The sequence below is a fragment of the Notamacropus eugenii genome, chromosome 2 (genome assembly GCF_028372415.1).
Source record: "Notamacropus eugenii isolate mMacEug1 chromosome 2, mMacEug1.pri_v2, whole genome shotgun sequence".
In the NCBI taxonomy this organism is placed as follows: Eukaryota; Metazoa; Chordata; class Mammalia; order Diprotodontia; family Macropodidae; genus Notamacropus; species Notamacropus eugenii.
Genome location: NC_092873.1, coordinates 115,068,149 through 115,212,327, shown reverse-complemented (window position 1 = coordinate 115,212,327; position 144,179 = coordinate 115,068,149). Strand labels below are relative to the sequence as shown.

Here is a 144,179-nt window from a genome sequence, read left to right as displayed (position 1 = left end):
TTGCTATGATAAACATCTCATTTCTCTAATATATAGGTAATTGAATCAAATTTATGAAAAAATAAGAACCACTCCTCAAGTGATAAATGCTCAAATGATATAAACAGGCATTTTTAGAAGAAGAAATCAAAGTTATATGTAGTTGTATGAAAAAATGCTCTAAGTTACTGTTGATTAGAGAAATCAAATTAAAGCATCTCTGAGGTGTCTCCTCACACTTATTAGAAATAATAAATACTGGAGAGAATGTGGAAACATTAGGACGATAATGTATTGTTGGTAGTTGTGCACTGGTCCAATCTCTAACTTTAACTACATAAATACAAAATTTTGCATAAGTTTTGGTTCAGCAACTCTATTGCTAGGTCTATACCACAAAGATCAAATAAAAAGGAAAAGGACTGATATGTAAAAAAAAATTTATAATAGCTTTTTTTTTGGTGGCAAAGAATTGGAAATTGAGGGGATGTTCATCAATGAGGGAATAGCTGAACAAGCCATAATATATGAATGTAATGGATTACTATTGTGTTATAAGAAACAATGGAGGAGGAGTTCAGAAAAAATATAGCTAGACCTATATTAAACTGATGAGAAGTGAAGTGAGCAGAACTGAAAGATCATTGTACAGAGTAACAATAATATTGTAATTATGATGAACTGTGAAATATTTAGCTACTCTGATCAACACAATGATACAATATAATTCTGCAATGAATTCTGAGGGAAAATTGAACTAGAACTTTCTCACTTTTTTTTCCTTTTTTGTGATATATCTAATATGGAAATATGTTTTGAAAGATTTCACATGTATAATTGACATCATTCTCTTCTCAGTGGTTGAAGTAGGAGTAGGCGAAAAGGAGGAATTTGAAATACAAAATTTGAAAAAGAAAACAATGTTAAAGTAAATAAATAGTACATTTTAGAAAAATAAAAAAATCCTTACTCTACCTCACTGTTTCTCACTTCTGTTTTATTGCCACATGCAACAGGCCGCATGGCTATATGTTTCTTTGGTATTCACTATTTTGATTACTGATTATTTACATTTTAGCAATTTTTTACTAGGTAATGATAAGAAAATTCTAATGTTATTCTCAGTTTATATTTTTGTTGTAAAAAGCATGATAAATGGAAAGAAATTTGTACATAACCAATTATACCAACCTCAGCTATCTGAGAGACTACCCTCCTAGATCTTCAGTAAAGGATTTCATGGCCATTCTACATCTTATGAATCTAACTTGTACTCTGTAGTTTCAAGCTTTTGTGGATTTGTAGAGAGAGGAAGCCAGGTAGAATCAGATCTTTTGCCATAGACTAAACTTTTACTGTTACTGTTGTTCAGTAATTCAGTCATGTCTGACTCTTTGTGATACTATGGACCATCCATCACAAGTCAGGCATGTCTATCCTTATTATCTCGATAAGTCTGTCCAAGTTCATGTTTTTTTGTTTCCATGGCACTATTTTTCCATCACATCCTCTGAAATCCTCTTTTCCTTTTGCCTTCAATCTTTCTCAACATCAGGGTCTTTTTACATTAGTCTTGTATTTTCATAATGTGGTCAAAGTATTTAAAGACAGCTTAGCAAGATTCAGAGAGCCTTATCACAAATCAGTCACAAGAAGGTAATTTTCATTCACAGAAACTCATTCTTTATATGTAATAAAGTATGGAAGGGTTATGATCTATGTTAATAACAATATCACCCATATCAATGTAATCATGAAGTTTTTTGTAATAATAAAGCATGTGTGAGAATAGGACAGAAAATTATATTACAATGAAAAGAGTATAGAATTTGAAGCCTGAAGATCTAGTTCAAATCCCAATGTTTCTAGGTACTTAGCATAAATGTGTGCAAGTCATATAAACTCTTCAGACTTGAACTTCTTTATTTTTATAATCAGGGATTTTGGTCAGAGACATCTGAGGTCTCTTCTGTATCTAAATATGTGATCTTTTTATCCCAAGACCTAGGGAAAAATGCTATTTCTTCTATGACGTTAGACAGAGCACTTAAACCTATCTAGATCTCTTTTTCCTTATCTGTAAAAAGAGGGGATTGGACTTGACCTCAAACTGAGGTCTAAATTATTAGATCTTTCAGGTTTAAATATATGATTTTCTCCTGTGAATCTGTTGGGAGATCTGTGTAATAGATACATTATCTATCTGTAAAAGCTTCACGGTTGGAATAAACTTTAATTGTCTTTAACACAAAGCATAAAAACCAACTGTCAGTTTAGAATGAAGCCTGGTGGCCTGGTGCTGTACTGGTCTTTAGAGTAGGTGTTTCAGGGTTGCTAATGTTCTTTTATTTACACTTCCTGCTACTACCTACAATTTCAGCTGTCCATGCCATTTTGCCATCTGCTCCATTCCCCCTTGGTAACAGCTGCTGTTCCTGCTTTGGCACCATCTGCAGGGCTCTCTTGATGGTCCCTCTTTGCAAGCCATCTGCACAACTCCTTGTCACTGCTAAAATAACAACACATTTCCACCCTCTCCTATTAAATGGAGGAATCCTTTAAGTCTTTCTTGTTTTAGGTTTAGGGAAATCCTTTGTGGCAACATCTATAGAATGGGTTTAAAAAGTCTCTCTTTTCCATCTGCCTACTTAAAATAGCTATTGTCACTTTGGGGAGATATTTATCAGTATTTTATGACTCCAAAAAACCATCCTTCTTTATCACACTAGTGCTCAGGAGAAGAAAGTGAAGTTGGTGACTTTGAACAGCCCTCCCTCACTGAAATCAAAGTGAATTGCAAGTCATGTCATCATCATGATGTCATGGTCCTCTTTGAGAATGAAGGACAAACACAACCTGTGAGTGCTTCACAAATTCATTCCACATAACAACAAATTAAAATTAATATAAGACTTTAAGCTTTTCAGAGCACTATATATATATATATATATATATATATATCGTATCATTTCCCATGAAGAAGTTGCTATTGTTATTCCCACATTTACAAAGGAAGAAATGAGGCTATGATAGGTGAAATGACTTGCCCAGTCATAGATTCAAATCTAGCTCTTCTTGATGCCAAATACAACATGCTATCCATTATGCCACCATTTCCAGAAAGGAGATTGAGGTAAAGGTGTCAAGTTACTTGCTCAGGGTCACACAATTAATAAGAACTAACTCAAGAAGAACTTGAATTCACATCTTTCTGACTCAACATACAGTTTCTCCAAGTAGACTCTTAATAGCTAACGATATTTTTTATTTGAACACTTTCACAGAAACCTCAAAACATATCATGTTAACAATAAAATTTATTCTGAGACCCACAATTTGGAATTTGTGGTAATTGGAAAGTTGTAATTTGTCTGTAGAGAAAGAATTTATTACAAAATTGAAAACATGAGATATGAAGGAAGAGAAACGTATGTGACCTATTTAAGAGAATAAACCATTTTAAAGACTTTGGAAGAGGATCAGAGCATTGCTAGATGTAGGCATAGGATGAGCTTTACCTATCATGGACTACAATTTCTTCATTTTACAGATAAGGAAAGAGAGGATCTTAGAGGCTGAATGACTTGCCCATTGTTTTTGCACCCAAGTGGCTGATACTAATTATAAGTTATTTCTATGTTAGTTAGTTTGGTTATAAGTAAATTATATAACTTAGTTATTGTAATAATAAGTTAGTTATACATAGTAAGTAGAGTCATAAAAAGGGAAATACAACAGGATCGTTATTCTAGGATATAACTTTCAGAGAGCCTTTGTCAGCACTTGCAGTCCTTCAGGAGAATCAGCCTCCAGTTAGCAAGAATAGTTCATTAAAAAAAAAAAATAGTGCAGAGGAGTACGTTTCTCCTCTGCTGTCTCTGCACAACTTCAGTCATACTCCTCTCTATTTTCCCATGGCATAGTTTTTGGTCTTTCCCAATATGAAATAATTCTAGTTGCAGCTCTGAGAGTTCGTAATTTATCACGGAAATTCTCCTGATGTGAAAGAAATGTTCCTAAACATTTGTCTTTGAAACTCTTGTATTGTGATTTTATTTGTGCTGTATTATTTTTTTTTTTTTTTGCAAATCACATATTTCAGGGCACTAGATTACTTGCGACTTAGAGAATTCTACAATGCAAACACTGAACTTTTTTAATGCAAACTTACAAAAATTGATATGTGAGCTGATTTTGGCAACACTCTGGTAATTGTCCTCTTCACGTCCCCTGAAAATGTGCAAAATCAGTGAAGTACATCTTTGGCACCTGCCCACCTCTCTTTCTGGGCCTTTTGCCCATCAGTCCTCTGAATGTGTTTTAGCCCTCTTTAGTCATCTAGAGCCTTCCTTCTGCTGTCTCACTTAAAGATATTCATTGAGAAGCATCATCTGGGACATACCTCTTCATAAGTATCACAGTTAAAAGCCTTTCTTCCCCTCTTCTGTCTCTCTTTTCAATAAAATCTTCTAACTAGTCTCAGTTTAAACAGAAATTAGAAGTCCAAATATCTAATACATGATCCATAGGAAGTTAATATAAAAGAATACTAGGTAGCTGTACGTTTAATTATTTTAACACAAAATACTCTCATAATTTAGAATATGGTTGGGAGTATTTTTTATCTTACTATTTGTTTTAATTAACAAATTTTCTTCATGAGGTATGTATAAATTTAGAGTCTTATTAAATTATCATTCATTCTGCTTTAAAAATTATTCATAAAAAATGTTTCTTTGTTAAGAAACCTTCATTAGGTGAACAGTGAAAGATTTCTTATTGCAATGATCCCTGTTTTAAAAGAAAAAATAATTGTTGTCACAAGCATATAATAAAGATGACTTGCTCCAGAGAAGGACAAATAACTAGGTTAACTGAACTAATTAAATTACATTAAAATCATATTATAAATATTTAATTCCAGTTGTAAAAAATCACTATTTCTTCAGATCATGTGCTAAGCAAAAAATGAAAATTTTAAAAGGCTCTTTTTAAATGAGTTGCCCCACTAGTTTTCCAATCAAAGCATAAAGATGGTGCTGAAAAAAATCAAAAACTTCTAGATGCTTTTTTCTGATATCCACTAATTTGATTAGTTAAATTTCTCTTCTTGGGCTATTCTGAAATTGTCTGGGACTAACTCTCATTATAAGATTTACTGGAAATGCTATGGCAATCCTTGTTATCATTTGCAAAATGAAAAAAAATTAAAAAGTTAAATTTCATTGGTAATGATTGTGGGGACGAGTTGCATTAACCTAAATTGTTGGATTATATTTTTGGTAGAAGGGCCATTATGAATTCAATAAATGATTTAAAATTTTTATGAATCATAGATTTAAACCTAGGAGGTACCTTAATCATCTAGTTCATGCACCTATTTATTTTAAAAATGAATAAACTAATTCCATGCAATGTTAAGTAATTCCCTAATGTAACAGTTAATTAGTAGAAAATTCAGGATCTGAACCTATAGACTATTTGTCTCCAAATACAGGATCATTTCAGCATTTCAATCATTCTCTATGACTCTGTTTTAAATATGTCTTCTTCTAATTATAGAGTCATAAATTTCCTGGCATCTCATAAAGGTACATTGCTTGGAAAAAGTTTGGTCCTACTGAGAAGTGGTGTTTGTACAGTAATACTATATTTACCTAGCACTCAGACTTTCTGCAACCAAATTATCCAAATCTCAAATTACTGAAATTTCTATTATCTCCAAGAAGCTGTGAAGAAAGGTACTGTTGCGGAGTGAATAGATAATTGTCCTCTCATTCACTAATACCTGAATTCAAGTGTCATATTTGGAACATACTGACTCTATTACACTGGGAAAGCAACTTAAGCTCTCAGTGCCCTATGCAACTGTAAGACTAAATTCATACAATTATATGTTTGTGCTGTGAGGGACACAAAAAAAGTAGATCTTTTGAGTAGGTCTTTTTGAGGCTGATGACCTTACACAGCCCTTTCTCACTAAAATCAAAGTCAACCACAAGTCATGTCATCATCTTGATGTCATAGTCCTTTTCAAGAACGAAGGACAAAAGCAACCTATGAGTGAGTAGCAGTTCATCTCCTCTTCCTTTTCCTCTCCTCCCCTCCCCTCATCCTCCTCTTACCTCCTCTCATCTTTCTCTCCCCCCCTTCTCTCCTCTCCTCTCCTCTCCTCTCCTTTCCTCTCCTCTCCTCTATTCTCCTCTCCTCCTGTCCTCCTCTTCTCCTGTCCTCCTCCCTTCGGGTGCTCTACCCAGGGCAAGGTACACTCCCATAACCAAAAGCTGCCTTTTTCCTTTGGGTTTACTGGCTAGATTTCTTACTCGAAGATCAAGCCTTAAATCCAGTTCACTTTGCAGCTCATAGACTGGACAACAGGTCCCCACCTGCCTAGCACAAAGTGAGTGTACATACTAAGTAGTAACTGTTTTTCTTTTACCAGAACCCTGAGGATCTTCCCTTCCCAGTTTGATTTTTTTTTTTTATTAAAGGGGCCATACCATGAGTAACTACTTAAAGAAGCCTATTCACTGAATGGGTGCATCTCCCTCAAAGTGAGAATGTGATAAGACCTTAGCCTAAAAGGGCCAGGGTCTCACATTGCATCCTGGGCCATCTCCAGTCATCCTGATGAATATCAGACCACTGGACTCAGATGGCTCTGGAGAAGAAAGTGAGGTTGGTGATCTTGCACAGCCCTTCCTCACTCAAAGTCAACTGCAAGTAATATCATCATCTTGATGTCATGGTCCTGTTTGAAAATGAAGGACAAACACAACAACAATGACAATCATAGAGTGGAAGATTCTTTGGATGTCATTTATTTCAACCCATTACTTAATAGAAGAGGAAATTGATAGGTATAGAGAAGCTAAATAACCAGATTCACAGTTAGTGAATGTTTGAGGTGATACTGACTTTGATCCCAGGCTTTTCTGATTCCAAGTTCTGCAGTGCAAGTGCTGTTATGAATTGGGAGGGGCATTTAATCACTGGAAACTCATTATTCCAGTGAAATGTTTGGTAAAAAATAAACAAATAAAAACCATAAGCCGTGAATGTGGGCTTATCATTGATAACTAAAATATTTTGATTATTTGATTGTCAGAGACCACTGTACTAGCAGATACCCAAAGGGATTCCCTTTTTGGGTGCTTATCTCCAGTTAATGAAGAAGTGAGAATGATGAATTCTGAGAAAAATATATGGCTCCCCAGAAGTAATTCAAAATATTTGTGGACTTGGTAAGCTGTTTAATATTTCTGGGTTTCTTCATATGTAAAAACAGGAGATTATCACTAATAGCCTTTTTAGTTCCAAGTACTCTGATTTTATGAGAAAGGCACTATGTGCTAGGTCCCTGGACCTAACTGTGTGATGATATGCTGCTTTATCAAATAGCACTCATACTGGGCTGTAATTTGTTTACGTTTGGAAAATATAATTATTTTTCATACATTGATCTGTTCTAATTCCAATAATTCTAAGTCATAGTTGTATTTTGCTTTAAGGCTTAAAAATTTTCTCACAATAATCTTTTGAGATAGGTAGTGTGAGTATTATCATCCTTTCTTTAAGAGAAAAATGAAGCTCAGAGACTACATTGTAATAGAGTAAGCAAATATGAAAACTGGGACATGATCCCAAGTTTTCAGAATCTAAGTTCTATACTCTTTTCACTGTGCCAGATATGTCTTTATAATCATATAGACAAAAGAATTACATACATACACAAACACATCATAGGAATATACACACATATGGCTTTCTCACAACATACTCAAAAACCAGAAAACAAGTAAAAATGTTTTCCAAAGAACGAAAATAAAGGTCATTGAAATCATGTGACAAAATTCATGCACTTAATAATTGGATAGTCTCTCAACACTAATTTAAAACCTGTTTACTTTTATTTTACACACACAATTTTAATAAACATGACAATCTGAATTATTTTCAACACAAAATATTATACAAAATAAATTAGAAAGCAGAAATAGATAATGAGGGGAAAAATTACACCTGATAGGAAGAAAGAAAATAATAAAAAATAGATATAAAAGCACAAAAGAAAAATTGGACAAGAAAACCCACCATCTGTTGCTTACAAGAAACATCTTTTTAAAAAATATATACGCAGAATAAAACTATGAGTGGAAAATAATTTATTTTGCATTAGGTGATCTGAAAAAAGCTGAAGTTACAATTATACTATGAAGAAAGCAATTTCTTTTTTAAAAATTAAAAAATAAAAAGATAAACAACGAAAGTATGTTATGTAGAAAAAAATATACAACAAATCAGTATCAATGTATAATTCAGATGCCTTAGCATCTAAATTTATGAATAAATTATAAACTGAATTAAAAGAACAGAGAGCAATGAAATAATAGAAGGTGACTTCAATGTCTTTTCAGATTTGAACCAATCAAACAGAAAAATAAAAGGAATATAGAGAATTGAGAAAACTTGCAGAAACACTTGAGATAAATATTTTCAGCACTTTAAAAATGGAATTACTAAAATATACATATTTCCCAAAAACTATGTGGAACTTTTAGAAAAACTGACCATGTGTCAGTGCACAGAGATATTGCAAATACATGTTAAGAAAGGAAGAAAAGGAAAAGAAAAAGAAGAGTACACAAAGCAACTGCTGTAGTGATCAGGTCTGTGAGCAAAACTAACAAAGACCCAAATAATTCACATTGAAACTTTAATAATAATACAAATACAATACAATAATACAAATAATTAAAATAATAATTATATGAAAAAACCAGATAATAGTGAAATAACATGTTAGAATTTTGGAAATACAGCTAAATCATTTCTAATTTAATTTAGTTATTTTCAGTTTTCAATATTCACTTCCACAAGATTTTAAATTCCAAATTTTTCCTCATCTCTCCCCCAGCACAGTATGTACCCCAACTCCCCTTTTCCCCAATCTGCCTTCCCTTCTATCACCTTCCCTTTCTCTCATCCCTCTCCCCACCATTTGCCTGTAGGGCAAGATAGATTTCTATACCCTGTTGCCTATACAACTTGTTTCTCAGTTGCATGCAGAAACAATTTTTAACATTCAGTTTTAAAGCTTTGATTTCCACACTCTCTCTGTTCCTCCCTCTCCACTCACCTTCATTGAGAAATCAAGCAATTTGATATAATTCATACATGTATAGCCATGCAAGATACTTCAATAACAGTCATGTTGTAAAAGATTAACCACATTTCACTCTATCCTATCCTGTCCCCCATTTATTCCATTCTGTTTCTTAACTTCTTCCCCACCTCATTGTCCCTTCTCCCAATCTTCCATCCTTTCAGTTATCTTCCCTCTCCTATCCCTTCCCCCTGTCTTCCTGCACGGTAAAACAGATTTCCATACTCAATTGAATGTGTGTCATTCACTCCTTAAGGCAAATTCAAATCCCTCTCACCTCCCACCTCTTCCTCTCCATTGTAAAATCTCTTTCTTGCCTCTTTTATGTGAGAAGATTTAATATATTCTAACCTCTCCCTTTCTCTTTCTCCTCAGTACATTCTTCTCAACACTTAATTTTATTTATTAGGTAACCTCCCTTCATATTCAGCACACCCAGTTCACTCTCTCTCTCTCTCTCTCTCTCTCTCTCTCTCTCTCTCTCGCTCTTTCTGTGTGTGTGTGTGTGTGTGTATACACACACACACGCATGCACACACATACATATACATATCTATGCATATATATACACACATGTATATATACAAACTCACTCACATATATATATATACATATATATACCTAAACACATATACACATATACGCATATACATACACATATACATATATATGTGTATATGTGTATATATGTATGTATATGCATCTCTCTATCTGCACACATATATATTGTGCAAGTGTATATATATATATATATATATATATATATATATATATCAATGTGTATGTATATAAACATATATATGTATATATACGCATAGATATATAGATATTGAGAGAGAGAGATAGAAATTCCCTCTAACTATCCTAATACTGAGAAAGGTCTCATGAGTTATAAATATCACCTGTCCATGTAGGAATGTAAAAAGTTCAACTTAAATTAGTTCCTTATGATTTGTCTTTTTTGTTTATCTTTTCATGTTTCTCTTGATTCTTGTATATGAAAGATAAATTTTCTACTCAACTTTAGTCATTTCAACAAGAAAGCTTGGAAGTCCTCTATTTTACTGAAATTCCATTTTCCCCCAAAATATTATACTCAGGTTTATTGGGTAGGTGATTCTTGGCTTTAATCCTAGTTCCTTTGACCTATGAAATATTGTGTTCCAAACCCTTCGATCCCTTAGTGTAGAAGCTTCTAAATCCTGTGTGATTCTGATTGTGTTTTCCACAATACTTGAATTGTTTCTTTCTGGCTGCTTGTAATATTTTCTCCTTCACCTGTGAGCTCTGGAATTTGGCTACAATATTCCTATGAGTTTTCTTTTTGGAATCTTTTTCAGGAGGTGATCAGCACATTCTTTCCATTTCTGTTTTAACCTGTGGCTCTAGACTATCAGGGCAGTTTTCTTTGATAATTTCTTGAAAGATGACTCAAAGCCTCTTTTTTATCATGGTTTTCAGGTAGATCAATAATTTTTAAATTATCTCTCCTGTTTTCCAAGTCAGTTGTTTTTTCAATGAGATATTTTCCATTGTCTTCTATTGTTTTCATTATTTTGGCTTTGTTTTATTATTTATTGATTTCTCACAGATTCATTAGTTTCCATATGCTCGATTCTAATTTTCAAGGAATTATTTCTTCAGTGAGCTTTTGGGCCTCTTTTTCCATTTGGCTAATTCTGCTTTTTAAAGCATTCTTCTCTCACTGGCTTTTTGGACCTCATTTATCATTTCAGTTTATTTTTAAAGGCATTATTTTCTTCAGCATTTGGGGGAGGGTTCCTTTAGTAAACTGTTGACTCATTTTTCATAACTTTTTTGCATCACTCTCATTTCTCTTCTTAATTTTTCCTTTCCTTCTCTTATTTGACTTTCAAAATCTTTTTTGAGCTCTTCCATTGCCTGAGACCATTTCATATTTTTCTTGGAGGCTTTGGATGTGGGAGCCTTGACCTTGCTGTCTTCCTCTGGTTGTATGCTTTGATATTCCTCCTTGTAAGAAAATATCTTTTCACCAAGAAAGCAACCTTCTATAGTCTTATTTTCCCTCTTTTTGGTCATTTCCCCAACCAATTGCTTGACTTTTGAACTCTTTGCTTACTGGATGGTGTACTGCCCCAAGTTTCAGGGGTTTTGTGCAGCTGTTTTCAGACATGCCTCTGGGGACCTGTAAATTCTCAGTTTCTCCAAAATGGTATTGATGGGGTGCTTGGGTGCATTGCTTGGGTCCTAATTCTAAAACCACATTTCTCTTTAAAAATCACATTTCTCAATAGCCTCAAAACACTATCCCAGGCAGTTTCTTCCCAGCCCAAGGACACAGCCTGCCCTAGCAACAATCTTTATCTCCCTTCCTATTATAATAGTCAGTTGCACCTCTATAACTCATTAGTTTGAACCAGCTGTGTGCTGGCTGTGTATTGGGTCATAACGACATTTACTACTTACTGACCCATCCTATGTATCCTAGACTTAGACATACATATACTCCCTTACATAGATGGGCATGTGTTTGTCCTTCCTTGACAAAGAAAACCATACCATCAGAGAAATGATGGCATGACTTGTACTTGACTTTGTTCTGAGTGAGGGAAGGCTGTGCAGGTCACCAGCCTCACTTCTCTTCCAGAGACATCTGAATCCAGTGACTAGATATTCTTCGGGATGATTGGAGATCACCCAGGATGAGGCAATTGCGGTTAAGTGACTTGCTCAAGGTCACACAGCCTGTGAGTGTCAAGTGTCTGAGATGAGATATGAACTCAGGTCCTCCTGACTCCTGCACTGATGTTCTATCCATTGCACTACCTAGCTGCCCACAACTCCCTTACATTTATCTTGTCTAACAAGACATTGACGAAAGCAACCTGGTATTTCTGAGCCTGCCATGACCACTGGTTGACTTAGTGACGTTTCAGACCTAAAATCACACCTCCAGGTAGCCCCCCTTAGGCTATTTCCCCATGAACTTTGAGTAAAATACCTGAGCAGTATATACCAAAAATGCATATTCCTTTAAGAACTGACCACTCCTTAATCCCACTCCAAAACATCTAATTAGCATATTTGGCACAAGTGATACTATAGACCCCTTTAAGGTTTCAGGTTCCCTAAGAACTCTTGCCCACTGAAAAGCATAATAAATCTTTACCTTGATTTCAACAGTGCTTGAGTTCGTGAATTCTTCTCCAGACAACCTGTTCCTAGTCTTTGTGGGGGTCTCACACTCCCTTTCAGCCCTCATTGGTATGATCAAAGGAGATGTGTTTTCTCTCTCCCAGTCTGCACTCTTATCTGTTAGCAATCACAAGCACTCTTTTCTGTCCTGGGACTATGAATGGGATTCTGTCTCCACAGCCTCCATCAGCTCTGTCACACCAGTGGTCCTTCTTGCCGCAGAACCTCCACCCAAGCCTGTGACCCAGACTGGCCACTGAATTCCCCCACTGTCTGTAGGCCAAGAGCTCCAGAAGAAGCTTGGGGAAGTAGTTGAGGATTTTACTCAGCAGGAGGTCATGGATAGTTTGGATCCATTCACCCAGGGGATGGGAGGGTCGTTGGTGTCTTGGATGGTGAGAATTAGAGAAAAAGATAAATTTCCTTGAGAGAGAGAGAAGAATAAATAGCTCTTGGATTCAAAGTCAGAATAGATTAACAAGGAAAGAATTGTTTACAGTTCTATTGAGAGCAGAGGTAGATTTTGGAAGAACAGATGACATTCCAACTAATAAACTATATACAATGTATGAAGGAAAGAGGTTTGATTTTAGATTGAGCAAGGAGGTAGGAACTTCCCCTGGAGATCATTCTGAAATGCTATGTCCAGGTTCATCACACCTGCAGGGAGAATGGGGAGTTGACCGGGCCCCAGCTCAATTTAAAGAGGGTGTGCTTCTTGCCAGAATGGTGAACCCTGGACAGCAAATTGGAAAACAGTAAATGATAATGATGAGGCTATGATAATGGGTTCATGGACTCCAGAAGCATGACTTCTGGTTATTGTCTTCTTGTTTCTTTTTGGCTTTTTGTCTGTTTACCTTGTCCCTCAGATTTGTTTTCTGCAGGTTTAGTACCCTCCTCCTACAGATGCCTGATTGCCTAAGTCAGATGTCATGCCCTGTCTGATGTGCTGTATTACCCCTGGACCTGATATCGACCAACTCCAGATGCTAGCCGAGGAGCTGACCCCTCAAATGGGACCTCATTGGGGCAGGGACACTTTGCATTCAATCTCAGCAGGACGTAGTCATGGAAGAAGAGACATTCACCCCTTACTCCAAGATTTTGGGCCTCATTTGTTGAAGGGGTGAGTGATGGGGTGTTTGTCATTTGTTTAATAGAGTTGGTTTGTGGGAAGCCTGGCAGGGGTAAAACTTGGGGTTGGTGTTGTTCTCTGCATTGTTATTCTGTATGGATTTTTGTTTCTTTGAAGGATTAAGGTCTGAATAAATGTTTTGGTTCTGTCTTGCATGTGGAGAATCTGTGGTATTTAGCAATTCAGAATTGTACAGCAAGATTGATGGCCACCATAGATGCTGTGAATATTGCATTGGTGCTACAACAAGAAAGTAATATCACAATAAAATACATGAACCCAATGATATAGGATCCAGTTTCTTACAGGAAAAGTTGAATGGGTTACAGGAAGAAATAGGCAGTAAAACTTTTCTAATGAGAGGCCTCAAACTTTCCATCTCAGAACTAGACAAATCTAACCACCCCAAAAAGTTAAGAAGTTTGAAAAAGTGAGATATGATGGACCCCTCAAGAAAATTAAATGGGATTACAATAGAGTATTCCTTTTTTTCTTAGTGACACATGGCACTTATTCAGAAACTGAACATTTAGACTTAAAAACTTTACAACCAAATGCAAAAAAGCGAAAATACTAAATGCATCCTTTTCAAATTATACTGCAGTAAAAATTAAATTCTGTAAAATTTCATTGAAATATCTTTAAATTACTTGCAAGCTAAATAATACTATCCTAAAGAATGAGGGGGTCAAAGAAGAAATCATAGAAACAACAAAGAATTTCATTAAAGAGAATAATAACAATGAAGCAGCATACCGAAATTTATGGGATTCAGATTAGGAGAAAGTTGGCAACTTGGGACCCTAATGCACTTTTAGTGGAGTTATGAACCTATCTAACTATTCTGGAGCACAATTAGGAATTATGCTCAAAAGGCTCTAAAAATGTCTGTACCTTTTGACCCAGCAGTATCACTACTATGTCGGTATCCCAAAGAAATATAAAAGGAATTATGTGTACAAAAAAATTGATAACAGTTCTTTTGTGGCAAAGAATTGGAAACTGAAGAGGTGCCCATCAATTGGAGAATGACTGAAAAACCTGTGGTATATGATTGTGAGAACATATTATTGTGCTATAAGAAATCATGAGGAGGCTTCTTTCAGGAAAAAAAAACAACATGGGAAGTCTTATTTGAACTCAAGCAAAGTGAAGTGAGCAGATTCAGGAGATCATACTACTAAAACCAATTATTTTGTGGTAACTGCATAACATGATGCTCACAACACAATGATCTACGAAAATTCCAAAAGGCTTATGAAGAAAAATGCTACCCACCTCCAGAAATAGAACTGATGTAGTTTGAAGACTGAAGGATCTTTTTAATAACTTTCTTTCTTTCTTTCTTCCTTCCTTTCTTTCTTTCTTTCTTTCTTTCTTTCTTTCTTTCTTTCTTTCTTTCTTTCTTTCTTTCTTTCTTTCTTTCTTGCTTGCTTTTCTCCTCCTTCTCCATCTCCCTCTTCTTCTACTCCTCCTTCTCCTTCTGTTTCTCCTCCTCCTTCTTCTTCTCCTTCTTCTTGTTTCATCTATGTTTTCTTTTGTAACATGGCTAGTATACAAATATGTTTTGCATCATTGCCTATGTGTAATCTATACCAAATTTCTTGGTATCTGGGAAGGAGAAGGGAGTGTGGGAGAAAAAGTATTTGTAACAAAAAAAATTAAATGAAAGTTAAAAGTTTTTCCTATAATTGAAATATATAAAATATATTTTATGAATGAAGGCAGGAAACCATGGACAACCAATTAATATAAATGTTTATCACAGATTCCTCAAAAACTGACAACATCTGAGTACTTAAACCAAAAGTTACAGGTAGAAAAGACAAAAAAGTGTAGTCACTCAATGTACCACTTCAGAAATAGGAAAATCTTGCAAAATTTAAAAAAGAAAGATGTTATGAATCTGAATAGAGTATAAGAAAAATGACAACAACTCAATGGAAATAGAAAAGAACATACATACTACTCAGCAAAAAGTGACATTTTTAAAAACATAAGGTATGTATTAGGATGTAACAACTAAATAAACACAGAAAAAATTAATGGAATTTTTTCATAACCAAAATACAACAGAATATATATTTAACTGTAGAAATAAGACTATAGAAAATAAGGTAAAACTTAATTGAAGAATAAGTAGTTTAAATTGAAAAAGTCAAAGAAAAATCATAAAAAGTGATAAATTTATTGGAAAATAAGACAATATACAAAAAAATTCTAGAATGAGTCAAATCTCTCCTTAGATGAAAATTTCTTTTTTCTAAACCCTTACATCAGTAAATGAAGGGGAAAAATGATGAACTCAACATACATCTTCTTCAAAATCTAGAAAACAAAAAAAGAAATCCTTATCTAATAAATAAATAAGAGTTTAAATAATAGAAGAGAATGACAAAATTGAAATAAAAACATGCAATTTTAATATATAAAATTTATTCAGAATCTATTCAGAAAATCTATTCAGAAAGAAATAGCAAAAGCTAGTTACCAGGAACAAAATTTTTAAATAATTCATGAAAAGAAGGAAGCAAAAAGGAAATTATAAGAAACTACTTTAATTTACTATATGCCAATAAAATCAGGAATTTAAATTAAATTGATAAATATTAAGAAAAAATATGTAGATAAGAGGCAAAGGAGTTCAAATTGCTCATTCTCAGTAAAAGAAGCAGAAATGAACTTCAAAGAAGAAAAGGAAATGGAAACAGAATAAATGGAATCACATCGGAGTCTTATTAAACACTAAATAAATGGTCAATTTCAATATTATATAAAACCATTTATAAAACCAGAAGATTCATAAATCCTGTCAAATTCATTCTATGGCATATAGTCTTGATACCTAAATTACATAGAATTTAAACAAAAAAGGAGCAGCTGGGTGGCATGTTAAATATATTCCCATCCCTGGAGTCAGAAGGACCTGAGTTCAAATATGACCTCAGATACTTACTAACAGTGTGACCCTAGCCATGTCACTTAGCTCTAATTGCCTCCAAAAAAAAAGAAAAAGAAATTTAAATATAAAAAACTATAGATGAATATCCCCAAGGAATATCAGTAATAAAAAATTAGTAAAACTATTAGCAAAGTGTTTATATCAACATATATCAAAAGATTATATGTAAGAGGGATCAGAGACAAGATGGCAGAGTAGAAAGACTCACCTACTCTAGCTCTTCCTCCATAGCCCATAAAACATCTATAAAAAAAATGATCCTAAACAATTTCTAGGGCAACAAAAGCCACAAAATGAGAGTGAAAGAGATTTCCAGCCCAAGACAACCTGGAAGACAGACAGAATTCACATCAGGCTTGGAGAGGAGTGCAGCCCTCAGAACAAAACCCAGCCTTTGCTGCATGCTGTGAGCAGGCCTCTAGGATGGAATCTCTGACAGCACCTGTGGTTCCCAGATTACTCAACCCACAAATGCCAAAGACAGCTTCAAAGGTCAGTGAGAAAGTGTTTTCACTTGGGGGAAAAGGAAACATAGTCTGGCCCCAGCAGCCCCAGAGCAGCAGCCATAGCTGCTGTACAGCATCCATTTTTAGAGCCCTCCACCTAAAACCCCTGGGGGAATCAAGTCACACATCTGAATCTCAGCCCTAAGTGATGTCCTTGAGGTGAGGAGGAACACACTAGAATGGTGGAACTGGAAGCGATTATAGAGGGAGAACCCACCTTGCAGATTCTGGGTAGTAAAACTCTATCACACTGATCTCAGAGCAGAGTGCAGCCCAGCCTTGGCCACCTGGAGCAAACAGGCCTCAAGGGTGGAATCCCCTGCAGCAACAGCAGCTACAGTTCCCAAACTGCTCAACCCACAAATGCCAAAGACAGCTTCAAAGATCCTGGGTAGAGAAGCTTGTGATATCTCCCAGACCAAAGTGCAGTCCAGGAGAGAAGCAAACTCTGCTCCCTTGATTGTACCACTTTGGAGGAACTGAGAACTTACATATCTCCAGAATATACCCTTGTCTTAGAAAAGGACTCAAAAGTCAAATAACTGATTGGGAAAATGTCCAAGACTACTTTCTTGGCAAATAGGTATTTTCTTCCATCCTTTTGGATGAGGAAGAACATTATTTACCATCAGAGGAAGAACTAAAAGTCAAGACTTCTACATTCAAAACCTCTAATACAAATAAGCAATGGTCTCAGGCCACATAAGACCTCAAAAAGGATTTTGAAAATCAAGTAAGAGAGGTGGAGGAAAATTGGGAAGAGAAATAAGAGCAATGCAAGTAAATCATGATAAGCAAGTCAACAGCTTGCTAAAAGAGACTCAAAAAATGCTGAAGAAAATAAGACCTTTAAAAGTAGGCTAACTCCATTGGCAAAAGAGGTCCAAAAAGCTAATGAGGAGAAGAGTGCTTTAAAAAGCAGAATTAGCCAAATGGAAAAGGAAGTTCAAAAGCTCACTGGAGAAAAATGCTTTTTAAAAATTAGAATAGAGAAGATGGAAGGTAATGACTTTATGAGAAACCAAGAAATTACCAAACAGAATCAAAAGAATGAAAAAAAATAGCAGACAATGTAAAATATCTCATTGGAAAAACAACTGACCTGGAAAATAGATCCAGGAGAGACAATTTAAATGTGACTACCGGAAAGCCATTATCAAAAAAAAAAAAAAAAAAAAAAAGCCTAAACATTGTCTTTCATGAAATTATTGAGGAAAACTGCCCTGCTATTCTAGAATCAGAGGGCAAAATAAATATTTAAAGAATCCACCAATCACCTCCTGAAAGAGATCCAAAAAGAGAAACTCCTAGGAATATTGTAGCCAAATTCCAGAGTTTCCAAGTCAAGGAGAAAATATTACAAGCAGCTAGAAAGAAACAATTCATATATTGTGGAAATACAATCAGGCTAACACAAGATCTAGCAGCTTCTACGTTAAGAGACTGAAGGATTTAGAATATCATATTCCAGAAGTCAAATAAACTAGGATTAAAACCAAGAGCACCTACCCAGCAAAACTGAGTATGACACTTGAGGGGAAAAAAATGGTCATTCAATTAAATAAAGGACTTTCAAGCATTCTTGATGAAAAGAGTATAGATGAAGAGAAAATTTGACTTTCAAACACAAGAATCAAGAGAAGCATGAAAAGCAAACAGCAAAGAGAAATCATAAAGGACTTACTAAATTTGAACTGTTTACATGGAAATATAATATTTGTAATTCTTGAAACTTTTCTCAGCATTTGGGTAGTTGATGGAATTATACACATAGACACACACACATACAGACAGAGAGCACAGGGTGGGTTGAATAGGAAGAGATGGTATCTAAAAAATAAAATTAAGGGGTGAGAGAGGAAAATACTGAGAGGGGAAAGGGAGAAATGGAATGGGACAAATTATCTCATAAAAAAAGACAAGAAAAATGGAGGGAAAAGGGGGGAGGTAAGAGAAAAAGTGAAGCTTACACTAATCACATTTGGCTTAAGGAGGGAATAATACACACACTCAATTTGATGAAAATCTATATTACACTACAAGAAAGTAAGGAAGAATGGGAAAAGTGGGGTGGGGGATGATATAAGGGAGGGAAAATGAGAGGAGGGAGTAACTAGAAGCAAACACTTTTGGGAAGGGACAAAATCAAAAGAGAGAATAGAATAAATTGGAGGCAAGGTAGGGTGGAGGGAAATATAGTTGTCTTTCATAACATGACTATTATGGAAGTCTGTTGCAAAACTACACATGTATGACCTATATTGAATTACTTGCCTTCTCAGTGGGGATGGGTCGGGAAGGAGGAGGGAGAGAAGTTGGAACTCAAAGTTTTAGGAACAAATGTCGAGAATTGTTTTTGCATGCAACTGGGAAATAAGAAATACAGGTAATGGGGTATAGAAATCTATCTTGCCCCACAAGAAAAGAGAGAAGACGGGGATAAAAGAAGGGAGAGATGTGATAGAAGAAAAGGCAGATTGGGGTAAGGGGTAATCAGAATGCACAGCGTTTTAAGATGGTGGAAGAGGAGTGATGGGGCAAAAATTTGGAATTCAAAATTTTGTGGAAATGAATGTTGAAAACTAAAAATAAATAAATAAACATTAAAGAAGATCATACAAAATAACAAGATTGGATTTAAACCTGCAACTCTCATTTGGTTATTATTAGGGATGTTATTTTAAAAAATATGGGTCTTGTTAGTAAGAACAAAAATTATAGGTGTTCCAAATAATAGTTAAAAAATTCCTCTGGGAAAATCAATCCCCATTTCAGCAAAAAAAATTAAAATGCTTAGAAATGCATGAATATTTCCATAATACTATGAACAAAATCTATCAAAAACAAAACTAAAAAGTCAGTTATCATATTTAATGGGAATAAAAGAGGAAATTTTTCATGAGATCAGGGGTAAAACAAACATGTTCACTATCACTGCTACTATTATATATTCTGTTATAAATTCATGGTATAGCAATAATCCCTAAAAACAATTGAAATAAGAATGAGGAAAATGAAGAAATAAAATTATCACCTTATGGAGATAATATGATGATTTGTTCAGAGAACCCTAGATTAGCTAATCATATAAAAGTTGAAAAATTTAGTACTTTGGAAAAGTGTCAGTAAATACAGAAAATCTAAATAAATATCAATAATTTTATATATTATTCCCTAACTCTTTTAGCCCCCTGCTAAAATTAGCAAGAAAATATGTGGTACCTAAAAACTCTTTAAGTCCTACTCCCATTATTACCAAAACTTAGACTAGTTGCATATCTTCCTTAGGGTTAAAGAGTAGCCCTGAGAGATAATGGTTATTCTCTAATGCCATTGGCTCAAGGCTCCCACCTTGGTGCATTTCTCTTCTCCCCTCAGATTTCCAGCTAAACTTTTGTACTACGTTAGTACATAAATATTTCTAAAAATAATAAGAAACGTTAAGATTGACACACTAACTTGTCTCTCAACTAGAAATCTGAGGGGAGAGGGAAAGTGCACTAGACTTGAGACAATGATATGTGTTAGAGAGATAAATCAGTAGAACAAGTTACACAACATATGGAAGTAAATGAATATAGTGTCCTAACACAGTTTGTTTGATAAACCTAAAGCCAAAACTTCCAGAGGTAGGATTTACTTTAGTATACCTGATAATTAATAGAAAATTGTATGAAATGAAGTCTGTTTAGTCCAAATTCTCACATCAGAAACACAGATAAATTTTAAATGGACATAGATATAAAAGGTAATGTCAAAAAGAAAGTAGTGGGGCATAAAATATGTTACCTTTTGGATTTGTGAATAATGAGAGAGCTTATGAACAAACATAAGGTAGAGAGGATCACAGAAAATAAAATGTCCTGAGTGTAGACCATTAGATTTGGAAATTAAGATACCAATACTAATTTCAGAGAGAACAGTTTTAGATGAGTGATGAGGTCTAAAGGCAGACTACAGATGGTTTAGAAAAGAGTGAGATGAGAGGAAATGGAGACAATGAAAGTAGACAGCTTTTCAAAGAGTTTGGCTGCACACAGAGGATAAATATAGGATGATAGCCAGAGGGGATGGTAGAATCTTGTTAATTTTTTTTGGATGGGGATGCTTGGGTATGCTTGAAGGAAATATGGAAGGAGATAAAGAAGACAATCAAGATTTGAGAGATAGGGGCAGTGATAGTGAAGACAGTTTCTTGAACAAGACAGGAAAGGATGACATTAAAAATGATGTGATCTGAAAAATTTGAATTGCTCCCTTTTGATCAAAGACTGAGGGAAAGAAATATATTGTGAGGCATGAAGTCAAAGGGTTTTGAGATGAGGAAAATGTAGAAAAGGAGGCTCAAGATAAATAACCAGTTTTCTTAGTAATGTATAAAGTTAATAACTCATCTGAGAGGGTCAGGAGAAAGGTGATATAGAAATCTGGAGTACAGCAGAAAATTTTAAAATAATCATTTTTTGCTGCAGAGTATCAAGAATCAAATAGAAGTAAAAATATTGTATGCTTCATGAAGGTTTAATTACTTTATATTAAAATATAGCATGTACATTTATATTATTACAATGAATGAATAAAAGACTAGGTATTAAAATTTACCACTTTTAATTTCTAATATAGTAAATATTATTAGATGTAACCTACATAAAAAGAGCTCTTTGGAGGTGTTCAATAATTTTTGAGTGCAAAGTGATCTTTACTTTGAACTTAAAAAGATTGAGAATAATTCCTACAATGGTGCTTCCTGTTCAGGGATTGATTCAACAAGATGGTCTGATATTCTTTCAAATTTTGAGATTCAATAAAATTGAAAAGTCATGTTTGGAATTGAATTCCTCTGCCTCCAATTCCAATGAAATTCAATATACTCTATTGAGCATTTATTATTTAATTTTAACTGGATAAAGTAACTATGCTATGGGTATAAAGATAGAATGCATAACAGTGCCTACATTCAAACAGCCTACTGCTGCAAGGAATTTTATAACAAAGGAGGCAAAGCCTGAACTATGTGATTTATTTATTGACAAGGATATGATTGCAGAACTAATCAGGTCCAGGACCCTTAGCAGACCCAAAGACCATGAAGAGAGATTTATAAGGATTTGTATTTTTATATTTACTATTTTCAGATTTAGGAAATTTCTTGAGTTTTAGGACTCTGATTGGTTCCATCTACCTATATTCTACAAAAACAATTAGTGGGGGGGGGGGGGGGGGTGAAACCAAGATGGCAGAGTAAAAGCAGGTAGTTCTCCCTCATAAACCCTTGAAAATACCTGTAAAAATGACTCTAAACCAATTCTAGAACTGTGGAACCCACAAAATGGTGGATTGAAACAAATCTCCAGCCCATGAGAGCCTGGAAGGTGGACAGGAAGCATCTCTCACCCTATCCTGAGAATGGAGCAAAACACAGTCCCAGGTGGGCCCTGCCAGCACAAAGAGGATCAGAGCAGACCCCAAGAAACTGAATCATTGCCAGCTCTGGCAGTGTCCAGATGTCTCAACTCACAAATATCAAAGAGGACATAGAAGTTCAATGGAAAAACTTATGATATTCTTTCATTGACACTACCCCGAACATTAAGATGCACTACATTTACTGTAGTTGAGACAACTGTATTTGTCATTAATATCATTAGATTAAGAAATAGATACCTCAATTCAATCTCTAATTTGGGAGAGTAATTAAATTACATGTTTGATCATACTGTCCCCAGAAGTTTCTGTTCACAGGGTAGGGTGATATTATATAGAATGAATTAATGGTTTATTAACATTATCTTACCATCCATCTTACAGTGTTGAGGATTGGTATCTGGGCTTAATAAATGATAAATATTATTCTGACAAAGAAATAAGCAAGAGAAAGATTTTATTTAATCATAATAAGAAGTTCTAGAAAGGAGTATTAAGACAATTGAACAAGGAATGCATGTATTTGATGAAATAGTAGTTAATAACACTACCTGTTAACAGATGTTTCAAAAATGATTGTCACTGTGTCAGCTTCATAGGTCAGAGTGGAAGGTAGCAAATAAAATGTATGATCCAACTTCTAAATCTGTATAGAAAGGAGTTCTCAAAAGAAAGAATTTGCAAAAAACTTAATCTAACAACTTGTTTGGTATGGATTTCAAAAATGCTGTATCATTTCTGGATTTTCTTGGCTAGTTGGAGCCATCACAGTATTTTATTGGTAACTTTAGCTTAGAAGAAATTTCTTTAAAAGGTTAAGAATATGGGATAGAGTCAAGATGGCAGAGTAAAAGCAGGGACTTTCTAGAGCTCTCCACCCAAATCCATCCAAATACCTTTAAAAAATTAATCTAAACAAATTTTGAAGCTGCAGAAACCACAGAATGATGGAGTGAAAAAAATTTCCAACCCAGCACATCCTGGAAGGATGTTGATGGGAAGCATCCATCCTGTCAGGCTGGGATCAGAGTGCTGTCTGGTATGGGCTGCACCAGCACAGATGGGACATGAGCATGCCTTGGGGGGACTGAATCTCTTGTACCTGTGGTGGTTTTCAGACTTCATGACTTCAAAATGCAGACAAATTGAAAGGTCAGTGGAAAAAACCTATTAGACATGTGTGAGATAGGAGAGTGGTGAAACCCTAATTCCAGGGTGGTGGAGGTGGCTGAAGAGTCTACAGAAGTGACAGTAGCAACAGAGGCAGTGGCAGCAGCTGTTTCTGGAGTTCTAGACCCACAGATTGTGAGGGGATCAAACAGCTGACAGTACACCCTCACACCCACTGGAAGCAGAGAACTATCTTGACAAAGAGCTCAAAAGTCAAGTAATTACCTGAGAAAATTAACAAAAACAGGAAAAAAATCAGGCTATAGAATCTTACTTTGTTAACAATGAAGATCAAAACATACAACCAGAAGGAGACAACAAAGTCAAAACTCCTACATCCAAATCCAAGAAAAATATGAATTAGTCTGTGGCCATGGAAGAGTTCAAAAAGGATTTTGAAAATCAAGCAAGAGAAGTAGAGGAAAAATTGAAAAGAGAAATGAGAGTGATGCAATAAAATCATGACAAACAAGTCAACAGCTTGCTAAAGGGGACCCAAAAAATGCTGGAAAAAAAAAAAAAAACACCTTATGAAATAGACTAATCCAAATGGCAAAAAAGATCGAAAAGGTCAATGAGTAGAAGAATGCCCTAAAAAGCATAATTGGTCAAATGAAAAAGGAGGTCTAAAATCTCACTGAAGAAAATAATTTCTTGAAAATTAGAATGGAGCAGATGGAAGCTAAAGAGTTTATGAAAAATCAAGACATTTTAAAAACAAAGCCAAAAGAATGAAAAAAAAGAAGACAGTTTGAAATATCTCATTGGAAAAACAACTGACCTGGAAAATATATTTAGGAGAGACAATTGAAAAATTACTAGACTACTAGAAATCCATGATCAAAAAAAGAGCCTAGACATCATCTTTCAAGAAATTACCACGGAAAACTGTCCTGATATTCTAGAATCAGAGGGTAAAAGAGATGTTGAAAGAATCCACTGATTGTCTCCTTAAAGAGATCCCAAAAGGAAAATTTCTAGGACTGTCATAGCCAAATTTCTGAGCTCCCAAGCCAAGGAGAAAATATTGCAAGCATTCAAAAAGGTAAAATTCAAGTATTTAGAAACAATCAGGATAACACAAGATGTATCAGTTTCTACATTAACGGATTGAAGGACTTGGAATATAATATTCCAGAGGTCAGAGGAGGTAGGATTAAAACCAAGAATCACTTACCCATCAAAATTGAGTATAGTCCTTCAGGGGAAAAATGGAATTTCAATAAAATAGAGGACTTCCAAGCATTCTTGTTGAAAACATCAGAGCTAAACAGAAAATTTGACTTTCAGATACAAGAATCAAGAGAATCATGAAAAGAATCATAAACAGGAAAGAGGAATCATAAGGACTTATTAAACTTGAACTGCTTACATTCCTACATGGAAAGATGATATCTGTAAATCATGAGACCTTGCTTAGTATTAGGCTGGTCAGGGGAAATATAGACAGATGGATAGATAGATAGATAGATAGATAGATAGATAGATAGATAGATAGATAGATAGATAGATAGATAGATAGATATAGATAGATAGATAGATAGATAGATAGATAGATAGATAGATAGATATAGATAGATAGATAGATAGATAGATAGATAGATAGATAGATAGATAGATAGATAGACAGATAGACAGATAGATAGAAGACATAGGGTGATTTGAATATGAAGAGATGATGTCTAAAAAAATAAGGTTAAGAAGAGATACAGAATTATATTGAAAGGAGAAAGGGAGAGATAGAAAGGGGTAAATTATCTCACATAAAAGAGGCAAGTGTAAAGTTTCACAATGGAGGGGAAGAGGGGGAAGGTGAGAGGGAATGAGTGAACTTTACTCTCATCAGATTTGGTTTAAGGATGGAATAACATCCACACTCAATTGGATATCGTACCCTACAGGACAGGAAGGGGGAAGGTGATAAAGGCAGGGAGGAAGGGAGGACGATAGAAGGGTCAGAAGCAAACACTTTTGAAAAGGGACAGGGTGAAAATTGAAAGTAGAATAAGTGGTATGTGGGATAGGATCAAGGGAGATGTAGTTCATCTTTAACAACATGACTATTGTGGAATTGCTTTGCTTAACTACATATGTGTAAGCAAATTGGATTGCTTGCCTTCTCAGTGAAGGTGGGTGGGGAGGGAGAAAGGAAGAGAATTTGGAACCCAAAATTTTAAAAACAAACATTAAAATTTTTATATGTAAATGGGAAATAGGAAAGATATGCAATGGAGTATGGAAAGCTATCTTGCCCTACAAGAAAGTAAGGGGGAAGTGGATGGGGGGAGATAAAAGGGTGAGCAGATTTGGGGAAGGGTAAGCAGAATGCATGGGGCAGGAGAGGGGAGAGACGGGGAGAAAATTTAGAACTAAAAATCCTGTGAACATGAATGAACACTAAAAAATTAATTAATTAAAAAATAATTAGTGGCACACTAATGAAAGACTTCCCCCAAATTACATAACTTACAGGAAAACAACTCAGAAAAATGAGATAACACCAGTAGTAGCACGAAATATCAGTACTGATACAAAAGGAAGTCAATTTGGTTCTTTCAAATCCCCCCTTGATCCATGGGAGGTTTAATCTCCTAAAAATCATTACATTTTAATTCTAAAAGATTTTTAACATGATTATCATCAGTCAAGTGTACTAATATGAATCTATCTAGGACTAGTCTGGGATAGACTTTCACAGAGCTACTAATGCAAAGTCTAAAAAGAATTATAAAGTTTAGGGGAATAATGACTCATTTACTAGGGTTGTTACCAGGCCAATTCCATGTAGCCAAGTGAAGTAAAAAGAATTCCATCTGTTGGATCTTCTGAAGCCTTGTCTTGATTTCTCCTGAGAGTTTAATGTAGGAACAAGAAGACTGGTTCATCACAACACAGCCCCCTCTTTGTGAAGATGCAAAAAAGGTCTAAGATCATTAACACCATTTGTGCTAAAGAATATACTTTATTTTGGAGGGAGGAGATAGACTTACTTGTGATTTGGGCAAGTTTCTTATTCTCAGAGGAGAGGTTACTAGCTGCCTATTCCAATGCAGAGGTGCCAATATATGGAATTAGGGATGAGAGGAATTTCATCTCCTTTCCATGTTTTTTTTACAAGGTTTGGTATTGTAGCCATCTCCCATGAATTTTTTTTCATTTTTTGATATTTAAGCCATCATGCTCCCAGGTTTCTGGTAGATTTTTTTCCACCACTAATCCTGTGGTGTGATTAGAGACTGATAATGGTAACACCAAATATGTGATTTTTCATGTCCTAAAACAAGTAGGGGGAAGTGGGGAGTAAGCCTTATTATTACAGACAAAGAAGTATCCCAGAATCACTAGTTCTCAATGGTTTCAGATTAAATATATGAAATTTAGTAAATAGTTTAAGTGAATATGACTACTCCATTGAGGTCTTAGAAGGGTAATATCTGACACCTTAATTGCCTTCACCAAAGGTGACAAGTGTGAAACCATTGATGGTCAGATTGCTTAGAAAAGTATAGTTTGGAATGGTCTTATGATCAGTGGTGGAACTGTATACCAGTGCAGTGACACAAAGAAAAGAATATCCTTCAGTAATGTTAGGGAACTAGATAATATTTATCACATCACCCAAGGCCAAAGTAGCATTGGTCCTTTCTTGCAATGAACTCATATAAGGCATGTAGATGACATGGTCACAGTCCCAGGGCAAGCATTCCCAGAAGGAGCACTAGCACAACAGAGTTTATGGATACATGGGATCTGGGACCTTGGGTTCCAGGGAAGAAAGGATTGTTTGTGGTCGCTGAAAGCTGGAGCAAAGACCAGGATACTAGTAAACACAGGTCTTAGATTATAACACCTTAGAATAACTGAAAATGTACAGACCTCCAGAACTATGTCTGAAAATAGCGATTCATAAAAACCGAAGTTTGGGACAGTGCCTTCTCCACCTCAGGAACAAAGCATAACTTTAACATAAACTTAAAAGTCAAGAAATAAGCTGGTAGAAAGAACCAAACAACAAAAAGATCTTGACTGTAGAAAATTGCTATGGTGACAGGGAAGATCAAAAGACAAACTCAGTGGAAAACAACAAATTCAAAACTACTACATCTAAAACCTTAAAGAAAAATGTGAATTGGTCTCAGACCCAAAAAGAACTGAAGGAAAAGCTTTAAAGGCATTTTATAAATCAAATAAGAAAGGTAAGTGAAAAAGTGGGAAAAGAAATGAGAATAATGCAAAAAAATGATGTAAGAAGAGTCAATAGATTTGTAAAGGAAGCATAAAAATTACTGAAGATAATAACATCTTAAAAAATAGGAAAGGTATTCTGGGAGTTAAGATGGCAGAGTAAGCATTAAGTCATTCTCACTCTCCCTTAAAGACCTCAAAAACCCCTAAAAATACTGCCCCAGGAAAAATCCTGCAATGGTGGAGCCAACTGAAAGAGGTGTAGCAATTTCATAGGGGGATTAATAGGAAAGTTCCCCGTTGCTGCACTGTAGAGAACCAATATAGAATGAGATAAATAAAATATAATGGTAAAAAAGACTAATAAAAAAAGTTAAGAATGATTTATAGACTCAGTTTCCAAAGTAAGAAATTGTGCAAGGCTTTGCGTAGAATTGTCTAAGTTCTTTATTATCTAGCATTTAGACCTTTATGTTGCCTTGAAGAATGTTAGCTGGAATTTTATATTCAACATTCCATTTTTCAGGTCCTGATTTGTTTCTCTTTCCTTCAGCTCTCATAGGTTTAATGAACATTTTGCTTTCAAATTAATATGTCACAGGATCTTTCTCACCAGACATTGTCAGGTGTCAGTTTTTGTTGTTTTCACTTCCTCGAAAGTTCTCTCATCTATCTCTTTCTCTGTACTCACACATTCACCATACTAGTTCCAGCACTCATCCTCTCTTCCCTAGATTATTATAGTAATTTCTAAATAATTTACAATCCTCAAGTTTCTCCCAGCTCCATACAGAGTCCAAAGTGATTTTCCTAATGTGTAGGTTTACTCATGTCATTCCCGTATCTAATAAGTTCTAAATATTATCACCTCTATAATCTCCCATGGCATTTGAAGCCCCATACAAACTAGTATAAACCTAACTCTGTAGCCTTATTACACATTATTCCTCTTCATATACTCTGGTATTATTCTTATTTTTCCTCACTAATGCCATGCCTCTCCTTTTTAAGTCCCTTTGTACTTGCTGTTCCCCATATTTGCAATTCATTTTTGCCTCTGTGAACCCCTAGTTTCCACCAAGACTCACCTCAAGAGCCACTTTCTACATGATGCTTATTCTTAAGCCCCAACTGCCAGTGTGTCCCTCTCCCCGAAATTCGTATTTACTTTATACTTTGTTGTCTGTATTTAGCATACATATGATGTCTCTCTCAATAGACTGCTACTTCATTGACAGCAGGGATAATGACGCTTCTATCTTTGTATTTCTGGTATGTAATGCAGTACCTGAGGCATCATACACATCTCATAAATGATTGTAGATAAAGTCTACAAGCATAGTTCAGGCTCTTCTGCCTCTTTGCTTTTGTACATGTTATAATTTGGAGTGGAGTCCATCCTGCACCAAAACCCCATATATATCCAGATCTTTGGACCTCCTTAAAAAAAAAATATTGTCTTCCAGGACACAGCTCAAATGTCAAATCATCTACAAAGCCATCAAGAGTCATCCTAATTCACATATTTGATTCAATAAACATTCCATAGATTTTTTTTTTTCTTAATCAACTGCTTTTTGTATTATGGTCATTCGTGATCTTATCTTAACTCTGCCATCTTATAAGCTTCTGGAAGCTAGGAACAAATGCTTAATTTGTGTTAATGTTCTTCTCTCCATGTTTTAAGAGTTTAATAAACATTTTGGGAATTTTTTTAATTTCTTTCTCATAAGTAGGGAAAAGGAGAAATTGATATTAATAGTCAGAGTAAAGGGTTTTGCAGCTACTCTTCCTCAATCCAGATATGGGCAAGTGATGAGATTCATAATCTTAACCATGCAAGCACCTTCACAAATACTGGTTTTAGTTGCAAAGAGTGAAAAAACTAAAAATGCCATTTGAGTATGTACAGTAATTGTACTGAAAATAATGGTTTCACACCATTTTTAAGGTCATATTGTTAATTACAGGTATAATGTGATGACTGGGAGTATGATAGGGAAATTTGGCCAGAGCAGAGAGGTGGGGTTCCTTGGAAGACACTCATCTAGAAGAAGTAGATTCCAGTATTGACTCTGCCACCAAAAAGCAATTTAATCTCTCTGGACTTCAATAAAATGAAAGACCACAAAGCATAATGGTACTAGGAGAAACATGCTTTATTTGGAGTCAAATGAACAAGTTTCAAACATAGACACTGCCACTAACTAGTTACAGGAATTTAGACAAAGCATTTTCCTTCATTCACCCTTAGTTACCTCATCTCTTCAATTAGGAAAAAGACTACTCTATAAAATGATGGGGGACAGATTTTGGCATAGATGAAGACACCTTCAGTTTATTAAAATGGCATCATCTACATTTAAGATGCTAGGGAGCTACTTCCCAAACCTCCATTACAATCAGATGACCTCAAATGTCCTTTCTATCTCTACGTCTATGAACAACATTATGATCTTTGCAGAGCTCTCAATTTCTGGGCTGTCTTCAAAGAATCCTAGAGAGTAAATGTTGCCCACTTGGCAGTCATTAATGCTGTTTATATGCAAATCAGTTCTTTTTTTACTTCCAGACAGCTTCCAAGAACTTGTAAAACTGTCTTTGAAACTGGATAGCAATTTTAAGTGAAAGCGTCACTGTATAAATATGGACAGCATTGTGTTGGGGAGAGCAATGCCAGGAAATGACATGAACCAACAGATAAAATCCAAGTAATCAAGTTTCCATAAACACTTGACTTGGGTTGAATCAACAGTCTTTGGTTGCAGACAACAGTGTTGCAGGCAATAAATCACACATCGTAAGTTTCCAGTAGACAAACCATATTGGTTTGGCTCAGTAAAGACTTGCTTTTTTAGCTCTTAAAAAGTGGGAACAAATTGCAGAGCAATCCTGTTATTTTTACTTGAAAGATCATGTGAATTGTCTTATTGCTTAATGCCAAATGCTTTACAGATGAGATCTGGCATGCTTCCTGTTTTCAATACTCCCTTAAAACTCCTTTTTCCCCCTGGCTATCAGCTGAACAAGTCATGACCTAAGCTTTTTGGAAGGCATTATTGAGTGCAAATTATGAATTTCTTTTGGGGATGGGGCCATAGAATAAGTCCTTTGACTAGGATAAATAGATTAGTGGATCATGCACTGCATTCAAAGTCATGAATCACAATTATGCTATTAGTTGCAATAATAAACATTTATTAAGCACCTACTACATGCCATTCATGAGCACATTGAGGATACATAGGAAGGCAAAAGATATTCTTGCTCTCAAGGAGCTCATTATCCAACAGGGGAGACAACATGTAAATAGCTATGAGCAAACAAGCTATACACAAGATAAATGAGAAATAATCAACATAGGTATGGCACTGTAATTAAAGGGGCAGCAGGAAAGATTTCCTGTAGAAACTAGAATTTTAGCTGGAACATGAAGGAAGTCAGGAGACAGAGATGAGAAGGGAGAACTTTTAGACAACAGCATTTGGGGGATCTCAGATGTCCTATATATGAAATGGGTTTTATCTAAGACAGTCCCTTTCTCTTCTCTCTTTTACTCTATCCCTCTATCTCTGCTGTTTCTGTCTCTGTTTCTCTGTCTCTTTTTGTCTTTATTTTTCTTTATCTCCTTTCTCTTTTTCTTTTGATTTCATTAGTGTAGGAAATTTTGAATGAGAAAACCCCCACTTCTTCTACTAATATAGACTGATATTTGCTCTGACACGTGAAGTCTTAGCTGCCTAGAATCCTGAAAATTTGGGATTTACCCAGTAGGTGAGTTCCAACCTTCTTGACTGCCAGGCCAGATCTCTAACATCATGAAGACTCTAAAATTATTCAATTTCTTCCCCCTCTGATATTTGATATTGTGTCAACAATCTGGTTGGCTCCACTAGAATAGTATTTATTTATTATTGGACATTAATTATGGAACATCTTGGGCAGAGTTTGTAAATATTGTCATTAGGGATCCTGAGACTTATACTTCTTCATTCTTTTTTTCTCTTCCAATAAGTCCTCTCTAAATATACTAGTCTACTCAAGAAAGAACTAAAAATCCTTTTAACGAAGAACATTTTATTAATTTATTTTAAACTTAGATACACAGTAAGAAAAAAGATGCATTATAAAGTAAAATATTAAAACTTAAATACAAATAAGAAAAGGAAACAAAAAGCATTGTCATGTGCACAGCAGACTGTAATAGAGGATTAAAAATGTACAGCAATAAATTTCCATTTCAAGAAAACCTATACAATAAATACTACATGTTGTGTTCAGAGCTTTTCTTTTCCTCCTTGTAAGTTTTCTTTTGTTCTCTGCTGGGCACTTTTTACTTTGTTCATTTTTCCCCTCTTCTTCCTTCCCATCCCCAAGAAAGCTACAATTAAACATAAATACACATACACTCACACACATATACATATGTACTTGAATATCTATAATATTATTCATATATAGACATATACATTCATATGCATTTATGTAAGACCACACTTATATTTGTCTTCTGTTTCTCATAGAGTGGACAACATTTTTCTTGATAAGGTCAAGTCTTTCCATATATTTCTAAGTTCACCAACTCATCATTTCTTACACCACAGCAATATTCCAACCTTATACTGTAATTTTAAATAGTTATTTATATAATTATTTTAAATAGTCTAAAACAATATTGATTAATATGGCTTACCTATAGCATAGTGTCCCTGTTTTTTTCTCTTCTGATGAAATCTACTTTAGCTTTAACTTTGTCTGAGATCAAGATTACTACTCCCACCTTTTTCCTAAGAAATTCTACTCCTGACCTTTATTTTATTTGTGTGCATCTATTTCCTATCCCTCCTGAGTCATCTACTTTATTTCTACCCACTACTTTGCCCTCCTATTATTTAACCTACACCTCCTAAAAAGATCCCCCTTTTTCCTCTCTTTCCACCCTTTCCCCTTACCCTCTTGTTTCTATCTGAATTTTGAAGACTTTTATAGCCTTCCAAACATGTTATTCCTTCATCCCATTTTCATTGATCTAGATACCCTTCTATACTCCCCTAATCCTATTCCCTCACCCTCTTAATTCGTTATAAATTTAGAAGACTTTTACTCCCTTCTTAATGTATATATTGTTCTCTCTTTATCCTGGATCTGATGTGAGTAGGGTTCCCTCTAAAAATTCCTTCCTTATTTTCTCCCCCATCCCTATCCCCTTAGCTTTTTATTTCTTTCTGAATTTAGACGACTTTTTAATCCTTATGTATGTATGTATGTGTACAGTTCCTTCTTTAACCCATTTCCTATGAGAATAGGGTTCTAGAATCACCAGTCCTCCTTCCGCATCTAATTCCTTTGTGTCAGTTCTTCCTCTAGTCCCTCATTTGTATAAGATATTTGCTCTTTTACCTTTCCATAAATGTTTTATTTATTTAGAATGACATCATACTCCAGTCGACCCAAACTTCTAATTATTGATTACAATCTTATACATATGTTTTATAAAAAGTACGCAGTCTGCCCTTATTGAGTCCCTTGTAAATAGTCTTTGATATATACCTTATTTTTCTCTTGGATCTTGTATACCAAATTTCCTATTAAGTTCAGGTTGTTTGTTTGTGGGTTTTTTGCGACAAAATCTTGAAAGTTCTGCATTCGTTGAATATCTTTTTTTTCCATTCAGTATTATGTTTAATTTAGCTGGATACAATATTTTCAGTTGCAATCCCAGTTCTTTTTTTCTTTGATATATAATGTTTCAAGATGTGTGATCCTTTAGTATTACTGCTGCTAGGTTTGGGTGATTCTAACTGTGGTTCCGTCATTTTTTAATTTGTTTTCTTGTTGCTTATAAAATTTGTTCCTGGAGCTATGGGTTTTGCAATTTAACCATGATATTCCTGTAGGCTTTTGTCATAGAATCTCTCTCAGGTGGTGATTGGTGAATGTTTTCTATTTCGGTTTTCCCCTATTATTCTAATGCTTCTGGGCAGTTCTCTTGTATTATGGTATGAAGACTCTTTTTTTTATCATAGCTTTCAGGTAGTCTAATTATTCTTATGCTTTGTTTTCTTGATCTGTTCTCCATGTCAGTTGTTTTTCTTGAGATATTTCAAATTTTCTTCTATTTTTCATTCTTTATATTTTGCTTTAATATTTCTTGGTCTCTTATAATTTTACTGGCTAGGTGGAGTCAAGATGGAAGAGTAAAGGCATGGACTTGTCTCCCCCAAACCCCTCCAAATACCTTCAGATAATGACTCTAAAAAATTCTGGAGTGACAGAAACCACAAAAAGCCAGAGTGGAACAACTTCCCAGCCCAAGCCAACTTAGAATATTGGCAGGAAGGGTCTGTTTCATCATGGTGAGAGAGGAGCACAGTCAAATTAAATGCCAGCAGAGTATGGGTTCCCACAAACCAGGAGCAGGTCTTGGGGCTACTGAATCAATGACAGCAGTGGTGATTTTTAGGTCTCTCAGTCCAGAGACACCAAAGACAACCTAGAAGGTCAGTAGAAAAAATCTGTCACACCTGGGTGAGAGTGGGGCACAGTGCAGCACAGGTTATACCAGCAAGCTCTGGTCTCAGTAAACCAGGAGCAGGCCTTGGGAGCCACTCAGTCAGCAATGATAGTGGCTGCTTCTGGAACTCTCAGTCCACAGATGGTAAGGGGATTAAATAACTGGTCATAAAGAGAGTACAATGATTTCTTTGTTAGCACTGAGGTAAGACTCTGTTGCTTTACTCATATTCAGATCTGGGTTGCCATCCTGGGTGGCAGTCCCAAGATGAGCACTAGCTCATCAGAGTTTAAGGCCGTAGTGGAACAAAGACCCTCCTCACAATCCCAGGGCAGAAAAGAGAACTGGTGGGTACTCAAATACCCAAGCACAGGCCAGGAGAGAAGTAAACACCTCTCCTTAGATCGTACCACTTTGGAAGAACTGAAAATTTACAGGCCCCTACAAGTGTCTCTGAAAAGAGCTGAACAAAAACCCTAAATCTTGAGAAAGAGCCTTGTGGGGACAGGACACCAGCACCTGCTCTGCTTGCCCTTGGAGGCAAGAATAACATAAGACATAGCATCTTCAATATTAAAGCATCAGAGTACTTGGAATATGATATTCTAGAGGACAAAAAATCTAGGATTACAATGTAGGGCAGAAAATGAACATTCAATGAATTAGAAGACTTTCAGGCATTTTTTATGAAAAGACCAGAACTGAATAGAAAATTAGACTTTTAAATACAAGATGCGAGAGAAGCATAAAAAGGTAAATAGGAAAGGGAAATCACAAGGGACTTAACACGGTTAAACTGTTTATTCCTACATGGGAAAATGTTACTTGTAACTCATAAAACTTTCTCTTTATTAGGGAATATAGGAGTATGTATAGACAGAGGACACAGGTGTGAGTTGCATAAGAAGTGATGATATACCTAAAAAAATAAAATTAAGTGGAAAGAAAAGAATATACTGTTAGAAAGGGAAAGGGAGAAGTAGAATTGAGTAAATTATCTCACATAGAAGAAGGCAAGAAACAGCTTTTGTAGTGGAGGCAATGAGGGAAAAGGTGAGGGGAAGGGAGTAAATCTTACTCTCGTCACAATTGGCTCAAAAAAGGAATAACATGCACACTCAATTAGATATAGAAATCTATCTTTTTCTACAAAAAACTGAAAAGGGAATGGGATAAGAGAAAGGGAGGGTGATAGAAGAAAGGGCAGATTGGGGGAGAAGGAAGTCAGAAGCAACACTTTTGAGGAGGCAGAGGGTGAAAGGAGAGAGAGAATAGAATTAAAGGGGGGAATAGGAAGTAGGAAAATAGAGTTACCAATAGTAACTGTGAAAAAAAATATTGAAGCAAGTTTCTCTGATAAAGGGGTCATTTCTCTAACATATAAATGAGTGATTTTTTTTTTAAAAGAGCCATTCCCCAATTGATAAATGATCAAAAAATATGAACAGTTTTCAGGTGAAGTAAAAAAAGCTATCAATAGCCATGTGAAAAAATATTCTAACTTACTAATGATTGGAGGAATGAAAATTAAAATAATTTTGAGGTACTACCTTATACCTATTACATTGCCTAATAGGAGGGAAAGGAAAATGACAAATGTTAAAGGGGACGTGGGAAAATGAGATATTAATTTAGTGTTGGTGGAGTTGTGAACTCATTCAATCACTCTGTAGAGCAATTATAAACTATGCCCAAAGGGCTATACAACCATGCATATATACCCTTTGACCTAGCAATACCACTACTAGATCTATATCCCAAAAGAGATTTTTTTTAAAGAACAAGGACCTAGACACAGAAAAAATACTTATAGCAATTGGAAATTGGGGGCATGTCCATCAATTGGAGAATGACTGAACAAAGTGTGGCATGTGATTATGATGAAATACTCTTGTTCTATATAACAAATGATGAGCAGAATGCTCTCAGAAAACAGGTAAGGACAAGATAGTGAAGTGAAAATAGAAGCTTGCTCGAGCTCTCCCCAAAACCCCTCAAATGACCTGTAAAAAATGACTCTAAATAAATTCTAGAGCTGCAGAACCCACAAAATGACAGAGTGAAACAAACTTCCAGGTCAAGACAACCTGGAAGGCTGACAGGAAAAGTCTGTTGTATGGGGCTGGGAGCAGAGCACAATCCAGCATCAGTCATGATTGTACAGATGGGTTGGAGCAGGTCTCAAGGGAGTGAATCACTGGCAGCTATGGCAGCTTCCAGACTTTTCAAGCTATAAATGCCACAGACAGTTTTGAAGGTCAGTGGGAAGGTTCTGTCTGTCCTGGAGTATAAAAGACGACAATCTAGCCCCAGTCTGGTTAGGTCCTGGTCCCAGTCCCAGGGCAGTGTAATAGTAATTTAAAAGGAAAAAATTTTCTCATTCATTAATAGGCCAATATTATCTGCTTAAGTCACCTGGAAGCCTAAGTCAGATGTAGTGGGAGAGCTTGATGAATAGGCAGTACAGGAAGGTTGGAGCAGAACTGGGAAGAAGTGAGTGAGCAGAGTCAGTTCAAAGGAGAGAGGATGCAGGCAGACAGATGAGGCAAGATTCAGGCTCATGAGTGTTTGCTTGTGAGAAGGCCCTGACAGAGGGTGAGGGGAAGGCTTGGGAATGGCTTTGTTCCCTGCAGTGATCATATTTATTAACTTCTTGGTCACCATGAGGAATTTTGCTTTCTGGTTCTGGTATTTGTCTTCCTAGTGGCTAAATAAAAGTTTTTCTTCTGCCTTCTTTTTGGAGAGTCTGTTATACTTTACTATTGAGAACTATGCTGGCATATTCATAGTCACCATCAGTGCTGTAAATATTGCCTTGGTGATACAGCAGGCTGCTTCCAGAACTCTCAGATCACAGACAAGAAGGTAGGGGTAGATAGAGTGGCTGATCAGAGGGGGATTTAAGGAATCTCTTTGTTGGAACTGAGATAAGATTCTCTTGCTTTGTCCTGCCTGGATCTGTAGTATAGTTTTGGGGGGCAGTACTGGGCCAAGGAGCAGCACTTGCATGGTGGACTTTGTGGCAACAATGGAGAGGAAATCTTCCTTACAGTTCCAAAGCAGAAGAGTGTTTGTGGTCACTCAAACTACAGCACAGATCAGAAGAGGAGTAAACAATTCATTTTTAATCATACAACTTTGGAAGAACTAAATATTTATAAGTCCCTAGAATTATCTTTTAAGATAATTGCATAAAACCTCTGAAGTCTGGGACAGTTCATTTTCCACAAGGGAAGCATAATACTTCCTTAACAAAGAGCTGAAAAGTCAAGCAATTGGGTGGGAAAATGAGCAAACAGAGGGAAAAATGCCAGACTATAAAATCTTACTTTGGTGACAAGAAAGATCAAAACATACAACCAGAAGAAGACAACAAAATCAAAGCTCCTATATACAAAGTTTACAAGAAAAAATATGAAATGGTCTCAGGACACAGAAGAGCTCAAAAAGTATTTTGAAAATCAAGTAAGTGAGGTAGAGGAAAAATTGAGTAGAGAAATGAGAGTGATGCAAGGAAATCATGGAAAGCAAGTCAATAGCTTGCTAAACGAAACCCCCAAAGGCTAAAGAAAATACCTTAAAAAAAGACTAACCCAAATGCAAAAGAGATCCAAACCAAATAGCAAAAGAGGTTCAAAAAGTCAATAAGAAGAATGCTAGAAAAAGCAGAATTGGTCATATAGAAAAGGAGGTCTAAATGCTCACTGAAGTAAATAATTCCTTAAGAATTAGAAGAGAGCAAATGGAAGCTAACAACTCTGTGAGAAATCAAGAAGCTATGAAACAGAATCCAAAGAATAAAAAACAGAATACAACGGGAAAAAATCTCATTGGAAAAACAACTGATCTGAAAAATGGATCCAGAACAGAGAATTTAAAACTTATTGCACTATGGGAAAGCCATGATCAAGAAAAAACAGTCTAGACAACGTCCTTCAAGAAATCATCAAGGACAACTGCCCTGATATTCTAGAATCACATGGTAAAATAGATATTGAAAGAATCCAATGATCACCTCCTGAAAGAGATCCCAAAAGGAAAATGCCTAGGAATATTGTAGTCAAATTACAGAGCTCCCAGGCCAAGGAGAAAATATTGCAAGCAGCCAGAAATAAACAATGTGAGTTGCTGAAACACAATCAGGATAAGACAAGAACTAGCAGCTTCTACATTAAGGGACTGCAGGGTTTGGGGTATGATATTCCAGAGGACAAAGGAGATAGGATTAAAATCAAGAATCACTTACCTAGAAAAACTGAGTGAAATCAATCCTTCAAGGGAAAAAATAGATATTCAATGAAATAATGAACCTTAAAGCATTCTGGATGAAAAGAAAAGAGCTAAACAGAAAATCAGACTTTCAGGGGCAGAGCCAAAATGGAGGATTGAGAGCAACTACTCACATAAGCTCTCTGACAAATTCCTTCAGATACCTCTAAAAAGAGAATCTGAACAGATTTTGGAGTGGCAGAATCCAATAGGAGACAGACTGTGGCAGATTTACAGCCCAGGACAGACTGGAAGCTCAGTGGGAAGGATCTGTTGCAAGAAGCTGGAGGAGTACACAGGGCACAGCTCACAGAGTGTACCAGCACCATTCCTGCCATGGAAGGTCCAAGCAGGAAGTCCCAGGAAGCCTGAGGCAGCAGCCCACTGTGGAATCTTGGACATATCAGCCCAGGACAGGAGTCCAGTGGAACTGAGTGAATGAGAGTGAAGAAGCTCCAAGTATCTGTAGAAGCTGTTCCTGAGACTATCAACCCACAGATTAAATGTTTATAAGTCACCTACTTGAACTTCTGGGAGTGAAGATGGCAGAGTGATTGGTAAATGCTCTTCTCCTGCAATTGTTGACCTTGAAAGATTCGTAAAATATTTCCCTAGAAAAAATCCTGGAACAGTGGGATCAGCCAAAGGGGTAAGTAGTCTCTTTGCATGTGAGGCTAGGAAAATCGCTTAAAAGGGATTGCTGTGGCACCTCCAGTGCAGGACTAGAGCTCTCCCAGACAGCCCCACCTCCACAAACAAGGAGGAGATCCTGAGCCCCAGGAAGGTGAAGCCTACAACCACCAACACCAAGATCCCAGTCTTGCCTCAGCACCACAGGGGAATCAGGAAGACACTAACTCATGTGGGACTACCAACTTCTGAGCTTACCTATGTTCTAGATCAGCAGAGGAGACCTGTTGTAGCCAGACCACTCCTCCCCCACACTTAATGCAGTTAGCTCTAGGGAAAGTCTGGAGAAACCCAGAAAGACTTCACCTGGTTTCTGCTTTCTCACACCAGCCAGCTCAGCACCAGGTAAGCTGCAGCATTTCTAGCTGAAAGAACAGGAGGTGATAACTCACAAAGCCTCAAATTCAAGGCACAAGAATTGTGGGACAGGGTCCCTTATGCCCCAGAAGCAGAGAACTTCCTTAAAAGTCAGGAAAATGGTGGTCATCATGAGTAAGAAGCAAAGCAGAAAAGAATATTTCTATGGGGACAAGGACCAAATCAAGAATACCGAAGAGGTCAGTTTTGAGATGGTACTCCCATCGGAAACTTCAGAAGGGAATATGAACTGGTTGCAAGCTCAAAGAGCATTCTTGCAAGAGCTGAAGAAGGACTTTAAAAGAGAAATTACAGAAACAGAAGAAAAACTGGCCAATGATTTTAAAAATATGAAGAAATAAATCACAGAAGAATTTAAAAGAGAAGTTGGACAAATGGAAAAGGAAGCACAAAAACCTAACTGGGAAAGTTGGACAAATGGAAAAGGAAGTATAAAAACAAACTGGAGAAAATAACTCCTTAAAAGTAACAATTAGACATATGGAAAAGGAGATGGAAAAGTTAACTGAAGAAAACAATTTGATAAAAATTTGAATTGGACAAATAGAAGCTAATGACTCTATGAGACATCAAGAATAAGTCAAACAGAATCTAAAGAATGAAAAGATAGAAGAAAATGTAAAATAGATTCAGAAGAAAAAAATCTAAGGATTATTGGTCTACCAGAAAGTCATGATGAAAGAAAGAGCCTGGACAATATCTTTCAAGAAATCACCAATGAAAACTGCCCAGAGGTCCTAGAGCCAGGGTGCAAAAGAGTCATTGAAAGAATCCATGATTCACCTACTGAAAGGGTTCACAAAATAAAAACCCCAAGGAATATCATTGCCAAATTTCAGAACTATTAAGTGAAGGAGAATATACTGCAGGCAGCCAAAAAGAAACCATTCAAATATCACGAAGCTACAGTCAAAATCACACAGCATCTTGCAGTTTCTACATTAAAAAATCAAAGGAATCAGAATATGATATTCAGAAAGGCAAAGGAGTTGGGACTATACAAAGATCAATTACCCAGAAAAGCTGAGCATAATATTTCAGGCAAGGATACGGGCATTCAATGAAATAAGGGATTTCCAGATCTTCCTGATGAAAAAGTCAGAGCTCAATAGAAAATTCAATCTTCAGGCACAAGTCTCAAGAGAGGCATAAAAAGGTAAACAGGGGGAAAAACCTTGTTATTCTATATGGGCAAACTGTTTACCTCCCTATAAGGAAAGAATACACTTGTTAATCTTGAGAATTGTATATTTATCGTGATACGTAAAAGGGATATACATAGATAGAGGGAGTGGGTATAAAGTAAATGATGTGATGATAAAAATGTGATATAAGTATGGAAAGGGATTGTAACAGGAGATGTGAAAAGGAGGAAGCTCAAAATGGTAAATTAAATCACAGGAAGAGGCACAAAAATATATTACAGTAGAGGGAAAGAAGGGAGGGAGATGAGCATTGTTTGATATTTACTCTTATCTGATTTGGTTCAAGGAGGGAACAACAAATTCAGTTAAGCATAGAGATCTAACTAGCTCTATAGGCAGTAGGAGGGGCAAGTGGAAAGAAAATGGAAGGGAGGACAAAAGGGATGGAAGAAGTATTAAGCATAAAGTGGAGTAAAACAGAGGGGAGCTGAAAGAAGAAAGAGAAGACTAAGGGAAGCAGTGGTCAAAAAGTAAAACTTTATCGTGGAGTGGAAGGGAGACAGAAGAACTAAAAGCACAAACTGGGGAAAAGAGGTTGGAGGGGAAGACACAGATACTAATCATAACTGTGAACATGAATGGGATGAACTCTCTCATAAAAGAGGGACAGATAACAGAATGGATTAAAAACCATAATCCAACAATAAGTTACTTACAAGAAGCACATTTGAAACAGGGGGATGCACATAGGGTAAAGGTAAAAGTTTGAAGCAGAATATATTGTGCTTCATCTGATGTAAAAAAGTAGGGAAAAAAATAAAAAAAAAAGTAGGGGTACCAACCCTAATCTCAGACAAAGCAAAAGTAGAAATAGATCTACTCAAAAGAGATAAGGAAGGAAACTATATCCTGCTAAAAGGCACCATAGACAACAAAGCATTATCATTACTAAACATATATGCTCCAAGTGGTATAGCATCCAAATTCTTAGAGGACAAGTTAAGGGAGTTGCAGGAAAAAATAGATAGCAAAACTATACTAGTGGGGGACCTCAACTTCCCCCTCTCTGAATTTCATAAATCTCACCTCAAAATAAGCAAGAAAAAAGTAGAAGAGGTGAATAAAACTCTGGATAAGGTAAATACAATAGATCTCAAGAGAAAATTAAATGGGAGTAGAAAGGAATACACCATTTCCTCAGTGGTACAAGGGACATATACAAAAACTGATCATGAACTAGGGCATAAAAACCTCACAATCTAGTGCAGAAAGGTAGAGATAGTAAATGCATCCACCTCAGATCAAAACACAATAAAAATATGTAATAAAAGACCATGGAAAGACAGATAAAAATAAATTGGAATCTAAATAATGTAATCCTAAAGAATGAGTGGGTTAAACAACAAATCAAAGAAACAATCAACAAGTTCATTAAAGAGAATGACAATAATGAGATAACCTACCAAACCTTGTGGGATGCTGCAAAAGCAGTTCTTAGGGGAAGTTTCATATCTTTGAATGCCTACATGGATACAATAGAGAGAAAGGAGATCAATGAATTGGGAATGCAGCTGAAAAATCTAGAAAAAGAACAAATTGAAAAGCCCCAAGAAAATATCAAATTAGAAATACTGAAAACCAAAGAAGAGAATAATAAAACTGAAATTAATAAAACTATTGAACTAATAAATAAAACTAAGAGTTGGTTTTATGAAAAAACTAAAAAAATTCATAAACTTTTGGTCAATTTGATTTAAAAAAAAGATAGTAGAAAACCAAATTACCAATATCAAAAATGAAAAGGGTGAACTAATCTCCAATGAGGAGTAAATTAAAAGAATAATTAGAAATTACTTTATCCTACTGTATGCCCATAAATTTGACAATCTAAATGACATTGATTATTTAAAATATATATACATATATATATATATATATATATATATATATATAAATTGCCCAGATTAACAGAAGAGGAAGTTGAATACTTAAATAACCCCATCTCAGAAAAAGAAATCGAACAAGCCAACAATGAACTCTCTAGGAAAAAACCTCCAGGGCCAGATGGATTTACAAGTGAATTCTACCAAACATTTAAAGAACAGTTAATTTCAATACCATATAGACTATTTGGGAAAAATGGGGAAGAAGGAGTCCTACTAAATTCTTTTTATGGTATAAATATGGTTCTGATACCTAAATCAAGAAGAGCCAAAACAGAGATAGAAAATTATGGACCAATTTCTCTAATAAATATAGATGCAAAAATTTTAAATAAGATACTAGCAAAAAGAATATAGCAACTTATCATAAGAATAATACATTACAATTAGGTAGTATTTATACCAGGAATTCAGGGCAGGTTCAATATTAGGAATACTCTTAGCTTTATTGATCATATCAACAACAAAACTGACAGAAACCACATGATTTTCTCAATAGATGCAGAAAAAGCTTTTGACAAAATATAACACCCATTCCTATTGAAAACACTGGAGAGCACAGCAATAAATGGAGCTTTTCATAAAATAATAAGCAGTATCTACTTAAAACCTTCAGTAAGCATTATATACTATGGGGATAAGCTGGATGCATTTCCAATAAGATGAGAGGTGAAATAAGGATGTCCATTATCACCACTATTATTCAATATGGTACTAGAAATGTTAGCTGTAGCAATGAGAAGAAAAAGAAATTGAAGCAATTAGAATAGGCAAAGAAGAAACTAAGTTATCACTCTTTGCAGATAATATGATGATATACTTACAGAAATGCTAGGGAAGGTGGCCTAGCCCTACCAGATCTCAAATTGTTGTATAAAGCAGCAATCATCAAAATCATTTGGTACTGGCTAAGATACAGAGGGGTAGACCAGTGGAATAGGTTAGGTACTCAAGACTCAGTAGTCAATGAATATAGCACTCTAGTGTTTGATAAACCCAAGGACCCCAGCTTCTGGGATAAGAACTCACTTTTTGACAAAAATTGCTAGGGAAACTGGATAACAACGTGGCAGAAACTAAGTATAGACCAATGCTTGACACCATACACAAGAATAAAGTCCAAATAGGTACATGACTTAGGCATAAATATTGATTCTATAAACAAATTAGAGGAGCAAGAAATAGCATATTTGTGAGATTTACGGAGAATGAAGACATAAAATGGATAATATTGATTAAATTAAATGGTAAAGTTTTTGCACAAACAAAGCCAATGCAAACAAGATTAGGAGAGAAGTAGAAAACTGGGAAAGAATTTTTGCAACTAGTGTCTGTGAAAAAGGCCTTATTTCTATAATATATAGAGAACTCAGTCAAATGTACAAGAATACAAGTAATTCCCCAGTTGATAAATGGTCAAAAGATATGAACAGGCAGTTTTCAGAGTAAGAAATTAAAGCTATCTATAGTCATATGAAAATATGTTCTAAATCACTACTGATTAGAGAGATGCAAATCAAAACAACTCTGAGGTACCACATCACACCTATCAGATTGGTTAACATGACAAAAGAGGAAGATGATAAGAGGAAAATGGAAAGCAATTTGGACCTATGCCCCAAGGGCTACAGAAATGTGCAATCCCTTTGAGCCAGCTATATGGCTTCTGGGACTGTATCCCCTAGAAATCATAAAAATGGGAAAGGGTTCCACATGTACAAAAGTATTTATAGCAGCTCTCTTTATGGTGGCCAAAAACTAGAAATCAGGGAAATGCCCATAAATTGAGGAATGGCTGAATTAATTGTGGTATATGAATGTAATGAAATACTATTGTGCTATAAGAAATGATGGACAGAAAGACTTCACAGAAGCCTTTAAAGACCTATATGAACTGATACTGAGTGAAAGGATCAGAAGCAGGAGAACTTTGTACAGAGCAACAACCACAATGTGCGAGGAACTTTTCTGGTAGACTTCATTGCAGTACAAGGACATAAAAAATTCCCAATGGATTCATGAGCAAAATGCCTTCCACATCCAGAGAAAGAACTGTGGAATTGGATCACAGGATGAAGCAGACCATTTTCTTTTGTATTATGATTTGTTTTGTTTTATGATTTCTCCCATTCATTTTAATTATTCTATGTAACATGATGAAGGTGAAAATATGTTTAATAGGAATGTATGTGTAGAACCTATGTAAAATTGTGTTCTGTCTCAAGGAGGGAGTGAGGAAGGAGGGATGGAGGAAAATGGGGGAGAGAAGGGAAAAAATCTGAGATATATATGGAAGTGATTGTGGAACACTGAAAACAAATAAAATGATTTAATGAAAAAAAAGAAAATCTGACTTTCAAATATAGGATTCAAGAAAAGCATGACAAAGTAAACAAAGTTAAATATGTAGGGTTGATATCTACAAAATAAAAGTAATGGGTGAGAGAGGAATGTAGTGGGAGAAGAAGAAAGGAAGAGGAAGAATGGATCAAATTATCTCACATAAAAGAGGCAAGAAAAAGCTTTTACAATGGTGGGGAATAAGGGGGAGGTGAGAGGGAATGAATGAATCTTACTTCCATGAGATTTGACAGGAGGGAATAACATACACAGTCAATTGGGTATGGAAATATCTCTCACCTTGCAGAAAAGTAGGGAGGACATGGATAAGAGAGGTGGGGATGATAGAAAAGAGGGCAAATGGAGGGGAGGGGAATCAGAAGCAAATGCTTTTAAGGTGTCTTTCACACCATGACTATTATGTAAGTGTTTTTTATGACTATACATGTGTAACTTACAGCAAATTGCTTGCCTTCTCAATGAGAATGGGTAGGGAAGGAGGAAGGGAGACAATGTAGAACTCACAGTTTTAAAAACGAATGTGAAAAATTGTTTTTACATGCAACTAGGAAATAAGACATAGAGGCAATGGTGTATGGAAATCTATCTTGCCCTACAGGAAAATACAAGGGAAGGAGATAAGTGGGCATTGATAGAGGGAATGGCAGATTGGGGGAAGGGATAATCAGAATGCATGCCATCTTGGGGTGAGGGGAGGGGAGAGATAGGGAGAAAATTTATAATTCATAATTTTGTGGAAGTGAAAGTTGATTTAAAAAAAAAACCTGTAAGGACTTACATTAGAGGGTGCAAAGTGAAATGTACGGTGTACAAAATAAACAACAATGTTTTGTGACAATCATCTATGAATGATTTAGCTATTTTTAGCAATACAATGATATAATACAACTCTGGAGGAGTTATGATGAAAAATGCTATGAGAGAAAGAACTGATGGTGTCTGAATACAGACTGACAAACATTTTTTAATTTCTTTATTTTTCTTGAGGTGTGTTATTTTTAGGGGTATCTACGTTTTCTTTCACAACATGACTATTATGGTAAAGTTTTCATGACTACAAATATATAAACTGAGGGGAAAAATAACTTCACTGGCTTCCCCCTGACCAATGCTAATTTTCAAGGATTCTTTTTCTTCCCTTTGATAATGGATCTCCTTTTCCAGTTGGCTGACTTTGTTTTCATAATATAGTTTTTTCTTGAATTGTTCTCATTAAAAATTTTTTCCCTCAATCTCTCTTATTCGATTTTTATAGTCTTTTTTAAGTTCTTCTGTGAAATCTTTTGGGGGCAGGTGAACATTTTACATTATTCTTTGGGTTAGGAAAGGGGTTTTTTACTTCAGTATCCTCCTCTGAAGATGAACCCTGCTGTCCACTGTTCCCATAGTAACTTTCTACAATTGGGTTCTTTCTCCTTTGCCTGCTAATTTTTTTTTTTTTTTATTTGTAGCAGCTTACTATTGCAATTACTTCTAGTCCTAGGGAATGGAGGATGGTGCCTCTTGCCTCAGGTCCTTCTTCAGTTCTCTCCCCAAGAAATCTGCCCTCCTGTAAGTGCCCACAGGAACTGCTTCTGCATTCACTGGTCAAGTACTGTTTTTTTTTTTTCACTCAGTTTCATGTTTTGACATCACAGCTCGGTCTAACTTCCCTTATCAGCAGAGGTTCCCTCAGTCTTTCCCCACTCAGACCCCCAGCTCTCCACACTGTCTGGAAGGTGAAAATTCCTGTATCTGGGACTAAGACTACTTCCCAGTACAACTAGATCCAGAACTCATTGCTTGCTGTTTCAGTGGAACTAACACAGGTGCTTACATTTCATAGGAACCAATACTTGGGTCCTGGGATTTTTCTTGGGATCTTTTCTGGTTGTCCTAAGAGGACCACTGTTCTGCCCCTCTTGTTCATTTTTTTCACCACTCTATGCTTGTCCGGAGGTGCTATTTTGTCTTGTTTATTGGGAAAATTTGGAGAGCTTGCTAATTACTGACCTACTTTGCCATTTTCCCAGAATCCTCTCCCAAAATCAGAAAACTTTCTTCTCTTTCATATCAGTATTTTTTTTTGTAACTTAGGGCAAAAGAATGAATCTCTCAGATTGCAAATTTAGGCACCAGTGATCTAGTTGAAAGTAGCTAGATAGTGCAGTGGATAAAACACACCAGGTTGAAGTCAGGAAGATGAGTTAAATCTATGCTCAAATTTTTACTAACTGTGTAAGTAACCCTGGGCAAGTCACTTAACCCTATTTGTCTCATTTTTTGCATCTGTAAAATGCTGTGAGGAAGGAAATGGTAAACCACTCCAGTATCTTTGCAGAGTAAACCTCAAAAGAGTTCATGAAGAGTCAGACACAACTAAAATGACTGAACAACAACAACAAAAAAAAACCAACCTCTAGAGGAAATGTCTAATAAGAACAAAGTCTTCACATACACCAAAATATTTTGATAATACTTTTTTGGTAACACCAAGATATTGAAAACAAAATAGATATCTATTAATTAGGAAATGGATAAACTACAGTATATAAATGCAATGGAATATTATTGTTCAAATAAACAATATGATGAAAAAGAAGTATGTGATGATTCACATCATGTGATATAGACTAAAGTAAGCAGAACCAAGAAAACAAGATAAAATTGATTACACTAATGTAAATGAAAAGAATAATTATAAATAAATCAAAATAAATGTTGTAAAATTCCAAAAAAAAAAAGCATAACCCCAAAGAAGAGTTATAAAAAGGTATTCCCCACCCTACTCTTAGTCCATAGGTATGGTAAATGGCATGTGTGTTCAGACTTTGGGAATATATTGATACTTTTTCTCTTCTTCATTTTCTTTTTCTTCATGTGTTGTATTGTCATATTGGATGACATATCTCTGGTGTTGGGAAAGGGAAAGTAATGGGAAAAAATCCGGTGATCATAAAAAAGATTCCAATAAAATGCATTAAAAAACAAAACAAATAAACCAAATTAACATTAGAGATGAATGCTGGCAGTCTCATTTTATATGCTTTTGAGGAACTCCTAGGTTATTTTCTTTTAAAAAATTAATGAGCCAAGGAATGTTTAATACTGTTGTTCACATTTATAGTGGATCTTCATCTAAATTGCTCAGAAATCTGTAGAAAACACTGATCGTATTCACAGGAAATGGTTCTTTTTGGTGGCCCATTTTTATCTTTCAAATCAAATAAAGCACAATATTCTGAAATAAGAATTCTAACAAAGGCACTTACATAAGTTTAAGAAATGTCCTCTGGTCTATTTTCCCTGATGCAGTTGCAAGAGTTCAGTTTACTATCTTGGTTCAATGGCTAGAAGGCTTTGTTCACCATGATCCTTCCTGGCTGGACCCCCTCCCTAGTTCCTGCAGGCTTCTCCCTATCTCACTGTGTCAATATGGGAAGAAAAATCCTTTGGATGTCCCTACCGCTGCCCAGTCTGGTGATCTTCCTCAATCTTCACTGGAATGGTTGTACTACAGAGATTGGCTAGACATTTTTATTTTACTCTGTCATCTTTACTGGCCTTTTTCTCAAAAGGTCGTAATGTGAATGCATCTTTCAGTCTTGGGATCAAGAAATTCAAATTTAGAGTTAGAGAAAAGATCAATTTAGACTTTTCTAAAAAGAACAACGAATAAAGTATTAGGAAGATTTCTTTTAAAAATTGTGAATTTTTTTCCTGCTTGCAATATGTGACTTCCAGAAAACTAATGATCGCAGAAAATATTTCAATTTCCCAAGTATATGGTGATATTCCAAATATCTCACATTCCACATTACCTAATCTTTGCTGTTTCTATTGTTGACACCATTAAGTAGATCTTTACTGAGTTTAAATAACACCTGGCATAATTGTAAAATGACAACTCCAGAAATGTGATCTGTTCCTTTGTAGAGACATGTCATTGAGGATCTCTTTAAAGGCATTAAGTACACAGGATCTCTTTAATAGCATTAAACCTACAACTGACATATACTGAGGTAAGGGGATTGCATACTTTTTTAAAAATTATTTTTAGAGCCATCTCATATTGGCACATATAAGTAGCTCTATGTATCATATCATCCAGCTGCAAGTCATCATCACAAAATCAAAAATGAGGAAGTGGACATAAGACAATGGTGCAAAACCAGACTCAGTATTTGAAAGAAGCAAGGATCGTATCTGTATACACACACATATATATACACATACACATATATACAACACATACATACATACATGCAGTTCATGCCCAAAGATTGGAGATTACATCAATCATTTTGGAAAAGCAGAATAGGAACCCCTAGCTTTCTTTATTGCTTTATTCCTGCTCTTAATCTTCTAATTTGTTTCTTGACTTAGATCTGGCATCTTTATCTACTTATCCTTGTTAGTTTCTGGCAATGCTACTACTCATGAGTAAAACAATAGGATTTTACATAAATGAGATAATAATGAAGGATTATTTGAAGTGGGGAAATAATTATATTATTTCTTCCCCAAAAAATAATAATAAAAATATCCACAGAATGCATAATTCACTTCCCCTTAATGATTTTTGGAAACCTGATATTATACTGAAATTATTTCTAACAGGTTATTTTAGTTTGGCTTTCCCATCTGAAAGAACCAATGATAATAACTGAACAAAAACTAGGCAGCAAAATTTGAATTAAATTGCACAAGAAAAAATAATAATATTTCCATCGGTTTTAAATTGCATGGTTTTTAAAAGCTATAATATTGATGTATATAATATTTATGTGTATGTGTATATGCATGCATATATGTATTTTGAACTGCCCTTAAAAAAAGCAAATTTTCTTCCTGTGAGAGTTAATATAAGTACTGGAAACAAATAAAATTCCTTAGAAACTTACTGTGGCAAATACAGTTAGTTGGATAATCAAGTTAGCTAGTGACTTTCCTGTGATTATAAAATAATAGGATAGATGTCTTCCATGCCTCATACACTAACTCTGAAGGAAATTCCAAAAGAAGATATCCAGAAATATTTTATAAGATGGGAGATGAGAAGTAGGGAGGGAAATGTGCTTGCAGTATTTTCTAATACTTTATATTTTGGGATAGATACTCTTATTTTATTCAATTTAACCCAAAAGGTGTCCACTACATACAAGTTACTGCTCTATATCCTGTGAATACAAAGTCAAAAATGAAGCATTTTGTTCACATAATGAGTTTACATTACAATAAGGCAAATAATATACATACTGAAAGACAGATATAGAAACTTACAAAATTAGCAAGTATAAGGAACAGTGAGGAAAGGCTGTGCAAGAATTGGAACTTAACCTTAGGTGTTGGGAACTTAACATTGAAGAAAGTTAGAGGTTTCAACAACTGTAAGCGTGGGCATGTGGGAGGTGGGGTCAGGCAGAAGATGCATGGCCATGTATTTGTAACAGCACATAAGTCAGTTTTGTTGAAACATAGAATGTGTGAGTAAAAAAGTTGTGTGTGTATGTGTGTGTGTGTGTGTGTGTGTGTGTGTGTGTGGTGTTTGTCTGTGTATCTTTCTTCTAGACATCCTCCAAATCTATACGGTAGTAAGAGATTGGTTTCTAAGAGACTCTCTTTTCTACCCGTCATTGTTCAAATTTATAAAGCAACCATAACCCTAACTTCAGCCCAATTTCATAGTTCATTTACTTTGCATGTCACTAGTTCTTAGTAATTTGGAAGAGCCCTCTGTGCAAAGAGGCTACTGAAAATAATGTATAGTATTTCTTTAATTACTCATATCTTTTGACCACTTCCCTAGCTCTTATTACTTGTATATACATACATATATATGTGTATGTGTATGTATATATATATATATATACACGTATACACAAATTCCTTATATATTATTTAAGACAGACCTTTCATATAAAAATCATCTCTTTAAAAATTAACTTTTTAGATTTTATGCAAAATGTTTAAACTTTATATAATTAAATAATTGCATAATAACAAAATAAAATAACATAAATCTATATTTAATATATAACATATAAATATATAATAATATATTAATTATAATTAATATAATAATACAATTAATACATTATATAATAACATATTATGTAAATACAAATACATAAATAAATAATTATATAATTGTTGATTTTGTGTTTATGAGATATTCTATATTATTTCTAATGCAAATCTTTTCCCTGCCATGGTGTCAAAATATTAAAGCTTGCTATTTGACACTAATGTTAATGTTTTCATATTTATATAATTTATATATTTCATGTTATTATTGTATAAGTTATAACATGCAGAATTAAAGCACTTTCTGTCAGACTACTTTCCAATCTTCCACAAAGAACTTACTAAATATGAAATCACTTAACTATTAACTTCTGTTCTGAGGTTAATTCAACACTAGATTATTGCATATATTTATTTTTTAATTATGAATTTGCTTATGTGTTCTATATTTCCTACGTATTTCTTTAGATTTAAATACTATTGGAAGATAGCACTGTGTCAAGTTCACATTCTTGCTTTAGCCTTGATATTATTGGGAAAGTTTCCAGTGACCTTCCACTGCAAATTTGCAGCCATTTTAAGTCATCACAACAAAGGACAAATAGTAACAACAAAACTGCAAATAATATTACTTTTAATTTAGGATTAACATTCTTATATTGATGAAAGTTGTGTTTATTCCTACATTTTGTAATGTTTTATGTAACTACTATATTTAGTGACAGACTATTATTTATTGACATAATGATCTAATTGTATTTTTATTGGTATAATTTATATCATATACTTTTCTTAATGATGAATTACCATAGAATGCCTGGCATATCCAAATATATAAAATATATTAATATTGTTTCTTTACTAATATATATTTATATTTTGGAACTAAAATTGTAGTAAGTCTTCATTTACTTTCTGATTAGTTTTTCAGGTCAGTTATTTTTTCAATGAAACAGCTCCCATTTTCTTCTACTTTTCCACTGTTTTGATTTTGTTTTATTGTTTCTTAATGTTTCATAAAGTCATTAGAATCCAATTGCCCAATTCTAATTTTTAAGGAATGATTTTCTTCAGTGAGTTTTTGTGCCTCTTTTTCCATTTGTCCAATTCTACTTTTTTAATGAGTTCTTTTTTTAAGTGAATTTTGTTCCTTTTTCCCATTTGTTTTAAGCTGTCACTTTCTTCAATATTTTTGTGCCTCTTTTAACCAAGCTGCTAATTCTGTTTTCATTATTCTTGTGCATTACTCCAATTTCTTTCCCCAAATTTTCATCTACCACTCTTTTTTCTTCAACGCTTTCAGGAATTTTTGCTGTTCTTGGGTCCAATTAGCATTTTCCTCTGCGGTTTTGCTTGTAACTGTTTTCACATTGTTGCTTTATTCTAAGGTGATGTCTTGGTCTTCCCTGCCACCACAGCAACTTTTTTATACTCAAGGTTTTTCTTTGTGTATGTGTATTGTTGTTTTTGTGTGTACATTCTCCCAGCCTGTTGTTTCATATTAAAGCTTTATACTAAAGCTATGCTCTGCTATACTGTTCAGGTTGGCAGCTGTTGTATCAAACTTCAGGCTTTTTTATACAGTTATTTTCAGAGCTAACTCTGGAAGACTGCTCATTTTGCTTCCAAATGGTATTATCCTGGGAGAGGTGCTATAACTGTTTATCTTTTCTACGTTTTTTTATTTTTATTTTTATTTTTATTTTTTGCCCAGGAAGTAGCCATGCTCTTCTGAAGCTACAAGTACCAGCACTTTACTTATCACTGAAACTGTGACCAGGGTTCCTGCCCCTTGTGACAGATTACAAACTCTCTCCTCTACCCTGTGATCCAGAACTAAATATAGACAATATAATTGCCAATCAGTGCCAGCTGCACCTAACATTGGCAAGGCATCCCTTGTAATCCCTTTCTGACCAGGTGTCCAAACCCACTACTGTCTAAAGGCTCAGAGCTCCCAAAGTTCCTGCTGCTGTTCTGGCTGCCTCCAAGGTCCACTGCTGGTGCTCCTTCCATGCTCTAAGCTTGAATTCAACACTCCTGTGTTGAATAACCTCTCCTGAAGACATAACCTAATTTGTTTTAGGCTGGATAATTATCTTCCTTTAACCTTCTGTTGGCTGTTCTCCAAAATTTGATTCAAAGCACTATTTTAAAGTTGTTTGGAGAGGAATGTTGCCAGGGTGCAGCTGGATCCTAGTCTGTACTCTCTCATCTTTGCTCCAAGTCAGTGCTCATTTAAAAATATACATATATATATATATATATATATATATATATATATATATATATATATATATATATATATATATATATATATATATATATATATATATATATATATATATATATATATATATATGTAATAGAAGGGGGATGAGGTATAAGTTGCCTGGAAATGTATGTGGTAAGGTTAGATTATGAATGGCTTCGAAATTCAAATTGGGGAGTTTATATTTGATCCTGAAGATCATAGGTAGCCATTAGAGTTTATTAAGTAATTGGGGTGGGGTGACATGGTGGGACCTGTGCTTTTGAAATATCACTTTAGAAGCTGAGTAGAGGGGAATCAATTGTTACACGATTCGGTCAGCGATACAAACAAAAGTCCAAAATAAAGTGGCTATATTGATGACAGTAGGTGAATGAATATATTAAACATCTCTTTTTCCCCTGAAAAGATATCACACAGACTGAACAACTCTTAGGTAAGAATTAAAAGGAGAGAAAGGGAAACAGAAGTGAGAAGATACATTTTGGCTATTCCGCAATTCTGCGTACGATCTATCTTGTGGTCGACTGTAATCAGTGTACCTTCCTCCACAATAATTTAATAAGCAATGAAGAAAAAATAAACTTCTCTATTGCTATTGATAGCCATTCTTCTTGTCACTCAGACCTGCCAAATTGATACTGTTCTCAACTCCTCACTTTCAATCACCCCACAATACACCGCCAAACCTTGTTTCAACTTTTGCATCTCTAATCCATCTTTCCTTCTGTCTGCTTACACAGTGACCATGCTAGTTCAGACCTTCCTGGTCTCTCATTTGCACTATGGAGATAGAATCAAAAGCATACAAATAATTCATTCGTGAAGTAACTGAGACTCAGACTCTCCTAAAGATTTGAAGTCAGGGTCTTAAACTCCAGATCAAGGGCAGTTTCTACTGTACTATGTTGCCTCTTGTTTATCATGATTCCCTTATAATAGGGCTTCACAGGAAGTAGACAGACCAGTTTTCCATGTTACATTCAACTTCAGTTAACTGAATATCTCTAAGCAAGATGGTGGAACATGTTAATGAACAGTACTACTTGGTGCCATCCCTTGTCATAATTAATTCTTGAAATTCTTTACATACAATTTTTAGAAAGAAAAAAAGTTACTGTGTGTGACTGACTCACCTTTTAAATAAATAGGCAATAAAGTTCATATTGACTAATGCACAGAGTCCATACATACACACACATTCTTCCCCCACTCTAGATAATAATGTATCTTTTCTTCATTTGATTCTTGCAATGGTGTTTCAGAATGATATATCAATTAATTCATGAATTTCCAATGTGTGAGAATTCTTTCCATTGTTACAGGAAATAACTGGTCTACAATTCATTGCCTTAGTACATTAGGTGGGTGGGCCTTGTCCATCTTCTCACTGCTAGTAAGAGACAGGAGTGCTCCATATCTACGCAAATATGTATGTATACAATTAAAATCCAACCTTCCAAAATAAGCCTTCCCCAACTCCTCTTAATTCCAGTGTCCTCCCTCTGTTATTGCCCCTGCCCCCATTTATCCTAAATACAGCTTGCATCCTCCCCCATTGGAGTGTAAGTTACTTGAGGGCAGAGATGGTTTTTGCCTCTTCTTGTATCCCTAGTGCTTGGCACATAAGAGGTGCTTAGTAAGTATCTGTTGTTTTATTGCTTCTGACTTTGAAGCGAGAAAGAGTCAAAATAAAAGCATGTTTCCTAATGCATATATATACATGTATAGATATGTAATTACATACTTATGTACATATATATACCTATATTTATATTTTATCATACATCTATATCTTTGCCTACAGCTATATTTCTACTTCATCTGCATCTGCATTTATATCTGTATCCACATCTTCTTCTACAACTTCATCTTCACCTGCATTTATGCCTGCATCTACATTGACATCTATGTCTATACTTACATCTATATCTACACATATGATTGCATTTGTATGCACATATCCATATGTATCTACAGTTACCTCAACATCTGCCTCCACATCTACTCCTATACCTCTGCCTACAGCTACATCTATGACTGTATTTATCTGTATCTAGTTTATATAGCACCATGATAAGCCTGACAGACACACCTAGGTTTGGAATCAGGAAAATCTAGGTCTCCAGTTCCACATCTGATGCACACTGTGAGAATCTGGGAAAGCCTTTCATTCATTCAGTTTGTATTGGGCAGCTCTCAGACTATACTTTTCAGGGAAGGTGCTGATCTGTATTGGTATAGAGAATTCCTCACAGGAAGCTACCTCCAGCAATGAAACCACAGGTCTACCCCATCCCCCATTCTCTATGCACAATATAAAAATACATATGTGTATGGACATATATTAATATATAATACATATAAATAATGTGCCATTTTATATGTGTACCTACACACATATTATGCACAAATACACACACACATATATATAAATGTAGCAATACAATAGATGCATAAAATTCTCTTCTGTGGTTCCACAGTTATCTCCATACTATGAATTTAATTCAAAATTTCTTCCATTGTATATTTTATTTTGGTCACTAGATGGCATCCTGAGACAGTAAAACATTGCATAATAGTTTATAAACTATTAATTAAGATTGTGTGTTGTGAAATATACAGAGTAAAGACCGGATAATTTCAGCAAATAATTACAGATGCAAGCGTCATTTTACTTATTGAGACACAAATTATCAGGGGTTCCTTTTTTGAGACTGATTATTGAATGATTTTATGATATAAGGTATGTTTAATGATAAAAGCTTAAAATCATAATATGCTAGAGATGCATAGATATAACATGACTTAACCTCCTACCACTCCTTCTGCCCCAGTTTTTATTTGTTTTTGCTGTCAAGAATACTGCCCATAGAGTAACTAAGTGACCTACCCACATTCACAAAGCATATGATAGAACCTGAAGTTAAAACCCAGAATTCTGGCTCCCTCTCCCTTCAAAGAAGTCATCCCTAAAAGCTATGGCAAAGTAAAATTTTAATTTGTAGCAGAAGTAGTGAAGGGAACCCTTGAACTACTGTGTTGGAGCAAACTTATGGCAATGAGAGACTTCTTCTACTCTGGTGGACAGAATTTTACCCCTTCAAGTCCTTATTAGCACAAGTTGTTATTGACTTTGGCTGTTTTTTAAATGAATTATGATATATGAAACAAATCATCAAGTGCTACATAAATACTATTATCATCATCACTATCACCATCATCATCATCATCATTTAGGAGTGCTTCATTGAGTAAAAAAAAAGTAAATATATTTTTGTCTGGGCCAATGCATCTTTATATCAATGCAAATCATCTGTATCAATGGACCTTACTCTTTTAGAGTCTCCAATTTGGGGCAGGTTATGTTTTTTTCCATCACATCAAGATTCACATCTCATAGCTTTTGAATACCACAATTGGTTATGGGAATCAGCTTTTGAAGTATCATTTCATCACCCAACTTTAAGATCCAAGCTACCAAGTCTTAAGCAGATTTTACTGGTTGAGATGAAAAAGAAGGCTTGATTAATTTGTGGCTAGACTTTCAAACTTATCCTTCATTCTATGGAAAATGGGGACATTTACACAACTTTGAAGACAGGTTGAAAGATACAATCCCTTACCCAGAAGAATATCAGATTTAATAGTTGTCCCACCCTAGAAATTATCTGTTAAGCCCCCAACACTCTCAGCAACCAAATATTGCAAATCAGCCTACTTCCCTGTTCTTCTTATATTTCAGTATTCCCCTAAGTCTTATGCCTCTTTTCTGTTATAAAAATAAGCTCTGTAATTCATTCCTTTGTCATTAATTACTGAGTGATTAATTGATACGACTTAATGGTAACCTTTTGATCATTACTATTAAATCATTATTTACTCAGAAGCTTTGTACCTCAGAATTCTTTCCTATTTTAGATAATTTGAACAGTTGACACCCAGATGGGACCTGAGAGATTGACTCCAGGCTTCCCTTAGTGACCCTCTTTGAGGAATTTCCCTGAGAGCTCTCACACTAAGGGACTTCCTTGAGAAGGACAGCCTTGGAGGCCTGTACTCTCCTCTGGACTGAATCATCCCTTCTGAGCTAAGGTAAGAGCCTATTTTGAGGAGGAAGCTACCAAAATTTTTTATTACTCTTCAGGGATTGTTATTCTTTCAAGTTTAAAGTAAGTCTTCACTTTGGAGAAGAAAAGGCTTTTTACGAGAGGAAGCTTCATTCACACAATGGGGAAGAAAGAGCTTTATTGAGAAAGTTTTTTGTTTTTAAATTAGAGAAAGTTTCCCCCCCATACTAGTGGGGAAGAAAAAGGATTTTAGAAAAAAAATTTTTCTTCTCCACTAGTGGGGAAAAGGCATTTAAAGAAAAAGATTTTAAAAATGGAATCTCTAAAATCTTTCTGTAATTTACTTAAGAATCTTTTTAAAAAGCTGAATATGAACCAACTAAAAATAATGGAACTTTGTGAAAAACTGGTTTTAGTTATTGCTGCAAGTAATTTAAAAATTATTGGGTTAAATATTTTGTTTGAAGCTATGTTGTTATTGTATGTCAGAAAATTCTATCAGTATTTGTATGTACGAAGGGATAATAACAGCACCTACCTCCCAGGGTTGTTGAAGGAATTAAATGTTCCTAAAATGCATAGCATAATAAGCAATGTTTAAATGTTGATTATTGTTTGGGAGTTGAGATTAAATAACATATCAAAGATAATAATAACATGAATTATTTTCTAAGAAGAATAAGTTCAGATTTTATCTAAATGAATAGATATCCGTTAAGCTTCTAATTTTCTTGTATTGTGGAATTTGGAAGGGTATGACACATGATAGAAATGGAAATTCTTTTCAAATAGAAAAATATACTTTTAAAAACATACTGTTATGTGAAATTTTTCTAAATTATCACAAAATATTATTAGAGAAGCCATGTCCCTATTGCATTATTAAAATGAATGTGATAAGTTTTTAAAAAAAGTTTAATAATTATGCGCCTTTTGCCTTAAATTGTTATGATTTAATAAGAGGTTTGAAGACACCCTAATCTTCAACCAGAGTCGTGCTCTAAATTTGTGACTGTGTTTAAGCAAAGTTACTTTGAAATGGACTAACTTGATGGCATTTGAATAAAGTAAGTTTGTTATTTTATGAATTGGACTGCTGAAAGGTAGCAAAATTGTTAAAAAAGAAAACAAACCTCATAACTATTCACTGTGTTATATTTTCCTCTAAACTAGTCTCCTAAAGGGAAAGATTTGGGTCTTACCATTCATAACTACCATATAATGTAAGCTAGTAAGTCATTCGAGTAATAACTGAACTATAACACAAAACATTCTAAAGTACTACAGAAAGAAGGCCTCTAAAATTCTTTAAAGCAATCTTTAAAAACTAAAAAATAAAATCTGGCAGGTGGTAAACATATGCACACATGTTTGTCTGCATATAGATATGTAGGTATATACATATGTGTGTGTGTAAAACTATTATCACTAGATGTATGAACTATTATTACCTCTTTAATTGACTGTTATTACTCCTTTTCGAGGTTTTAAATGTCACTGGAAGAAATTTTTTTAAAAATGCCAAAGGAGATAACATATATGACTTTCCCTGTAACATAATTTTAAAATATATCTTACAGAGTTATTGTCATGTGACAAGTAAGGAGTTCTCTTGCATTTTGAATGTTTTTAAGAAGCTGTTAAGGCAGGTTACTTCCCCTCTTGATATGACTTGATGACAAATGTTATAGAATGTGAAATATTTAATGAGATGTATTGTGTTTTAAATTAAGAAAATAATAATAATGTTAAATGACTTACCGTTGGGAGAAAGGCACAGCAAAATTTTCCTAAGAGAACTTTGTGAGGTTCCTTTAGACTTCCTACTTGACCTGTTAAAACATAAGACCTTAACCAGTGTTGCTGACAGTGCTCTGAAACTCTGAAGTGCAGCGGTTTATTTGTGTGTTTCTTTTATTTTAGACTCAAATGTCAGAACACAGAAGTGCAGTAGTTTAAAGAATTAGGATGTCTTCCAGCCAAAATAGGAAATTTATGAGTAAAACCTTTAAATAATAAGTGAATTAGAAATCCTGAAAAAATCAAAAGAGTGATTTTAAAAATTGAAAGTAAGAAAATCATTGAACTAACAAATAGAATTAGGAGTTAGTTTTATGAAAAAAACCAGATAAATCACTGGTTAAATTGATTTTTTAAAAAGGAAAGAAAAAACAAATTATTTGTAAAAAAAAAAAAACAAATTAAAAGGGTGATGCTACTGCCAATGATGATGAAATTAAAACCATTATTAAGAGCTATTTTTCCTACATACCAAGAAATCTTAACACTCTAAATAAAATGGAGGAATATAAAAATATAAGATGCTCAGATTGACAGAGCAGATTGAACACTTACATAACAAGCCACCAATGATCTCCCTAAGAAAAAATCACTAAGGACCTGATGAATTCACAACTGAATTCTGCCAAACATTTAAATAATAATTGATTTCAATACTATATAAACTGTTTATAAAAATAGGCAAAGAAGGAGTCTTACCAAATTCCGTATATGTATATGCATATATATATATATGGATGGATGGATGGATGGATGGATGGATAGTGCTGTTACTTAAACCAGGAAGAGAAAAAAAAGAAAGGGAAAAAAATCTATAAACCAATCTCCTTAATAAATATTGAGACAAAAAATTTTAAATACAATATGACTTAAGAGATCACCCTAATATATCATAAAGATCATGCACTAAGACCAGTTAGAATTTATGTCAGGAATACAGGGCTGATTCAATATTAGGAAAACTATCAGCATAATATACCCTATCAATAACAGAAGCCAAAAGAATCATATCATTATCTCAAAAGATGCAGAAAAAACTTTTGACAGAATACAACACTCATTTGCAATTTAAAAAAAAAAACAGCACTAGAAAGCATAGGAATAAATGGTTCATTCATTAAAATGATTAATATTATCCATCTAAAGCCATGAGGAAGTATCATCTGCAATGGGGATAAGCCAGAATCTTTCCCAACAAGAACAGAGGTGAATCAAGGATGACCATTATCACCACTTTCAATATTGCACTAGAAATGTTAAGTATAGTAATAAAAGAAGAAAAATAAATTGAATGAATTAGAATAGGCCAGGAAACAAAACTATCATTTTTGCAGATGATATGATGGTGTGTCATTTGGATTAGAAAGTCCTAGAGAATCAACTAAGAACTAGCTGAAACAATGAACAACTTTTGCAAAGTTTCAGGAAATAAAATAAACCCACATGAATCATCTGAACTCTTACATAGTACCAAAAATATGCAACAGAAAAAAATGTGTCAAAGTAATTGTGTACATGAAAGAAGAAAGATACAAGCAAATCTCAGTTTCATAGATAACATGTTTTAAGTCAATGGTTTTTAATATGACAGCTGCACACTAAAAATACATATTTTGACAACGATTTCAATTGGTTTTTCCTTTATGGTCTTTTTTAAATTTCATACATTTAAAACATTCTGAAACTAGGTTAATTGGCTTTACCAGAATGTCAAAGGGGTCCATGATATATACTGAAAGCATAAAAAAGGTTAAAATGAAAGCAGTGTAAAGTAAAATCTGCTTCTGAAATGCCTGACATCTCTGTGACTAGAAGTCCTGACACCAAATTGCTGGTGTTGGTGAAAAAATGCAAAGCCAAGATGTGGTCATTTAAGTCAAAAGTCTGATGAACATGATTTTGTCAAAGTGGAAGACTTGCCCCTTAAACTGATCATTTATTCTGAGACAAACTTAAGGCAGAAAATGGCAGCAGAGGAACAGAGTAACCATTTATCTGAGGAAATATTAACCATGACTCATACTGAAGAACTGTCTTGGGACCCTGAGACCCTGAAAGAACCTGAGACTGTTGCAGTTTGAAATGTAAGAATTTTGAACTGCTTGCTTTCCTTTGTACCTCCACCAACGTATATCTTCCTGGGTCACGAAATAAATTTGTTTCCATCTGTGTTTTTAAAAAAAATGGGGGGAGGGAGCCACGATAGTGGAGCAAAAGTAGGGGCTTGCTAGAGCTCTTCCCCCAAACCAAGCCATATACCTGTAAAAATGACTCTAAACAAATTCTGGAGTTCTGGAACCCAAAGACAGAGTGAAGCAAATTTCCAGCCCTTGACAATTTAGAAGGTCAATAGGAAGCATCTATCATGCTGCTCTGGGATCAGAGCACATTCCAGCTTGGACTGAGAAGGCACAGATGGGACCTGAGGGGGACTGATGGGGAGGTGGGGACTGAAGCACTGGCACCTGTGGTAATTTCCAGACTTCACAACCCCAAAACACAGGGAGCAAATTGGAAAGTCAGTGGAAAAAACCTGTGGGACTCGTGTGAGACAATAGAGTGGTTCTGCCCCAGGCCCAGGGCAGTAGAGGGAGTGGAAGATCCTGAGGCAGCTTCAGCAGCAGGAGGGACAATGGGAGCTGCTGTTTCTGGAGCTCTAGGACCACAGATTGTGGGAGGATCAAGCAGCTGACAGCACACCCTCTCCACCATTGGAAGCAGAGAATGACCATGACAAAGAGCTCAAAAGTAAAATAATTGGCTAGGGAAATAAGTGAAAACAGAGAAAAGAATCAGACTATAGAATCTTACTTTGGTAAAAAGAAAGACTAAAATACACAAACAGAAGAAGACAACAAGGTCAAAGTTCTTACATCAAAAGCCTCCAAGAAAAATGTGAACTGGTCTCAGGCCATGGAAGAGCTCAAAAAGGATTTTGAAAAATCAAATAAGATAAATAGAGGAAAAATTGAGCAAAGAAATGAGAGTGATACAAGAAAATCATGAAAAATGTGTCAACTGCTTGTTAAAGGGGACCCAGAAATGCTGAAGAAAATAACACCTTAAAAAATAGACTAACCCAAATGACAAAAGAGATCCAAAAAGCCAATGAGAAGAAGAATGCCTTAAAAGGCAGAATTGACCAGATGGAAAAGGAGGTTCAGAAGCTCACTGGAGAAATAATTCCTTGAAGATTAAAATGGACCAGATGGAAATTAATGAATTTATGAAAAATCAGGAAATTATAAGACAAAACCAAAGGAACAAAAATAAAATCAGAATACTTTTCAGCCTTTTCTTTCTGCATGTATGCCAGTATTTCTCACAGAACTTGATGTGTAGTAATCACTTAATAAAATTATGTTAATCAACTAATTAATTCACTCATTCATGGTAGCTAGATAGCATAAACAAAGAGAAATGCTAAGATCCATAACATATAAGTTTGAATCCTACTATAAGAACAAGGTGTGTAACTCTAGGCAAGATAGTGCCCTAGTTCAATATCATGCCCAGGTGCACCTTTTAAAATATAAAATTTCAGACTCTAGAAACAGTTAAAAATTTTATGATCTTGCTTTGTTATTCATGAGTTTTATCTACCTATCTTTTTCAGATTTCATTTATTCCTATTGTTCCCATTAAAAGTTTGTAGAGGTCACTTGAAAAACATAAACTTAGTTTATAGCTAGAGAACATCTTAGTCCCATTTTTAAGCTGACCAGACCTGACCTGTAAGCAGAAAATCTTGGATGCCAAAATCATACAAAATAGTCCCTTCCTCTATGGTTAAGAATTGGGGAGGTGACTTTAATTAATCCTCTGGAGAAGGAAAGATATTTTTAATAACCTGAGGCCTCTATCCTTTGGTTAGACTTTGATTCTGTTCTATACCTCTTAATGAACTATGTGCTCAAAAGATTGAAAATAATTTGAAAACTGATTGAGCTCCTGCTGTGAGATCTCCTAAAAAGTCTTTAACACCTGTCCTCCCTGAAAAGGAAATGAAAATTTGAATGTCTTCTTGGAAAGGTTGTTGTAAGATGGGAAAAAATGAAACAATGACCTTGGATGCCATGGATTTGGAATGAGGGGACTAAGGATAAAATTCTGACTCTGCTTCCCTATGTTCTGTATTTTACCTCTAACCTCTATCCTTCTAGCTCTAAGTCCTATGACTCAGTGAAAAGAAACTCATTTATTTTTCAGATATGGCCCCCAAAAATGTCTTCTTCTGTTTGGTTGCTACAACTTTCTGGACTGTTTCAATTATAAAGGTAGGAGCTTTGTATTATCTGATTTGTTTTCATGTTGCACAAAGTAGGCTGACAATTATGACAAATTCACATTCAACCAAAACAAGATAACCAAAGAAGACAACTGGATCATCAATTCTCCTGTGCCTAGAGCTCTAGGTATAAGTAACATGGAGGAGGAACATATTTCTTCTTCAGGGTGATCCTTGACTCACTATTGCAGTGCCTCCCTTCTGCATGGGTCCTTTCCATACCTGACCATTTCTGCCAACTCCACAGCTCTCTGAGACTCAATTTCCTCCAAGATCTCTATGCAGTGGGATCTTTCTGTGAGACCTCCTACCTCTCTAAAAGCATAATGGAGGTCAAGAGCATTGCCTGCTCTTTTGCAACTTTGGAGAATGAATACCCTCTTACCAATCTGAGCCTCTGAGCAATAAAGCTTCTCCTATGTCAGAATTCTTAAAGTTTTCATTCATCTATCTACAAAGGATCTCATCCCACAACTTTTGTTGAATTCCTAAATAACTATCACTGATCCATTGCACTCAAGAGGATACACATTTAAATCTTCTCTAGATATTTAGTATCACAGAAGACCTTCTAATTCACTAGAAGAAATCTTTTAAAATGTAAAAAATAAGAAAAAGAACTCTAGTAAAAGTCACTTTTATGCTTAGCTATGAAATATAATTTATATATGTACATATGTGCTATATTTGTTACAGCATATGTGTGTGTGAGTTACTATCTATGAGTATTCATAATGTTATAGACTTACTTCTGAAAGAGCAGAGACTGAGACTTTAAAGGTCATCTAGTCCCATCTCTCATCACTTCGTAGATGAAGAAACTGAGGCAACAGGAGATACAATAAATGTCTCAGGGTCACATACCTAGTGTGTGGGTCTGTACTGGAACTGTGGTCTTCTGACTAAGAGTTCAAGGCTTTTTACATTACATCATGAATTCATGGTATCTACTAACAGGCAGAACATAAGATGAGATTGAGGTAAAGTTATAGACTCATAGATTTTAGATTGAGAATTGGAACAGACATTAAAAGTCATGTACTCTAATTGTCTCTTTACAACAATTAAAGAATTGAGCCCAAGAAAGCTTAAGTGACTCATCTAGAGTCATATGTTTAGTTATCTGAGGTAGGATTTGAAATTAGGTCTCCCTGATTCCACATCCAACAAACTATCCACTATACCATACTACCAGTCTGTGTCATTACTTTGATCTTTTTCTTTTCATCTGCACTTCTTATCAATCATCTGCTCCACACAATGAATTCTGAGACCATATATATGTGGTACACAACAATAGCTATACAAACCTATCAATGTCCTCTGTGGTTCTTCATTCATTTCAGTCATATCCAATTCTTTGTGAACCCATTTGTTTTTTGTTTGTTTGGCAAAGATATTGGGGATGAGTAAAATAAGGCAAACGGTTAAGTGACTTGCCTAGGATCATCCAGCTAGTAAGTGCCTGAGGCCAGATTTGAATTCAGGTCTTCCTGACTCTAGGTCCAGGGTTCTGTCCACTCTACCACCTAGCTGTCCCTATGTCCCTAGTATTCAGCAAATATATCATTGTGTTTTTTAATTGCTCTTCTAACTCAAAAGTTTTAGGAATCAGTGGAGAGCAAAAGATTTACATAGGTGTTATGGCTTAGCATAGTATGGAGAGAAAGTATTGTCTTTGAAGTTAGAAGACTTGAATTCAAATCTCCACTCTAACCTTCACAGCTGTGGTGATCTTGGACAATTCTCTTAACTTCTTTAATTCTAAATCTCATTTTTTAAGAAAAGAAGGTTGGACTAGATAGTGTCTGAGATCCTTTGTACTTTTAGATTCATGATCCTTATGAAAAATAAGATTTTCACAGAAAATGAGCTGATTTCGTACCAATAAGTTTGTTTTATTATTTCTCTTCTTACATGTTTGAATGCTAACTTGATTCATGCATTTTTGCTTATTTAAATTTTCTTGAAACAAAATATAGGAAAGCTAGAACATGAATTTGGAGTCAAATGACTTGGATTTAAATCTAAGGTCGGTCACACTTTACATGTGTGATCTAAGGCAAGACACAGCTCCTCTCTAGTGTTCAGTTTCATTGTTGTGTAATGAGTAGCAGGAGGTAGGTTAGACTAAATGACCTTTAAAGTACTTTCCTTGTCGAAATCCATGATTCTATAAATCTCTGACAGAGATGAATATCGACTTTCTATAACTGCTTTGCTGTCCTATTCATACTGTATAGTTTGTTGCCTGCCTCTTATCCACCATGATATATACTTGTGACATATATATGCGTATATACATATCAATATCATAATCAGGTCAGTCTGATTAGGTCACTTTTCTGCTCAATAATTGATCAACCATCAATGAACACATGTATAGATATGTGTATCTATATATATGTAGGTATATAGTTAGACACACATGCATATATGTGTACACAAACAGGGAGAGAGAGAAAGAGAGAAATAAGGCATTTTATAATACTGTATCTCTTGGAAGAACATTTCCTTTTAAATATGAACACTTAAACAGCTTCTTAAAAAAATTTTAAAGATATTATCACATTTTAACATAACAATAAAAAAAACCCCTAAATCTGAAATGCCTTTCTTGGAACAGGGTGAACCAATGAGGGTTCCATATGAAACAGTTTCTACTAAAGCTGCAAATGTACAGGAAGAAATTGTTGGCAAACACAATACCCTCAGGAGGGGAGTAATTCCCAAAGCCAGAAACATGCTGAAAATGGTAAGATATGAAATGTTAATTGAGTGATGTGTAACCTTTCTCCATCAATAGGTATCTGCTTACTAAGGTTCCTAGCCCCAGGCACGTAGGACTTATACTGACCATGTGACCATCCAGTAACAAAAGGCATGTATCTTTCAAAGTTCTTAAATAAAAGTGGCAAGACATATCCTACCCCACCTGTTGATGTTTAAATAATATTCCAAAGAAAAAAAAGAAGAAAACTCTTTGGGAGGAGTCATGAGTCAATTAACCACAGATTCTTCTCTTTCAGAAACAGGAATTAGGATGCATTGGGCATAGGAATTGCCTTGAAATTCTGGCTAATTACACTAAGAAAGAAAAACAGAATTGAGGAAGATATAGGATCTTCCTTCCCTTCATAATAAAGGGGAAAATTGGATGAGGGAAGCCATGTGGTAAATCTTTCATCTAAAACCCACATCCCCAGAGATGTTCAGAACTTTGTTTCAATAAAAGCAATACAAAACTAAATCCATTTAATAGGAATTAATTGAACAATTACTAAGTATTCTCTCAGCCATGTGTGGGGCTGTCACAGATAGACAACTTGTCAACATAAGTATTTTTCTCCCTAAAGCAGTTTGATTATGTTACTTCTTTACTCAATAATTGATAAATCAGTATATCATTATTAATAAATGTTTTCTGTTCAGTCAATGTGTTACATGCTAAAAATTCAAAGACAATTTAAAATAACTTTTTATCTTCAGGAAGCTTCTACTGATAAAAACACCAGTTATGAAGCAAATAAAATGCAAAATACATTTGAAAAATTTAATACAATTAAATATAATCAAGGAGAGGGGCAGTTTGGTGGTGCAGTGGATACAACAGTGACCCTGAATTCAGAAGGACCTGAGTTCAAATCTGATCTCACATATTTACTAGCTGTGTGACCTTGGGTAAGTCACTTAACTCCAAATCTTTCCTGCAAAGAAAGGAGGAACCTCTATCTGCTAGAGAAACTGGAAATATTTCATGCTTAAGATAATACTTGAGCTCAAGTTTAAAGGATGCTTACTATTATGTTTAGGATACAAATAAATCTATTCTTGTCATTTAAAGCTCCTTATAACCTGTCTTTAGTGTATCTGCCCATGCTTACTATACATTTTTGTTGTTATTATATATCACTCTTCATAAGCATTTATTAACTGTTTACTATGGCAAATTTCTCCACTGATTTCTCAGGACAGAAAGAAAGACCAAAATCTGTACTCTGCTCTCCAGGGACTCACATTCTAATGAGAAGGATGGCATGTGAACAACAAAGCACATAGAATGGAATGTAAGAGGGAAGTCATTTTCAGGGTGTTGAGGATAAGAGGCAAACCTGCAAAAGATGGCATTTGAATTGAGTCTTAAAGGAATTAAAGCAGCAAGAAAAGTTGAAGGTTGGGGGGGGGGGCGGAAATTCCAGTAAGGAAGTACAGCCAGGGCAAAAGGCAGAGTCAGGTGATGAGACATCTCATGCAAGAAATAACAAGATCAAAATTGATGAATCATAAGGTCCATGGAGAGAATCAGAGCTTAAGAAGATTCTAAAAGTGGGAAAATGTTGCTTGTGAATGATGTTTTCTGCCAAGGAGATTCTACATTTAATCTTGGAGGTAATCAGGAGGCACTGGAGTTGATTGAGGTGGTAAGGGTGGGGTAAAGGGGAAGGGAGGATGACACAGACTTTCAAATTAAGAAAACCATGCTCACAGCTGAGTGAATAATAGATCAAAATGAGAAGATAAAAGAGAACAACCAGAAACATATTGCAATAATACAAGCATGAGATGATATGAAATTGCACCATGTTTTGGCTGATTGGGTGGAAAGGAGAAACATGAGAGAAAATGTGATAGCAAAAATGATAAGATTTGGCAACAGACTGTTTTTCAAAGGATGAGTGAAAGAGAATCATTGAAGATGACATTGAGTTGAAAATTAAGGTGACTGAGATTATGGTCACATCAAAAACTTTAGACAAATTTGGAAGAGGGGAGGTTTGGTGGGAAAATAATGACTTTCATTTTGGACATGATGAGTTGTATCTATGGGGCATCCAAACGAATATGTATAGAAGCAGTTGGTGATGCAAACTAGAAGTTAGGGCTATACATAATGATGTGAGGATCATTTGCATGGACACAATAATTGAATTCATAGGAGCTAATGAAATCACCAAAAGACATAGTCCAAAGAAAGAAAAGAAGAATGAGGAAAGAACACTGAGCGAAAAACAGAGTGAGTTGATCTTATTTAGATGAAAATTTGGGAAAAAAAAAAACTAAGAAAAAGAGATCAAATAGAAGAGGAAAACAAATAGAAGTGTCATGAAAACCTAGAGGATAGAGCATTTAGGAGGGGAAGGTAATAGATGGAATCAAAAATTGCAAAAGGATCAGAAGAGAAAAAGCCATTAGAGTGGTCAATTACATCACAGATAACTTTGGAGATAGAAGTTTCAGTTGATAGATGAAGGTAAAAGTAAGATTTAACGTTTTAATCACATAAGAGGAAAGGAATTGGAGGCAATGAGTGTAGGTAGCTTTCTAAAGGAGTTTAGTTGAGAAGAGGAAATATATAGGAAACAGCCAGCAGAGATGGCTAAAATAAGGATTTGTTATAAAGATAGGAGAAACAGGTATGGTTGTAGACAACAGGGAAGAAGGTGAAAGGTAGAGGATGAAAATTAGACAGGGAAGATAATAGGGGAAGTGATACGATGGAGGAGATGATGGAATGGGATTAAGGGTGTTTGTAACAGAAGGATTTGCCTTGTCAAAACGTCATCTGAGACAACCTTAACCAAGCAGACAGTGGAAGGAAATCTTTGAGTTACAGGTGAAGAGGAGAGCAAAAAAAGTATTTAGTAAATGGCTTCATTTAAAAAAAAAATGAAGTATGAGGTGAGGTCCTCAGCTGTGTGGGGGTTGAGATTGGGAGGAGAGTTGCTGTGGAAAGCCTGGAGAGAGATGAAGAATTTTGGAAAATGACTATGGTGAGTGAGCAAGAGATCTGATTTGGGGGACGTAAAAGGATTGCTTTGCTTCAGTGAGTGTCCAGTAGACTCAAACTTGCCTTCTTGTTGTATGTCACACATGTCTATTCATCTCAACTTCTACACTTTTATATTCACTACCCCTCACTTCTGAAATGCACTTTCTCATCACTTCTGTCTCTTAAAGTGATTACTTTAAAATTCTGCTTAAACACCCTCATATATGGAAAATCGTTTCTAATCACCTCATGTACTAATTCTCTCTCCCCCAAAATAGGCCACATATATGTGTGTATTTGCCATGTACTTAGGTATATGTGCTTATTCTCCATGTCCTTATAATTGTACATGTGTCTCCTGCCCAACACCCAATAGCATTCCATTTTTAAATGGTTTCCTTGGCAATTAGTAGTTTCTTGCAAATATTAGGTGACTAATAAGTGTTTGTTAATTGAGTTTAATAAAATATAAAAATCCATGCCCTATTCTTAGTTAGTTAGTATCTTTCAGAAAAGATAAGACAAACAGTATGTGAAATAATCAGTCCAAATTATTTTCCCTTTGGTATCCCTTGTCCTCAATGGATAACAGAGGAAAACATAACCCATGTTCCTAAAGTTTTCAGTTTCTTGCGTAAGTCTTCAGTCATTAGCCATATATTTTAGGTTATTTCCAGTATGATGCTTTTGTCCTCGTTGTTGAAATTAATCACCAAAGTGCGGTATCTGTCATGGGTTTAGATGGCTTTTTGTTTCATTGTTATTGTTTGGATATAGCCTGGAAATCAAAAGATTTCTCAATTTTTTATTAATTATACATGTTTTTATATATGCCTTTGTATCACAGGTCAAGGAACCATTAACTCCAGCTATTTTTCACTTCTTCGACACTCTGACCTGATAGTCTCTGTGCCTCCCTTCACTGTTTACAGTGAAAATTATGTGTATGTGTCTATATGTGTATACATACTTACTTGTTCAGTCGTTCAGTCATGTCTGACTCTTGAAGACCCCATGGACCAGTGACCACGGACTTTTCTTGGCAAGGACGTTGGAGTGGTTTGCCATTTATTTCTCTAGTGAAAGATTAAGGCAAATAGAGGTTGAGTGACTTTCCAAAGATCACACAGATAGTGTGTCCAAAATCACATTCGAACTCAGGTTTTCCTGACTCCAGGCCTCAAACTCTATCCACTGAGCCACCTAACTGCCTCCTGACATACATAATTCACATACACAAATTCATTTGTATATATATCATAAATATAGTATACGCATAGTTGTCCAGAAATTTCACAGAAGAATCAGAGCATGAGATAAGCCTGAAAGAAGACTAAACATTTGAATAAGTAGAGACAAGTAGAATAGGATGTTTCACATTAGAAGATAGCAAAAATAAAGTTGTATGTAGAAGAGAGAGGGGAAAATAACTGGTCTAGAATACTTGGTTCATATTGAAGAACAAAGCTACAAAATTAGGATGTCTAGATTATAAAGACCCTTGAATGCCAAGATGAGAAAACTGGACTTGATCCCATGGAAAATAGGAAGTTCTTGAACATGAAAGTAACATGAGGAAAAAAACAATTTAGGAAGATTAGCATAGTGATCATATTCAGAATAGATCATCACCAAAAGACTCCAGATTGAGAGCTGGTTTGGGTCTAAGATATGTTCTAGGAAAGATTGAGGATTTTCTGAATTTACTACAATTACAAAATTGTTTTACAAATGATACAAATAGGCACATGGTGCATGAAGTAAGATAGTGTGAATTGCTTTATACAAATTTTGGAGTTGGAAGGAGAATTATGGATGCTTTATTTGAATTCTTTCATTTCGTGGGTGAGGATACTGAAGTCAGGGATACTGAAAAAATGACCATAGGTCATGTGGCTCATCAGTATCTGTACAGCAGCAAGAACTAAGGACTTTTTGCTCTTGGCCCATTGAAGTTAGGACAATATAAAAATAATAAATTAGTAATAATTACTCTCATACATTGAGTTGCTTCTCCAATAGTGGAGACATATTTCATTTTAAGTATGTATTCCCTAGAACTGCATTTATTTTAAAGTTTCAAATGTTTGGGGATATAATTTTAGTCCATATGAAATTGCATAGCTCATATAGGAATGGATTCTTTCATTTTTTTTTCTACTCGTGTCCTAAGCAGTTGTGATACCTGGATCATATTGTGCTGGACTAACCAGTTTAAAAAACCAAAACAGGATAATGAAACAGCATTAAATATAAAATCAGATGGGTGTTTTCAAGTAATTCATCAAACTTACCACTAGATGGGAGTATATGCCCATAATTTTAGTTTAAGGATGTCTACGTTTCTTGCTCTAAAATAAATTTTGATAGGTCTTTCAGTCACCTGGCAAAGGGAATCCCCAAATGTCTTTTGGGAATATGTTGCAATGATATTACATTGTTTTAGCAAGATGTAAATTATGTGGATCTCTTCTGGAGGTTCTGTGAGAGAGCTTAGACAAGAATCACACAGGATAAGTAGGCGTGGATGGATTGCAACCTACATTGCTGGAGGGAATCCTTGCATCATTGAAATTAGAGACATTAACTTATCAAATTATGAAGCTTAATCCTTGAGAATCATTAGAATTACAAAGATTTCATCTGGAAGGTATATAGATTACTAACTTGATAGAAAGATAAACACAGACACATTTTCAATGAATAGAAAATTGGCTTTGGAGTCAAGAAAATGATGATTTGAATCCTGCCTCTGAGATAAGACTGTACAAGTTACTAAGCCTCTCAGTGTCTGAGGCAGCTCCTTTACAGTATAAATTGAAGAATAGCTACCATTTTGCATTGGCAGAGCGAGTTTTCTCATCCAGAAGTCCATACCTCAGTGAAATAACAGGTCCAGTAAAAAAACAAAACAGATTTACAGAAATGACAGTGCTAGTTAGTAAGAGAGCCAAAATTTAAACCCATGTTTATAGTCATAAGATATCATATTTAGATCTATAAGGCACCTTTGTAATGCTTCTCCAAGTTCTTTTATAGATTCCCCCCACAGAAGAGAGCTTCATCTAAGTCTTTTTGTATGTCATATTTTCCTTCTGTCTCAGCATATGACCAGATCACCTCTTTTTTCTAATCATACATTTAGATAGGACTTTAGTGTCTGGTACCTTATCCTGCCAGGTGATCCACAGAATCTTCTTAAGACGGTTCAAATGGAAGCGATTCAGTTTCCTGGAATGGTGCTGGTAGACTCTCCATGTTTCACAGGTATACAACAACGAGGTCAGCACAACAGCTCTGTAGACCATCAGTTTGGTAGTCAATCTAATACCTCTTCTCTCCCAAACTTTTCTGCGGAGCCTCCCAAACACTGAGCTAGCTCTGGCAATGAATGCATCAACCTCATTGTCACTGTGTACATCCCTGGAAAGTACACTACCAAGATAAGTGAACTTATCTACAGCATTCAAACTTCTTGCTCAAGCTGAACTGCCAAGCATTCAAATTATGCTTCAGAGAGTGAAACTCTGATGGGCTGGCCACTTTGTTTGAATGCAAAATATGCATTTGCCAAAAAGACTATTTTATAGAGAACTCACATGGGACAGGTGATCACATGGTGATCAGAAGAAGTGATACAAGGACACTCTCAAGAACTTTGGATTTGACTGTGCAACATGAGAGACACTGGCACAGGATGGCTCAGCATGGCATGCCTACATCAGAAAGGTGGTTGTACTCTACGAGCAAAGCAGAATTGAGACAGCACAAAGTAAACATACGATGCACAAATTTGGAGTATCCACCTCAAAAATTCATACAGATGATCTGTGCCCAACCTGTGGTAGAACATTCTGAGCTCATATTGGTTTGATCATCCACAGTCGGACACACTGAAAATTCACTTTATCATGGTGATGTCATTTTGGTCCTCTTTGGAAATGAAGAATAACAACCAACCACCATTTTGATATCATTAGCTACCTCTTGCACTTAGTGTATCACTGATGAGATCTTATATTTTACCATGTGTCTTCTTATTTGATCTAAATTTACCTGCAACTTTGATTACATAGAGATGATGGAAATGTAAGAATGCAAACATATAGCATTACATGGAGAAAATCTGTGTTTAAAAATAAGATGAGTTTTTGCATGGGAGAGCAGCTCGGGCACATTAATGTTATTGCTCAATTCCCCCAAATGTTGCTCCAGGTATCGCCTTGGAAAAATTTAACATCAACCATTTTTTTTTTAGCTATTCTAAAACTATGAGTATATTTCATGGCTTAGAATTAATGAATATGCCAAGTTGAATTTAATTATCAAGAAAACGTTATAAGCTAGTTACAACATTATGTAACAGATTCTTATTCTTTGACTTTAGGGATGGAATGAAAATGCTGCACAAAATGCCAGAAATTGGTCAGAAGAGTGTAAGAGGGAACATAGTCCTCAATTCAAGAGGACACTTACAGGTAGGTATATTGTTCAAGCTTTCCTGAAGGGATTCACAGTGACACCAAGGTCTAGCAGTTCAGTAGAACTTTTCATTCTACATATGCAATTAGACCCTAAGCATATTCTTCAGAGTTATTTCATTTTTTTCTTACCTGTAAATAAATATTACTTACATGAAATATTACATATGCAATTGACAGTCTTAGAATATTCTATGTTAATGTTGGCTGAGCAAGTTGAAATGGATCTATTTTATAAAAGGATTATGCCCCAAGAGGATTTTGGCAGATGCCACCTTTTATAAATACACAAATTATCCTCCTGGCACTTACATGTCAGCAAAAGATAATTACTGTTCTTCTATGACTACAGAGAAATTGAGTTGGCAAGTTATGCCTGTCATTCTTTGGCTTTTTCCAGAAAGCCATCCAGTAGAAATATACCAATGAGCACATGCTCACTCTCTGCAACCAAAACCATCTTTCATCTTTCTCTCTTAAAGTAAATGAAATTCAATACATATTTACTAAATCTCTCCTATGTATCAGACATACTCTACTAGATATCAGATATGCAGTTGGGCACTATGACTATAATTGGCAAAACTTAAGAAGTTTCTTCTTTCAAAGAACTCACAAATAAAACTAAGTAGGATGATTTCTGCTTAAGTAGAAAGTAACATAAAAGTATATTGCCTCTTCACTAGAGTTGATAAGAACAACAGTAGAGGAATTATAATAAAGTCATCATCATGATCATCATAATGGTAAACACAATTGAAAAATATTTTTTAAAAAAGATTGTTATACAAATTCAGTTGATATCTGTTTCCAAGGAATGTGATGGTTGAGTTCACTCATGTAACATGGAATGTTCTAATACAGTAATGACATTTTTCATTAAGACCATACTGAAGTGAAAAGACTTAAGTTCAACTCAAGATAAGATACACAGGCACTCAGAGGCTAGATAGATAGACATAGAGAACAGATAGAGACAGAGACATGGTCTCACCAAGTCCCAGGTCTAGCAATTCAGAAGGAACAATGGCAGTACTAAGGGAAGCGGACCCAACTTGGAGTTGACAGAACCTGAGTTTGAATCTACCCTTTGTCACATATCACCTAAGTGACTTCAGGCAAACCACTTCATTTGTTCAGTCTTTGATTTCATCATCTATAAAAATGAATGGATTGACCTAGGTGATATCTAAAATCCTTTCCAGATTTATATTTTAGAGGCTATGATTGGACCCCTTAGTAGTCTCTAACATTTTTTTTTGCTATGGAGTTCTATGTTCTCTAATTCCAATTTCTTAATATCTAATGTTATAGAATATGATTTATTATAAAATATAATTTATATATAAATCATGAACATACTTATATAAATTACTTATATTTTACACAGCATATGTTATATATTTTAAGTGATAATATATAATCTATAATGCTATATTTCCTATTGTATATTTATGTTTCTAGATTCCACACACATGTATGTATATGTATATATGTATGTGTGTGTATACACACACACAATTTTTTTTGCATGGTGAATTAGGTCCTCTGGGCTATCAACTATAAACTGGAGTATTGTGTGGTCAGTCTGTAGGAGCACATGGAAATTAGCCAATAAAAGCAGAGAACCAATAATCAGTTATGGGACTGATTTCGTCATATCACATGTCACTTTTTCAATAATATCAGAAAGAAAAAAATTATGGTAGATTCGCTTCAAATTCAACCGCAGAAGGATTTATTGAGGACCTAATAAAGGCAAGTCATGGATTTAGACAAAATTAAATAACAGACTTGCTCCCAAATAGCTTACATTCTATTTCCAACTATATAATGTATGACCCTGAGATTTCTATGCTTCTAGAAAGTTTATGTGGAGAAAATCTGTTGTTTGCCTCTCATCCCCTGTCATGGTCAGATGTAATCCAGATGTGGTATGATGAGTCAGAAAACTTCACATATGGATCTGGACCAACACAACCAGAATCAGTTGTTGGTCACTATACTCAGGTAAGATGTGCATTGATATTTCATACAGATTAGCAATGCATCCTTACTACTATTAAGATAAGAGTGAATAAAGGAATGTTAGGTGCCATAGTAGACAGAGTACCCAGCCTAGAGTCAGGAAGACTCCTCTTCCCAAGTTAAAATCTAACCTCAGACACTTACTAGATATATATGACCCTGGTCAAGTCATTTAACTTTGTTTGCTTCAGTTCCTTATCTGTAAAATGAGCTGGAGAAGGAAAGAGCAAACCACTCCAGTATCTCTGCCAAGAAAACATTAAATGGAGTCACAAAGAGTTTGACAAGATGGAAAATGACTGAACAACAAGAGTGAATAAGCTAGAAATGCATTCCAATAACTTACTACTTACTTCAGTATTAAAGGAACCTCTGATTTATTTTCATGAGAACACTCTCCAGTGACATAAATCATAACTTCTTCATAGTTTACTAATTTAGGTATTATTCATGAGTTGGTCACCATGCAACTTTTTGCAGGGTCTGTCATAGTCTTGAAAAACTTGAGATTGCTTCAATGCTACATTAATGTATCAGAGAATTTCAGTAGAGTCATTGACTATGGCACCACATTAAAATTGGAAAATAGGACCTCTTTTTTTGTTATTAGTTTTGTTTGTTTCTCTGGCTGAAATGTTTGCTCTCCTTTATATAGATTCTTTTTGTTTCCCAAGCAGAGCATAATTTTAGTAGCTCAAAAGAAACATGACAGGCACAAATTTAGAGACATGTCCACTTCAAATGTTCATGTGGATTATTTGTGCCTGAACTGTGGTAGAGCTTCTGAGCTAATATTGGTGTGATCAGCAGCAATTGGATACACTATACCTTGATTCCTACACACTGATGTCATTTTGGTCCTCTTTCAGAATGAAGGACAACCAATAAACTTATTAACTTGATCATTCTCAACAGATTTTTCTATATATTAATATCTACACACTGGGGTAAGCCCAGTGCTATGCAGCTATTTGTCATGTATAATGTAGGAGAAATATGGCACTCTCTTCCAAAGAAATTTATCTTTGAATTAATAAGATAGCACAATGAAACACTCAGGGGACAACTGAAAACTAAAAAATATATGATTTACTGGAGAAGAAAGTGAATTGGGTAGCCCTGTAACATTAAGACATGTCCTTCAACATTCTTGATAGTTACCTGGCTTTCTGCTTTTTGTTCAATATAGTCCTAGAATAACTGAGAGAGAAAACCAATGATTGCTATGGAATGTTATAGTTCTACTTTCACATTTCAGCTTTTACATTCTGCCCAGTTTATACATATGTTCCCCTCTAACTCAATAGTTACAAACCTGTTCATCATATGTTTTTGCAATTGGTACAGTAACACTTGTATGATTTCATTAGTGAGGGTTATGCCTCATCAGATGGAAACTGAACCTTATTCGTGATTCTGTTCTCATCAGTGTTTTCACACATAAATATTTTGTAGATGACTTTCCCATAACTGTAGAAAGGTCCCTTCTTGGAAAGAATTTCTAGCAAAGCCTATCCTTTCCTATTCTCACTGCGAGTGACCTGCCTCCTTTTTTTGTCACAGAAGTTCTTGATAAAATGTTTTATGACACTTAGAATATACAGATCATTCTTGGCAACACACATTCCGTGGCCTACTTAGGGCCGCTACATATCTTCCCTTTATCCTTCAGTTATTTCTAATTTTAGTTCAGAGATTCTGGTATTCTGTGCTTCTCTACCATATGTTATCATCAGAAGAATTTTGGTTTTAAAGAGATAGTAATCTACATCAATGAGATTAGGATGTTTAAGAGACTTAGACACTTTCCCAAATGAGATACAAGCTGATTTGAGGTTTTTGTTTGTTTTTACTTCAGTCTGGGAAAAGTCTATCAAAACAGTCTACCTACATATAACAGTCTGGGCAAAATGTATTTTTCATGCACTTATATAATAAATGCATTGACTTAATTGATAAATATTCATTAAATAATCTATAATTTTGCAATCTCTGCATTAAGCCTTGAAGGTACAAAAAAAAAGGCAAGAGACAATCTCTATCCTCAGATAGTTTATAATCAATATGCAAACTTTATATAGACAAATCGAGCTTTCTATAGGATTAACAGGAAATAATTAACAGAAAGAAGACAACAACATTAGGAGGGGTTGGGAAAAGCTTCTAGTAAAAAATAGGATTTTATTTGGAAATTAAAGGAAGTCGGTAGGCAGAGTTATGGAGGGAGAGCATTGCAGACAAGTGGGACAGCCAGAGAAAACGTCTGGAGCTGAAAGATGGAGTGTCATGTTTGTGAAATAGACATGAGGCCAGTGTCATTGGATGGAACAGTATATGGCAAGGAATAAGATATAAAAAGATTGGAAAGGTAGGAGGGGGGTAGGTATAAGTGGTGTTGAATGCCAAACAGCATTTTGTATTTAATCCTGGAGGTGATAGAGAGTTACTGAAATTTGAATAGGGGAGTGACATGGTCAATGAAAATCAAATTGGTGGCTGAATGAATGATTGGAGTGGAGAGAGACTTGGGGAAGGCAGATCCACTAGCAGGATGTTGCAATAATCCACCATGAACTGCACCAGAGTGGTAGCAGTATCAGAAGAGAGAAGGGGAAATATTCAACAGATGTGGCAGAGTTTAAATTAACAGGCATTCACAATGGCTTAGATATGGAGGGTGAGAGATAGTGAAGAATACAGATGACCCCTGGTTGTGAGCCAGGGGCCCTAGAAGAATGGTGCTGTGCTCTACAGTAATAGGGAAGGTATATGGTTTAAGGGCAAAAATAATGATAATGAACTCTGTCTTGGAATGTCTAGCTAAAGATGGCTATTGTACATGGAGTTGAGATGTCTGAAGGGCAGTTGGAGATAAGATTTTGGAGATCAGAAGAGAGGTTGGAGCAGGATAGGCAGATTTGAGAATCCTCAGCATAGTAATTAAACCTATGGGAGCTAATGAGAACACCAAGTTAAGTAGTTTGGGAGGAGAAGAGAAAATGACCCAGGACAAAACCCTGAGGGACACCTATGGTTAGAAGGAATGATTCAGATGAGGATTCAGCAAAGGAGACTGAGAAGGAGCAGTCAGATAGGCAAGAGGAGAACCAGCAAAGAGTTGCATCCTGAAAATCCAGAGAGAGTAGAATATCGAGGAGAAGGGAATGATTAAGTGTCAAATGGTCCAGAGATATTGAGGACAAAGAGGATTGAGAAAAGGCCATTGGATATAGAAATTATGAGATCACTGGTAACTTTGGAGAGTTATAGTTCTTTAATTGTAGATATATTCTATACTTTCTCACCTCTGTGGTTTTGCGCATATAATGTCTTATGTGTAGCATATCCTCTTACAGATGCCTGTTTAAATCCATTCTTTATGACTCAGTTCAAATGCTTCCTCTTTTATGATTTCTTTCTTCAAAATTATGTAACCTGGGCATGACTTTGGACCGCATATTCTTGCTCTCTGTCTGAGCTGGTTCATGCACAACTGGTCTTTATATAAGCATCCTAAACCACAGATTAGAGAAGATGACCACAGGATCCCAACACACAGGTATTAAAGTCAACTCTACACTTTGGTAATCTGAGGGGTGACTGGTGCAGAACCAATATATGCCTACTATTCTCCACTGTGTCTCCTGAGCCCTCTACTGTGGGTTTCCTATTTATATAAACTCTGCCACCTTGTCATGTTTGACTCATCATAAAATACCCATTAAACAATATGGTACAGGAAATAAAAGACATGGTAATCATACAATTTATTTAATAAAAGGTGAAAATAGGAATAATCACAAAACAGCAATCCAGTGATATACCTGGGTCATACTCTCCCTGCAAAGCACAGATTATCCATGGGAAAGTAGACATAAATTTACAGAAGCCTCACAGGAATTTAAAGAAGTAGGGACACCCATGTGCCTAAGAAAACTCAAAACTGCTATGTCTAGTCTTCAATGCCCCTGGTCCCTTTAGGAACAATCTGCATCAAACAAAGCTTCTTTGCTAAGGGCTTCCCTTTTAGTCATCATTTTTCTGAGGATAGAGGAGACTACTCTTATTAGGGCTAATTGATGAAGCAATAACAAGCTCTTTTCACTTGAAACTTCTTTTAGTTAGATGATAAGAGAAAAAAAAGTTACTAATTTTCAGTGATAAACAGTTCCTTTAGCCAAAGAACTCATAGTATCCTTAGATCTGCAAGCAGCAGAGGATGCTGCTTTATTTTTTCCTTAATTATCCGTCTCTTTTCAAATTACAGGTGTAATGCCCAGCTTTTCCCACTCCGCTTTTCCTTCCCAAAGCAGCTGGACAGTAGAAGGCATCATAGGCACCTCGGAGAGGTTTTGTCTCCCTCAGGCTGTATGTGTTATTTAAAAGTAATAAACTTTTATAGCTCTTCATATAGCAACGGAAGTCAGTACTTTTCCAATGAGTTTCCAGGAGCTGCTTCAGCCTTTCTCCAGATAATCCACAACACAATGATTCTCTTCCAATCAGCAAATACTCGGCAAAGTCAGACCTCTGCCAATCAGCAAGTTCCCAGCAAAGCAGCTAAAGAGTCAGATATCTCACTTGGAAGTCTTCTGAGTCTTCTGTTTGCTATTTCTTATGAATCTTCCTGCTTTCAGTTAATCCTTCCTGCTTTTTCCTTCTATCTTTTCCTAAAGCTCCTGTTAAAAGCTTTTTGTCTCTTTCAATAACACAAATCAGTTACCAAGTGATAATTGACTTATCAGTACTTTATATAAAAACTCAAAAAAATTCACATTTTTCTTTTGTATGAACTCAGTAGTTGTAACTTCCTCATAGTCCCTAATACTGTGATTTTTAATTTTAATATTTATAAGTTTTATGGCTTTAAGAGCAATCATGTGCAAATAATTTGATGGACCACAATGCCCTAAATCCAACAATCATTGCTCTGCCTTCAAGTTCGTGATCTCAGAATATTTATCTGAGACAAGGTTATCTAAATTCTCAAAATGGGGAGACTGGTCTTGCCACTGAACTCTGATGATTCCAGAGCAGCAAGTGTGAGGCTGATGACTCCACAGCTCTGCCTCACTCTAATTCACTCAAAAAACCAAGAGAACAAACAACACCAACAGGCATTCTGTGTGAGGGCTCTGCATAGAGAGGAAGACATCCAGAGCAGATGATATGAGTTCAACATTGTCACACATATTTCTTGTATGTGTGCTTCACTACTGCTGTGATCAAAGTTTTAGCCTGTTAACCTGAAAGTTTGGTTGTAGTAGAGACAATAGACTAAATGCATACATTTTCATTATTTATTATAGATTAATTCATTCCCTTTGAAGTAACAGTACATGGAGTCCACAGAGCTAGAAACTAGATCTAGCTACCAGATACCAAAAACAGCCAGTCTTAAATCTGTTGTAGGACAAAGAGGGTGTTCTATGTCTTTCAGATTTATGGTCTCCATAAGTGATTAACTAGACCATTAGAAAGGAATTTCTTAATTGCATAGTTGTAAATACAGTAAGATAACAGAGTTTGACAAAGTTCCAAGTAGATACGACCCAAGATGTCTGTGTTTTCTTTACCATTAACATGCCATAACATAGTATATGTCCACAAAATATTAAGATATGGAAAATGTCCCATTATTCAGAAAAAGTGTCTTAGGTTAAAGGTCTCCTAAGGAATGTTAAGTCAGCTCTGGCTGACTTTTGTTGACATAGGAAGAGGCACTCTCTGAGCTTGCTTCAGAGAGGACAAAGAGATTATTTCAAAATTTTATATTAAATATTACCAAGCCTACTCTTCTCATGGTTGCTGTGTGTATTTGTGGGAAGGAATAAACTAGTTTTTTAGTAGAAGGCTCTGTATTAACAATCTTTACCATGTTATCTGAGGGTAGTAGTAACTGCCCTCTGGGGACCCAATCTACCAATTCAAACAGAAGTTGGGAAATGCAGCTATCATTCCTTCCTTCCTTTCTTCTTTACCTTCTTCTTCTCTCCCCCTCTCCCTCCTTTCCCTCCTTTCCCTCCTTTCCCTCATTTCTTTCTTTCTTTCCTTCTTTCTTTCCTTCTTTCTTTGTTTCTTGCTTCCTTCCTTCTTTCTTTCCTTCTTTCTTTGTTTCTTCCTTCCTTCCTTCCTTTCTTTTTCTTTCTTCCTTCCTTCCTTCCTTTCTTTCTTTCTTTCTTCCTTCCTTCTTTTCTTTCTTTCTTTCTTTCCTTCCTTCCTTCTTTTCTTTCTTTCCTTCCTTCCTTCCTTCCTTCCTTCCTTCCTTCCTTCCTTCCTTCCTTCCTTCCTTCCTTCCTTCCTTCCTTCCTTCCTTCCTTCCTTTCTTTCTTTCTTTCTTTCTTTCTTTCTTTCTTTCTTTCTTTCTTTCTTTCTTTCTTTCTTTCTTTCTTTCTCTCACCTCTAAAAAGAAGTCTTTTAAAAAAAGCTCATTGTGTTTTAAATGGTTGTACATGACTAAGCTTTTAAACCTAAATCATTCTGGCTTTCACTGAATGGCCAATAATAGCTTAAGTCCAAGCCTTTGTGGTTCATTGTTTACATTTTGATGACTTAGAAGGAGTGTAAATAGCAATTGGTTTCTGGTCAGAAATTTCCTCTCCCATACTGATTTCTTTGGAATAGTAAATTGGCCCTCTTTTGTTTCAGTTCTTACCTAACCCTTACATTGAATGGATGTGGCCTTACACAAACTGAGACCTGGGAAAGACCTTAATTTGGAAAGTTCAAGGTCACCCACTGCCTGTCCTTTGTCATCTAGACCTTTGTCTTGCCACTGAACTTCAATGACCTTAGAGAGAATGAGGCTGAAAACTTTGCACAGCTCTGCTTCATTTTAATTGAATTCACTCAAAAGTCAACATATCACATTTGTGATATTACTGGTCCTTTTCAAGAACGAAAGATGAACAACTTAAGAGACTATATTTCTTCGTGAGTCAATTTCTTTTTACCAGTTTTTCTTATATTGATGTTCTTTTTCTGTCACCTTCAGCAAGTGGACTGCTTACACATAAAAGGGATGGTACCTTTATTTAGCATAAAGTGTTACACATGTATTATGAATTATAATTTTTTTCCATTTTATATTATGATCATTAGTGTATATGTCTTAACTAGTCTTAAAAGTTATCTTATTTAACTTTCTATTTATCCTAGTACCTAAAACAGTGTTCTGCATATCCAGAGTATTTAGGTTTATTTTTTTATTTAAAAAAATGATTTAGAGAGTAAAGTGACGAAAAATAATACCATCAATAATGCAATTAACAGACACTTCTTATGTGCCAGACATGGTGCTAAGCACAAAGAAAAAGTTAATTTTATCACTGCCATTAAAGATTCTGCATTCTAATTGGTAAAGCATTTTGAACATCTAGAAATATATAGAATATTCATTCAAAGTTGAATGAAGGTAATCATAGAGAGAAAAGCACTAGCAATTAGGGGAGCTAGGAAAGGCCCTCTGCATTTCCAGACCTCCCCTAGTGCAGTACCAAATGAGTGGCCAGGTCCCCTGAGGCACCAAGAAAACACCAGACTATCAGCCAGGGACTGAAGTCCCCAGCACAAGAAGCTTGGAATAGTACCCTTCCACCCCAGGAGCAGAGCTCAACTTTAAAAGTAGTGAAATAGGCTGGGGGAAAATTTAACAAAGAACAAACAAGCAAAAAAAGAATTTGATCATAGAAAATTATTACAGTGACAGAAGATCAAAACATAAATTCAGAAAAGGGCAACAACATGAAAAGTCATTTATTCAGAGCCTCCAAAAAAATGAGAATTGGTCTCAGATCCAAAAAGAACTCCTGGAAGAACTCAGAAAGAAATTTAAATATCAAATAAGGTAGAAGAAAAATTGGGAAGAGAAATGAGAATGATACAAGTGAATCATGAAAAAGAGTCAACAGATTGATAAAGGAAGCACAAAAAATGGAAAAAAATATACAAAAATTTACTGAAGAAAACAACTCGTTAAAAACTAGAATTGAATAAATGGAAAATGAGGTAAAGAAGCTAACCAAAGAAAATCACTCCTAAAAAAATTGGAACTGGACAAGTGGAATTTAATGACTCCATGGGGCATAAATAATCATTCAAATAAAATAATAAAAAAAAGAAGAAAATGTAAAATACCTCCTTGAAAAAGTGGGCCCTAATACAAGTTATATGGCTGAATAGAAGAGGTAATTTTCTATAGAAACCAATATGTACTTATGAGGCATAGGAAGAGAAGTAACTGGCTAGTATTTCCTGTCTTCTACTTCTCAGCAGAATGTCACTTCCTCTCTTTACTCTTCTCTGATGACAATATGGTAGGTCTACTAGGTCCAGGTTAGGTGTCAATTAATAATCAATTTCCATTGTGTTTTCAGGGATACTTGGGTATGAAAGATTAAATTCTTGATTTATAGAAATCATATTAATAAGTTAGTGTGTTCATTATTGAGACAGGGTTATATCCCTGATAGCTCATGTGTTGGACAGTTGTTATTAAATACATTTCTCTATTGAGTAAAATGTGTGCTTGTTCAGTGACAATTACCCCAAGAACTGTCATCTTGTCAATTGACAAAAAGAGACTGGAGTTTTCAGTGCGGTGAGCTTTGACATATGTGATTCACGCTATCTCCCCAAAACTTTGAAGTAGATGTCCATCAAATTTCCATGAAAATATAAAAGAAAAATGTAGAAAGATGAATCACCAAATTTTATGTTGGTTTCCAGGTTGTTGTTTTTGGTTTTTTTCCTGCTTGATTCCCTTTGGTTCAAACTAGATGGATTGTAAGACCTGAGAATGTGAGCAAAGACCAGTTTTTCACAAGTTCCCATATAGGCTATTTTCAAAGCACCTGAAGACTCAAAATAACTTTTTGAAACATTGGTGGATAAGGATTCATGCTTTTAAAAATGTGTTTAAAATATAACTCAAATTTAATAACCATGTTGCTTTTTTCCTTTCAGACTGTTTGGGCCACTTCTTATATGATTGGCTGTGGTGTTGCTCATTGCCCCAATCAAGAGACATTTAAATATTTCTATACATGCCACTATTGTCATGGGTATGTATAAATTTATACTTAGAATTTCTTAGCAATATATCTACCTAAAGTACCATAATTTGCCTTTTTTAATTGTTGCAAAAGTGAAATTCAAATTAACATTTCCTTTCAAGGTAAAAGATTATTTTTATAAAGCATGCATTGATGATTCCATAGCTAACAAATAGACTTCCCAGGATGTTTAATCATGATTCTTTTACTTCTTAGCTATTAAATTTACCCTTAAATAGGTTCATATTGCTAGGAATGGATGGGCCCTTAGGGATTGTCTTTTCACGCTTAAGCATTTTTCCTGTCAATGAAACTGAAGAACAGAGAGGTTAGTGACTTCCCAAAGATCTCACAAATAATGAGTGTCAAAACTTGGATTTGAACTCAGGTCTTCAGGTCCTAAATACAGAGGACACCAATTTCCTGAAGTTATTAATATTATTTACAAAAGTATTAATAACATCATCACTATTGTTTTTCTTTTAGTTTTATAGTATAAAAAGACAAAGGGATGCCATATCAGGACATCTAGATATGTAATCATTGAGTCTAGTAATAAGGAATTAGGTATGTTCATGGTCTAGAGAAACAAGTACTCTCTCTTTCCTTCACTTCCCCTTTGTGCCCCAGAATATCCATCTTACTTCCTGACAGTATTTTCTGTCCTGAAGAAACTCAGCCAGACACATGATAGAACACCCTGACCAAGAGATCGTCTATAACAACATAGCATCAGGCCTCTGAAAGCCCAATATATTTTATTCTATCTGGTGATGTGTTTCCCAGACCAAAAAAAAGGAGGTATCAGCTGTCTCCTAATAGTCTGAGGCAGGGGTGGGAAACCTGAGCACTGAGGCCACATGTGACCTTCTAGGTCCTGGGTACAGCCTTTTGACTGAGTCCAAGTGGTATAGAACAAGTCCCTGTATTAAAAGAATTTGTTCTGTGAAGTTTGAATTCAGTCAAAGGACTGCACTTGAGGACCTAGAGGGCCACATCTGGCCTTCAGGTGCAGGTTCCCTACCCCTGGTCGGAGGTAACTATAATACAAGTTCTAGAATTAGAGCTTGTTATGATTCCCATAGAACACATTTACAAAAGAAAGGTCAATCTAAGGGTAATTTCTGCTCTCTCCATTTGCCCTTGGGCAAATTGACCCTAGGGTGAAAAATCATGAAGTGAGCAAGATTGGTTATCTGTATGCTTCCATCTCTTGTACCACTGTCACACTCTCCATTTGTCCACCATTGGGTGGATTGGGTGGGAAGATTGCTTCTAGGTCATCGTGTTGTCCTACCTACTCAAAGGATAGATGGTGTTGACCTGAAAACTTGGTTAAGAAAGGCAACAGGCTAAATGCATACGTTTTATGATTTAATTAATTAATTGATCAATTCCCTATTAAAGATAACGGTAACATAATGCATTATGGAGCCAGAAATGTTCTGGCTACCCAGTGCAGAAATCTTCTGGCTTATATACATTTTGCCATGAGGAGGAAACTCTCTTAACTAAGCAAATCATAAATTCAGTAAGACAAGACAATTAACAAAGCAATGTCAATCAAATGTTGGGATTCCAAGCTGGGTAAACATATGTCTCAGTGACAAGGAAGGAAGGAAATCCCACCACTAGTGAGTGGCAGGCTTCCTGCCCTAAACAGATAACTGACACAGGAAGGGGCAAACAATGTTCAATAGAAATTATGACCCAAGATGTCTATATTCTCTTTACCACTAACATGTCACAACATAGTATGTGTCTATAGATAATAAGAAAAAAGGAAAGACCCATTATTCAAGATATGTCATAGGTTAAAGGTCTCCAAGGAATGCAGAGTCAGCCCTGGCTGGCCTCTGCCGACACAGGAAGAGGCATTCTCCGAGTTCGCCTCAGAGAGAACAAAGAGATTATTCCAAAATTTTATATTAAACATTATCAATGGATTTCATGCTGTAAACCATTCTCACCCCCATTACAACTTATCTAATTTTTGTTTCATTCTATCACAATCAATGCTTTGTGTTGGTTAATCTATCAGTTTTTCTTGTTGTTGTTTCTTAAGGTGTGTGAGAGGTAAGGGTGGGATGGGGAAAAATGAACATGTTGTCTTTTGCTATGGAGAAAATGCCAGAAGAGAATTCATTGCTAATGTTCCTTTTGCCACAAGTGTGTTGATGTCATTAATAGTTTTCAAGTTTCTATATTTTGCATGACTAGAATTCATAAGTGTTAAAAGGACCAACAACAGAAATATTGGTGCTTAGCTGAAAGCTCAGGAAAACAAAATAAAAACTCTGATCTATTCTCTCCTACTCAATAAACTTCAGTGGCTTCCCATTAATTCCAGGAGCAAAAACTAAGTGTTCAGTTAGGCATTCAAAGGCCTTCATAACCTAGACCTCTCCTACCTTTCCAGTATTCTGGGCTCCTTTATTCCCTGGCACAAACTCTGATCCAGGGCCAGTGGCCTCCAGACTATGTAGTTAACAAGATACTCTGTCACTTGGCTATAGGTATTTTCTCTGGCTTTCCATATGCCTAGAATGAATTCCCTCCTCTTCTCTGACTTTAGATGTCCCTGGTTTCCTTTATATCACAATTAAAACCTCACCTTCTATAGTAAGCTTTCCCTAATCTCATAACTGCAGTGCCTTCCCTCTATAAATTATTTCCTATTTACCCTGCATATTGCTTGCGATGTATGTATTTGTTTTCACATTCTCTCTTCCATTAGACTTGTTTGTCCTTCTTTCTTGAAGAGGAACATATCAACAGAGAGGTGGTGTCATGATATGCAAGTGAATTGGATTCACATGAGGGAGGGCTGTGCAAGAGCACTAACCTCACTTTCTCCTCCAGAGTCATCTGGGTCCAGTGGCAAGATACAGATCAGGATGACTGGAGATGGTCCAGGACACAGGGTGGGATCTTTGTCTTATCAAGTTAAAGTCTTTAACAGGTCTCAGTTTGACTGAGGTAAAGCCCATTCAGTGATTAAGGCTTAATAAGAATTGAGGCAGAGAATGGCCTTTTTACCTAGTCAAAAGGGTTTTTTTGTTGTTGTTGTTTTGTTTTTTAATAAATAAATAGTCAATGGGGTGAGGGGAAAATTTTCAGGGTTTCTGGCCCAAACAGAGACAATTGCTATTTACCTTCATTCTGAGCTAATCAGGGCCTAAACAATGACCAAGAAGGGCTTGCCCTAGGATCTATTGTCTTCCAATCAATGAGACCTAGAGTGATTTGGGCTTAAGGTTGGTCTTTAAGAAAGAAACAAACAAAAATTAGAAGAAAATTGAACTGTAAGCTCTTTGAAGGCAGGGACTGTCTTTTATCTCTTTTTGTAACCCCAGTGCTTACATAGTTCATTGTCTGGCACTAGCTGATGCTGTTTGTTCTTTGTTCTGGAAGAAGACCATGACATCAGGAAGGTCAATGTCATGATAGGCAAATAAATTGGATTTACATGAGGGAAGACTACACAAAATCACCAGCCTCACTTTTACCTTCAGAGTCATCTGTATCCACTGGCCAGATATTGATCAGGACAATTGGAGATGGCCTAGGATGTAATGAGGAACCTTGGCCTTTTCAAGCTAAGATCTTCAATAACAGGTCTCAGTTTGAATGAGGTGTAATGGTAATTTAAATGGGAAGATCTTTCCCATTTATTAATAGGTCCATGTGACCTTCTTAAGTCACATGGAAGCCTGAAACACATGAGTTTAAGTCACATGGAACAGGAAGGGGTAGAGTAGGAAGGAAGTAAAAGGAAGAGGTGGAAATAAAGCAGAGCTGAGAGGAAATTGGTCAGTGGTCAAAACTGAGGGAGGGAGAGGAGGCAGACAGCTAGATTGAGTGTTTGTGGGAAGCCTAGCAAGGGGAAGGCTTGGGGATGATGTTGTCCTCTGCATTGTTATTATGTATAGATTTTTGTTACTATGATGGATTTGGCTTTCTGGTGTCTGAATAGAAGTTTTGGTTCTATCTTCCATTTATTTTGAAATTCAGAATTGTGCTGGGATATCCTGGCCACTGTAGTTGCTGTAAATATTGCACTGGAGCTACATGAGGCAAAGTCTATTCAGTGATTGAGGTATAATAAGAAATAAAGCAAAGAAAGGCCTCAAAAACAAAAGAAAGATCTGAGAGTGGAAGATCTTCAAGAGTTCTGGCCAAACAGAAACAATTGCTATTTATATTCTCTCTGAGCCATCAAGGCCCAAAAAGTGACCGCTAAGTGGGGCTTGGGCTGGGATCTATCGCTGGCCAATCACTGAGAGCTAGAGTGATTTGGAGAGCCAGAGTGATGTGGGGTTACGGTGGTCTTTAAGATAAAAAGGAAACAAAAAGTTTCAGAAATTAAAATTTACATTCCCTTCGTGCAGAGCACCCACAGGTAAGCCCCACTTATTGGACCTTAGCTTGAAAAGGCCAAAGTTTTCCATTACATTTTGAGACATCTCTAGTTGTCCTGATTGATTTCTAGCTACCAGACACAGAAGATTCTGGCAGTGAATGTGATGCTGATGACTTTGCACAACCTTCCCTCACTTAAATCCGGTTTACTAAATCCGGCACATAGTAGGCACATAATAACGTTGATTGATTGATTGTTAACCCTGAAGCCAGAAAGGGTCAATGGAAATATAGCCTAAAGCCAGATAAAAGAAAGGGAAGTATACTACCTCTTTAGAGAAATGAGGAAGTGTCTCAGAATCTTTGCTTTTGTTCCTCATCACTGAGGAAAATTTCTGTTACTCTACCTGTATACTCTATGGACATTTTAAATTTTTGCCATTGGATCAAGAGACTGTTAGAGAGAATTGTTTTCCATTGGTTTATGCAGATAATTATCATTGCATTTCATAGTTCTCTGTTTATTATGTTTTATTAACATAATAAATAAACTGTTAAAGCAGTAAGGTCTAGTGAATGGGATGCTGAGTGTAGAACTACGAAGAGCTAGGTTCAGATCCTGTTATTGATAACTTTTATTAGGTAAGTTACTTGAGTTACCTAATCTCTATGTGCTTAAGGTAAGTCCCTAAGACTTATCTACTCATTCATAGATATTTTTATAATCTTTGGTGGTAGAGCAAATCCTCAATCCAGGACTTCCCTACCACATCAAAATGGAAAATTCTCCATGTATTTTCATATTCATGTGTTTTTGTGAGTAAAGTTTCATTAAATACTTTCTCATTTGATTGGGAAGGTAATTTATTTGTACATAAGTTTTGCATTGGAATGGAACTCAAACACAAAATATGCTTTTTTCACCTCATATTGAGCCTAATCATAGTATGAGGACTATTTTTTTAGGTATTAGTGCTTACAGTAACTTTACACATAACAAACTGCCACATTTTCATATTAAGAGGGGGTTTCAAAGCTTGCATCAAAAGAGTCAGAAAAGATTTAGAATCATGGAAGGGTATTAGTCAAGAGAAGTATTTTTTTCTTTTGGAAAAGTGTTTTTATTTCTATCTTTTTTTAACGTTATTTTGAATTCAGAGATGCCAAATTTACAGCCCCTTCCGATTGCCAGATTAAAATGTAATTGGGAAAAGTTTTAAAAATAAAAAATACAATAAAATATTTACATTAGTTTGTGGTTTTTATAGTCAGTATGAATCCAAGAGGCATCTTTTTCTATCTGAGTTTGACGCTACTGTCTCCTTGTTTCTTTCTCTCCCTCTCACAGCAACATCCCACAAAGCAAATTTCTAAGGGGGGGCAAAAAGAGGAACAAATGGGAGAAACTCACCAAAGATAATCAATACACAAAAATTCAGATGTTACATACAGTACTACGTATCTGTAGACTGCAAAGAATGATTCTTTTTTCATATTCCTGGGGATTATTCTTTATACTTTTGCAATGTTTAGTTTGTGGTGTTTTGTGAAGATTTTTTGTTTGTTTGTTTGTTTTTACCATTTTCATTCTTATATTCATTGGATATGTTGTTTTCTTGGTTTACCTTACTTCACTTTATATCTGTCCTTGAACATCTTTCCTTGATTCTTTGTATTCATATTTATTGCTTTTGTAACAAAGTAATATTATGTCATGTTCATATACTATAATTTGTTTTGCCATTCTTTGATAACTAGGTGTCTGCTTTGTTTCCATTTCTTTACCAACACAAAAAGTTCTCCTATATGTATTTTGAAATATGTTGAACATTTCAATTTGCAAATTACTTCCTTGGAATATATGACTAGCATCGGAAGCTCTCAGCCAACCAGGAGGGGGGAACCTGTGATCTGGAAACCACATGTAACCTTCTAGATCCTTGTGTGTGATCTTTTTACTGAGTGCAAGTTGTACGGAACAAATACTTTTATTAAAGGGATTGATTCTGTGAAATTTGGATCCAGTCAAAGGGCCACACTTGAGGACCTGGAAAGTCACATGTGGCCTCAAAGTCCACAAGTTCCCCACCCCTGCATGATTTTAAAAATTTTATTTACATAATTCCTAATTGTTTTTCATAATGGTTGTACCAATTCACAACTCCAACAACAATGCATTTGTGTGCCCATGTTTCCACCTTTTCTTTTTTAAACTTTGCTGATTCACTAGGTCTGAGGTAAAATCTCTAGATTATTTTCATGTCTTTTTTGCCTGTTATGCCTATTTTGATGTGACCTTTTATTACTTGTGACACGAAGCAATCTTTCCTATGGTAATTAGTAATTCAAAATACTTCATTTAAGGCCTCATATCCTTTCATCACATATATTTGGGAATGGTTTTTGGTCATACATATATGTTAATTATCTCTATGTCTTGGATTAAAAATCCCTAGAGATATTTGAGGGGCAGCTAGGTGGAACAGGGATTGAGCACCAGTCTTAGAGTCAGCAGGACCTGAGTTCAAATGTGGCCTCAGATACTTGATTTTCTAGCTGTGTGACCCTGGGCAAGTCACTTGATCCTGATTGCATGAGAGAGAGAGAGAGAGAGAGAGAGAGAGAGAGAGAGAGAGAGATTTGAAACAAATTTCTCCTTCAGTTGACTATTTTAGGGGAAGCACTGTAGGGTCCATTAATTCATTTCACAGAGACATTTTTTCTGCCTGTAAGTACAAGCTCTCTATAAGAAGAAACAGAACTACCCATGTTCCACTGTATACCAAATCACCTTACAAAAGGGTACCTGTTGCAAAACAGTCATCTTACTTTCCATTATGAGTAGCTGAATGAAGTGTTGTAGAGATTACAGTGTGCTGTGAGTTTGTAGGACTTTCTTTCGGAATCAATAGTAAATATCTTGTATCTAGGATCTCATAATTTGCAAATGTGTTTTGAAGAAGATGGGAATCTGAATATCAGATTAAAACATAAACAAAGAAACAAATAAAAAGCAGTCCTGGCATACCAATGGTATATAAAAGGTTTTGTGGTTCATAGTAAAAAATGGAAAATTCTCACTCTGCAAGATTTTGTGAATTTTAGCATTCACATTACATATGAAATTTGCTCATATGATTATGGGAATTTTTCCTTATTAGGATAGATGGAATTTTCTGCCAACATGGCATAACTCTTAGACATGACTGTGATTCAATCATTCTAATTATTGTATTTTCTAGGGGAAACAATCGTGCAACTTTTACTACTCCTTATAAGAAGGGGATCCCATGTGGAGACTGCCCTGGTCAATGTGAAGATGGACTTTGCAGTAAGTTTCCCAAATCAAGAAAATTTAAAGAGAGTGATTGATCACAAAGGCAATGACATCCTCTCAAAATATCTGTAACCCATTATTGTTGAGCAATTTTACTTTCCACATTTTGGGGTTGTTTAATCAGGTTGCCTGTGGGAAACACTAGCACCATCCTTCCCATTTACATGTTTACTAAGAGACTAAGCCACTTCTTTCATAGAAAAAGAAATAGTTCTGGAATCAGAACACCTGAGTTCAAATCCCACCTCAGATGTCTACTCTCTTTGTTACCTTGATCAAGCATTAAATACCACAGACCTCATTTTCTTAATCATCGAAATGCAGCAGTTTGTACTACATGGTCCGCATGGTCACTTTTTGTTCTATAGCTATGACCCCATAACAGACTGGAAAGTTGAACTGGATCCCTACATCTCACTTTGCTGTCAAATTTTTGGTCCTATAAGTAAGGACTTAACAGAATCATGATTATATTAGTGTATGTTATATTTTATATAATATTATGTATTATATATTAAGTTTTGTACTATCTCCCTCTCTCCATTTCCACTCTGCACCACAGAAGGCCACCATTTCATAGACACACACAGAGCCACACACACACACACACACAGAGCCACACACACACACACACACACACACACACACACACAACGAGCACATGCACTTGTGTGCGTGCTTGTGTGTGAGTGCGTGTGTGTGTGTGTGTGTATGCAACCATACTACACATAATTCTGTTTATCAGTTAATTTTCTAGAGCTAGATACCATTTTTCTTCACAGGTTATTTGTAATTGCTTTGAGTATTTATAATACTCAGAGTTACTTAGTCATTCTTCTTTGAACACCATTGTTGTTACTGTACATAACACTCTCTTGGATATGCTCATTTCATTATTTATCATTTCATGCAAGTCTTTCATGGTTTTTTTTCTAAAATCAACCAGTTGATCAATTTTTATAGCACAGTAGCATTCCATTACAGTCATATGCCACAACTACTTTAGGCATTCTTCAATTGATTGACATCTCTTGCCACCACAAAGAGAGCTTCCATCAATACTTTAGAACTTATAGGTTCTTTTCCTCTTTTCCTTGATCATCTTTGGGAACAATTCTAATGGTGGTACTTCTGAGTCAAAGGACACATACAGTTTTATCCATTTTTAACCATTTAGGTTATTATATATGTATATATATATACATTATATATATACACATATATATATTTATATGCATTTAGGCATAGTTCCATATTGTTCTCCAAAATGACTGGATCAGTTCACAGTTCCACCAACACTGTATTAATGTCACAATTTTCTCATATCACCTCCAACATTTGTCATTTTCCTCTTTATCATTTTAGTCAATCTGATAGTTGTGGGATGATATCTCAGAATTGTCATAATTTGTGTTTCTCCTAACTGATAATTATTTAGAGCATTTTTACATGACTGATATAGCTATGCATTTTATAACTTTGGTATAGTTTCAATTTCTTCATCAAAAAATTGCCTGTTCATAACCTTTGATCATTTATCATATGAGAAATGATTCATATTCTTACGAATTTGACAAAACTGTCTATATATTTGAGGCATAAGCCATTTATCTGAGAAACTGTCTGTAAAGATTTTCCCTAACATTTTGCTTTCCCTCTAATCTTAGCTACATTGGTTTCCTTTGTACAAAGCTTTAATTTAATGTAATCAATATCATCCATTTTATATCTCCCAATACTTTCTGTCTTTTATTTATTCATACATTTTTCTATCCAAAACTCTGAGAGGTAATATGTTCCATTTTCATCTAATTTTCTTATATCTACCTTTATATCTAAGCCATGTATCCATTTTCACATTAACTTGGTAAAGCACATTAGACATTAGTCTATACCCATTTTCTGCCGGACTGTTTTCTACTTTTCCCAACAATTTTTTTTACCAAATAGTTAATTCTTATTCCAAAAGCTTAAATCATTACATTTGTCAAACACAAGGTTACTGTAATTAATTACCACTGTATACTTTATGTATACTCTGTTCCATTGATCCACCTTTATGTCTTAGTGCCAGATTGTTTTAATAATTACTGCTTTATAATATTTTAAGATTTATTACATCTAAACCTCCTTCCCTTACATTTTTTTCCATTGATTCTCCTGTTATTTTTGACTTTTTGTCCTTCTAAGTGAATTTTATCTTTTTCTAGTTCAATAAAATATTTTTGGTAATTTAATTGGGATGGCATTGAATAAATAAATTAGTTTAGGTAGAATTATAATTTTGATTATATTGGTCCTGTCCACCCATATAGCAATCATTCCAATCATCTAAAATTGACTCATTACCATGTTCCATGCCCACTTTGAACCTATTCTCCCCTCTCAAAAAATAGCCTCATATTATTTTACTGAAATGATTGAATCCATCTATTCTGAGTGATCATACCTACCCTCTCCATATCTCTAAACTTCTGTATATCTTTAGTTATTCTATCTTATCTCCATTCTCAAGTGATAGGATATCCCTCCCCGGTAAGACCAGCCTGTCCAAACATTCCACTGACCCCACGCTCTTCAAAACTAGATTAGGAATTTATCTTATTTAGATTCTGCACTATCTCATCTTTGTTCATTTCCACAGGACATCCCTTAACCTTGTACATACATATGTGTACATATTTATGTATATGTGTGTATAAATATGCATATTATAAATGCAAATGTACGTGTGTTAGCTATTTCATTTTTAATCAAAATGATCGATGCTGGGCACAATGCCTGTAATACGGTAGATATATTAAAATGGTTTTTAAATTGAATTACATTTTCTCTTTTCACGCACAATGTCCTACTTATCCAAATCTGTTTGTCTTTCAGCCAATCCATGTCCTTACACTGATGCTGCTATTAACTGTCCAGATGTTCTACGTGTTCTTAAATGCAATCATAAGTTAGTTACTATAAAATGTAAAGCTAGTTGCAGGTGTACAACTGAAATAAAATAATATTGTATTTCCTTTGGCTTAAATTGGCTTCCTCTAATGTGTATACACAGATGGATTAAATGCCAACTATTTTTTTTTTTGCCTCTACATTATAATATCAAATTATTCTCAAGGTCTCACAAGGCAGTGCTGCGCATACAGTAAGAGTATACACGTGCTTGTGTTGTTTTCCTTGACGAGAATACAGAGTGTAAGATTTCTACAGAGAAATCCTGCTTCATTTTTGTCTTTTTCATCTCACTTCATAACTTTCTAACTTTTAGTATACAGCAGAAGTTTAACAAATATTTGTTGATTGCATGTTGCTAAATAAATATAGAATAAATGAATTAAATTTGGATCTTGGATGCATACAAAACATTGTCTGATTCCTATTCTTCAATAAGAAATACCAAGTTTTTAATTTATTCCATATGCTAAGTCTTAATTTTTACTTTTTGCAGTTGCTCTCAAACGTTTTGCTTATACCATCCCCCTTACACTCTTGAGCATCTCTCAAAGAGCTCTTTCTTACATGTTTGATATCTGTTACTAGTTGCTAGTAACATAAATACCTTATGTTCCTCTGAAAATAAATGATTTTTACCTTGCAGATATTCTAAAAGGATCTTGGCGATCACCATACTACTATGAAGCTGTGGACTACGCTTTGAAAACTATTGAATTCTAGAGATGTAGAGAGATGATTGATGAGAGAGAGACAGAGAGAGACAGAGAGAGAGATGGGTGGTATGGTATGAATATAGATGACAGAGAAATGTTGATCTATATCTATGTATTTATATATATATCAGCTCTATCTGCAAGCATGATGCAAAACTCAGAGTACTATATGTATATCAGTTTTCAAAAACTCTGATGAACCCTACCCTAATTATAAGGGCAATCATTTTATTTCCATGAGGACTGTTATCAGGCATAGAAGAGCTGCAGGGGCCTCTCAGCCCAGGATGCAAGGAATGGTACTCAAAATGCATTACAGGATTTTTCCAAAAACGATATCACTAGAGGGCAGAAGAATCATTTTCTTCCTGGTTCCTTTGGGCCTTTCATCAGGACAATGATGTCATCAAGCTAGACCAAACAGAATTAATTGCTCTGGGAGGATTAACCAAAGATGCCACTTTAAATATATATGAAAGGGCAACAGAGACAAGGCAAAGACTCTTCTGGACTTGTTCTTCCAAGCTTAGATGTTGAGTTCATAAGATGATACGATTAAGGTTAGAACTAGCATAGGCTTAACACTATTTAGTCTAATTCCATTATTTTACAGATGAGGAAGCTGAAGTCTTACAGAAGCTGAGTGATTGCATTTAGCAACTAATTGGCGTGATAATTGTCACAGTGGATAGAGTAGTGGATTTTTGAGTCACGCATTGGATTTGAACTCAAGTCTTCCAGACTGCAGTGCCCGCATTATATCCCTTGCACCACTTAACTGTCTGGCTTTTTTTGTTTTTGTTTTTGGCTGTATCAGGATATACTGAGTTCAGATCCCATCTTGGATATTTATGTGTGAACTAGACAAGTCATTTAATTTCTGTTAGTCTCACTTTCATTTGTATAATACTTTATCATAGAGTGTTGTGAGGATCAAATAACACATCAAACACCTTACAAACCTAAAAGTGCTTTATGATTGCTAGGATAAAGATGAGGATGATGTTAGTGTGTAATACGTTGTGTGTGTGTGTGTGTGTGTGTGTGTGTGTGTGTTCATCCTTCATTGCTGAAGAAGACCACACCATCAGAGAAATAATGACATGATTTGCTCTTGACTTTGTTTTGAGTGAGGGAGGGCTGTGCAGGTCACCAGCCTCACTTCCCCTCCAGAGCCATCTGAATCGAGTGACCAGATATTCATCAGGATGACTGGAGATGACCCAGGATGAGGCAATTGGGGTTGAGTGACTTGCCCAAGGTCACAGAGCTAGTGAGTATCAAATGTCTAAGGTGAGATTTGAACTCAGGTTCTCCTGACTCCTGCACTGGTGCTTTATCTACTGCACCACCTAGCTACCCGCTGTGTGATATGTTATAGCTTAATGAATACCACAAGAAACCATGTGGAATTGATAAACAAAATAATAGGCAAGAAAAAAGAGTGACAGATGGAATGCATTAAATTCTTATCACCTAACCCCTTTTCTTTCTATAAGTGGCAAGGAGAACTCTAAGACACTTTACTACCCCTCAAAATTCAGGAACTGAGCCACCAGGAGGGAGCTTTTTTCTTCACTCATATGCAAGAGATGTTAGTTGCGATAGCTGTCACCAAGATGGTACTTCTCTGAGCCATCAAAGAAGGAAAAAATAAAATTCCCAGAAAAAAAGACAAAACTTTCACCTCTGCCATAAAGGATAAATTTATAACTGGAAGAGACCTTTGAGTATAGTTATTCAATCATGGTATTCCTAAATGACTAGTACATGATGATCCATTAAGGTTCTCTTTTATCATAGCAAAGAATGAATACTTTCTTTTCTTTCTCTGGTGGTGAGAAAGGGAGGATAAACCATCATGTTCCTCCTTCAGGTCAGATATAGGTCTCTGTTCCTCCCTCATTCAAAGGCACAATAAAGCTAGGGGCACGTGGCCTTTCTCTTGCTGAGAGCTGTGATTGCGATGGTGAAAGGAATTCCTATCACTTTACTATCTCCTGTACCAAGCCATCAGCATGCATCTCATGAATACAGGGCTTTCTGTGCCTTTCGGTTCTTTTCTGCTCTTAAATGGAAGGGTATAAAGTGAAGCTGTGGACCAGTGAGCTTTAAAAGGTCAGCTGCAGTTAATGACAACTTTTGGGGACATCCTGTACTTGTGGGAAGCAATCTTTAACCGCTTAATTAACCACCCAGCATTGAAATGTATTTAAATCATCTAAGAGGAAAGAAGAACTCATTCTTTGAAACTAATCTGTCCATTATGCAGAATTCAGAAGACTTTTTGTTTGTTTTTGGCAATTCTAGGAAGAAACTGCTTGAGGCTTGAGTTTACCCTCCCCAGAGACTAAGTTAGTATGGCGGATAACATATTCACAGATGAGGTATTGGTGGGAGCAATTTGTTTCTCTTTTTCTTGATGCATCTCAGTAAGTATTCTTTTGTAAAAAAGAGAGAGAGAGACAGAGAGAGAGACAGAGAAGAGAGAGAGAGACAGAGACAGAGAGAGAAGAGAAAGAGACAGACAGAAGAGAGAGACAGAGAGAGAGACAGAGAGAGAAAGATCAAAGAAGTAGTGACTAAGAACTTTGAGTCACTACCCATAATCCTTAGTCCCCACCTTAACCCTAAATCTAATTCTCTGAATTTATAGAGTGGGCAGCTCAGCTGCCAGGTCACAGGGGTGGAAAATGCATATGTCTTCCACTGTACCTTTGCTTTCAGTTTATTCAGAAAGATGCAGAGGCCCTTTATTAGATTCAAATACTAGCTAGGGGCACGGTGGATAGAATGTTGGCCTGCAGTCAGAAAGACTCATCTTCCTGAATTCAAATTTGACCTCAGAAACTTACCAGTTATTTGAACTTGGGCAAGTCACTTCATCTGTTTGCCTAAGTTGTTCATCTGTAAAATAAGCTGGAGAAGGAAATGTCAAACCACTCCAGCATCTCTGCCATGAAAACCCCAAGCAGGGTCACTAAGACTCAGACACCACTGAAAAAACAATTGAATAATGCTTTAGGAATGAAATCTGTCTGCTTTATTCTGTTGCTGAACATAATACTTTGTATATGATAAAGGATTAATGAATGCTTGGGGCAGTTGGGTAACATAGTGGATTTTTGGGATCAGGAAGATTCATCTTCCTGATTTCAAATCTGCCCTTAGACACTCCCTACCTGTGTGATCCTAGGCAAGTCACCTAACTTTGTTTGCCTCAGTTTTTCTGCAAAACAAGCTGGAGAAGGAAATGGCAAACCACTGTAGTATCTTTGCCAAGAAAATCCCGAATGATGTCACAGTGTTCAACATGACTGAAATGACTAAACAACAATAGTTCATACATTCCTCAAACTGATAGGTATCAGGAAACAATAGTTGAATGGAAGATTGCTCCAGGAGCATAGGGGTATAATAGATTAGTTTTGTCCTTTTTCTCCCTTTCCAAAAATTGTTCTGCAATATGATTTTAGTGTTGACTGTAGATGTTGAAATACAATGATTTTTTTTTTGGGGGGGGGGGGCATGTTAGACCTTGAGAAGGACCGTAATGGGCTCTCTAAATTCTTTTTTCTTATATGCTAGAACATAGGAAGCAAGATAATTATAAGTGTTCTTGTTCTGGTCAATTACTGGTGGCCATAGTAGCCCTCACAACTATCCTTTTGTCTAATCCCCAATTTCTGTCACAAGCATGGATGTCTTTTTTGTGATAGGAAGGGTGGGTATTTTCACAATTGAGGGAAGGTCTAAGTGTCTTTTATCCTCCATCCCATTCATTGAAAACTATATTGCATCTCACGAGCCAACTGAGAAATTGCAGCCACTATATATATGTACAGAAAATGGGAAGTAGGTACTTCTGACCCTGACTCCATCACTACTATTAACATTTAACTTCCTAGTATTACCTGGGAAAGGGGGCCGGGGGGAGAAACTCCTGGAGAATAATAGTGGATTTTGGAATATTGAATCAAGTGCTGGACAGAAGTGTCCCAACTCCACCTAGTATATTTACTATTACAACAACTCAGTAAAATATTTGACAATTACTATAAAGTTTTGATCCTATAATGTATTGTTCTCAAAGTAACATCAGATGAGTTTTTATGCTTGTTTGTTCATTTTCCTTTCCCACATAAGTCCAAAGATACAACTTCACCATTCTGCCCCATGGATATTAGGACTCACTGGTCATCTGCCACAGTCTAGTTTAATAAAACCAGAATATGTTTTCCCTGGCGCACCAAATAATAGCGCCTACAACAATTATTACATTATACATCATGCTCATTGGTTCTGACAACGACAACATAGATAAAATCCTCAGTCTCTACATATGAAAGGTGATGGCAAATATCTCCCTTAAAGCCTCAAAGCTCAGCCATACACATATGAAATCTGGACAACATAAGATCTATAATCTGTAAGAGATTTCACACAAAGTTAAAGATTAACTACTGCATTTTCCTTCACAGACCACTGAGAGATTCAGAACTGAATGGACCTTTTGGAGGATTTATTTTTGTAGAGATAGCACAGGCCTGTCCAACATGGAACCTGCAGGCTGCGAGTGGTCTGCCAAAGGATTTGGGACAGCCCACAAAAAATGGAGAGGATGTAAAAGAAAGTACAGATGTAATGAGTGTTTTGTCCCTGTACCACTTAACCTGCCTTCTACTAGTTACTATCATGTCTGTCATGTAACTTGGCAGGTGGGTTGCCGCTGCATACTTTCCTGTTTGTCATGTGACCTATGGCAACCAACCATTGTCAGTCTATCTCTAGACTGAGAGGAACAAGAGCTGTCTCTTTTCATTGTATTTTTGGTCATTACTGGCATTTAACAGGGACAAAATGAATGAAGTCACATGCCAATGCAGTTGATACCTGCTAGGTAATGCGAAGCAGCAATGCAAGGGCTTCTTCCTCCTTCTTGTTGAGTGGCTGCCCTCCAAGTTGCATGAGCGTCTGGCCCTGTCTCTAAGGTCAGACACTCAGTTTAGTATTTCTTCGTACATGAGCAGTTGCTGTGGAGAGTTTTCGGTTCTATTAAAGTTTTGGGGATGACTTTGTAAAATGGATGATTAAAAAAAACAGAAGATCAAATCAGAATATAGAGAGTTGAATCTGGAGTGGACAAATAGATATTTCTTAACTTACACTAGAGACAAAATATTGTGCATTCTTTGCCAAGAAATAATAGCCATTCTGAAGGAACACAATTTTCCTTGCTATTTCAAATCAAAACATCCTGACTTAAGCAAATTGGACTTAACCAATAAAAACAATGCATCCACGTTGTTGAAAAATGTCAGTGGGGAGCAAGAGTTTTCCAAGAAAACAAACTCAGAAAATGAGGCAACTACTAAGATTAGTTTTCAGAGTTCTAAAGAAATGGCTTCTGCTGAGAACTCTTTTACTGATGGTAACTTCATAAAAAGATATTTGCATATATTCAGTTTCTCGATTATGTCCTTCTTGTGTTTCTTTAAAGTGTTTTTGAGAATATAAGTTTGTCCTGTTTGACCATGCAGCAAAGAGTAGCTGATGATAAAGTGATTGCTGATGAGAAGTGTAATATATTCCATTAACTAGATGCAAACAATAAGAAAACATAAATGTGTATTAAAATATGTACTGGTTAGCAAAGTAATTTTTTAACATTAGTGTGATTTCATGATAAATAAAAATCTTAAGTAATAAGTGCAATCAATTGATATTAATTGAAATTTCCCTTTTAAAATATGGTTTATTTGCAAAATAGTTTAATAATTTATTATACATTTGCTTGGAAATTATGCTGCTAAAAACTTGTCTGCAGTGCAAAGAAGTTTACCTATTTTAATTTTTGCCCCTACCTACTACTAAGTTGTGCAGGTGTCTGCTATAACACATTCTAAACACTGGTGTTTATACTCCATCTAATGGTATAATTAGGGAGGATAAAGGAACTCTTGATTAAAGATTCTTCTTAGAGTCCAGTTGCCAAAATCACTGGAGGGAAATGTAACCTAACTAATGAGGTCTTAAGTCCTTAAAAGAAGTATTAACAAAGACTTAAAACGTGTTATTTCTTTACAAGGTATAAAGAAGTTCACAGATCCAAGTTGAATGGAAAAAGAAAAATAAAACTAGCATTGCCTAGCAAAAGAGCAGTCATACTTTTGTGATTTTTTTTTTTTAAATGGAAAGAATCACTCTAAGGAAGCAACAAGTGTCAAGAAAGGAAATGGTTCTGACGACTGTATCTGGTAGCTGAGAAGTGAAACATATAGAGAAGAATCTAGGTATTGAAATGAAATCTCCTGTGCAGAATATATTTCCTTCTGCAGAATATATTACTCTACAAACCCACACATACACATTAGTCATGGCATCTTGCAGCAATACTGTGTCCAGCAGGAGATACTATATCTAACAGAGAATAGGTATTAAATGAGCCAAGGAGGGAGTCAACTGAGCAGAGTGAGCTCAGGAAGGCAAGAAGATGGATGAAATTTGCTACTGGAAGTGTAACCGTGTTGAAGAACTCCAAGTAAGAATTCCAAGTAAGCAACCTGCCTGGGAGTCAGAGGAAATACATTAGGGAATATGCATGTTGAAGATGTGAAATGTATTGGCCACATGTTCCATATGTTGCCAGCTCTCTGTATACTCTATGTGAATATCCACTATTCTTGTTACCACATGTAATTGTGAGATAGTGTGCCCCAGATATGTGGGAAAGGGAGATATTTTCTTATTATTTTTCTCATATTGTTCTTTTAGTCAAGGCTTTCGTTGTTCGGTTGTTTTTCAGTTGAATCTAATTCTTTGTGACCCTATTTGGGGTTTTCTTCACAAAGATACTGTAGTGGTTTGCATTTCTTTCTCCAACTTGTTTTGCAGATAAGGAAACTGAGGCAAAAAGGGTTAAGTGACTTGCCCAGGGTCATACAGCTAGTAATTATCTCAGGTCAGATTTGAACTCAGGAGGATGTCTTCCTAAGTCCATGTCCAGAACTCAATCCACTGTACCACTTAGCTGCCCAGTCAATACTTGTACTTTGAGCTAATTTTGTTTATTGGCTGGTTATGAATTAAGTATTATGAAAATGCATTTATTTCCTTCTTTCTATGTGCCTGTGGTAACCAATGAAAGGGATGGAGGTAGAAGGAAATACAAGTCTTGTGGTCTATCAGTGAGAATGGCTACAGTAGAATGAACGGATGGGGCAGCAAAGGGAGGATCTAACACAAGGGGAAAGAAAAGGATTTGATGTTTAGGAGGAAAAGAGGGAAGGGAAATACTTTTATAAATGCTAGTAAGGGTAACATTGATAACTTTTTCTGTAGGAAAAGAAAGATATTTTATAAAGGGAGATCAATTAGTCAACAAAGATTTATTAAGTTCCTCCTATGTGCCAAGCACTATGCTAAGCAATGGACATACAATTACAAATAAAAAGAACGATAGTCCTTGTCTTTAAGCAAATTACAATTTATTGGTATAAAACATAACACACAAAGGAAAGCTAAGGGAGTGGGTAGGGGAAGAAGTTACCTTTTTTTGGAGGAAATCTTATAAGACACTGAGTATGAGGATACTCTAATAAAATTAGGGAAATTCAGGGGGTCTTCAGTACAAATTGGGTCATATGGTGGTAAGGTTACGGATCTCTGTGGTCCATATATGGACTTTAAAAAATTGCCATTTGACATCATTGATGTGGAATTGTATTTTTATTTATTTTGTTAAACATTTTTCAATTACATTTTAATCTGACTTGGGCTATACTTGAGAATTTTCAGGCCACTTGTCACCTCCAGGCTGTGAGTTTGATACTTCTAGTGTAGTAGGTGGTTGGAGGGGGATTGATATTCAGATCCCTGTTCAAAGATTTTTCTTCTTAACCCAGTTTAAGAAATCACAGAAAGGTAAGGCAAAATAGGGAATGAAATGTTAATGCCTTAAAGGAAGTACTAAGGAAGGCTCACAATTTGTTAAGACTTTTATAAGGTATAAAGAATTTCATAAACCTAAGCAGATTTTAAAAAATCTACCTCTTGCCTAGCCAAAGATCAGACATACCCTTTAAAAAATAATAGGAAAGATATTTGAAGAAGGCAATCAGATTCAAAACAGAAGACAGTTTTTTTCATTTCATTTTTCATTTTTAACACAGTTTGTAACAGATGAAACAATTCAAACTTTTGGTCAGGTGTTACTTCTTTTTAAAGAATTTACAATATGGACCACAAAAGAATTCTTTTTTAAACATTAACCAACTGAGATACAAATAATATTTAAGTTGCTAACTTCACAAGCTCTGGACCTAATTGTCTCCACAGTATTACTAAGAATTAAAGGACCCTAACTTATTGTTGTTGGTCTAAAGCCCTAAGCCTAATAGCTTAATTTTAGACTTAACCTCGGATGCTCCCCTACCAATAATCTATAATTAAATAGATCTGGTATTAAGCTTACAAACCTTTTGACTATATGAAATTGCCACCAAGAGTAGGGACATTGCAGGGATACGATGTCTACCCAACTTCATGTCAGTTCCAGGCAGGATTAGATTGTCCATTTGCATTCAGTCAGCTTTAAAGTCTGCCAGGTGTCAGTGGGGAAATTGAGTCAGGAGAATCCTACCTCACCCCAGGCTGAACAGCCGTTCTCCCACCCTTCCCATGAGATCACCTTTTGCAGTTCATACCAGTATCTCATCAGCTTACCAGCATCATGGATTGGAGGCTCAGACCACCTTTCTTGTTATTCATGCCTGGAGTTAGACTCAGAAGAACAGTCACTTAATAGTCCCATAGCTTCTAAAAATGGCAAGTTCCAATAACCAGGTTTCAAATATGATTATAATTTCACTTTGGCTAAGGAACATCTTTTGAGGCAAGTCTTGAGTGGCTTAGATGTCTTTCTATACATGTTCTAGTTCCTGATAAAATAGCAATCATAAAATCAAATTTTCCATTAAAACCTTAACTTTTCCATCAATGCCAAATTTTACCCTAGGTTACCTTCCTCTAGGAAATTTAGACCAAAATTCTTTCCCCAGAACTAAAGATGTCATTGATTTATTCTCAGCAATTAATTCAGTCAATTGTTTTAAGACTAATTGCTTTTACCTCACTTTGTAACATGTCCAATTTTTCTCCCCATCACTCCCCTCCCCCCGCTTCCTAATACCTTGCATTCTGATTACTCCTTCCCTCAGTGTAACCTCCCTTCTATACCATCTCATCCTTCCTTTATCCCCATCTTCTCTCTTTTCTTGTAGGGAAAAAATAAATTTCTATACCCCATTCCCTGTATTTCTTATTTCCCAATTATATGCAATAAAAATTCTCTACATTTGTTGCTAATACTTTGAATTCCAACTTCTCTCCCTCCCCCCTCCCTCCTCAGCCTCACTGAGAAGGCAAGAAATTTAATACAGACTAAATATGTGTTGTTTTGCAAAAGATTTCCATAATAATCATGTTATGTAATAGTAATTATATTGCCCTCTGTCCTACTCTATCCCCCCTTATCTTTTCCCCCACAATTGACCTTGTCCCTTCTCAAAAGCGCTTATTTCTAGTGACTCCCTTCTCCCATTTGCCTTCCCTTCTAACATTCCCCTCACTCCACTTGTCACCTCCTCTCTCACTTTCCTGTGGTGTGATATAAATTTTCATATCAAATTAAGTAAGCATGTTATTCCCTCCTTCAGCCACATGTGGAGAGAGTAGCTTTATTTTTCCCTTCTCCCCTTCTCCCTTTTCTCCTACATTGAACAAGATTTTTCTTATCTCTTTTATGAGTTATAGCATGTCCTGTTCCATTTCTCCCTTTCTATTCCTGGTATTTTCCTCCTTCACTCCTTAATTTTTATCTTATTTTATTTTTTTTGTGTGTGTAGATATCATCTCTTCTGATTCAACACACCCTGTACACTATCTATATATGTGTATGTGTGTGTGTGTATGTACAATCTCTCCATCTACCCAAATACTGAGAAAAAATTCAAGAGTTATAAATATTTTCTTTCCATGTAGTAATGTACTGTTCAGCTTTAGAAAGTCTTTTACGATTTTTCTTTCCTATTTAACTTTTCATGCTTCTCTTGATTCTTGTCTTGGGAAGTCAAATTTTCTATACAGATCTGGTCTTTTCCTCAATATGAATGATTGAAAGTCCTCTATATCATTGAATGACCATTTATTCCCCTGAAGTATTATACTCAGATTTTCTGGGTAGGTGATTCTTGGTTTCAATCCCAGTTGCTTTGATCTCTGAAATATCCCATTCCAAGCCCTTCAATACCTTAACGTTGAAGCTGTCAGGTCCTGTGTTATCCTGTTTAATTTCCACAATACTCAAATTGTTTCTTTCTAGCTGCTTGCAGTATTTTCTCCTTGATCTGGGAACTCTGAAATTTGACCACAATATTCCTAGGAGTTTCTCTTTTTGGGTCTCTTTCAGGAGGTAATCAGTGGATTCTTTAGTATTTATTTTGCCTTCTGGTTCTAGAACATCAGGACAGTTTTCCTTGATAATTTCATGGAAAATAATGTCTAAGCTCTTTTTTTGATCATGTCTTTCAGGTAGTCCCATAATTTTTAAATTGTTTCTCCTGGATCTCTTTTCCAGGTCAGTTGTTTTTCCAATGAGATGTTTCACATTATCTTCTATTTTTTTCAAATTTTTGGTTTTATTTACTCACTGCTTGATTTATCTCATAGTCATTCATTTCCCTGAACTCAATTCTCTCCTTCAACGAATTATTTTGCTTAGTGAGCTTTTGAAACTTCTCTTCCATTTGGCTAATTCTGCTTTTAAAAACCTCCTTCTCCTCATTGGCTTTTTGGATCTCTTTTTCCAATTGAGTTAGCCTCTTTTTAAAGTTATTTTCCTTAGCGTTTTTTTGGTTCTCCTTTAGTAAGCTGCTAACTTGTTTTTTAAGGTCTTCTATTGCCTGAGCCCAGTTTAAGTTCCATGGAGACCCTGGAGGCAGAAGCCTTGACTTACTCTGACAGCATGCCTTATTCTTCCTCATCTGAAAGGATTGGGGGAGATACCTGTTCCCCAAGAAAGTAACCTTCTATGATCTTATTTTTTTCCCTTTTTGGGGCATTTTCCCAGACAGTTACTTGACTTCTGAATTTCTTTTCCACACCTACCTAGCCTCCAGTTCAGTCAAGCTAGCACTGGGGGCTGAGATTCAGATAAGCTGCTCCAAACCCTCAGGGGTTTTAGAGGGGAGCAGGGCTGCTATTCAGTGTGAGATTAAGATCAGCTGCTCAGGTTGGGACAGGGCTGCCACACAGGGCTCAGTTACCTCATGGGGTTTACGATGAGACCTTCAACAATGGAGGTAGGCTACTGCCTGCTTTGGGAGCCTTGTCTGCTGCTGCCTCTACTACTGCCACCTGAGGAGGCCTGAGTTATGGGGACACCCTGTTCCCTTCTCAGCTAGCCAAAAAGACCCTCTCATTGACCTTTGGCACCTGTGGGTTGAGAGATCTGTGCTGCCACTGGAGATTTTGTCCCTGAAAACTTCTTGGATCTGCTCCTTTTGGTGCCGCATGGCCAAGTCAGGTCTGGGCTCTGCACTGTATCCAGTGCATGACAGACCTTTCCTGTTGATCTTTCAGGTCACTCTGGAATAGAAATCTCCTCCACTCTGTTTTTTTGTGGCTTCTACTGCTCTAGAATTTGTTGAGAGTTCTTCTTTACAGGTATTTTATGGGCTGTGGTGTAAGAGCTAGCATATGTTCATCTTTCTACTCCGCCATCTTGGCTCTGCCCCCAACAGAAGACAGTTCTAAGGAAAGTGATATCTGAAAGGTGAGAAGTAAACCTTCTGTAGAAGAGGAACCTGGGACTAGAGAAAAAAATCACTTTTTACCCCCTCTGAGACAGGCATTTCTCTGCTTATAACATTAGGCATGGCATCTTGCAGTAAAACAACTTGCCCAGTGGGTACATCACAAATCTAACCTGTAGTAGGAATCTGGATTCTAGGAGTCAAGTGAGTCAAGGAAGGTTTCAACTGAGCAGTGTGACCTATGGAAGGTAAAGAGAGTTTTACTAACAAATATGGAGCTTCAGAAAGTTACAGGACCAAGGAGCTCATATAAGTGACATATCCAGTAAAGCCAGGGTAGAGACATCAGCAAACATCCAAATTACAGGCACTTCTTGGCCACATATATTTCCAATGTTTATACCTATACTAGTGTACTCTAGGTGCATACACATTCTTCCTTTCTACACAGTTTATAATTGCATGATAATGTTCTCTGATTTATGGGAAAATATCTGGTCACTATTTTTCTTTTCACATTATCTCAACAAATACTTTGGCTTTGAGCTAATTCTATTGGCTGAGTATTATTAAATGATAGATAGATAGATAGATAGATAGATAGATAGATAGATAGATAGATAGATAGATAGATAGATAGATAGATGATAGATAGATAGATAGATAATAGACTGATGAATAAATAACTTATGAAAAATTATGTATTAAGAATTCACTATGTGCCAATGGTAAAAAAAAATGAAGTAGGGACCTTCTGTAAATTTATCAGCAAGAAGAAAGGCTACTGAAGAATTAGTGAGATGGCACAGAAAAGAATTTAAGCTGAGAAGGAAAGTAGTTCTTGGCATAGTAGTGGAAAGGAATATCATTTAAGAACCATCCTATAGAGGAGGAATAAATATTACAGTCTCAACAGGTGATAAGGGCCAGAAATAAGGTTGTGATTATGAGTGGGCAATAGTGTACACACAGGAGGTGTTTTGGTAAAATGGAGATAGCATGGTTTGGAAGTGGATTAGGTGTGTTGGATAAGTGAGCATGAGAATTATATTGACACTAGAATCCCAGGTGACTGGGAAAATGGTGGTACCCTAATAGGTCATTTTCCAAGAGAGGAGTTTTTTGGGGGAAGATAATGAATTTTATCTGATACTATCCTCTGACATTAGTCCATATCTAAGTGGTAAGCCTATTAAAACTATGAAGTACCAGAACTCTATTTGTAAATCTTCATATCTTGATGTTGGTACTTTGATATTCCAAGATTCCAAATAACAAATCAACAAGTAAATGTGGCTATTGCCCAAATAGCAGCAGGTGTAAAGTAAAGGTTTAGAGAGCAATCCAAGTAGCATTCTATTTTTGTACTTGAAATACTATCTGTTGATTTTTGGTGAGATTTTTCTCAGGCCATAAGAATACAATGAATAAGCAGGTAAACACGGATATTTCCTGCACACCAATGAATGTGAAGCAAACCTTCTAACATTAATTTTAGTAACATTCTATTCATGCACTAGAAATATTGTCAATGATTATAATAATCAGCATATTCATGTGCATGCAAGTAGGATGCTTTAAGTAAAGGTATAGTTAATTCTAGACTTTATGATTCATGAAAAAGTTAACATCATCTTAAGCAGCTTGCCTTGAATGTTGGCTTTCGTTAAAATGAATACTAGTTGGACAATACATGATATCACATGATCCCTGGGCAATTACATCTGATGTCTGGCTGGATATGCTCACACGTGCCAAATGAAATATTCTGTCACCATGATGCCGCTGTTCCAATTCTTCCTATTTCTTTCATACATACATATAGGTAGATATATATATACATATGCATATTGACATGTGTGTATATGAATATGTGTATACATCTGTATGTTCACAATGTACATTTACAAATACATGTATATATGTACATGCACACATACAGACACATCAGTAAAATTATACATATAAATGTTCATGTGTTATAAATATACATATTAAATAGTATATACAACTATATAGTATACACATATTACTGTATTATACAAAGTATATATGATTACAAATATCTACATATCTATATACACATATGCAAATTTAAAATCATACATACTATATATGACCCAGCAATATAATGTATATACAATACAGTTATATATACTATATAATATATATTTGTAACATCTAAGCATTTATATGTAATATGTATTTCATTATATATAAAATGTTTTTATATATAATGCTTTATATATATAATTCTTTATATGTATATATATATATACAATGTTATACATATATGTATACACAATGTTTTTAAATATATATACAATGTTATATATATGTATAAAACCAAAAGTTTTGTTTATATCTTGTGTATGTGTATTTCATATATGTGCATGCATACATATAGATATACTCCACTCCGAAAGTTTTAGGTTTTCTATTGATATATATGTCAAGGGTCTATTAGAATTCAGTTTTAATGATATTATCTTTGATTTTCTAAATTACTCCCTGCTTTCATGATTGAAGATTTTGACTTTTTAAAAAGTTTTAATTTTTAGTTGCATATTCATTGATTTTGGTTTTTGTCTTATTTTTAATAAAAGCATTTAGAAATATAAATTTCCCCTATCGTCTGCTTTTAACTTCACAATTTTTCATCATTGTTTTGTAATTTTCTTTGATGAAAATCTCTTGCTTTTACATTTTGTTCTTTAGCAAAGCAGTTCCTTATAATTATATATTTATTCTCAAATTATTTTAACATATTTTCATTTTTAGTTTATTTGTTTTATTTCCCTTTACTGAATATAATTTTATTATATTATACTCAGTAAATAATGTGTTTAGTATTTCTGTTTTGCTAATTTTTGGAGACACATGTATATGAATATGTGTATGCATATATGTACATATATTTGTATATATGTGTGTGTGTATATATATATACATGATATGTATATGTATATAAATTGTTCTAAAGATATCCTCTGAGATATATATCCTTTCCTTTACAATTCAGTATTCACCGATGATCTATTATCTTTTTTTCTTCTGAAGTACTGCTCCGTTCCTTAATGACTTTTTTGATTATTTTTGCTTAGATTTGTCTAGGGCTGAAAGTATTTTTTTTAAAGTTACATGCAAACTATTAAAATTATACTGTATAGTTCTCTCTATAATTCATTTAGCATTTCCTTTTAGTATTAATATGTTATGCTCTAGCTGTGTACATATTAAATACTGATATCAATTCATTATCAATGTTACCTTAAACATAACACAATATTCCTGCTTTCTCCTTTTATTAGGTATATCTTTATTGAGCTTTATTTTAATCATATTTGTTATCCTTTTATTCACTTATTACTTATCTTGCTTTAATTCACTTGAGAGAGAACGGATAGTTCTGTAGTCCCTCATTTAAACTCTGTGAATATTTTCTTTCAAGTATACTATTTTTAACATTGTGTTGTTAAATTTGATTTTCTAATTCGTTCTCCTTTTCCGTTTTCTCCTTGTATCGTTATAATTAGTTTTGCTGCAGAAAACGTTATCTTTCATTGTAGCTCTTTATCTTTTGCATTTTGGAATATCACACTTCAGACTCTCTTGGTCTTTATAGTAGAAGCTTCTGGGTTTTAGGAGATTCTTATTCTAACTTTTTAATACTTGAAATTTATCCATGCAATTAAATGTAGTATTTATTTCTCTGACCTGGAAGCCCTGAATTTTGGCTATAATGTTCCTAGAAATTTTCATTTTGGGATTTCTTTCAAGAGGTGATCGTTAGATTCTATTTTTACTTTACCTTTTGGCTCTAAAACTTCAGCGAAGTTTCCATTTATAATTTCTTATAATATAGCCTCCAAGCTTTGAGAGAAATAAAATATATACTTGTTTCCCTTTTGTCAACTTTTTGATTTTGTTTTAATATGTTTAGTTGTCTTATTGAGTCACTACTTTTTGTTTAATTCATTCTAATTTTCAAGGCATTTTTTCTTTGGGTAAAGGACTGCCCTTCTTGGATATGCCACCTGAACATCTTTCAAACTAAGGTATTTTCTCATACTATTCAGAATTTTCCTCTTTTCTTTTCATTTCAGTTGCCTCATTATCTATATTTGGGCCAAGCTTAGCAACTGAATGAAATGGGCTGGGTCTATTTTGTCTAGAGTTTGATGTTCCAAGTTAGTCACCTTTTTAAAGGGTCTGCAGAACTACCCAGGAAATCTTTCTTGCCATGAGGTCTCTGGGACCCACCTGATCTTCCTGAGAATTTTTTTCTCTGCTTTCAGTTTTACTGGTTGCTCTTGATCTAGGATCCTTTCAAAATTCTTATTGATATTTCAATGTGCATCTTTGCCTAGAAGTTTTCTCCTTCATATGTGTTCTGGGCACTAATGCCAGAAAAAGAACTAAAGTTATTCTTCTGGAGCTCCTCAGATACTGTCTGGACATCTCTAGGATCTACCAGTTGAGCTACTTATGACACAGATCTTGGGAATGTATAGTTTGTTGCTTTGCTTAGTGACTTTATCCTTCCACTAAGCTCAAGGTAATGGTGCCAAGCTGATACAGTTCAAATCACTTGAGGCTGCCCTACACTCTACTTTTCACCAACCTTTGTTTCTCTTTCTTTGAGTCTCCAGACTTCTGGAGGTCATTTTGTTGATCACAGGCTTAGGTGTAGATATCTGAAGATGGTTCTTCTTACTCACTTTCACTAATTCATTTCTAATGGGGTCTATCTGGCTCTTAGCACCTTCTATCTTCCCAGAAAATTTATACTTAGGAAAAAAATCTATATAATCTCCAAAGGACAGAGGTGTAATACATAGTAAATAGCCCAAAATTTTACCTGGATTTCAGAAAATATTTAAAGAACTAAAAGAAGATCTATAGTCATTTGGCAGCATCTTTTTAAGGAAGATGTGTACATATATCTCATAGGGATGGTGGGGATATGGTATGATCACCACAAGAGGTACTCCTAATGAAAAATCATGTACTCACTGAAATAGTGGTTGATGATAAATGAGAGTTAAAAATAATTTTATACTGATGAAGGAACCTATTTTTAAAGGAAAACTAAAATCTGATTTTGTGTTATTTAACTAAGCAGAAATAGTGAATCTTTTTGAAAAGCCTTCATGAATATGTACACACTGTTACAATTGTTATTTTGTATAAAACTTTAAATAATATATATTTTCCCCAGTTACATGTAAAAAGCAATTAACAATTAATTTAGATTTTTGTTTTGAGTTTCAAATTCGGTCCTTCCCTTATACCTCTACCACTTCCCTAAGTCAGTAAGTTATCTTTATTGCAGTACATGTGTAGTTTAGACATGTATAATCATGTAAGATATATTTCCATATTAGTTATTTGGTTGAAGAAAACTCCAAAAAAATAAAGGAAGAAAGTGAAAAATATTATTGTTTGGTCTGCATTCAGATACCATCAGTTCTTTCTCTAGAAATGTAGAGCATTTTTCATTAGGAATCCTTTGGGATCATTTTGGATCATTGCATTGCTGAGGATAGCTAAGTCATTCACAGTTCTTCCTCATACAATATTATTGCTATTGTACACAATGTTCTCATTTGGTTCACTTTATTCTGCATCTGTTCATGTAAGTCTTTCCAGGTTTTTCTAAAATCATCCTGCTTGTCACTTTTATAGCATGGTAATATTACATTACAACCATATACTGCAACTTGTTCAGTCATTCTCCAATTGATGAGCATCCTCTCAATTTCTAGTTCTTGGACACCACAAAAGAAGCCATAAATTTGTACATGAATAGATAGTTTTCTCTTTTTTAAAAACCTTCTTTTGGAATACAGAGGTAGTAGTGGTACTGATGAATAAAAGGATATGCATAGTGTTATAGTCCTTTGGGCATAGTTCCAAAGTGATCTTCACAATGGTTGGATCAGTTCATAACTCCACCAATTAATATCTGAGAGGTCCCACATGCCTTCCAATATTTAATATTATCCTTTTATTTTATCCTTTTCTGTCATATTAGTCAATCAGATAGGTGTGAAATGGTACCCAAAAATTGTTTTAATTTTAAATTCTCTAATCAATAGTAATTTAGAGCATTTTTTATAAGAATGTTGATAGCTTTGATTTCTTCATCTGAAAACTGCTGGTTCATATCCTTTCACCATTTATCAATTAATAATGACTCATGTTGACCTGAAAACTTAAAAAGAAAGGCAACAGGCCAAATGCATACATTTTATGATTTAATTAATTAATCAATCAATTCCCCATAAAGAAAACAGTTACATAATGCATTATGGAGCCAGAAATGTTCTGGCTACCCAGTGCAGAAATCTTCTGGCTTATATACATTTTGCCGTGAGAAAGGAACTCTCCTAGTTGAACAAATCATAAATTTAGTAAGACAAGACAATTAACAAAGCAATGTCAGTCAAGTCTTGAGATTCCAAGCTGGGTAAACATATGTCCCAGGTGGTAAGGAAATCCCACCACTAGTAAGTGGCAGGCTTCCTGCCCCAAACAGGTAACTGACACAGGAAAGGGCAAACAATGTTCAATAGAAACCCAGGATGCCTATTTTTTCTTTACCATTAATATCCCATAACATAGTATGTGTCCATTATTCAAGATATGTCATAACATAGTATGTGTCTATAGATAATAAGATATAAAGGGAAGTCCCATTATTCAAGATATGTCATAGGTTAAAGGTCTCCCAAGGAATGCAGAGTCATCTTTGGCTGGCTTTTGCTGACATAGGAAGAGGCATTCTCTGAGTTTGCTTCAGAGAGAACAAAGAGATTATTCCAAAATTTTATATTAAACATTATCACTCATAATCTTATGAATTTGACTGTGAGAAATGAAATATTTATCAGAGAAATTTACTGTAAATTGCCCCCTAGTTTTATGGTTTCTTAAAAATGTTAGCTACATGGATTTTATTAGTGTGAAAACTTTCTAATTTACTGTAATCAAAATTATTCATTTTATGTCCTGCAGTACTGTGCATCTCTTTTTGGTCATAAATTCTTCCCTTCTCCATAGATCTGACAGGTAAACCATTCTATGCTCCCCTAATTTGCATATAGTATCACCCTTTATGTTTAGATCATATAATGATTTTGACTTTATCTTGGGACAGAGTGTGAAATGTTTGTCTATACCCAGCTTCTGCCATACCATTTTCCAGATTTTTCAGTAGTTTTAGTCAAACAATGAGGGTGTTATTTTCCCCAATAGTGTGTATCTTTGGAAAAACTTTCTTGATTAGATTAAAAATTTATGCAATTATAAAGGAACTGAAAAAAAATCTATAAACAGTGAATTGACCTGTAGGACATCTATGAAGTCAAAAATATACTAAGCTGTAGCCATAGTAAAGAAAATAAAAATATTCTGATTTCTTTAAAGTAATAGCTAAAATTTATAGCCTTCTATAGTTAATCAAATAATTTGCTTTTTTGTTCATATCTCCAAGTTCATCAGGGGTGAATTCTTTGTGCTGAAATTTTCTCCATTGATACTTATCTGTAAGTAAATGATGTTTTCATGGTCACAAAGCTAGTATAAATTAAAGGCATGGCTTGAAACTTGCCATCCACTAAACAACATTATTTCTCTATAAAGCACATTATATATGTTGTATTAATAAATTATAATAAAATTCTTTAAAGTTTTAAAAACATTTTCTTCATTCCTTCCTTCCAACAAACTCCAACAATTTTACTTTTTCATATTTGTCCATGGTTACATGTACAACCAGTAAGTTTCAAAGTCATAATTAGAACCAGGATCCCTCTTGATTTCAAGTCTAATTGACTTTGGCAGCATTATACCCACAATTTTTCAAAAATATGCCTGCATACAGTTGAAACGAAAACCCAAAGCATGAAATCCTGTACTCAATATTCAAGAAAAGTGGCCATTTTACCTGTTTTTGAAGACTTTCAATGACAGAGCAATCACTACAAAGTCAAGGTAGTTTATTTCATTTTTTGGATATAAAATTTTCCAGGAGCATTTTCTCTTCCAGTTATTATTCTGAGTTCTTATTTCTAAGGACAAAAATAAAAACTCTAGCTCTTCTGCCATATTATAGTATTTCTAATTTTTTTGAAGGCTCCTACCTGTCATATGCCCCGTGAGACATTTCTTCCATAAAATAATGGATTTATTCCATAAAATGCTGATTTTATTGAGCCAATCTCAACTGAATGAATTAAAGAAACTTCAATATTCTGATCTTCTTCCCTTGAACTCATATCCACTTGTCAATGTATTTTAAAATATAGCATCTGTAAGTGGACATTATACTACAGATATGGCCTTATTAAGTAATAGTTTGATGTCTTTACCAGCCTTATAAGCTAGTCAATAAAGTAAATGAAATCAATCTAGTTTGACTGGTTCTTGATGAATTGAAACTGTCTCAGAGTGATTGCCTTCTCCCTAATATTTTCTAGACACTTTCTAGGAATAAATATCAAGCTCATGGCTTAGATTTTAAAATATTCACCTTCACAGATGTTAGGGAAGCTACCTTGCCCTAAGCCTATGGCTTCTGACCTGTTCGCCACCAATTTCTTAAAAAAAAAAAACAAGTTCAAGAATTAGATCCAAAAATGTGTTCAGCTACCTGTGATGTATTTCATATGACCAGTTGAGTTGAATTTATTTTTCAAGAGAGTTTGGTACTTTTTTGCTATCTCTTTCATTATTTTGAAATTCTATTTTCTACTAATCATTATTTTTGTGCTATACTTTAAATCATTGGAATCATCACCTTGATAAAAATAGAAAGGCAATATGCATTGAGATAATTTATGCACATGGTATTACACCCATTTTAGAGATAAGAAAGCTTAGTGAAGCTATGTGTGGACTAACGTCTTATGCCTAGTGATTAGGCAAGAATAGAAGTCTGGACAATCAATTATTTATTTTTTTCACTCCATTGTGAAATTACCACTCATTTTCTGAACTCTAAGGACTCCTGGAAAGGGGAAAGAGGGATAAAAATATATAATTGTTATTCGTAGGCCCCGTATTTAATTTAAGTAAGGTGTAATAATTTTTAAACATAAAATATGATTTCTGAAGTCATTAGAAACCTGTTTCATGCTATCAGTCACTCCTGATTACCAAATTCAATACAGGTTAAGGTTAAGTATCAGTTCTTACAACACCATGTCAACCAACTTGAGACAACCAGGAGAAAGGCATTATACTAATATGAGCAGCTATTATTTATGATATTTCTTTCCAGTTCCTGTCCATGAAAATGGGATTATACACAACAGCCAAGTCATAACTGAAGAAATGAAAGAAAATATCATGTTCCTTCCTGATTCAACCACATTGTTTTTTCTTTTTGCACAATAGTATGTGCTCTACTCCATTATTAACTATGTGAGAAAATATATAGTTACATCAATCACTGAAACTCAACTTTATTTCTCCTTTCCTGGTCTCAATGACATTTTACTTTTAGGCACAATGAATATAGAAGGAACAGACTGGTGAAACTAAAATCTCAAAGCTTAAAGAAACTTTCCTTCTTCCAGACAGGCTGTTTTAAAGATGTGGAGGATGGATTGGATCTGTCAGTGTTCTTTTCTTACAGAGGCAATATGGTCTGAATAAATAGTTTCCTAGATATACTGATGAGAGAAGGTTCATACATAAGCAAATAATAGAGGGGATCATAAAGAGAAATTGGGAAATTTTGATGATAAAAATTTATAAAGCTTTGCACAAATAAATCCAAAATAGCTAAAATTGGAAGACCAAAGGTAAAAATATATTTTTAGTAAACTTCCTTGATAAAGCTCTCTTCTCAAAAATATATAAAGGATTGATTCACATTTATAACAATGTAGCACCAATGGGATACCCACAGTGCTTACAGCAGCTGATATTCATAGTGCTTAGGATAGCCATGAATATGCCAGTGGAATTCCGAATCATGAAATACAACAGACTCTCCACATGGAAGACAGTACCAAAACATTTATTCACATACTAGAAAGCCAGATCCATCATAGTAACCAAGAAGTCTATACACATTATCAGGCCTTCCCACAAGCAAACACTCATGAGCTTAGCTGTCTGCCTTTCTCCCTCAGTTCTGACTCCTCTGATCAATTTCCTCTCAGCTCTGCTCCAGTTCTGACTCTTCCTGTTCCACCCTTCCTGATCCACCCTTTCCTGTTCCATGTGACTTAGACTCATGCGATTCAGTCTTCTATGTGACCCAGGCAAGTGACATGGGCCTATTAATGAATGGGAAACATCTTCCCATTTAAATTCCTTTACAAAGAATGAGAGCCATTCCTCAATAAACACATGGTCAAAGATATGAACAGCCAGTTTTCTTTTCTTTTTTTCCTGGTTCAAGTTTATTTTACTTTATTTTCAGTTATGAATTCTCTCCCTTTCACCATCCACTGAGGGAGTGAGAAAAACAAAGCCCTCTATCTGGAGATAGACAGCATGTTTTTTATTATGCATTCTTTGGAATCATGGTTGGTCTTTGTGTTGATCAGAGTTCATTAAACTTACAAAGTTTATTATACTATATTATTGTTACATAAATTGTTCTTGTTCTATCAACTTTACTTTGGGTTACTTCATATAAATCTTTCTAGTTTGCTTTTTTTTTTTTTTTTCTGGAGCTCCTCATCATCATTTCTTACAGTAATGGCAATGCTATGTCCATTGTATCATTCCACTAAGGATTCCCAGGCAAAAAATGAAACAATCCTATCCCTAAAGCACCTTACACTTTAATGAGGAGACAACAAGATTATAAATAATTCTGCAAAAAAAATTTAGACAATCTCTCTACAAATTGGTTGCTTGCTCTGAAACTTCTAGTCTTAGATGAACTGAGAAGTTAAGGGACTTATCCAGACTGACACAGTTAGCATATAATGCAGGCTACATTTAACAGGTCATTCTGACCTTGAGGAGAGCTCTCTGTTCTCTATTATAGGATATTCTGGACCTGGGACTCTAGTAACTGGAACATAGTCTATATGATGACATGTCAATTCAGTTACAGCCCAGGCTGCATCTATAAAGGTGTTCAGTATATGATTCCTCTGATCCCACTCAAAGCATATTTCAAATCCCAGATATAACATCTTGGCTTCTGAAACACCAAAATCATCTGTTCTCTCTTTAAGTCTCTGTTACTGTTTCTTTTTGATACTTCAATAACTGAATTCTTCTAGGTCTTGTCCTGGGCCTTCTTCCCCTTTCTCTCCTTGGATAATCTCACTTACTCCCAAATGTTAGTAATCACTTTTTTCACAGATAATTCCCCAGTGGATGGTATTTTCCTTTGTGAAAATGATTCCCAAATCCCCACCACTAGTCCTGACCCTTCCTCTGAAAATTAAACTTATTTATTTATTTAAATTATATCTCTATTTTGATGTTCCACCAACACCTCAAATTCAACATGTTCAAAAGCAATGTTCTTTTAAAACTCTTCGTCTGATTTTATTATTCTTAGCACTAACATCTCCATTTATCCAATCTCTAATATTTGAAAACATGGTATAATTTCAACATGTGATCAGTAACCATTTGTTCTATCATTTCTACCTCTGCAAACCTTTCAAATCTTTCCTGTCCTTTCTCTTCCCCCTGGTGCGACAGCTACACAAGCCGTTATTATCATTGAATCCCCTATACCACTGAAATAACCTTGAAACCATTCTTCATGTTCCATTCTTCAAATTGCTACCTAATAAATTATCCTTATTCATAAATCTCTTATTAAAATTCACTATGAATACCTTATGAGGGAACACTTGTCCAAGGCTTTACCAGCAAAGTGCAAATTCTATTGGGTGCCATAAAAATAAAAAAAACACTATAAGAACCTCTACATGAAAAAAGCATCATCACTCATTAAGAAGAGGCTCAACTTCTTTTTCCTGGATTCTGCTTACTGGGGTTCTAGTTATTGGTGAATATTTGGGAACTTTCTTCCATCTCTTTCACTAACAGAGATGGTTTTTGAGAAATTAGCACAGAGAGAAAAAAAGTACTAAATTTGATTTCAATAGACTAATATGGTACTGCCAACTATGTTACTGACTTTGGGGTGGGTCACTTGATTTCTCATTTTTTTGACCTAGTAAGTGGGAAGGAGATCCCCAGGAGTACAAGAGGTTATGGAGCATAGGAGAAATTGCTGAAAGTAATGGTCTTGGACAAAGTGGGAGGGAGGTCTATTCTTTCTAACCTTCCTGATGTACTCTGGCTCCATGATTGCCCAAATTGTCAGTTTTCATCAGTAAGAAAATCAGAGAAGACTAAGAGGGCAAAATTTATAGGAAATGAGGTATTTAGGATTCAGAAGACAAAGCAACTCACAGGAAGGTGTGACTCTCCAGTAGGGATTAAAGATCTACCTGAAATGTGGTATTCACTAAATGTTCCCCATCATCCTCTCTCATATAACATCATTCTGTGCTAAGTCATACTCTCAAGAAACCTTTTTCCGTAAGAAAACCTTTCCCTGTCACCAGAGCAGTATTCTTTCCAATAATTAGACTGTCTTAGATACTTTCAATAAAGTTTCCCTTTCCACAAATCCATATTCATGCTTTCTTTCATAAAAAGTTTGAGGAGCTATAGGAAGATATATATCTCTCTAGAGAGAATTGAGGGCTGGCTTTTTCCTGGATCTTGTTCTACTTAAAATGCATCTTTCTGTGCTCCAATATTGTCCAGAGAGGAACTTGTGAACAAGTCCCTCTCTCGGAGGGTTAATTTTTAATGGGGGACAGGCTTTCCAGAATGCACTAATTCCTGGGCTCCTCTTCCTCCCAGGCTGGAATAGGTTGACATGTAACTCCTGAATGGCCATTGCCACTGGTTCTAAAAGGAACAGCTCCCTGATCTAGGAGCAGGCTTTTTACTTCATGATTCACACTTCTTTCTTTCCCACCTCAACTGAGGAAGTAAGAATGGAGATAGTAGCCTTCCAAACACTTCCCCCTGAAAGAATCTTTTGTGGGTTTCCCATCCTTCTCTATCACCTTTATTCTCTTCTTACTAATCACATTTCTGCCACTATGCCACACTCTGTCTTGTTTCCTTTTTTTTCCTTAGAGGAGTGCAAGTATTGCCAGCAGACCTTTACATTTCCATCCTTACAACAAATTACTGATGCTGAATCACAGTCCAGATCACATTGTCTTAATTCCTATTAGGTGAGGGTCAGAGGGAGAAAAGGGAGGACCTACTGACAGATGCACTCCTGCCTTCATTGATAATGCAAAAATAAAAATAAAACAGTACACTCATCATAATAGTAATTTAAATAGAAATTTAAGTACTATTTGCAAACACTATCTTTACAAATGCTTTCTCATTTTGTCCTTGCAACTACCCTAGGAGGGAGATGCTATTGTCATCTTCCTCTTACAGATGAGGAAACTGAGGGTCTGGAAGGTTACGTGACTTTCCTGAGATCATGTAGTTATTATATGTCTGAGGCTGGATTTGAATACAGGGTTTCTTGATTCCAGGAACACCATTCTATCCATTATACCACTTAGCTGCCAAATTAAAGTAGCACAAGTAGGTCCTTATCTACCATCTGAAACCTCCAAAAGTAGAAGCTAAGGTAGGACAATCACGTACAAAAAAAGATGAAACAAGGTCTCCCTTGTAATGAGCTCTACCCTGTAGTTAGAGAAAAATTGAAATAAAAATCATCTAAAAGAATCTAAGCTAATAAACAAAGCAGTACACTGTATCCTCAACAAGTCTCTTTACCTTTCTGTTCATGTATCCTCATTTGTAAAATGAGGAGGGGACTGGATTTCAAAAACTCCATTAGCACTGAACACAATACCTGGCACATAGCAGGTACACAATAAATGTTGACTAATTGACAGCCTATAACTCTTGAGAAGAGTAAAGGTTCTTGAAAGTTTTTTCTACATTGTGAATTTTTCACATGGGTCTACAAATAGATCACATTCTCCAACCTCCCTTCCTCCCACATGCAAATCTAGCTTGTGTAGAAAACTTGAGTAAAAATTGCAATTGGTGATTTTTTCAATATAGTTACCAGACCTGATGATGAAAGAAGTAGCTATACAGACAGACAGATGAATAGATAAATAGGAAGATTAGATAAATAGGCAGGTACATGCATAGTTAAATACGTAGACAGATACCTTTTCAATGAAATGTGATTTTAAAGAATCTGGTCTTATTTCCAGGTGACCAATATTTGGACCAACATATTGTTAATTAATATTGTAGTCAATCATCATGTATTCATAGCTTCTCAATACCGTAAGTGATCTCAGAGAACATTTTGGCCAACCTTTACTTAAAGAATATTCCCATCCACATTATCTGTACTGAATGGTCATCTTGCCTTCACTTGAAAATATCAAGTAATGGAGAGGTCACTGCTTCTCAAGGCAACCAATGCTAATTCTGTACAGTTTTAAAAATTAATACTTTTCTATGACAACTTGAAATTATTTTCACTGTAGATTTCCTCCATTGACCAGATCTATCCTCAAGGAGCAATCAAAACACATCCCTCTTCTAGATGATGGGCCCATTCAAATACTTAAGGAAAGATAGAGTCACCCACGTTCATCAAGTCTTCTCTTCTCCTGGTTAAATCTCCCCAGTACTTTCATCAGTTACTGCATGGTGTAATTTCAAGCTCCCTCACCAACCTGATAGATAAACTCCAATTTTTCAGTATCTTTCCTAAAATAGAGTGGTATATCCCAGATACAGTGTGATTGAGGAAAAATACAGTGGTACTACTGGTTTCCTTGCTCTGGACTCATTGATTGATGCAGTTTAAGAGGTAGGTATCATAGCAGAGAGAAACTTGGTCTTTGGATCAGGACAATCTAGATTCAAGTCCTTCCTCTGCCATATAATGTTTATAGAGCACCAAGCAAATTGCTTCCTCTCTCAGTACCTCAGGGCAACTTTTTAAGACTATAGAAGTTGCTTATCTTCTCATCAGCAGAAAGTTTCCTCACTAGGCACTTCCTACATAGATAAAGGAACAAGTTCAAATGAAAACAAAGCAAAACACTCAGATCAGTATCTTCAAATGGCATTTAATTCTTTAGGTTGCCATGTTGCAGCATGGTATAGGGAAGTAAACAGGCCTTAGGGTCAGGAGAACTTGGCTTCATGAATTGTTTCTGACATATCCTGGCACATCTACCCATGTAATGGGAAGATTGCTTAACCTTTTGGTCATCTTGAAGACATGATGCCAACTTCCACAGAAAGAGGGATTTTCCCTAAGAAATTTCTCTAAGAAATTCTAAGACAAATGAAATCACAGATCCTGTCTTGAGGCAGACAAAACTATATTGATTAGGCTTATAGCCCATCAAATTACACATTATTGTTCACATGAGTAGTTACTCAGCTATACCTCCCCAATCCTATAATAGGGTAGTATAATGTTAAACATTTTTACCAATTAATGTAAAAACAATTTTTATCTTTCATTTTCTAAAAAAAAAAAAGAATTGGTTTCCAAATTTTCTTCCTCCCTCTCTCTCTCTTCCCCCTTTCCTGACATAGCAAGCAATTTGATATACATTATACACATGCAGTCATGCAAAACATATTCCATATTACTCATGTTGTGAAAGGAAACATAAATAAACAAAAAGAAAGTTAAAAAATAGTATGCTTTGATCTACATTCAGACTTTATTCGTTCTTTCTCTGGAAGCAGATATTATTTTTCATCATAAGACCTTCCAAATCATAGCTAAGTGACACTCAGTTGATGATTGTATAATATTGTGATTACTATGTATGCTATGCTCCTGGTTATGATCACTTCACTTTGCATCAGTTCACCTAAATTTTTCCAGATTTTTCTGAAAGCATGTTCTTCATCATTTCCTATGGCACAATAGTATTTCATTACAATCATATACCATAACTTCTTTACCTACTGCCCAGTTAATGGGCATTCCCTCAATTTCTAATTCTCAGCTACCACAAAAAGAGCAGCTATAAATATTTTTGTATATGTAGGTAATTTTCTTTAAAAAAGTTTTCTCTGGGATACAGAGCAAGTTGTAGTATTGCTAAATGAAAGGGTATTCATGGTTTTATAGCTCTTTGAATATAGATCCAAATTGCTCTTCAGAATGATTGGATCAGTTTGCAATTCCACTGAAAGTGCATTAGTGTCCCAATTTTCCCACATTCCTTCCAAAATTTATAATTTACCTTTTCTGTCATATTAGTCAACCTGATAGGTGTGAGGTGATATCTCACAGTTGTTTTAATTTACATTTCTCTATTCAATAGTGATTTGAAGGATATTTTCCATGTGACTATAAATGGTTTTTATTACTTTATCTGAAAATTGCCTGTTCATATCCTTCAACCATTTGCCAATTCAGTATTTACTTATATACTTAGAAATTTGATTCAGTTCTCTATATATTTGAAAAATGGGGTCTTTATAAGAGAAACTTGCTGTGTTTTTTTCCACATTTATGATTATTAACTCTTTACTTTCACCCTCTCCCTCCTAAAAACATGTCCTTCCCTGCCTAAGTTCCTTTATGGTATGATAGATTTCTATACACAACTAAGTGTACATGTTATTCTGTCTTTGAACCAATTCATATGAGAGTAAAGTTCAAGTGTTGCCCACCTCCCCCATCTTCCTCTCCATTGTACAAAGCTCTTTTGCATCTCTTTTATGTCAGATAACTCATTCCATTCTTTCTCTCCTTTGTCTCTTCTTTCAGTATACTCCTCTTGCTCACTCAATAATTTTTATTTTTTAGATATCATTTCATCGTGACATGTCCTCTCTCTATGTAAATTTGCATTTTTCTTCAGAGCTTTGAATTTATATGCTTTGACTTTATTGTCTTCTGAGTTTGTGTTTTGGTCTTTCCTGTCACCATGCTCACTTTTGATGGTTAGGTTCTTTCTCATTGTTTGCTCATTTTTTCAGTCTATTTCTTGCCTTTTAACTTAGTGCTAAAATTGCACCGTACATCTGGGGTGAAGGGGGCACTCTCCCATGCTTTAGGTGTCACATGATGCTATTATTTAATTCTGGGGACCTGTAAGTTTTCATTTCTTTCAATGTGGTATGATCTAAAGAGAATTGTGGTCACTGCTCTCCTGGCCTTTGAGAGACCACAAGCATTCTTTTTCTGTCCTGGAACTGTACCTAGGGACCCCCTCCCTTATGGTCTTATGTTCTAGTGTGCTAGTGCTCCTCCTCACCCTGGGACTGCCACCTAGAATTGCATATGGCAATGCAACAGAGTCCTGCCTCCAGTACCAGTAAATGGTCCCTCATAATTACCTTTTGCCAGTTGTCCTTCCCCCTTATCATATGTGGGCTATGAGCTTTGAAAGCAGTAACTCATGATTCAGTCTTCCTACTGCTACCTTGCCCAGGTGTGGTTAGGGACAGCCTGCTTTAAACCACTCTCCACTGTAACAACACTGAGAAAGATCTTTCCTGCTTCTATATTGTCTTGGGTGGGAAATTTTTTCCATCAAGTCTTTTATTTGGTTTTGCCACTCCAAAACTCATTTTGAAATGTTTTTGTTTTTAAGTTGTTTGGAGGGGAATTTGGGAGGAGTCCCTGTTTATACTCCACCATCTTGGCTCTGCTACACAAGATGTTTCTGTTTGTTTTTTCAAACTTTATACCACACAGAAACTTCCTTGGTTCATCATAATCCATGTCTCTTTCTTTAACATCAATGGGGCAGGATATTGCGCAAGTCCATTGATTTTTTTTGAACTTTAGCTACTACAAAATGTGATTGAGGATGAGGCTAGGATTACACTCACTATAGGATATCTATAACCTGTTTAGATTTCACACTATGTTTCTATAATTTTTGTTGCTTTCTGAGAGTTGCACAAAGATCTTTAGCACAAACTTTGAATATGTTGGATAGTATAACTCAGACTATTATAGGTAGATAACTCATCCAGGATAATTCTATCCCCTTGGACTCAAAGAAAAATGTTCTAGGGTAATTAAAATAATAATGTCTCTGCTTGGAGATGATTGGAAGATGCACATCAGAAACTTTACTCAGAGGCAAGAGAAAAAGAAAACTCATTTCACATTTTAGGCAATATAATCTTGAATTGTTTTCTGGGGATCTCATTCTTCTTACTTCTAGCTTCTGTGGGAGTATGATGTGTTTGAAGTAGAAGATACAATGAAGTGAGTTGAATGAAAAAATGTTGTAGGTGACCTGAGGAATTTTATGTGTTAAGGGAACAAGATATTAAAATGAGGGAAGAGAAATTTTGGAAAACTGAGAAAAATATAATGGTTAAATTTAAAGGTTTTGGTTCTGACTTTTGTGAGAGGATGAAGAAGGACCAGAATCCAGGAGGAGCAAGGAGTAAGTATCTGAAGAGAAAAATTCAAGGAAAAAGAAAAAGGGTAAAGTCATTATTAAAGCAAGATAATAAGAAAGATTAAGTGAAACAAATTGGTATATAAAACAAATTATTAATGTGAATTTTTGGATGAACAAGTCAATGGAAAAAGAGGTTGGTAGATAAGAGGGGAAATCAGTGTAGCTCTTGAGATGTTTAGATGGATCAAAGAAAGTTTGGCATTACTGTAAAGCTATTGAGACGATAATCTCTAAATGTCTTAATCAGGTATTTAGGAAGAGTGGACAAATACCCTGGTAGTTTCAAAAGGGGGGGAAAAAGGTTATAAATATTGTCATTATTGAAAACCATTATTTAATCAATCTTGAATCTTACAAATTTTGCTATAACTTGCAATGAGAATGAAATATTTGGATTTCTGCCAAACATAATTAATACTGTCTATTTTCCAAGTAAAGCCTCTGCCTCCTAGAAAACAAGGTGAAAGGATTCAATTGTCATCTCTCTACATTCCCAGTTATTAGAGTTAATGAACTATTCTTTTAGAAAAGGAACAAGATGACAGAGTAAAAGGTCACAACTGCCAAGACTCCCTCAAAACTTTTTCTGCACAATAATCATAAACACAAAACACAATTCTGAGCATGAAAACCAACAAAATTCACAATGAATAGTATTTTTTCAACCCAGGAGGAAGTTAGAAAGGGAAGTCTGTAGATATTTAGATAAGGATGGCCAAGAAAACTATGTGGCAAAGGGAGTACCTGCTGTGGGTGGCAGAAGCAGTGGAAAAGAGCAATAAGTTATAAGGCTTTTGAGGAAATACATGCTTTAGGAATCCCAGGGAAACTATCAGAAAATGGAGCAACATCAAAAGATATTAAAATCACTAATAGTCATTTTAACTAACACAAATGATCTGAAGGATTTATAGGAACCCAAAAAGAGATAGAGAAAAGACATATAGCATTCTAACAAGTCACCAATTCTCTCTACTCATCCACCAAAAAAATTGAACTTGGATTTGCCATTGGGACAACCTTGGTGAAATTTTGGCAGGTCCCATTTTCTCAGAATTCTTCATAGGTCTTCTGCAGGACTCATTTTGCTACCTTATGGTTCATACTCTTAATCCTAACCTTTCATTAAAAAGTAAATATGCTTTGATGATTGAGAACAAGTAATTCCTTTATCTTCAGACATGCATTATTTGAAAAGCTGACTGGTTTACTTATCCAAGTAGACTGGAACAATATGTATACATTTTTTTTCCTTTCACCAAGAAACATGCTGAGTTAGGAAATTATTTATCTGTCTAGAAAATCCAATTTCCAAATAACCAAATCTTCAAACTTGAGAACTCTTGAACCTAGATCAAATCAGTCTCAATGTCTGCTTCTGCTCCTGTAGGAGTTCTTTGGATGCATGAATGATATTGTACCTTAAACTGAGAAAGTGTACTTTCAGTGGAACAGTTCATCTTATAAGAGTTCATCTTCCTGATTGTCAATCATTCATTTATTAATACTTCCTTATCTTCTCTTAGCAAGACACCCTTGTCATGGGGAGATACTTTTTACATGCTTCCAAAAGCACTGGTTCTAAGATTTCAGTTAGTTAATTGAGGACTTCATGACATTATCTAGCAAACTCTCTAGATCAACCCATTTAAAAATTATCATTCCCAGTTAAATATTTGCTTTCTTGAGGGCAAGAGGATGAGGGTGGAGAAAGGAAAGCTTTCACACAAAGGTCCATACTCCCAATTTGAAATTCTTCTGTAGAGACATGAACAGAAGCTATAACATTTACCTGTTTTCTAGATATTTCCCATATTAAACCTTTGTGAGAACTTAAACATCCCATGTCTGTGGGGCATGAATATTATATTTATTCCTAAATATTGAGACAGATTCAATTTTAAAATTTTACAAAGTTCCTATATATTCAAAATCTTGTTAAGTTATGCTATCCCTCTATTCTGAGAGTTGAAGAGAAACTCCCTGATTATCTGCAATGATCCTGGGTACTAAGATAATAGAAATGTTTGCCAACTGTGTTCCTCCACCACAATGTTGACTCAGCTTCAGGTTTCATAAACCATGATTGCATAGTAGAAATTGTCTTTTTTTTTTAACGGAGTAAGTACTTGTTGAAAAGAGCAGTGACACAATAATGGATTTAAGGTATTCATTGTGGATTTTATTTTTCTTCAGAAAATGTGTTTCAGCAAGATTCTTTTCATCCAGTAGCTGATTGCAAAAATCTTTAAATTAAGAGATTAAGTGTATTTCAAAGAGGTCATAAGAAGACTGCTTTCCTCTCCTACGACTATTCAAGCCAAAGGCTACTGTTAAGTTGGTTAAATGATATCTGTTCATTTATTCTTTCAAGGCTAGTTATCATTCTATAAGTCTCCATGTCAAGTATAATACAAGACCCTCCAAACTAAATAGAAAGTGTAGCATAGGAGAAAGAGCAGAGCTTTGGTGTTATAGACCTTTGGCTCTAATCATAATGATCAGATAATCACTATTCTAATCACTATTATGCTCTACCTTAGTGACTTTGTACAAGTGCTTTAAGCTCTCTGAGTCTCAGTTTCCTAAATGGTAAAAGAAGTATATTGGACTCCTGCATCTTGCATCATCTTGTACCCTGGTTGCCTAAATGAAAATATGAGCAAAGAGGAAAAAGAAAAAGTGCTTTAAAAATTAAAGATGAGGAATTATGAAATGAAAATAGACTTACACACTATTTAGAAGTTTCACACTTTTTATAAAATGAATACTTCCTTCAAGAAGAAAGACTGAAAACACCAGTCATAATGAACATCAAACAATGTCATAATTTCAACAGCTCCAACCTAAACTCTTTAAACAATATTTTGACTGAAAAGTGGAAAGTAAATGAGAATAAAACACTGATTCTAAGGCATATAAGAATAGAAAGAGGATTAGATTTGGAGTCATGAGCTTTTAATTTAGTCTTGGTTCTGTTTACTATCTGTATAATCTTGGACAAGTCATTTGTTCTAGGCATCAGTTTCCTCATTTGTAAATAATAGGAAGGAGACCAAATGACACCCATCACTAAATATATGTTCTTATCATCTCTTGGACAATTTAATAAAGATAAAACTATCACCACATTAAGGAAGTCAAAACATCCTAGAAAGAATCTTCATCACCAAATACCACGTCTCGTTGACCAGCAAAGAGATGTGCCATCCAAAAGCAACTCTACTTTAAAGTACAAGTTCATTGAAAAGATATCATGGAGAGAATGCAAGAATAAGTAATATTTTCTCACAAAAGAAGAAAATATGATGGGAATGGAGAGAACAAGAAGGAAAGAGCCTAGAAAAAGTTGTTGGCATGAAAGACAACTAAATCAGATTACTGTGAAAACAATCTAGAAACACATACACACACACACACACACACACACACACACACACTGTGGAAGACTTCAACAGTATTTCTATAGCTATCTGTTTTTATCAACTACACTGTAACTATCACATTTAATTTCTTCCACCTCAGTACCCAATGTCATATGAAGTGTTAGTCCCATAGAATCCCAAAGTAGGTGATACTGTCTCCTGTGTGGGGGGAGCACTGAAATGAACTGGAACAGGGGGCAGTAGTTGCCTCAGGTACAATTCGGGGGTGTTGAATACAAAATAAGGGGATGGTGGTATCATAAGGAAAAAGAAGAAGAGAAGAAAAAAAACTTTTTTAAAGTTTGGACATGTTTCATCTGTTGTGCAACAGAGTTAAAGTCATAATGATTACACTATTTTCCATATAAACACAAAAATGCAAGTTATAACGAATCAGTGGTCAAATCCACCAACAGGACTTAACTAGCAAGTGTTGGAAGGTGAACGTGTCACTGAATTGTCTGGAAATCTAGTATGTATGAACAAGAATGTGTGCATGTCATGACCTATTTGTAATATGATACTTTATGGCTACATAAATACTTTATGGTACAATATTGCATCATCGAAACTTCAATAAAGGAAAATCCCCACATATAATATATATATATGTATATATAATAAATTTTTATAATAAATTTTTAAATTTCTGATACATCACTTTTTTAAATATGTAAAATATTTTTGAATTGGTATTTTTAAAAATCATTAATGGGTTAAAGAAAGTAGATTTTCAGGGGGCCTCAGTAATTTTTTTGAAAAAGAGGTGGTAGTTCAAATAAGTGTGGGAACCTCTGACTAGCTAAAGCTAGACAAACTGGATAAAATAATTGGTAAAAATTCCTCAATATGACCAATTAAATAGAGAAGAAATTCATTCTGGAAAGGTCAAAATGTTACTCCCTTTTCATGTTATATCAGAAAAAAAAATTCTGAAAAAGCAGATTATATCATTGTGCCTAGCACATAGCAGGACCTTGATAAATATTTCTTGAATTGAATTGGGAAAAATATGCAGGAAAAAATTATGAACCAAGCAAAAAATCCCTGATACTACGAATACTTTTTGTGAGTCAAAGTCTGGGTTAAAGTGGGAAGGAAACTGAATGCCTTCAGTGACACTATTGGTCACTGGGATGCCTTGCTGGCAATTATCTGGGATGTTGCTAATTTTTCCTTACTATAACTTAAGAGGGCGATGAAGATATTTACAGAATTACATATTTATTGCTCTCATCTACTAATATCTATCACTTATTTACCTTAAACATAATGACTAACTCTCACAGAATTCCTATACGTTTCTTCAAAGAAGACCTGTCTGTGAAAAATGTATATGCAAAAGACAGAAGGAAGCTTATTATTATCTAATATTCCTATTTAATATTATGCATGGTGTATAAATTCTCTTTGTTCTATGTAAGAAGCAAGATGCCCTTATGGCATGTGGGACATTAGTACAATTTAATTTATAGTGTCATTGAAGCAAATTAATAAGCATTATTAAGTACAATTTTTGCATTCGGGAGTTTACTAGATGATGGTGATGCAAATATAAAAAGTAAAGATACTTTCTGCTCGTAAGAAACCTACATCTAATCAATAGGCACAACATTTACATGATTATACATGTATGTTAAAAATAAGTGTAATTAAGGAGTGTTGGTGGATGGCATAGGCCACAGATATGGGAGAGGTGAAGCTCAGGAAAGGTCTCATTTAGAAAGTGATATTTGAACTAAAATATAAAGGATGCTAGGGAGTTTAAGAAGAAGGAGGAAGGGGATTTGAAAGTTTGGATAACAAACTACAAAAGCAGAGACAAGACAGAGAGTCACATGTGAGTAAGAACTAGACCAGTTTCACTAAACTGTAAAGTATGTATAATAAGGTAGGAAAATGAAGTTGTAACAAGATTGAGAAGGTCTTTAATTGGTAAGAAGAGGAGGTTATATTTGATTCCAGAGCTACTAAAGAACCGATAGGGTAATTGAACAAGAAACTGATGGTACACAGATCTGACTTAAGAAATGCCATTTTAGAAGTTATGTGGAGGGAAGTTAGAGTTAAATGAAATTAAATTCTAAGTGCTGGGAAAACAAATAAGGAAAAGAGAAACAGTCCCTATGCTTAAGGAGTTTATAATCTAATGGGGAAATACAACACACAAAAGTAAAGGGGGGATGTTGAGGAGGGGCACTAGGAGTTATTGAGAACAAGGGTGTAATATACTCTAAAACCAAGCAGAATTGCTGATGGACAATGAAGAATTTTCTGCAAACTTCTAAACCCTTTATAAAGATTTGGGAGGATTTTATTGCTTCATTATTCAGTCCTCCAATCAGAGAGGAGAGGCAACTGAAGAAGCTGAAAAAGTGTGGAGTATCAATGAACATGATGATGAGACCTCTGGTGATCAGTTTCTCCTAGAGGAGGCATGTTCTTCCATAAAATGGAAACCAATCGTTGTTTCTGAATGGAAACGGAGAGTGCTATCACTTTGACTTGCCTAAGCAATAAAATACATGTATCAGAGTAAATTAAAAAAGGTGTGTGATCTTGTCAAACCACCACCACCATCTCAAGCACCACTTTCCCTCAGGCCCTGATAAAGACATTCCAGTGACCTAGAACCTAAGAGCCTTGAGAGGAACAGCGTTACTCATACCACAAACCCAAAATCTATAACTATCACTGAGAGAAGCAATCACTGAGGAGAAAGATCCCACTTTCTTTAATACCACCTACACCAAGTGGAGCCATTATCTTGTGGGGATGGGACCTGACACATCTGTGGGTGCTGCTTCCGCAGATACAGCAACTGCAGATCCAGAAAAGAAAGTTCTGATCTCCAAAGTACTTGAAGCTTTCAAATGGTTCAACGTAAGAAACTAATATAACTATCAATAGAAATGGCACTAAAGAAGATGCATTGCTTTCTGATCTGTTGTACAACCCAAAGGATCATCATCAGGCATTTCTAGCAAACTTGCTGCTGAAATCTGGGTGTTGTCTCCCCCATTACAACATGAACTTCTTGAGATAAGAGATAATCTTGATTTTTTTATGCATTGTCACCAATGTTTTGCTCAACAAATGCTTCTCATTCATTCGTGTCCAGGGAAGGAAATCATTATTTTGCATTTTCCTTTCTCTTGTCTCATTCTACATTTTGCACATGTCCTCTGCTTTTATCCATCTTCCCTAACTTCCAGTTTCTATACTCATGGCTAACATCAAATATGAGACAAGGGTTAGGAGCTGCTAATTACTTTAGATAACAATTGGAATAATATCTCTCTCTCTCTCTCTCTCTCTCTCTCTCCATATATATATATATATATATATATATATATATATATGTGTGTGTGTGTGTGTGTGTGTGTGTGTGTGTGTATGTGTATGCATATACATATATATGCACATACATACACCAATGTATAAAATATATATACGTACACACATATATATATACACACATACATTGTGTGTGTGTGTGTGAGTGTGTGTGTGTGTGTGTGTTTGTGGACAGAAAGCTCATAAAGAAGAAATTTTGGCATCAAAGAAGTTGCTGACTCAGTTTGTTAGAAATGATGAGTACATGCAAACACCTCTGATTGCCAAAGAGAAACAGACTATTCTTCCATCTCAGCATTCATATAGAGAAGCATAAAAGTAGTGTGGAACTCTGCTGCAAGAAGTAAAAAGAAGCTATCCATGCTATTGCCCTGTCTGGTTTCAACTCTAAGAAGCAGGATGCCCCTTCCAGGATAAGTTCATTACTTCTAAACTCAACATTATGTTGACTCAAGACTTCATTGATTTAATCTCTCTCATCCTTTTCTTCCCTCTGGTTGAAGGGCTGGGGTAGGGGGCAGTAAATGGATCAAACTCCTCCCAATTCCTTCCTTTAAAGAAGGAAGAAACAACTCTGAACTCCACTTTGCATCTGCTGCCCTGCCTGGTTTCAGTTCCACAGAAAAGATAGCCCTGTGACAACTGTACCCTAATGTCCTGTCCTTTGCACTCCATACCCTTAATGTGTTGTTTCCTCCCTTAGATTGTAAACTTTTTGAGGGCTGAAACTGTCTTTCTTTTAATTAATAGTATCCCCAGGACTTAGTACAGTACCTGGCATATATTAGGCTCTTAATACATATTTATTGAATTGGATTGGACAGAAGTCTCTCCATCCAATCATCACTTAGGCTTCAACCTAATCTCAGCCCAGCGAGGATCCTACTTACTCTTACAGTGGAGACAGATACAAAGAGCAGATATTAGAGTCTTTCTAGAGAGAGGAAGAGGAGGCAAAATACACAACTCTGCAAAGTCTACATAATGTCTTGAAGGAAACTAACCCTCAATTCTTACTCTGTTGACCAGGCTTCTTTTTTCCTTCTCAAATTCCTTGTCCAAAACAAAAAAATGAACAAAATCACCCCCTCTCACACACACCATTCCTCCTATCTCTCCCTCCCCCCAAAATAGTTTTATACTATTTTTATGATGTCAACTGCTGATGAATTTTGAAAATCATCTCCAGCTCCTTGGCTATTTTCATGCAGGCCCAGATCTCAAAACGGTATTATAAAGTCAACATATAGTTTAATATTTGATTATATCAGAGTAAGGTGGGCATGGGGGTCAGAGAAAGATAAATAAGTTGCAAATTTTCTTTCAGGACTAACAAACAAGAGAGGTCTAAAGTATATAAATCATACAGAAGCCTCATGCCCCTATATCATAAATGCTTTTCTTCAAGAAGAAAACTGAGAGATGCTGAATTTAGCAAGCACTGTATAGTATTTTTAAAATGAACTTGAGTATTCTAGTAAACAAGAACTTACAGATTGCCAATGTGAAAATCATTGCTGAATCATGTATGTGCAGTCAAACCATTCACAATTTAGAGCAAAGATTAAAACATACATTAACTCAAATGTATATATCATTTTGGTATTGAAAAATACTGTCATTCTGTCACAATGATTCCCTGAGGCAAGGAGTACAAATAATACTCTTCTCACATTATGAATGACAAGACAGTTCCTCAAAGTGAGAAAGTGACCTTCCCAACGTTACCTGGTCAAATCCAGAGCAGACGCTAGAATCCAAATATTCTGAATCCAAGTCCGGTACTCTCTCCAATACACTCTACTGCCTTTCTAAGAGGTGAGTACTGCCAAAAGTGCATCAAAGCTGAGGGGAGACCTAGGCACCTGCCCATTACCTTTGCTTCTGAGACTGTATGAATTAGTGTCTTAGATTGATAACTACTGCTTCCAGCTAGTGTAATTCTCTCAGGTTACCCAGCATCATTGAATTTGGATTGCAATTATGATAAAACGTTCAAGCAAGACCGTAGAATTCATACAACACAGCTCATACAGCTGTGGGAAACACTGCTTCCTGACTTGGTGTGCTTTGTTTCTGCTCAAGATTAGGGGATATAGTCTCTGGCTCTGGCAAGAATTTTCTTGTGCTTTATTTTTTTCCCTGAGGATAAGGTCAAATTGTGATTTATGTATACTTTTAGGGGCGGGAATTCTTTAAGAGCATTGTGTTTCGTTAGTGGAACTAACCATGAATGAGCACCATCTTGCCAAAAATATGTTCATTCCTTCACTTGGAAGGCTGACAGATTTGGAGTCTTCAAGGAAGTTTAACTTACAAGGTTTGGCCTAAGTATGATACAGCAAGCCATGTCTTAGAAACTTTACTTTAGAATAGATGAGAATAGAACTCACTAAGCTACAGAAGGCAGAGATCACATATAGTTTGATATCTCATATTTTCAATATATATATATAATATATGACAAATAATATACATATGTGTGTGCTTACTTTTTAAAATATAAGTAAGAATGTATTTTTGATACTTTCCTGCATGTACCTAAGTTTTTCCTTTTTTTCCCCGCAAGAGTAATTTTTAATTATAGACCAGGACCAAGTCAGGTTCCTGTCATCCTTTGAGATTATTGAGCTTATTATGCAAATTCAGGTGGACTTTTGTGGCAAGACAGTATTGACCAAGTTCAAAATCATTTTCCCAAAGTGAATTGATAACAGAAGAACCCTGCAATAAAACTTCTTGTATAAAGTCCTCTGATATTCACAAAGACTTCTAGACAACACAGAGATGCCTAAGAACCACAAAGGGAAGGAAGCTACAATTCTTTTTTGACAACTGCAACTGCTGCTACAGAGTCCCTTTTCATTTTAATACCCAATTGTAGAGTAAATGGTACTTAACACATATATCCTTGTATTATTAAGAGGTTAAGTTGCTTTTAAAGGGAGCAACATGTTAAAATATACATGTTAACGTACAATGTAGGGGGAAGCAATATGTCATGGAAAGAGTATTGAAACTGAAGTCAGGGACTCTGAGTTTGTATTATGACTCTGATCCTACCTGTATCAGCATGGTCAGTTCCTGTTTCTTCTTGGAACCAATTAATTTCCTTAAAATGAAAATAATATTTCCACTGTCTGAGTCATTATGAAGAAAATATCTTGCAAACTTAAGGAGTTCGAACATAATAATTTTTCTCCCCTTTGAATTTCTTAATGTTTTATGTCTCTAGTGTTTTATGGGATTGCTGCCATTGTTAGAATGGTTTTACAATGATAAAATATTCATACCGAAGCTCAATTCATCTCCTGCCATTTATTACTACCCAATATAATAGGCAAAGAGGTCAAATTTTCCTATGGATTTGCATAAGAAAAGTCATTTGATCAAGAATAACTTAAGGACACAAGTAGTATTCAAGGAAGGCTAAGAGGTATGAAGAAGCTAGAGCTGGATTTAGAATGAGAGACTGTATTTGGAAGATAACTTCACTAATTGTTGAGTTGGGACAAGTCATTCAATCTCCCTGAGACTCATTTAACCTCATCTGTAAAATGAGAGGGTTGGGCTAGATAATCTCTGAGTTCTTTTCCAGCTTGAAATCTGTGATGCAGTGAACCTGATGAAACAAGCTAGGGTAATAATGATAGATACACATGCCTTCACAGGAAGCAGAAATACGACCTTAACCAATAATCTAGGAAAGATGTTTTCCAGACATGTATATTCAATTCAACTCTATAAATATTATTAAATGCCTATTACATTCAAGGCACAGAATATGGTAGGAATGGAGAATACCCAAACAAAAATGAAATATTCCTTTCTTTCAAAGAGTTTGTTTTTCAAAAAGTAGGATATCACACACACACACACACACACACACACACACACACAGATAAGCAAACGCAATGTAATTTGAGGAGGAAAGAAGGCATCAACAATGCATGAGAACAGGGACAGCTTCACAATAGAAGTGATATCAAGGCTGTGTCTAGAAGGAAGATAAGGATTCTGAGAAGAGGAAAGAAGAGAATGTATTTTCCAGACATGGGCAAAAGGTAGACCATCACATCTGGAGAACCACTAGTAAGCCATTTTGACTGAAATGTAGGCTACATCAAAGGAAATAATTTGAAATCAATCTTAATAGGTAAATTTGAGACAGATTACAAAGTCTTAAATAACAGACTAAGGTATTTGCATTTTATCCGAGACAAAATGGATATTTATTGTAGGAGTTTGATCAGTGGAGTAATATGTACAAACCTGTGGCTTTGGAAAACTATTTTGGCAGCTATATGAATGATAGACTACCATGGAAACAAAGGGTAAACAGGGAAATATTTCTGAGGATACTATAGCAGGTCAAGTGAGAAAGAAAAAAGAACTGAAATTAGTGTGGTAACTTTGTGAGTGAAGAGGAGAACAATGAAAAGTCAGCAAGCATTTATTCCACACCTTATATGGGACCAGCACTGTGGTTAGAAAAACCAAACTAAAACTGTCCATGCTCTCATATAACAAGGTTATATATGGGGAATAAGCGAGTGGGAAGAGAAAAAAATAAGTGAGTGTAAAACTAGACCATGATAAGGATGATAATGGCTTTGATAGAAATAAGGACAATTGGAAGAGAGGAAGGTTTAGGGGAAGGTGTTAAAGAGAACAGAAAGGCAACAGAAAAATTAGAAGACTGTAATGATCTAAAAAGGGTGAAGAGAATGTCTTTTAAAAATGGAGTGGTCTAGAGAAGGACATGTCAAACCACACCAAGACTGAGAAAAGGACATTGGATTTTGCCGTCTAGAAGACATTGTTATCCATGGAGCCTTGGAGAGAGCAGTTTCATTCAGATGTAAGAGTTGGTAACCTAATTGTGAAGAGTTAAGAAGTGAGTGTGACTCACAAAGAAGTGAAAACAATAAGAACTGAATAATTTTTTCTTCCTAGGAATTGTCACAGAAAGAGAAGATTCTGTATGCTCACGCATTTTTTTTTGTAATGAAAAGAGACCTGAGAATATGTATAGTCAGTAAAAACAGAACTAACAAAAAGGAAGAGATTGAGAATGAGAATGATGACTAGAATTATCCAGAGCAAGTCCTTAGATGAGAAGGGAGGGTATGAGATCAGAGGCCCAAGAAGCGAAGTTGGTGTTGACAAGAGGGCTTATCTTATTTACCTTCCTAAACACCGTGGTCTAAAACAGAGAGGGGCATAATCTTGTTGCTCTCAACCACAAACCTGTAATTATAATTCATTTTATTCATGAGGTTGGAAGCTCAAGTTGTAGATGCATTGCCTTTTATCTGGGATTACGATGGATATGGTTCACTTTTAATTGTGTAACTTGAAAGAGATTAAATTTTTAAAAAGTACACACACACACAGAAACCTGGGTTTCTATAATTATATTACTTGGAGGAGAATGGCTTGTCATTGCTATGGAACTGAATATTCTGGAAAATGACGAAAACCCAACTTAAACTATGACATGTCACTCCTACTTAGTGCATGGAAAGGACCTATTTGCTTCAAAGTTCCTAATGGTCATGGTCTCAGGAACTGGTGATCTTTAATCTAGAGAGATTTTCAAATGTACTAGAAAGATTATATACCACGAGGTCAGTGTCAGCAGAAGCAAAATCCCAGATGATTACAACAGTACTTGAACCTGGAGAGCAGATTACAATTGAGTTTAATATTTGACAAAAGGTCATAGCAAAGAACCAAGAAGCTGCTTATTGTCCTTTCATGGAAGAACAAGATGAATAGATCACAAATTAAATGACAAAGGGTGAGTGTCAGCAGGAACAAAATGACAGATGATTCCAACTGGGGTTCTTGAATCTGGAATGCTTATTATACTTGAGATTAACATCTGGCAAAGGGCCAGATGTTAACTGAAAAGTTATCCTTTGAGGACAATACAAGATGAACTAGTAGGAGACACACAGGTACACACATTAAGGTTTGATTGATATGGATTTCCATCTTCTGGGGACACTTACAATGACTTTTTGTAAAGTTAGAATAGAAGATAGAGAACATTGGAATAGTTCCAGTATTGACAGGACAATCTCTGAATTGTTATAAATCCAAGCATAACGTGAGGGGAGAAATTAATCAATCAACAAGGCTTTATTAAATAGCTACTCTGTCTTAACTCCGAGCATGCTGTTTGTCCTTCATTCTCATAGAGGACCATGATATCAGGAAAGTGATGCTATGACATGAATTTGCACTTGCAAGAATTGAATTTAAGTGAGGGAGGCTGTGTAAAATCACCAGCTTCCCATTCTCCTCCAGAGTCTTTTGGTTCCAGTGGCCAGATACATATCAGGATGACTAGAGACAGCCCCATATGCAGTGGAAGATTTGGCCTTTTAAAGCTAAGGCTTCTATCAGGGCTCAACTTGACTGAGGCAACACCCATTCAGGGATTTAGGCGAGGTAAAAAATTGAGGCAAAGAACAGCCTCTTTAACCTAGTCTCCCCAAAAAAATCAAAATGGGAGGGGAAGGTCCTCAGAATTTCTGACCAAAACAGAAACTCCTATTTACATTCACACTGGGCCCGGGACCTATTGCTGGTGAATCAGTGAGAGCCAAAATGATTTGGGTTTAAGGTATGATCATTAAGAAAAAATGTAGTCTATCAACCCCAAGATATCTTGCAACATTTCTAAGGATTTATCTGAGGATGCAAAGACAAAGAAAGAAAAAAGAAACAATCCTTATTTCTATTAGGAAAGATGGTGTGTGTGTGTGTGTGTGTGTGTGTGTGTGTGTGTGTGTGTGTGTGTGTGTGTGTGTGTGTGTCTATAGGGCATTAGCATTTGGAGGGATTAGAAAAGTCTTAATCTAAAAGCTGGTGCTTTGGTGGAAACCTGAAGAATTCTTTGAGACACAAATGAGGAAAGCATACATTCAGGACACAGTGAAATGGACAATGCAAAAGCACAGGGACAGGAAAGTCACGTTGAGCAACACAGGGAAAGCCAGTTTCGGGGCTATAGAGCATGTAAGAAAGGGAGTAGTAAGTGACTAGGCTAGAAATATGGGTTGAGAGCAAATTGTGAAGAACTTTAAAAGTCAAACAAGGCTTCATATTTTTATCTTTGAATCTATAGAAAGTTACTGGAGTTTACTGAGTTTGGGAAGAACACTGGTAGATTTGGGCTTAAAGAAAGTCACTTGGAATCTACATGAAAGAGGGATTAGATTAAGGAAAGATTTGGGGAAGGAGACAAATTAAGAGCTTATTGTAATAGTCCAGTTGAGAGATAAGAACCTGAATCAGAGTTGGGAAATGAGTGGAACATTACAGAGAATGGAAAGTAGAATTGACAAATCTTAGCAAATAATTAGATATATGGGTATGGGAGGGAGAGAAGAAATACCAAGATTTGAAATCTAGAAGGCTGGAAAAAAATGATGGTGTCTTCAATAGAAAAAAAAAGATATTTAGAAAGCAGGGAAGAATTTTTTTAAAAATAGAATTTATTTATTTTCAGTTTTCAACATTCACTTCCACAAGATTTTGAATTCCAAATTTTCTCCCCATCTCTCCCCTCCTCCATACCATGACAGTGGGCACCCCAAGCACCCCTTTCCCCAATCTGCCCACCCTTTTATCATCCCCCTTTTTCTATTTCCCTTCCCCCTATTTTCCTGTAAGGAAAGATAGATTTCTATACCCCATTGCCTGTACAACTTATTTCCCAGTTGCATATAAAACCAATTTTTAACATTAGTGTTTAAACCTTTGTGTTACACCTTCTCTCCCTTCCTCTCTCCCTTCCCACCTTCACTGAGAAAGCAAGCGATTCAATATAGGTCATATATGTGCAGCCATGCAGAACATTTCCATAACAATCATGTTGTAAAAGACTAACCACATTTTTCTCTATCTTGCCAGACATTTTTTCCATTCTCTTCCTTGACCAGTCCCCCCAACAATTACATTTGCTTCTGATTATCCTTACCCCCAATCTGCCATCCCTTCTATTGTCTTCCCTCTCCTATCCCTTTCCCCCCTGCCTTCCTGCAAGGTAAGATAGATTTCCATACCTAATTGAATGTGTGTTATTTCTCTCCTTAAGACAAATTCAAAGAGATTAATTTATTATTTATTTATTAACTTATTCCCTTTCACCCCTGTTCTCCTCCATTGTAAAAGCTCTTTTGTGCCTGTTTTATGTTGAGATGATTTATTACATTCTACCTCTCCCTTTCTCTGTCTCCCAGTATATTCATATCAACACTTAATTTTATTTTTAGGAATCTTCCCTTCATATTTAGCTCACCCTGTGTCCTGTGCATATATAATATATATAATATACATATATATTATTATATATGTATAGTATATATGTATATTATACAATACACACACACACACACACACACACACACACACACACACACACACTTCCCCAAACTACCCTAATAATGAGAAAGGCCTCATGAGTTATAAATATCATCTTTCCATGTAGGAATATAAATAGTTTAACTTTAATGATTCCCTTTTGGCTTTTCTTTCCTTTTTACCTCTTCATGTTTAATTTGACTCTTGTATTGGAAAGCCAGATTTTCTATTCAGCTCTAGTCTTTTCAACAAAAATGCTTGGAAGTCCTCTATTTCATTGAAATTCCATTTTTTTCCGGGAAGTATTATGTTCAGTTATGCTGTGTGACTCTCGGTGTTAATTCTAGCTCCTTTGACTTCTGGAATGTTATATTCCAAGTGCTCTGATCCCTTACTGTAGAAGCTGCTAAGTCCTGTGCTATCCTGATTGTGTTGCTGCCATACTTGAATTGTTTATTTTTGGCTGCTTGTAATATTTTGTCCTTGACCTGGGAACTCTGGAATTTGGCTACAATATTTCTAAGAATTTTCATTTTGGTATCTCTTTCAGGAAGTGATGAAGGGATTCTTCCCATTTCTATTTTACCTTCTGGTTCTAGAATATTGGGGCAGTTTTCCTTGATAATTTCTTCAAAGATAATATCTAGGCTGTTTTTTTCATCCTGGTTCTCAGGGACCAACAATTTTTAAATTTTCTCTCATGGATCTATTTTCTAGGTCAGTTGTTTTTTCAGTGAGATATTTCATAGTCTTCTATTTTTTCATTCTTTTGGTTTTGTTTTATAACATCTTGATTTTTCATAAAGTCGTTAGCTTCTATTTGCTCCATCCTAATTTTTAAGAAATTGTTTTCTTCAGTGAGCTTTTAGGCCTCCTTTACCATTTGGCCAATTCTGCTTTTTAAGGCATTCTTCTCCTGCCTTCCTCCTTTCTTCTCCTCCTGCAGTTTTGTGCAGTGTGTTCAGAAATATCTCCAGGGTCCTGTAAGTTCTCAGTTCCTCCCAAGGGGTATGCTCAAAGGAGAGTTATCTATTCCTCTCCTGGTCTGCACTCTTGTCTGTAAGCAACAAGTACTCTTTTCTGCCCTAGAAGTATGAGTAAGATTCCCTCTTGCCAGTCACCACCAGCTCTGCCACACCAACACTCATCCTCACTCTAGGACTGCCACCCAGGGCTGTGATCAGCTGTGCAGTTTCCCCAATATCTGTAGGCTGAGAGCTTCACAAGCAGCTCATTCCTCTCTCACCTAGGTGAGAGAACTTTCCCACTGACTTTTGAAGCTGTCTTTGGCATTTGTGGGTTGAGAAGATTGGAAACTGCTACAACTGCCAGCGATTCAATGCCCTGAGACCTCTTCCAGTTCTGTCTTTGCTGGTGCAGCCCAAGCTGGGCTGTGCTCAGCTTGAACTCCAGTGCAATAGACTCTTCCTGTAGACCTTCCAGATTGTCTTGGGCTGGAAACCTCTTCCATTCTGTTATTTTGTGGTTTCTGCTGTTCTAGAATTTGTATAGACTCATTTTTACAAGTATTTTGAGGGGTAATGGTGGGGAAACCTAACAGCAACCTGAAGATAGATATGCCCAGACAGTATACCTTTGTGGTCACTGTAAGCTCTGGAGAGGTTGCAGGTTGGCAACTGAGAAGTCTAAACCAGCACAAGTCAAGCCAGATGAGTCATCAAGACAGCAGCTAGGTGACAGTTGATATGGTCTCCCTTTTTTGGCACCCCAACATTTCAAGATAGAATACCAGCAGAAGGAGAGCAGTCTGATTCATTGGATTGACCTTATATAACGTCATCGAAGTGGCTTCACCCATCAGTAGATGGATGACTTGCTCAGAATAACAAAACTTGAAAAGTGATTTCATGAATACTTTACAAAGGAATTACAGGATTTACATGGCATACTTGGGAGTTACCTTTTTGTCATGGGTGTTCTATTCAGATGAACTTCACTACCATTGTACTTTTAAATTTGATCCCACTCTCCTCAAAGAACTTGTGTATAACCAGATTATGGGGAGATGTACTCATGAGAAAATTTCTTGCTTAAATCTAATGCAGTACATCTATTTGAGTGATAATAGGGAGCACATCAGTGGAAGTTTGTGAGCAATGCTACAAGAAACTACAAACCTACAGGATTACTCTGAGAATGCTGAAGGCAGTAGATGTATTCTATGCTATCCAGGACTCTAAATCCATGAGTTTGACTGTTTATTTTTTTATTATTTTATTTATTTTCAGTGTTCTACAATCACTTCCACATAACTTGGATTTTTTCCCTCCCTCCCTCTCACTTCCCCATACCTCCCCCCTCCCTCCACAAAACAGCATACAATTTTATATAAGTTCTACACATACATTTCTATTAAATACATTTTCACCTTAGTCATGTTGCATAGAAGAATTGAAATGAATAGGAGAAATCATAAAACAAAACAAAACAGAACACAAAAGAAAATGATCTGCTATATTCTGCGATTGAATGCCACAGTTCTTTCTGTGGATGTGGAAGGCATTCCATTGGGAATTTTTTTTAAGTCCTTGAATTTCAATGAAGTTCTAAGTCTACCAGAAAAAATCCTCAC

At 35.4% G+C, this 144,179-nt stretch overlaps 1 protein-coding gene and 1 long non-coding RNA gene across 4 annotated transcripts; one reads left to right on the top strand and one right to left on the bottom strand.

Annotated features, from left to right (window-relative positions):
* Positions 1–26,207: 26,207 nt before the first annotated feature.
* Positions 26,208–135,282, bottom strand: LOC140526299 (uncharacterized). Its single transcript, XR_011974308.1, has 4 exons — positions 134,939–135,282; positions 70,188–70,289; positions 42,167–42,225; positions 26,208–34,200 (listed from the first exon to the last, which is right to left on the bottom strand). It is a non-coding gene; the product is annotated as an uncharacterized lncRNA (long non-coding RNA).
* On the top strand, positions 56,756–95,840 carry LOC140526298 (serotriflin-like). 3 transcript variants are annotated; one of them, XM_072642426.1, is made up of 9 exons: positions 56,757–56,889; positions 57,207–57,380; positions 63,365–63,432; positions 66,070–66,198; positions 73,601–73,691; positions 75,559–75,704; positions 84,687–84,784; positions 92,380–92,468; positions 95,355–95,840. In XM_072642426.1, the coding sequence occupies exons 3-9, from the start codon at positions 63,367–63,369 to the stop codon at positions 95,480–95,482; spliced, it is 747 nt and encodes a 248-aa protein (XP_072498527.1). In that variant the 5' UTR covers positions 56,757–56,889; positions 57,207–57,380; positions 63,365–63,366; the 3' UTR covers positions 95,483–95,840. The 3 variants fall into 3 exon arrangements, with proteins under 3 accessions (XP_072498528.1, XP_072498527.1, XP_072498526.1); XM_072642425.1 differs by having other exon boundaries at positions 56,757–57,380; XM_072642427.1 differs by lacking the exon at positions 66,070–66,198 and having other exon boundaries at positions 56,756–57,380.
* Positions 135,283–144,179: the final 8,897 nt, after the last annotated feature.

What these genes read in the sequence shown, in the direction of transcription:
- LOC140526298 (XM_072642426.1), top strand. Translation starts at nt 63,367, where the DNA reads ATGGCCCCCAAAAATGTCTTCTTCTGTTTGGTTGCTACAACTTTCTGG. An exon ending in GGACTGTTTCAATTATAAAG is followed by an intron (nt 63,433 to 66,069) that starts GTAGGAGCTTTG and finishes TTCTTGGAACAG; the next exon opens with GGTGAACCAATGAGGGTTCC. An exon ending in CCAGAAACATGCTGAAAATG is followed by an intron (nt 66,199 to 73,600) that starts GTAAGATATGAA and finishes CTTTGACTTTAG; the next exon opens with GGATGGAATGAAAATGCTGC.